The sequence below is a fragment of the Pseudorca crassidens genome, chromosome 14, assembly GCF_039906515.1.
Source record: "Pseudorca crassidens isolate mPseCra1 chromosome 14, mPseCra1.hap1, whole genome shotgun sequence".
Lineage (NCBI taxonomy): Eukaryota > Metazoa > Chordata > Mammalia > Artiodactyla > Delphinidae > Pseudorca > Pseudorca crassidens.
The window spans coordinates 84844590-84966485 of record NC_090309.1 but is presented as its reverse complement, the minus strand read 5'-3'; the positions used below and the strand labels follow the sequence as shown (position 1 = coordinate 84966485).

The following is a 121896-nucleotide window of genomic DNA, read 5'->3' as shown; positions in this document are numbered from 1 at the left end:
TAAACATTAAAGTGGTAGTAATATGAATTCCACTTCTGCCCATGATGGAGTAACAGGAAACAAATATACCCTCACACCCAAAAAATCCAGACAAAAGGTATCAAATGAGAGTTTTCCAGGAGCTGGACCTTAGGTCATGAAAGACAGTGACCCTGAAAGACAGGAAGTAAGTGAATCTTGTGACTGCCCAGATTTGCTGCCTTGAGGAGGTTTCCAGATTGTGGTGCAGGGACAGGAACTCAGCAGGGACCCAGAGGAGTCCCTGAGTCGAGGAGATGGAGCTGAGGGTCCAGGGATGCCAAGGCGTTGGGGGTGAGGGGCAGACTGCCAAGAAAGAGAGGACGGCCCAGAAAACCCTGGAGATCTCCAGACGGGGCGCCTGGGGGGAGGAGAACAGCCTGAAACCGAGGCGAGTCCTGTGCGCGGGGGAGGGGTGGGGGTGGCGTGTGTCCATCTCTGGGCCGAGGAGCCGTCTCTTGCACCACTTCTCAGAGGGCCACCCGACGTGGTTAGAGGGCCGCCCTAGCGGATAAGGCGCTCGGAGAGAGCATAGAAGGCGCACGCGGTGGGTCAGGACGTTGGCGGGGCCTCGGGCTCAGTGTGCGCGCTCCCCGACCCCGTGCCCACCTGGCTGGATGTTGGAACCCAGGGAGATGGCTCTGCGTGTGGGAATTACGCGAGCTGTGACAGGTGGTGCCCAGGCGGTTCTTCTGAGAGACACCCCTACCAAAAGGCCACAGCGGGGCAGCAAGTCCGCACACGTACCTCTGAGCCCCCGAAGAACCCGGGACCCGGGCTTCAGCAGCCGCGCAGCCCGCCCGCTGGGCCTGGGGGCCTGCGGGCCTGCGGTCGGCCTCGAGGGGGCGCACCCGAGCTCGGCTCCCCGCGCGGGGGACCCAATCCGCAGAAACCGCTCCGGGAACCCTCAGAAGCCCCTCTGCCGGGAAGATTCCTGCCGGCATGGGGCCGGGCTCGAAGCCAGGGTCCCCTTGACTGTCTGCAGACCCGGGTGGGAGCCCGCCCCCAGCTCCCTCCACGCGACGCCCGCGGGCTCGGCACCCCCGCGACCCGCCCACCTCTCATCCGCGTGGCTCCGCGGGGTCCCAGCGCACGGCCGTTTGTCCCTCAGGCTTCCCAGTGACCGGGGCGGAGGAAGAGGCGCTGTTGGGCAGGGAGAAGCTTCAGGGCCTCCCCGGGGAGCCCAGTCCCCATCACCCAAGCTGCCCAAGGACGGGGAGCAGCGAGGATGCTGGAACCCCGACAGCAACGGCTCTTCCCACCTCACTCTGCTCACTCGCATCACATCTTTATTTTATCCCCCAGGGCCCACCTGGCACAGGGCCTGGCCTGGAGCCCGCCCTCTTCAAGTAGATGTTGGATAAATTAAAAAAAAAAAAAAAAAGTAACATGTCTGTAACCTGTGCTACTAAGGTCATGTTATTTTTATTTTTCACTCAAATCCTCTCCTCACCAGATTAGTAGAAAAGTCAGCCCCTCCCTCTACAGTTTCTCCCCTTCCCTGAAAATAGTCCTAAACCTCTCGGGCTTAGTTATCCCAGGCTGGGGTCTTTGCAGCCGCCACTTTCCAGGGACAGAGACACCCAGTCCAAGCGGACACCCTGCTGTGTGGACGCCTTGCTGCCACGTGGTGCCACTCTTGACAGCCGACCACAGGCCCCTGATTTTGGTGGTTTGGACCTTGAAAGCGCAGCCGGGTGCCCTCAGTGCCACACGAAACCACACGCTTTTTCCGTCTCATGTGCACACCCTGGGGCACCAGCTCCACAGGGTGTCCATCGGATGTCATCCACCTCTTGAGGACTTAAAATGTGTCACTGCTCCTTCCCAGGGTTCACACGTCACAGAAAAGGCAACTTTTTGTTTCCAGAGGGGTTTCATCACACCAGAAAATTGAGCCCCGCCCACCTGTTAAGGTCTGATTTGGTGCCGGGGGTCCAGGTGTCACCACCCCAAAGGTCTGGTTTTACATCGTTTCCTTCCTGGGAGAGCGCAGGACGTCCGGGCCTCAAACGTTATTTGTCTTCTCAAAGGCAACCAAGAAGGCTTTTCTCCTGACTAACTATCGCCAGCCCAGAAAAAGAGCCACATCCCCAATCCACAGAGGCTAGATCTTCAGAGGGCTTTTGGCTACAGTTCTTTGACAGCCGTGAGTCCATGTTTACAGGTGCGCCTCTAGAAACAGCATGTCCTCACTAGTGGAGACCAGACCTTGCTACACGAACCCTGGCATCCAGCAGAGGGCCGGGCTCACAGCAGCAGGGGCTCATAAGGTCAGAACGAGTGGGGGGGTTGAACAGAAATTCCCCAGGGGCGTCCACCCAGTGGTGCTATCTCACTGGATGGCAGCCCAGTGAGAAGTGGCTCTGAGACTTCAGAACATCAAAGGGGAGTGTCTTGGAAAAGCTCACCTTAGGTGAGGAGAGGGAACCTGAGCCAGGCGGGGCCCCTTTGAGAACTCGTGCGAGGGGCAGAAGGAGGGCCGTGGCCTGGCTTCTTCCCCGGGAGGACGGGCACAGCATTTCTCAGAGCTGGGAACGGAGCGTGTTTTCTATATCCCTGGGCTTTGTAGCATCTCAGAGGCACTCGCCACCACAGAAGCCAGGAGACACGTGTGTGGCACTGAGACTTTTCCAGACATCGATGTGTCATTGTCACCTTCGACATGGAGATGTTTTTCTTCCTGCCTCTATCAGCCACATTTCCCCCCTGCTCCCCTTCATGAGCAGGTTCCACACTCAGCTCCAGAGCAGAAGGCTGGGGCTCAGAAGCAACACCCAGCGACCAAGAGAAGGCCTGGGGCCGCGCTCGGCACCCAGCAGGCCCTCTGTGCACGTCTCGTGCAAGAAGCACTCGCCTCCAGGCCCTGCCTGATTCACAGGGTGTCAGCTTTCTCATCAGTCAGCTGGGAATGTTATAAGGCTCTCCTGGCCTCACTGCTGTGATTTTCTACCTTCTTCCAGGTGGGAAGAGCCGGCAGCCCTAAGGACCCTTTCCAGGTGTGGCCAGTGGTCACCCTCAGCAGGGAAGGCAGTCCCGTGCCCCCAGGGGACGGGGACGAGAGACCGAGGAAGCCTGGGATTGTGTGATCCCTGATGGTCAGAGCTGGGGGACGGCGCGTGCCTCCAGGACTCACTGAGGACCAGAGGGGGGAAGTGACCGCAAGGTAGTGCAAGAGCGAGGATCAGAACCGGGGTCTCTGGCTCCTGTCCCACCGCACCCACTGCAGGGGCACAGGCCTCTCTTTGGGGAGGTGGGTGGGTCGTGGCTCTGGGCAGCCTCCAGCACTGGGGAAGGAAGAGTCAGCCAGGCCTAAAGCTCAGACAAGGTCCCTGCTACTCCAGGCATGGCTGGGATCCAGCAGCCTGGGTATCGCCTGGGAACTGGTTAGAAACAACGCAGACTCTCAGGCCCTGCTGGAGACCCACAGAATCAGAATCTGCATTTCAATAACATCTCCAGGCGACTCATTTGCAGAACAGAGGGTGACTCCCTCCAGCTCGCTAAGGCATACCTCCTGGGTGTGCCCTCCAGAGCGGAACCTCCTTGGGGCCCTCTGGGACGTGTGTTAGAGTTCGCAAAGTGTCCAGTCTGAGCCACGCTCAGTAAAGAGGCTTCTTCTGAGCAGGTGGCAAGTGGGCCTTCAGAAAGGGGAAGCATTTCAAGACCCAGGAGAACCTTGTAGACGGATCTCCCCAGAGACTGAGAGGAGGGGCAGGTATCCGGCAGGTCACCTGCCCACGCACCTGTGGGGCAGCACCTGTGCCTTCCTTGTGGCCTGGATCTGCACAGCCGATCACCTCTTGCCAGCAAGCATGATGGCCAGCTGCCGGCCACGTTCAGGACTGTCTGAATATGGATTTGAAGAGGGCAGTTGTGAAAGGTCTGGGAATAACTGCATGTTGGAGGTGGCTAAGCTCCAGCTAGAGCCCTGGGCAGGGCAGGGGGATGTGTGCGCCCAGCCTAGGTTCCTAAGAGACCCAGTCGGCTGGGGCTGGGGCTGGGAGGAACGGTGCACTGGCCGCTGGCTGACCACGGGGCTGCTGCAGCACCAGCCTTAGCAGCAGTACTCCTGCTCGATGCTGGCCATCAGCTCCTCCTCAGAGTAGTCGTATGTGATGGCTGACTGCCTCTCAGGCCTCCTGTGGCAGCTGCCTGGGGCTCTGTGGGTGAGAAACATGGACATGGGAAACAAGATGTTACCTTCAAACTCCACATCTCTACTGGACAACCACGGTGGCCCCTGTATGGAATTCTGATCCATCCTAAAACTAAAACTGAAAACCTCTGCCCCGGGAACACCTCCTCAACCTCTTCCATCAGCAGGCCCCTGCCTGATTCTCTGGTTTCATCTCCCCAATGTTACCCAAGACCTTACGCTGTGAGGAAGCCAGTGCCTCTGATGCTTAAGGGTGAGGGCCCGGGGATGGGAAGACCCAGCTTGAATCCCAGCTCTGCCAGTTACTAGCTCAGTGATAATTTTCTCTAAAATAGAGCTGTATTCTTAAATTCATTCTGAGGCATAAATGAGCTAATGCATGGACAGCGTGTGACACTGAATTTTGCACCCTGCCCAGCCCTCAGCAAAGGTGAGCTGTGTCTTGACCATCCATCGGCCTGACTCACGCCCTGTGCCTGCCCCTTGGGTGGGCGGGGGTGTCTCACAGGAGCTGCCACGCTGGGACAGGATTGGGCGTCAGGATCCTGGCCACTCCCCCAACCTGCTGGGCAGTGTATTAAGTGACCAAATCTCGGATCCTCATCCTGCCACCTGGGCCCCTGGAAGTGGTTCCCACCGGCCTGGATCCGGCTGCCCACCCCCTCTCCGGCTTTCTGGACTCTGTTGTGCCCCCGACTTCCCTGTCCTGCAGGCTGTCCCACGGCGGTGTCCACCTGTGCCTGGCCATGGCCTTGCCCCCTTCAGCACCTTTGACAGGTGGGAGGGTGTGAAACCTGGGCCGAACTGGGTGCTGCCAGCCTGAGGGGCTACCTCTGAAGGAGGAGTTAGGCCAGAGCTGCCCACTGCCAGCTAAGGGACCTTGAGCTCCCACCTGCCAGCCAGAGACGTGCTGCCATGTGAGCTGGGGGGCTGGGCTGGATGATCTCTAAGGCCCACCTGATCACTGCCGTCACACTCCTGACATGTTCAGAGCGGCCTCCAGGGCCCTGTCTGCTGTCCCGGAATGCAGGGCAGGAGCTGGGCTCTGGGCCACTTGACTGTCACCTCAGGGTGTGTGCCGCCTAACAGGCCCCCAGCGCTGAACAGCAAGGATGAGGGTCTAACGGCGGGACTCCACTTCCCCAAGCCCAGAGATGACACGTGCCTCCCGCACAGCCCTCTGGGGTCACCCAGGCCAGCCCCCTCTCTGTGGATGGGGGAGAAATGCCTTGCCCACGGTCCCATGGTGACCTGGCTACAGACCGTCCTCACCCGGTCCCACAGCTCAGCAAGGGCTTTCTCTCTAGGCGCCCGACGCTCCCTGCAGTTGGGACATGGGGGAGAAAGGGGGTGAGGAGGCAGGGCCGGCAGGGGAGGCTAGCAGGGGAGGCTGGCAGGGGAGGCCGGCAGGGGAGGCTGACAGGGAGGCCAGCAGGGGAGGCTGATGGGGAGGCCGACAGGAGGTGTTGCAGCCCCAGCAGCCAGGGCTCCACTCGGCCTCACGCCATCCTAGCCTGTCTGGTGGGCAACACTGTCCACCAGCGGCCGTGGGGCTGCCGGCCCGGGGGCCTGAAGACCGAGGTGGGGTCTCCCCCTACTTGGGGGAGGGGAGCACGACATTAAAAGGGAGAGATGGTTCCTAGAGGGACTGAGGAGTCAAGAATTGAATCTTTGTTTAAATTATAATTCACTATGTCAGAGATTCCTAAAGTCATGCAAAACAAAAACCCATTACTCTTCCCCAGAGAGAGCAAATCAATTATAATTGGGCTACAGAGCCACATGCAAAATGAGGTGAGTCATTTATACTGTCTGTTGGGTCTAGAATTTACTGGCCCTTTGACCATGGGCAAATCATACCTTGCATCTGTTTACTCATTAGGAAAACGGGGTGCCTGGCCTAGGCCTGGCTTATAGTAGGCATCCCACAAGCATTTACAGAATAAATAATGAGCAAATTTCAGCAGCAGCTGCAGACAGAAGGCTCCTGAATCCCTGTTTCCCCTCCACAGGCCCTAGGCTTCTGCTACCGGATCCTCACAGACTTCAGGTCAGGCCAGCCCAGCCCTGTCCTCAAAGCCAGCCCGGCTGGCTCAGCTCTGTTGCTTCCACACCCCAACCCTGGGGAAAGGGCGTGGCCGACATCGAGGATGGTCAGGACTGGGGGTCAAGGCCCACAGGCCCAGGTTCACACCGAACGTTCCCTTCAGCTGCATCTGTGAAGCACCCGCTCTGGGCCTGGTGCTGTGAGGGCCCAGAGATGCGGCTGAGAGTGAAGAGGTAAGACAGGCTGTCACAGGTACCCGCTGCGTTACACGTACAGGTGTGGTGTGAACTGGAGCCGGCACTGCTGAAGGAGGGAGACTCACCAGGTCGACACGGAGGGAGGGGAGGGTGAGAGTCTCTGAGGAGGAGATATTTGAACTGAGTTTGGGAGGATTTTCCTCTTCAACCTTTTATTACGAAGACTTTCAAGCATACCGAAAAGTTGAAATCGTGGATTCAAAAATTAAGTCAATATTTTTCTGCTACATTTTGCTGGGTTTACTTTATCCCATGTCTATTACTTTATCTGATTTCTGGATGCATTTCAAAGTAAACTGCATGCATTAGGACACTTCTCCCTGAAGCGCTGCTTTGAGGGGTTCTGGTGGTGGAGAAGGGGACGGTGGGCTTGTCTGTGGCTGGAAGGGTGGGCGCTGCAGGAACCAGGAGAGGAGGGTGCTGTGGGCTGCGCTCTGTGTGCGCCCAGTCTGGGGGGCGGGGAGGGAGGCGCACGCTGGCTGTGTGGAGGAGCCCAGGGCCGGCCGCTGGCAGTGAGAGGCCACAGTGGACGTGGTGGCAGGACACCCGCCGCTCCCTCCTCAGAGAGGTTCCCCTACAGACAGGGGAGCCCAAGTTTGGGGAACAGAGGAGGGCGGCTACTGCCAGTCCAGACCCTGGGGCAGGCCTGTATGGCTTCAGAGCCTGCTCCTGGGAGGCACAGCCCTGATCTCACCTTCATGACGCTCTCCCCTCTGCCGCCAGTGAGCCAGGACCAGCCTGGGACCCACCCAGCCTGGAGTCCAGGGCCTAGCGTGGCACTCAGGACGCTCCCACTAAAGTATATTGAGGGAGTGAATGAATGAATGAATGAAGTACTCCTAGTGAGGGATGTCCTGGAGTTTGCATGTGAGGTGAAGGGACCTATTCATTTAAAAATAAGAAGAAACAGCTAATTTGTTCGAGGCAGAACTTAATCCTCCTAAAGTCCCTGGGGTGATGAAAACTTAAGAAAGTCACTGCCAGTTATCTTTACAATCAGTAGAAATATGCAGGCGGGACGGAGCTCCATTGGCACCGCTCCGGGCCCAGGTCCTCAGCCGCGCCACGTGCTCGGGCGTCCAGGTCAGCGGAGCAGAGGCGGCCCTGGCGCCCGGTCACTGCAGCGAGACACAGTGCCCAGTCCAGCACGGGAGTGCACGGGGGCGCTGAGCCCACCCGGAGGCAGCTGTGCTAAGCGGAGCCTGTGACGGTTTGCAAAACAAGTGAAGAGCAGGGCCTGTGAGGGGGGACCGGGAGGGATGCTCCTCTCTGCTGAGTGAAGCGCTGGCCTTGGCAAGGGGCGGAGCCCGTGTACCCGTGCTCACCGCTTCACCTCCGCGGCCACGGTGGAGTCCCAGCTCCCAGAGCTGACCCCAGCGTCCTCTGACTGGACAGCAGTGGCCCACGGTTTCAGCTTGGCCTTCAAGGCCCTCCTTCTCCCCCCAGACCCTGTGCTAAATGTCACCAGCCTGTGCGTGGTGTCCTGTTCAGACCTGTGTCTTGCTTGTGGAGCCCACCACCTGGAACGCACCTGCCCTCTCTCCTTGGTGAAAATACGTGTCCTGCGAGCCACTTAAACATCAGCTCCTCCACGAGCCCTCGGCAGTTCTGTCCCCTTTCAGACCTCCCTTGAGCCCGTGTGAAGAGACCCCAATCTTCGGGAGAAGGTCTCCTCAAATGTTTGTTAAATAAGGGAACCCGGCAAAGTTCTGGCCCTGAGCCGTTTGGAATTGGTAATAAAAATAGCTGTTGAGCCAGAATTTTCACATCTCTGGTCTTGAGCATCACACTCACCTACCTCCCAGTGACCCAGGGCCGATCACCGTGAGCCAATTAGAGACGAGAAAGCCAAGGGCACGATGAGCCAGAGGCCCAAGGTCACCCCCGCACAGCTTTCCGGTGCTGGCTGCTCCTGGGGCCCTGGAATCCTCCCACAGCCCAGGGCCGTGCAGACAGAGAAGGCCTGGTCTCTGGGCCTGGGGTCCTCAGATGACACTTTCCAGGGGTTTTAAATGTGTTTTCCTTCTAACGCTGTAATGGGATCACGGGGGACCCACCTGCCATCCTTCTAGGCTGGAAACTCCTGAAGGCCAAGGACTGTGCCTCACTTACAGATGAGCCACTGCAAATAGCTTCTGAGTGAATGGGCGGGGCCAGGGCCGGGGATGCAGAGGCGTGGGGAGGGCGGGGGGTAGGGTGGCTGTGACTCTGGTGGAGATGTGCTTCCCCCGCCCCCCGCCCCTGTACTTACTCAGAGACACTGCTGCTCTCTGGGTGGTCTTCAGTGCTCCGTTTCGGGGACACCTTGAGAAAGACAAAAGGAGGAGGCATCAGAAGGTTGGCAGTGGTGCAGCCTGTCTTTGCCCTGGCTTTGTGCTGACAGACGGCCACCACATTCAACCCAGGGCTGAATAAACCAGAGCTGGAAAGTGGAAAGGCTCCCCTGCTGTCTAGTTCCATCCGCCTATTTTGCATGTGGGAAGCTGAGGCTGGGAGAGGGGAGTGACCTACACAGCTCACACCAAGAGACTCCCCACCTCCCCGGCAGCTAACGGCCAGCACGTCCCCATCTCTCACGCCAGGAGTCGAAGTCCTGACGTCCATGCAAGCACTGCCCGGCAGCCTGCCCTGCTGCTCGGCTGTGCCTTCTCTGTTCTCAGTCAAGGGTGCACAGACGTCGCACGTGTCTGTCTGCAAACTCTTCCAATGGTCCATGCCTGTCCTGTGCCGGCACCACCCCGTCTCAGTTACCACAGCTTTAGAATAAGCCTGGACTCTTCCCGGTTCTTTGCACCTCCTTATATGTGTACTGCAGTCAGTTTGTCCCCCTTGGGGATTTTGTTGGGGTTGAATTAATATACAGATCATTTTAGGCAGACTTGATATCTATAATAACAAGTCTTCCAGTTTAAAAACAAGGAACACCTCTCCATTCATTTAGGATTTCTTTAATGTCTTTTAAGAAGTCTTATTTTCCCTGTAGAGGTCATAGATATCTCTTTTTAGACCAATTTCTAGATACTTGATATTATCCTTTTTTAAATAAAATTTTATTTTCTTCCTGTTTGTTTCCGCAGATATATGATTGAAATATATACATTTTGTGTTCACCAGTCTTACTAAACTCTCTTATTAGTCCTAATAACTTATTTGTAGATGCTTTTGGACTGTCTTTCTTCCTGTTCACATTATCTGAGAAAAATGGCCATTTGATTTTTTCCCTTCTGGTCCCAGAAGGGAAACACACTTTTCACCTAGCCCTTCTGCACTGGCTAGGACCTCCAGTACTACCTTGAAAAGAAATGATAACAGGCATCTCTGCCTTGTTCCTTTATTGAAAGGAAAAGTTTTCATTATTTCAAATGTAATATTAGGTTTGCTGTGGCTTTTTCTCAAGTTGTCCTTTATCAGATCCTGGTCTCTCTGTGTAGGTCATTTCTTCAGTTCTGTCTTCCAGGGCACTGATCTTCTCTTCATCTCTGTCTAATTTCCTGTTAACCCAAACCATCAGAATCTTTAATTTTGTTTATTGTATTTTTCATTTCTTCAAGTTCTATCTGGTTCTTTTTAAAATATGCTAGGTCACTTTCTAGAGGTCCTGGTCCTTCAAAGGTATTTCCCTTAAATAAGATAAAATAAACATAGTTGATTATAATCTGTGTCTGGTAATCCAAAAAAATAACTGAAGTCTTCATTGGTCTATTTTTGTTGTCTTTGTTTCTTCTAGTGTTCACTTGGTTCTCTGGTTGGTTGGTTATTTTTTCTTGTTTGATGCTCATTAGCCTTGAAAACACTTTGTGGGTGGTCTCTGTCCTGAGAGGAACATGCCTTCCTCCAGAGAGGACATGAGCTTGCTCTGTCCGGGCACCAGGGGGCACTCCTGGTCTGGGGCCACTTGAAATTAAATCCATGCATTCAGGCATTTTGGGCCACCTGGGTGATGGGAACTGGGGCTGCAAACCTGAAGAGGCAGCTAGATTGTGGCTCTTCTTCCCTCCTTCACTGTTCTGTGCTGTGATACTTTTCCTTGCCGTCCCCCGAAGGTCCTGGATTGATGAGGGAAGGATCTACTATAACTTTCATTGGGCCCTAAATTCTGTTCCCTTTACTGCTGGACACCATCAGCCCCAAAGCTCAAGTTCACCTGAGGCACATGCAGCCCAACGTCTTATTTGCATCTCTGATTCTGCCTTTCTTGGATCTGGGCTGGTAATTCCTCACTATCTCACCAGCCACTTAATGTTTCAAGGACACTCTTACTACATTAATTATATCCAGTATATTATTTTCAGCAGCAGAGGGGTCTGAATAACCTTCCATACTGTGTTCCCAGCATAAGGCACTTGAGGGCACTGTGGACACCAGCCTTTGACCCATGAAGCTGAGCAAGGCCATGGCCCAGCCAGACGTCAGCCTGCTTTGTGCACAAGATCTCCCATTGGCACGAGCAGTGCCCCCCAGGACAGGCCACGACTGTCAAGAACCCAGTCTTCAAGGAGCTCACGGTTCACGGGGAGAGTCTCATAAAAATGCAATGCGATGCTATGTGATAAATTATGTAGCCGAGTTATAAAGGGCTGGGAGAGGAGGGGAAACCAACTCTGAATGGGAAAAACACCATGGGAGGTTTCCAAGAAGAGTGGCAAGAGTGACATTTTAGCTGGAGTTTTGAAAGAGTAGGGGTTTACCAGGTGGAAAAGAGGGGAAGGGCACTTCAGATAAGGAACATATTTGCATATGCAAATACACGGAGTCGTCAGAGGTCGTGAATAAGCATTCATCAAGTCCATGTGCCCTGTTGTGCACCATGTTCTATTATCCATACAGGATATGGTCCTTGCCCAGAGCAGCTCACAGCTGGGCAGAAAAAAACTAGCGTGATGACACAACTAGAGAAAAATCCAATGCCAGACACCGAGGTGTGGACTACAAGTGCACGGGTCATCAGAAGCCGTGATTACAATGGTAAACCAAACATGCAGGCCCGCTTCCCGCTTTCATCCCAAATCCTTAGAAATGACAGAAAAGGCCATAAGCAAAAAACAAAACAAACCAAACAAAACAACTCACAAATCTCTAACAGTACTGCAAGACTAGAAAGTAGTAGAGCTTTTTTTTAATATAAATTTTTAAATTTTTATTTATTTTTGGCTGTGTTGGGTCTCTGTTGCTGCACACGGGCTTTCTCCAGTGGCGGCGAGCGGGGGCTACTCTTCATTGTGGTGCACAAGCTTCTCATTGCAGTGGCTTCTCTTGTTGCAGAGCACAGGCTCTAAGCGAGCAGGCTCAGTAGTTGTGGCTCACAGGCTCTAGAGCACAGGCTCAGTAGTTGTGGCACACAGGCTTAGTTGCTCTGTGGCATGTGGAATCTTCCCAGACCAGGGCTCGAACCCATGTCCCCTGCATTGGCAGGCATATTCTTTTTTTTATATATATAAATTTATTTATTTTTTGGCTGCATTGGGTTTTCATTGCTGGACGCAGCCTTTCTCTAGTTGCGGCGATCGGGGGCTACTCTTCATTGCAGTGCACAGGCTTCTCATTGCAGTGGCTTCTCTTGTTGAGGAGCACGGGCTCTAGGCACACGGGCTTCAGTAGTTGTGGCTCATGGGCTCTAGAGTGCAGGCTCAGTAGTTGTGGTGACCAGGCTTAGTTGCTCTGTGGCATGTGGGATCTTCCTGGACCAGGGCTCAAACCCGTGTCCCCTGCATAGCAGGCAGATTATTAGCCACTGTGCCACCAGGGAAGCCCGGTAGTAGGGGTTGTTGGAAGACAGACTGGGTTAGATCGATGGAGGAAACCACAGCCCCCAGCACACACAGGAGGGGGCTGCTGGACAAAGCAGCAGCTTTGGGGGCTCCAAGTTCAGAGGAGACAGACACCAGAGCAGGAGAGGGCCTTGGGGCAAGGGTCAGAGAGGAGGGGCCTGCTTGTGCAAATGACAGGGCACAGAGGTGCATCCCCCAGACTGGGACAGGAGGGGGGGGGTAGCATGGGCAGCCGCTGACACCAGGAAGCACAGGAAACTGTTCCCAGACCACTAACGATGGCCACACTCACCAGGAGCATATCCTGACCCTCCTCTGTGACACGTGGAGGCAGGAACCAAACTCATCAGTTCAAAGAATTAAACCTGAGAAAAAAGTGATTCGAGCAGACTGAACGTGACTTTAAAAGGAGAATGATTCAGTCTCAGCCAAACAAGAATAAGCTGTTGTGCAAGATAACCAGCTAGAGATTTTGGAAATGCCATCTACGATGGAAGGAAGTAAAACCTCAGGAGGTGTTCTGAAGAGTAAATTAGACACAGCTGAAGAGAAGCTCAGTTACCCGGAAGGTCAAACTGAGAGAGTCTCTCTGGAAGCAACACAAAAAGACAAACAAATGGGAGAGAGATACTAATCCTAAATAAATGATTAATCAAGAGTCTTATTCTGACGTAGTCTGCAGACATTGGGGAGTTTTAAAGGTTTTGTTTTTTCCTTTTAACAGTAGAGCAGGATGAGCTTCCTTTCCACGGTGCTCCCTGTGCACATAATCCTACACCACCAATAGGCAGAACTGGGCTTTTGCCCCCACAGGAATCTGCTTACATTCTCTCCAAATTCGTTTTTAAAGTCCCCCTCCATCTTCCTATTGAGGCTTAATCCCAGGGATTAATCAATCGCCAGGGATTAATCAATCATCAGTACCCCAGTGTGCCCAGTGCTCTGTCAGCTGCTGTGGAGACCCACACCCTATACTTTTGAGGTGCAATGTCACCAGAGAAGTTAAGTCTTAGACATGTTAACAATGAGCAAAATGATAAGAGCACAGACTGGGGGCTATAAACTTTGTGCAATCAGTTTAATCCTCAGTTTACTCATTTGTGTAACAGGTACTTAGCCTTCAGGGCTGCAGAGATATGAAAGATAATCTGTCTCTTTCTCTTCTGTCTCATCCTTAGTACAATGCCTATCCTGTAAGCGACCAGTAAACACCATTACGAACATCTGACCCAACGTCCAGCCCAGAGTAGCCTCTGACACAGCCCTGCTAGAAGAGAACCTGAAGGCGTGAGGAGGAGAGCGCAGGGAAGACCTTGGTGTTCAAGGCCTGAGAGGTTCCAGGACAGCATACGCTTCCCTGAGAAACTAGTTCTGATGTGTTTCTTGGGAGATGTTCGTTAGTGGTGGTTAGCAGAAGCAAGCCTGGGTGTGTCCTGCCACACAGGCCCTGTGGCATGGGCCGCGGCAGCGCCTGCCACACAGGCACCCCCACGCATTGGCCACACAGGCCCTGTGGCATGGGCCGCGGCAGCCGCCTGCCACTACAGCCACCCCCACGCATTGGCCAGAAGAGCCTGTCCTGCCTGCCTGGCGCTCTCTCCACGCGGAGGTGGGCTGCGCAGCGAAGGTGCACAACTTCCTCCCAGGGGTACCTGTGGGGCCGGCTAGTGTCTGCTACTGGCTAGTGACCTTGCCCCGGGGACTCAGTATTCCCTGCATATTCCTTTGAATATTCGTGCCTTTGGGGAGTGTAAAGATGAAGAGGAGATGACTCCCAAGTCAGCAAGGAATTCACAATGGGAAGAGGGACAGAGGGTAGGGAGGGGCGACGAAGATGAGAGAGAGGAGGGCAAGTCACACAGGCACGCACACATGTGCGTGCACACGTACACACACGCACTCACCTCCACCACCTCCTGAAGCAGCCCATTCCTGCTCAGGCAGCTCAGACTAGCTGAAAATTCTTTTTAATTTGTTTTATTCAAAAAACAATTAATTGTGGTAAAATACACACACCTTAAACCATCTTAACCTGAAGTTTACCATCTTAACCATTTGTAAGCGTACAGTTCCGTAGAGTGAAGTACATTAACCAATCTCGCAAACTTCATCTTGCAGAACTGAACCCCTGTCCACATTAAACAACAACTCTCATCCCCCAAACCCCAGCAACCACCCCTGTACTTCCTGTCCGATAGAAATGGGTCCTTTAGCGCCTCACCTGAGTGGAATCATACAGTATTCGTCCTCTTCTGCCTGGCTCAGTTCACTCAGTGTAATGTCCTCGAGGTTCATCCACGTTGTAGCACGTGCCAGAACCTCGCTCCTTTTTAAGGCTGAATAATATTCCACTGCACGTGTATACCACGCTGTGTTTATCCATTCATCCAACAAGGGACACTTGGGGGGCTTCCACTTTTTGGCTATTGTGAACAACGCTCCTATGAACACGGGTGCACAGATATCTCTTTGAGACCCTCCTTTCAATTCTCTTGGGCACATGAGAAAGTTCTCTCGTATAATATTGACACCAATCTTCCTCCCTGCAGTTTTCAGCCACTGAGGCTGGTTATTTTCTCAGGGACAACAGAGAAGTAAAGTAATCCTTTTACTCAACTACCCTTCAGCTATTTTTTATGAAGTCATCCAATAGGGGCCCTAGTTCCCTCTTGTCCATTTCTGCTGGAACCAGCTTTTGCCATCACCTGCTGGGGCTTTTCCTCTCATCACCAGGTTTTGTAAGAGTTGTTACATATATGGTTTCTCCCATCAGGAGGGCAACTGAGTGAGGGAGCAAGAAATCGGAATCAAACATTTGCATCGTCAGCCAGTTTCCACTTCTCTGCGCTGCTCTACTCACTACTAACGGGGACACACTGCCAGCTGCAGGGCCGCGATGATGTGGCGCATCAGGTACGTGGACTGGACGCCCCAAGCCTGCACTCGCACAGAAGGCCATACTCTTTCTTTTCTAATTTCCCTGACAGCTCAGCTTTGTTATATCTTTCATTTCTTTACCTGTGTTTCTCTCTGTGGTTTGAACGTGTGGTTCTTCCTCTCGTCAGTTTAAGCCTTTAACTTGACTTTCTCAGACGCAAAATGTGTTAGGCAGGCCTCCCAGAAGATCCAACTTGCTGAAGCAGCTCGGGAGCTTGTGAAAAGCAAAGACACAGCAGCCCCTGGCGGCTGCTCCAGGCCTAGTGCAGACACAAGCTCCCAGCCAGCAGGAAGCCTGCCCCTCCTGCTCTGTAGGCCACATCGGGACCCCGGGGAGGCCATGGCGCCTGGACTGGGGCCGTGGGAACCCGGCTGAACGCAGGATGTGATGTGTCATCACTCGAGATCCTAGGGGGGCTTTGAAAAACTCACACCAGAAGCAGAAAACATCTGAGGAAGAACTCAGTAAGATGATTTCTTAAAGTCTTCTCTGGGACTTCCCTGGTGGCGCAGTGGTTAAGAATCCGCCTGCCAATGCAGGGGACACAGGTTCGAGCCCTGGTCCAGGAAGATCCCACATGCCGCGGAGCAACTGAGCCCGTGCGCCGCAACTACTGAGCCTGCGCTCTAGAGCCCGCGAGCCGCAACTACTGAAGCCTGCGCACCTAGAGCCCGTGCTCCACAACAAAGCCCGCACACCGCAACTAGAGAAAGCCTGCATGCACCAATGAGGACCAACGCAGACAAAAATCAATAAATTAATTAATTAAAAAAAAAGTCTCCTCTGACTCTTACAACTAGGGTTTTTTGAAAAAAAGTGAAGTATCAGTGGTTAATCTTTAGAAAACCCACTGAATATTTTATTTAACAATATGTGTATCCTGCTTCTTCTGTTTAAAGAGTTCTCCCCTTAACTCTTAAAGTACCCATATCAATAATATATATAGTTGACCTGGAACAAGCTGCAGGCGTCTGCAGAATACGATCTGACAGGTCTGACAGGTGTGTCCACTGTTGAACCACATCCATCACCCCCGGTGATGCTCCCTGCTTCCCTCCTCCGCCCTCCCATCTCCAGGCGGCCACTAGTCGGCCCCTGTCACCGCACACCCCTGTGCCTCTCTAGAAGCCTAAAGACATGGGGTCGGACAGCATGCACCCTTCTTTGCCTGGCTTCTTTCACGCTGCACGACGAGCCTGTTGTGTTTTATCAGTAGACTTCCCCCCTCCTCTCTAAGAACTGTCCTTCTGTGGAGCCCAGGTTTGCTTATGCTTCATTATGGAAATGTTAACACCTGCAGTGGAGAGAAGAGTGAACTCGGTCTCCCGGTACCGAATCTCCCGGCCTCGGCAGGTTTCAGCACTCTCCCAGTCGGGTTCAGTCCTCTCACCCCCGGGGGCGCTACTGTCCCCACACGGCTCCACTTCATGGCTTCCCAGGCAGCACACGCTGCAGGCCCAGTGGACTCTGCTGGGAGGGCTGCTTTGCGTTCCTAAAGTGACAAAGGACTTTCGCAAAAGGAGGCTCTGACTCTGAAGCCACCAGTCCCAGGGCGCCCACCTCCCCTCACCAGGCCTTGCTTCAGTAAAGTGCTTCCAGAGACAGAAGGCCGGGGAGACCTGGAGAAGGTAAAGGGCGGGACTGAAGGAAAATAACGATAAATTACGTATCTACAGCGTTATAACACCTTATGAAGCACCTGCAAACGCATTTTCACATGGGCAGCCTGATCCTCACCCCCGGAGGCAGATGACCTGGCGTGGATCCTGGTCCTGCTGGGGATTTGGGCAATCACCCTGCTGGGACCCAAAGGCCTGGGATGTAAATGAGAAGGTAGCCCCGGTGGTCTCTAAGGTCCCTTCAGCTCCAGCAATCTGTGATTCTCCAACTGCGAAGGAACCGAAGCAGCCGAGTCTGCTGGGAACCTGAATGGTAGCCTTGGGCTGGAGGCTGCCTTCCTAGCACGCAGGTGCTGAGGATCCCCGTCTGCAAAAACCACTGCTGACCGTCCGCACCGGAGTCCAGCGAGGGCTCGTCCCAGGCGCTGGGGGAGCCCGAAGCTCCTGGGCAAGGAAGCCCTCCTCAGCACCTCACTTTCCTCAGCGCCTCACTGAGACGCTGCGGTGACGCCCAAGCCACCTCGCTCCCCCACCTCCCCGCACCAGCACTCGGCACCAGCCGCTGGGGCCCGGCCTCAGGCAAGGCGCGGGAGACCCCGCTTCCAACCTTCACTATGGTCAGGCTTCCCACCATGGACGAAGCCCACATCCCGGAACCACGGAGGGAGGGAGCCCTCTGGGGTCACACCTCTGACCCCATCTCCAGGCAAGCGCTTCTAAACACTTTTAAATCTGGCTGTTTCCGTACATCTCCTGAGAGGAAGCGTCTTCCTCCGGTTCCTGGAGTTCTCCAGGGCTCCAGCTCAGGACTCTTCTCCTCCCACCCACATGCTCTCCCTCGTCGCCCCATCTAGATGCTGAAGTTCACAGAGTTACGTGCCAGCTCCAACCACCTTGTACAGTGGACCTGAGCTTCTGACGGCCCACGAACTTGTCTGCCTCACACCCCAAAGCCACTTGCACAACACTGAGCATGGCTGTCGACGCTACGACACCAGCAGGAAACCCGGGTGCCTCTGCGGCAGCCCGCTGTCCCTTGCTCCCACAACCAGTGTGCACCTCGCCTTCTCGCATCGCCTCTTACCTGGATTTCTGCAGAATCTCCCACCTGGGCACCCTGCTTCCCGTGCCATCGCCTCTCATCCTCCGCCCTCCTGCCACCCCTTGTCTTTCTAAACAGAGGCTGGGGAGGAGACACAAGGACTCGATAAGGTGGGCGTCTCTGGAGAAGTGAACTGGAGAGAGTGGGGGACAGGGTGGAGGGGAAACTTTCCTTTCAGTGTACCTGTTACATTTTCTCTCATGTGCGTGTATATTACCTATTCTGATTTTTTAAATAATCATTTAAAAATAAAAAACACAAAATTTCCACTAGCTCCCTGTTGCCTACAGGATAAAGTTCAACCCTTTAGCCTAGAAGGTTGTGAAATCATGACCCAAACCGATCTCGTTGTCTTTTGCGCTCCGTCCAGCCATCATCACCTTGCTGTCCAGCCATTATGGACAACATGCTGTTCTCCTAAAGCACTTGGTCCCTCTGGGTTCTTCTACATGCTGCTCGCTCTTTATGGAATGCTCCCTCCTTTACTGACGGCTGGAAAATTCTACCGATCCTTCACAACCAACTCAGATGTCAGGTCTTCTTGGATGCGAAGACTTCTGCCTTGGATGGGATTATTCAACTCCTTGTATGTAATAATTCCTACTTACCTCCACTCCAGGGCTTCCATGAGGAACGCTCACTTCACAGCCCTCCCCCAACACGTTATGAGCCTTGGGGGTCCGCACTGCGCTTTACTCTCCTATGACTCCTAGGTTGATCAAATGCCACTTACTGCCACTTAAATTTGTGTTCTTTGCTAGAGATCTGAAAGCGGACAGATGGTAACTGTCTTCAAAATAGTGGCTTTTTGCCAGAAGTCCATTAGAGTATCCGTCACTTTCAAAGCCCTCTGGCGGATCTGCTTTCCGGCCACGGAATCATTTTGATGCCTGTTTTCACCTTCACATCCCACAGCAGCTGTGAGCCAGGATTACTGGGAATCCCTGGCTGACGGTAAAAGACAAGAAAGAGTCATCCTGATCCTCCTTCGCTAGAGCAAAATGGAACCTTTGCAAAAATGGTGGACAGTGGAGTCATTCAGCCTAGAAGACAGACAATGATCTTCCCTAGATCTTGAGTGACTAAGATTTACTAGGCGGCGGTGGGGAGTATGAATTATCATCACCTGGTAATAAAAACACTGAATTTATATCTATTAGACTGAATCAGAATATCCTCTTTAAGGGTACCCTTGAATGTCACTAGCACATTTAATCCCCCAAACTTCTTTTATCTAGCCCATTCTGGGACTGAGAGTTTACGGTTAATTCAGTGTCCTAATGGAGCCATCTTTATGGCTACCCACGAACACTGCACTGTAAAAAGAACCTTCCTGAAAGCCTTGGCTACTCTCCAGTTCCCTGCCTCCATGAAGGCCAGCCCATCAGGCTTCCCGCACTGCTCCACTGAAACGGCACTGGCCAAGGCACCAGGGACCTCCAAGCCACCAGATTCCATGGTCAGCTCTCAGACTTCACCTCACTCGTCCCATCGAGCAGCGTTTACAAGAGCTGGTCACTACCTCCTCCTTGACATACTTGCCTCCCTTGGCTTCCAGACCTGCATCCTCTTGGTTTTCTTCCCTTTAGGATGTCCCCTCATCTTCTCTACCTCTGAACACAGGTCACACACATAAACACCCAGAGCAGTACCTGGCACACACTCAGGTGTGAGCCGACCTCAGTATTACTGGTGGGCTGATCTAATCTCAACCCTTCTATGTTTTAACGGCCGCCAAATTTATAAGTCCAAAGCCAGCCTCTCCCCTGAACGCCAAACTCTTACAAAGATCTTTTCAATTGATCTCTCTATGTAGATGCCTAGCACGCACCTCAAATTTAACATATTCTGAAACAACTTCCTGATTCACAACATTCAAACCCTTCCCCTTCCACATTTCCCATGTCAGTTAATGGCAACTACGTCCTTCTAGCTGCTCAAGCCAAACACTTTGGGGTCCTCTGACTCCTTTCTCACACAACCCACAGCCAATCCATTAGTAAACGGGCTGTCTCTAGTTCTAATCTAGGTCCATATGCCAACCAGTCCTTCCCAGCTCACTCACTACCACTCTAGTCCAGACCAATCCCTCTTCTCACTTGGATTCCTGCAAAAGCTTCCCAGCTCTGCTCCCAGCTTTGGCCCCTCCATCCCACCCCAGGCTGTCTTCAACAGGGCAGCCAGGGTGAGCCTTCAAACAAACCAGATCATGTCATCCGCTGTTCAGAATTCCTCCAGCCTTCTCTACCTCATTCAAAGTAAAAGCCAAGGCCTTGGACTTCCCTGGTGGTCCAGTGGTTAAGATTCTGCACTCCCAATGCAGGGGGCACCGGTATGATCCCACCCCCTACCCCCCCAAAAAAGCCAAGGCCTTCCGGTGGCCACAAGGCTCCCTGTTCTCTGCCTGGGCACCAGGCCACCACTCCTGCTCTCCCCAGCCCCTACTGCTTTTTTGTTCTTTATACTTTATTTTGTGCACTGTTGGACTTCCATGACCGAAGGTTAGTGAAGGTTTTGTCTGTTTAGTTCTCTTATGTATAACCAGCACCTAGAACAGTACCTGGCACATGTAGGTGCTCAAAAAATAAACGTTGAATGGATACACCAATATTAGATGGTACATTTTTCTAATTAATAGACCACTGATTGAGAGAGATACTGCTGCATTTTTTTAAAAAATCACAATTTGATTAAATAACTTAATACAAGACAAATCCAAACCCTTAGATTTTCACACATAATTCTCCCACCCTAAATAGTTTTCAGTTTCAATATCTCACTAAAATACTGTTGATTTTGAAGTTCTTCTGACTTTGGGAAAGGAATTCTGCCTTGGGCACCTAAGACTGCCCAGGAACAAGTTGAAAATTAGTCTAGAACAGTAATAGATGCTTTAGTGAATTAAAGTACGTGAACCTGATGAAATATTTTTCAATCATTAAAATAATAATGAATAATATCATGCAACAGCATGAAAAGCCGCTTATGAGATCGATTACGTAAAAAAATTTTAAGACTGTTATAATTCAATGATATATATCTTTAAAAGCTGTGACAAAGTGAGAGAGTGGCATGGACATATATACACTACCAACCATAAAAGAGGTAGCTAGTGGGAAGCAGCCGCATAGCACAGGGAGATCAGCTCGGTGCTTTGTGACCACCTAGAGGGGTGGGGTAGGGAGGGTGGGAGGGAGGGAGACGCAAGAGGGAAGAGATAATGGGAACATATGTATATGTATAACTGATTCACTTTGTTATAAAGCAGAAACTAACACACCATTGTAAAGCAATTACACTCCAATAAAGATGTAAAAAAAAAAAGAACAAAAGAAATGAAAACAGGTGACAGCTGGTAAGTTAAAGAGTATAGTGGGAAACATTTTAATCTGTTAATGATGCAGTATGGTCTTTGCCTATACAATTTTCTTCAGATTCTCAACGTTACGGGAATTCTCTGGTGGTCCAGTGGTTAGGACTACACGCTCCCATTGCAGGGGGCACGGTTCAATCCCTGATCGGGGAACTAAGGTCACGCAAGCCACGACGCGGCATGGCCAAAAAAAAAAGATTCTCAATATTGGCAAAAAATAAACAAACAAAAAAATCTACCTGGAAACAGCCTGAATGTTTCACAATAAGAGATTAATTAAATAACACTACTTCTGGACGGTGGGCAAATTATGAAGACATTATGATGGGAGAAATGCTTATACTATAATGCTAAATAAAAGGATGCTATAAATTGTATATCTACACTACGCTCTTTTTTTTTTTTAAGGGAACTTTATTTTTTTATTTATTTTCGGCTGCGTTGGGTCTTCATTGCTGCGCGTGGGCTTTCTCTAGTTGCGGCGAGCAGGGGCTACTCTTCGCTGTGGTGCGCGGGCTTCTCATTGCGGTGGCTTCTCTTGTTGTGGAACATGGGCTCTAGGCGCGCGGGCTCAGTAGTTGTGGCTCGTGGGCTCTAGAGAGCAGGCTCAGTAGTTGTGGCGCACGGGCTTAGTTGCTCCGTGGCATGTGGGATCTTCCTAGACCAGGGATCGAACCCACGTCCCCTGTGTTGGCAGGTGGATTCTTAACCACTGCACCACCAGGGAAGCCCTATGAGCAATCTTTATTTCCTTTTCTATACATTTTTTTATTATACATTTTTTTTCTGTTTTCCAATTTTTCTGCAATGAGCATATATTCCTTTACAATTGTAGAGTGAAGCTAATATAGGGCTTATCTTTTTATTTAAAACCTCTCATGTGGGACTTCCTTGGTGGTCCAGTAGGTAAGACTCTGCACTTCCAATGCAGGGGGCCCAGGTTCGATCTCTGGTCAGGGAACTAGATCCCGCATGCATGCCGCAACTAAGAAGCCCACGTGCCGCAACTATGAGCCCACATGCCACAACTAAGACCTGGCGCAGCCTAAATAAATAAATGAATAAAATATTTTTTAAAAAAAACCCACATCTCCCATGAGTAAGATCATTTTAAGTATTTTATTGCAGAGAACAACCAAGAACAATTTTTTTCTCACGTGCATGTATATTACCTATTCTAACTTCAAAAACAAACACTTAAAAATAAGCATAACCTTTTCTGGGCTGAACACATCTTTAGAGACTGGAACACATCTTGTACACAATCACGGAAGCCGGGGTATGGAGACCTATCTCAGAGAAAAACTGAGCACCAGAGGAATCAGGGAACAAGTGAGAATCCCTCCTGATGGCAAATTCACTCAGTTAAAATTCCAGTATACACAGTGCTCTACAGAGGTATAGTCAGAACGACTCCGACTGGCTCTTTCAAACTGCACGATACTGGCCAAGTGAACTACCTCTCTGGGCCTTGTACACTCCCCTCCGACATGAAGTTGGGGGGAGGCGACACCAATTTGGCAGGAACCTATTCTGATGAGGATTAAGCAAAGCAATGGATGTAAGGAGCTGGCTGTTAGAATAGCCTGAATAAATAGCGGCTGCATTACAACATCTGAAGAATTTCCGAGTGACTGTAAGTGAACTGCAAAGCCCTCTGTTTCATAGGAATCAAACCTGATACAGGATGGGGAAAGGACTCTTTCTGAGTCTTTTGCCTCTTTGTTCTTCTGCTTCTGCCGCCGTGCAACCAGCAACATGCTTACACGCAGGGGCTCATGAAAATGCTCAAGTAAAAGGATGCTGGTGACAGATGTACTAAGTGAATAATTGGGAGTCTCACAACTTTTAGTAAAAACTGTATGACCCCTAAGCACCTAAACATCTGAATGAATAAGGAGGCTGCCGAAAATAACATTCAGGGGGTATTATGAGGGCAAGACGGGTGGTACTTTTATCAGACAAAATACAGGTTCTTGATGAGTTTGCTTGGGGAATGCTAGGGATTACTGAACGTTAAAAAAAAAATCGTAAAGAAAAACAGGCCAGGCATTAGTGGCACTGTGAGCAGAGCACTGGAAGTGCGGGATCTGCCTTGTGACTTGGACATCTGGAAAATGGAAAAGGCATGGAACGTTCCAGGTTGTCTACGGAGGGGCTGGAGCCCGGCAGGCCTGCTACAAACTCTGCTACCCCCACTTACTGGCTGTGTGGCTTTGGGTATGTTATCAATCTCCTGGGACTGAGATGGCCTTGTTTGTAAAATCGAAAGCACTATTTATCTAAAAGGCTGTTTGAAGAGGGGAACGTGCGACAATGACCAGGAAGTACCTAATTCAGTCCTTAACACAGAACAGGTGCCCAACGGACGTAATCCTCCTTCCCCTTCTTTACTGTGCACGTCATCTGACAGGAAACCGAACATCTCATGCGCATCTCTGCAGTGAACACGCACCCAAACTTAAAACTGCATGAAGGGAAAGACTTCTTTCTAGCTGACATGTACTGGTACCAAGAGTTTATGGAACTGGACTGGAAACTAGGAATGTCATGGAAATGCTCTTTATTTGGGGAAGTGTCTCAGTAGTTGTATTTCAGTGAATGTAAATCCACACACAGACTGTCACGGGTTCCCCAGTGGCCTTGGCCTCATTCATCCCATTTTCTCCCTGAGATCCTGTTTCTTGGACATGGGGATTTGTAACACAGCCCCAGTGCAGAGAGACTACTGTATCCTTCACATTTGTGTCTTACCTCAAATTTGCCCATAATTTTTCCTAAATTTACAATCCAGAGTGAAAATCCTCTTACCTAGTGTTTCATTACAAAGTATTATAGTTCACAGACAAAAAAAAAAAATTTAACTGAAAGTTGCTTCTACCAAAATGTAAGGGAAAAATTTACCTTGATTTGGAACATATACACAATAAGAGCTGAAAAACTCCATGGTTAGGGGCTTCCCTGGTGGCGCAGTGGTTGGGAGTCCACCTGCCGATGCAGGGGACACGGGTTCGTGCCCCGGTCCGGGAAGATCCCACATGCCGTGGAGCGGCTGGGCCCGTGAGCCGTGGCCGCTGAGCCTGCGCGTCCGGAGCCTGTGCTCCGCAACGGGAGAGGCCACGACAGTGAGAGGCCCGCGTACCGCAAGAAAAAAAAAAAAAAGAAACATCTATGGTACAGAAGCTACAAACAATCCGCACCCAAAAGAGCGACCCCAGCGGGCTGCCTTCACCTCCTAGTCTCTCGACTCCATCCCCTTCAGCCCTCGCACTGCGCTGCTGCCCTCAGCACCTGCCCGTCTGGACCGCTGAAGCAGCCCCAGTTGGACATCCTGCCCCTAGTCCTTACTCTGCCCGGTTCATCCTCCCCATGGCTGTTGGTCCAACCTTCCTAAGACACAAAATGTCACTCCCCTTAGTCCTTCAAAGATACCCACGGCTTTTACGGTAAAGTCCAAACTCCTCAGCAGGGAATACTCCTAGCGTGACATGTCCGTAGCCTGGCATTCACCCTTCCCAACCTCTTCAACTCCCGTGCTCCCACCCACACCCTGGGTACCCTATGCCCCGGCCGGCACTGCCTTTGCTCGCAGGCTTCTCTCTGCCCAAATGCCCTTCGCTGCTTGTTTGCCTGGCTAGGGCCACAGACCCTTCCAGATCCAGCTCAAGTGCTGTCCTGCTGGTATGCCGACCTGACTTCTCCAGAGGACCAGTTGCTCCTCCTGTGGACTCTCTCTACAGGCTGCCCACAGGTATTCTATTTTTTGTTTGCAGATCCCTCTCCCCCATTACACTGTCAACTTCTTGAGGGCAAGGACTGCGTGCCATCAGTGTTCATCTCTAGCACCCAGAGCGATGCCCGGCACACAGTAAGTGCTCAAGCCAATACCTGAGAAATGACTGAAAGAATGAGTAAGGCAGCCCATGCACCCTAGGAGTTGCTGTGATACTCAGCGAATGGGGGTGGGGACGGGGGAGGGAAATCCATTCTCTCTGTTTTCTTTCCATTTTCGCTTCTGAAGTTTCCAAAGCACTTGACAACTGATCCCTAAAAGATGGCTTCCATGCCGTCTCAGAATTTCCCCCAAAATTTCTCAACTGTTTATCCATTTTGAGGGTTATATAATGGAACTCTGATGTAATCTTAAAGGAATCTTGTTATATAATTGGGTCCCACTTGCTGCAGCTCACTTTGGGAGGGCAGCAGGGGCTGGGCAGGAGGACAGGGGAGGAAGACCCTGCAGTGCCCAGGTTGGCCCAGTCCTTTCCACCCACCCCTCCCCACCTCACTGAGGAGCTTCCAGGATTCCACTGCTTGGTGGCTGCCCTGGAAGACACCTCCCTCTGGTCCCAGCAGTTGTTAAGCAAAGCCTGCAGGACTCCGGGGAAGGGGGGAACTGCCTTGGACATCCTCCTCAAGCCCAGGAGCTGATATCACAGATCTTGTTCATTCAGCTCTGCTGGAGTGAAGGCTGTTGCCATGCGAGAGTGCTCACTTTTATTGTTTTTCTAGAACAGCGGGGATGTTATTACAAGTGTTCTGGAAGAGAGAATTGGGAAGCCAAAAAGAAATTGCACAGCATCTCAAAAATAGCCAGTAGTATGCAAACTGCTTGACCACAAGGCAAAGATCCTGATGTGTCTGACGCGAGGGGCCTTTGTAAACACTGTTTGGCTACCGGTCCCACCTCTTAGCATCCTCCTCCGACAGTGCCCGGGGAATGGCCAAGGGGGAGGTACCTGAGAAGAAAGCAGCCCCGCTGGCCAGCCCCTACCTAGGCTGGAAGGAGCCGCAGTTCCAAAAGGAAAAAAAGGCAAGCTCTGGCCAGAAGCAAGCCTGGGAGACGCATTTCTGCTAAGGGATGTCTGTCTCCCTGCCTTTTAAGGCTGCTGCCAGCACAGCACTGTCACCCCCCAAATTGGAGGCAGTGAGACCAGCACCCAGAGGAGGCAGAGAGGGGAAGGGGGCGAGCAGGGAGAGTGCGGCGGGACGGCCGCGGGGGCTGGAGGACAGGGCAACAGGGCGGGGGCCCCGGAGGGACAGGGCGCGGCGTGCGGGCCGGCGGGGAGGGGGCTCCGGGGCAGGAACCGGCGCAGCTGCCCCACCGACTCCGCGGGCTCCGACACTCACCGGGCTCCCGGCGCCGGTTGCGGGTCGGGGCCGCGCCGGGCCTCGCGGGGCCAGCTCCCCGGGGCCCCAGGCCGCCGACTCGGCCAGCAGCTGGTCCAGCAGGCGAAGCGTCTCGTCCCCGCCGTCGGGGGGCGCCGCGGGGCCGGGGCCGGGGCCGGCCGCCCCCTCCGCCGCCGCCTCCCAGGCCTCCTCCCGGGCCGCCGCCGCCGCCGCCGCCACCGAGACTGGCGGCCCCGTCCCACCCTCCGGGGTTGCCCCGCCGGGCCCCGCCGGCCGGCTGTCGGGGCTGCGCAGCCGCCTCAGGGCGCGGCCGCTCCGGCTGCTGCCGCTGCCCATGGCGCACCCGCCTAGCAGGCCTGTGGCGCCGCCGGAACGCGGCCCGGGGGCGGGGACGCGGGCCGGGGCGCGGCCGGGCCGGGGGTGCGGACCCGGGCCGGGCGTGAGCGGGGGGAGGGGGAGATCCCGGGTCTGGGACACGACTGGGGGCGGGGGGACGCGAGCCGGGCCTGGGGGAGGGGCGAAGCCACCGGTGTGCGGAACGTGGGGCGTGGTGTCGCGGTGGGGGCACTAGATCCCGGGACAGGGGAACGTGGGAGGGGGCGCGACCGGGGCTGGGGTGCTGAGCCCGGCCTGGAGGTGGGGGCCGAGAGCCGCGGGTGAGGGCTCTCGGGGAGCCGGCGGCCGGGGGCGGGGAGCGAGGGCCGGGTATCCGGGCACTGGATGGCGAGGGCACTGGGGCGCGGCGTCCCCTCCTCCTCCGACTCCTTCCTCCTCCCTCCGGCCCGCCTCGGGCCCCGCCTCTCCTTGCGGGGTCAGCCCTCCAGGCTCTGGCTCCCCGACCCTCCAGGTCCCCGCCGCCTGGAAGAACTGAAAGCACTGGGGCTCCTGCAACACGCCCAGACCGGCCTGCGTAGGGTGGTGATGAGTGCGGAGGTGACTCCACAGCCCGGTCCCTCCCGAGCTTAGAGCGCGATGGGGACTTCACCTCTCCCAGCCTCCTGTTCCTCACATGTTAAGTTGGGGGAAGGGGCCGGACGGTAAAAATACCTCTGAGGATGGAGTAAGATGATGAAGGTGCCGGGCATCCCACCCTTCAATTTCTGCCCTGCTCCCTCGTGCGACCTAAGACAGAACAGAAGGAGGGAAGGGGGCGATTCTCCCGGACCGGACTCCCAGCTGCAGCCTTTCCGCAAGGGAGCCGGCAGCAGGCAGTGGTGGGCCCTGGGTTTCCCGTCCCTCTCCTCCTGCCCCAAAGGAGATCTGGTGCTTGAATGCCGAGCCTCATTAAAAAAGTAACTACTTTGGGGAAAGAAAAAATTTGAAAGGAGACAGAAAAAGCATTCTCTCCCCAAGGAAAAAAGCCAGTAGGTACTGATCGTAATTAATTCTAGCTTTTGGTCATTGGATAGTAAAAAAGAAAGAAAGAAAAACGTTTATTATTTTTAAGTGAACCAACCTCCAAATAAGAAAAAGGCCGAAGCTGTCTAATTCAAACCCGGTGGTGTTATTGTTGGTTGTGCTTTTGCATTTTAAGACTTGACTTCTTTCTCTCCCTTCCTCACTTACTTAAAAAAATCTAACCTTTCCAAAGCAAGACAACTCAAACATCCTGGGTTTAACTCACATCTTGACATTAACCTGAATCCAGATGGGATTGCAGAATAATTGTTAAAATCAAATTTTGGCTAAACTTTCCCTACCATAGACTTGAAATTTTACTATTTTATCACTTCAGGAGTAGGCATTGAAAGCTTTATGCCCAAGACAATGGAATAAACATGGGCTTCAAGTCTATATCCATTTGTTTTATTATCAAGAGACGAAGGAAGTATTTGTAACTCCTCTTTATTTTTGTTTTTACCTTTTTTTGATGTGCTGTCTTAACCATCCAGATGCAGGAGATGGGCCAAATACATTATTTGGTGTCATTTGGGTGTTCTGATTCCACAGATGTGTCTAGTTTGGAAGCTATTGATATAAGTTTTCTTTTTAAGAAAACAAATCTCATCTTGAAACTCTTTAAACCTGGTAGAAAAACATTCACAGCGAAAAATCTTTCTTGTACTAAGTTCAACTAAGTTTAATCATTTAAAGGAAAACATGTTTTACTACTGCGTAAGTAGAGGCTAGTCATGTGACTCACAGTTTAAATATATCCAGAGCTCCCTGTGTTCACCTCCCAGGGCAACTGATTTTTCTGACCGCTCTTGATTCCAACCCTGTTTTCCCCAGACGTGTCTGGCTCACTCAGCTTCAGTGAGTGTATCTGCCAAAGCCTCTGTTCTTTCCACTCTGAGAGTGCGTTTAAAATCAGCTACATTTGGGGACCTGGCTTCCATCTACGTGTGCTAAAAACCCAGACTACTTTTTTTAGAAGCTTCCCATGACAAGCAAACAACCTGAGTTTTCCCACGTGACCAATGCCACCTAAGATCATCTCTAGAAATAAACAAGAATCTCTTTGTTCCAAAGGGTTGGCAAAGTCCCAGGAATATTGGGACCTTGAAAATGGGGTCTGATCCCTCTTAAGGAAGCAGCCATACTGGCAGCCACACTTCTCCAGCTAAAGGACTTCTTTATGCAGTGACTGGGGTGGTGGCTGGTGAGGGTGGTGGAAGATGAGGCCCAGGGTGGGAGCTGTCTGCTTAAACTCCTGGAAAAGAACATCCTGCAATGAATAAATTAAACTTTGCGAGAGAACTACAGTTGTTGATACTTTTGGCAGGAGATGTGTCCTGAGTGATGTTTCCCTTGGCAATAGGACTAGCCTGGCATCTGGAGATGAAGCAGGTCCTTTCCTTACCGCAGCCTGAGGACCACCCTCATTGCAGTGGGCGGGCAACCCCTGCCCCCCTTGCAAAGCCCCACTCAAGTGCCCTTCCTCAGGAGCCCTATAGATCTCTCTGCTCAGAACCTCTATGATTTCCCACCATCCCTGACCCATCACTAGCTATTACATAGGAGAGAGATAGTGTATAGGTGCCCGTCATTATGAATACGCAGAAGGATAGTGTTTGTATTCAGATGAGAAATGAGATAGCATTTGAAATGTAGGCAAGCCATGTTTCTATTTTTAATGCTTAATCAGTAACTTGAGAGAGCCACAGTGCTATCAATTGTTGCTGATACCTTCATACCTTTTGAGAGCAGCATCTCATATAATTGCTATTTCTTCTTGCAAAGTTCCAAGCTTTTGCATTTGGTTTCATGGCTTCACCACTGAGAGGGGTGGGAGAAGTTGTAAAGGAGAGTCAACACCATTCATTAAGGACTATTAATGAGTTACAGAACTCCTTTGCAAGATTTATTCAGAAATAACATACCTTGGACTTCCCTGGTGGCGCAGTCGTTAAGAATCCGCCTGCCAATGCAGGGGACATGGGTTCGATCCCCGGTCCAGGAAGATCCCACATGCTGCGGAGCAACTAAGCCCGTGCACCACAATTACTGAGCCTGCGCTCTAGGCCCTGCATGCCGCAACTACTGAGCCTAGAGCCCATGCTCCACAACAAGAGAAGCCACCGCAAGGAGATGCCCCCGCTTGCCACTACTAGAGGAAGCCCGCATGCAGCAACAAAGACCCAATGCAGCCAAAAATTAAAAAATTTTTAAAAAAGAAAAGAAATAACGTATCTTAAGTCCTCAGAGTTGGCATGTTTACATCATGATTGATTTGGCCCATTCTATAACATTGTAAAAGATTCTCACCCTATGCGGTAAACGTGGATGACTTATACCCCGTTTGAACAAAAGATGGAAAGTGGGATTTGTGATGCAGACTTTCCATTAGCTGACCAGTTCTCACTGCTTAGAGAAACATCTACAGGCTTCTGGTTCAAAATGACAGATCAGGCAGAGTTTGCTTCTCGTGTTACTTGAGACCCCCCTAAAATTAAGATATTGAAGTTTAAAAAAGGAAGTTCAGAAAAGAAAAAAGGGACGGAGAAGGAGCTGTAAAGGGGAGAGAAAATCACGAATGAGAGATTTCAACACACTTCTGGAAGATGGAAAGCTGACAGTAGAGAGCTGCCAGATGAAACAGGAAGAGAAATTACAACCTAAGCTATGATGTCAGGGGCTGGAGAGGAAACGGGAGTCAGCCTTCTGACAGATGAGGTCTGGGACTCTTCCTACGGACAGTGCGTCATCCCCCACCCCGTTCACGCGTAAGGAGAAAGGACCAGGTCGCTGGTGTGGCTTACTCTGCTACTGTGTGAATAAGATTTTCCTGCTGAGTTTTTACTTGGAGTGGGGAGCTGTGTGTGCACGGGGTGTTTGCTGGCCGCTCTGGAGTTGCGTTCCTCCAGGTTCAGGTGCTCACACCTGCCCACTGAGCTGTGGTGATGGCTTGTGTGGAAAGACTGTCCTTCCCAGGGGCTGTGGACAGGGCAGGCATCGTGACTGTGCAGTACAGTATCCATGGCTGCTGGCCTTGAAGAACCCGTTCTCTTCTTCTTGCAGAGCCGCTGCACAGAAGCCATAGGCTGAGTGTTCTTTCCATGAACCCACAGTTTTGAGTTGGAGATGTGGAGGCTACTCAAAGCATACTCAGATTCCAGGCTTTGTTAGGGTTATTTATCACCCCGAGGAAATTGTGTAGCAGGAGGGGAGAGGGGAGAGGGCAATGGTGAGGAGGGGGCAATGAAGCCTGTGCACATGTGGCCATTAACATGCTCTGTTTATCACAGAAGTTAACCTTTGCAATACCACTGGCTAAAAAAGAGTGTGTAACATACACGAAATGTCGAACTTTAAGCTCAAACATCCTCACCATGAATGGCAACTCTGCAATGTGGAAACTGCCCTGTTTGGATGGTCAGTTCTGCACAGAAACAGCCTATGGTTCCAGAGAGCTGGGAAGATGCTCACAGCCCCACTTCTCGCTGGAGACCTAAGAATTAACTAGTGAGATAAGCAGCTGAAGGTACAGAGGTCTCCGCTTAAAGCTCAGGTTAAACGTTGTCTCTTGACTCTTTTGTTCGCAGCTCTTTAACTTGTAAAGTGGAGTTAAAGTCCTAGCCTGCTCACAGCTGTTCCTGATGAATGCCTGTGAGCTGTTTGCACAAGTCCTCCTGCTGGGAAGGATCTCTTGTCCTCTGGAATGTACCTTCTTCCTCAGTGCCATCAACTACCGTTTCCTGAGAAGCTGCCCTGGTTCCCTTACAGGCTGTAGCTCATTGAAGGAGCCGCTCAACACATCCTTCTGATGTGGATATCAACTTCCTCCATTTTACGGACGCAAAGCTGAGGCTCGGGAGAGCGGGGGAACTACCGAAGATCTCAAAGCTAGTAAGTAGCAGAGCTGGGACTCAAACCCAGGGTCTTTTCATTACGCTAGCTATGCCCAGATAAATGAGAAACCTAGTAGAATAGACAAACTGACCTCTGAGTATAAGGAACTACTACCCTGGTACCCAGGGCTACCATGCAGGTAGGGTGACCAACCATTCCTGCTGGCCTGGGTCTGGGGGTATTCCCAGGTCATGGGACTTTCAACTGGATGAGTAGGTCGCCCTACATGTAGGGTTGTACAGGTTGCTCACTGCACAAAAGTATCTGACCAAACAGCAAGTCGAGGCTGCAGTCTACCCACGCTCCATTCACCAAGCTGTCCCTGTAGAGCAGAGCTGTATCCCCCTAGACGAAGGGCAGCATGGGCTCACCAAGGCCCCGCTGGTTCCTCTGACACTATTGACCCAGAACTTTAAGTAGTTCAGTGATTAAGGTAACGGCTTCATTCTAAACTAACCTTTTTACACTCTCTTGCCAGAGAATTTCTCCCAATCCCTGTACACACACACACACACACACACACACACACACACACACAGAGGATCAAAACACAAAGTCCTAATCATGTTCTTACAAACTAGTCCTGTCACAGATGGGAAAAGAAGCTGGAGAAATACCATGACGGATCTGGAACCCCGCGTCTGACGGTCGTGAGCGCTGCTCTGTGAACATTCCTTCCCGGATGTGTGGGAGGGATGTACTTCCCCCCTGGGGATTGGGTGGTCCTGGAGCAATCTCTGGCCAATAACTCATGAGCAAAAGTGAGTGTGTCTCTTCTGAACTAGAGCAATCAATCTTGCTGAAAGAGCCCCTCAGTGACTGGCTGTGTTAAAGATGGCGGCAGCTCTGTCAGCCAGGGTCCTGGAGGGGCCAGCTCATGATGGACGTGGAGCCTGGGTAAGAACTAAACCTTGGCTGTCCCAAGCGAGTTCTGCTGGGTGCGTTTCCTACTGTGGCATAATCCAGCCTACCCTCGCTGATACTCCACGGTAAAGACAGTGACACTCGATTCTGTGAACCATGCGGGGCCCTGGAGAGTAAGACAGTCAGGTTTGCAGTTTTCAAAGACCACCCTACTCTATCTCACTGGGTATTTTAAACATGAATAAGTTTAATAATAAGGTTAGTCTTAAATATATTCGTATTTTTATTTTTAGTAAAAGTTACTTTAATGGTAGATGTGTGGTTAATTTTATGCGTCAACTTGACAGAGCTAAGGGATGCCCAGATTGCCGGCACAACATTATTTCTGGGTGTGTCTGGGAGGGTGTTTCCAGAAGAGATTAGCATTTGATTCTGGACTCAGTAAAGCAGAGGCCCTCACCAACGTGGTTGAGGGCCTGAAGAGGACAAAAAGGTGGGGAAGGGAGAATTCTTGCTCTCTTCTTGAGCTGCAACATAGTCTTCTCCTGCCCTTGGATGTCAGCCATCCTCATTCTCAGGCCTTAGACTGGATTACATCACTGGCTTTCCTGGGTCTCCAGCCTGCAGACAGCAGATTGTGGGACTTCTCAGCCTCTCTAACCCTGTCAGCCAATTCCTGGAATAAGTCTCCTCTTATATACATCTCTATACGTATCCTATTGGTTCTATTTCTCTGAGAACCCTTACCAATACAATAAGCCACATAAAATCTCTGAGTAATAAAAGAAGCAAATTTACTTTCCTACATTTCTCAGAAAGTTAACATTTCTAGTGTATGAAGGTTTGAGTAGTTGCTTCAGAGCCCATTTGTCAAAAAAAAAAGGGGGTTCCCTGGAGGTCCAGTGGTTAGGACTGTGCACTTTCACTGCCAAGAGTGAGGGTTCAATCCCTGGAGACCATTTGTCCTATGAAGCCTAAAACATGTACCATCTGGCCCTTTACAGAAAGTGTGTGGAGCCCTGGTTTAGTTGAAATTGCTCTGAGTTTCACCCATTAGTCCTGGATGACAGGGTTTATTCATTAAAGAAAAGGAAGTTAATATTAACCACCTACAATTTTTAGTAACTTATTCCTGTCTTCACACATAACTCAGTATGCTCACCTGAGCCCCCAGGTGAGATTGCTGAGTTACGAAACCCAAAGTAAAAAGGTTCTTTTAGACAAATCAGCCTTCCCAATGTTTAAATTCCTTCTTGTGTATGAACCAGAAACTAGATCTGAAAGTCACCTTTACTTTTCTACTTCTAGATTGTGTTTTTTCCTTACAGATAAAATATGAAGAGCATTTCCTTTCCTTCTTCACTCTCTTATTTGGATACAAATAAAAATCTTTTTTAAAATCTTTTTTCGGTATGCGGGCGTCTCACTGTTGTGGCCTCTCCCGTTGCGGAGCACAGGCTCCGGACGCGCAGGCTCAGCGGCCATGGCTCGCCGCTCCGCGGCATGTGGGATCCTCCTGGACCGGGGCACAAACCCATGTCCCCTGCATCGGCAGGCAGACTCTCAACCACTGTGCCACCAGGGAAGCCCCAAATAAAAATCTTTTTTATACAAATAAAAATCTTTTCGATTTTTTGCAAGTATCAACACTAGGAATATATTAAAAGTTATTTTTGATCCACTCAAGAATACTTATCCATGGGCTTCCCTGGTGGCGCAGTGGTTGAGAGTCCGCCTGCCGATGCAGGGGATACGGGTTCGTGCCCCGGTCCAGGAAGATCCCATATGCCCCGCGGAGCGGCTGGGCCCGTGAGCCATGGTCGCTGAGCCTGCGCGTCCGGAGCCTGTGCTCCGCAACGGGAGAGGCCACAACAGTGAGACGCCCGCATACCACAAAAAAAAAAAAAAAAAAAAAGAATACTTATCCAAATATGTTTTGATTATTTAAACTGAAAGCAAACTTATACCAAAATGAAATCATCAGAAAAGAAACTCAATCTGTTTGAACAAGGATACACCCCTTGTATGTAGATGTAATTTAATTCAACTCTACAAACATTTGCAAAGCACTTACCATATGGTAAATTTGGGGAGTATACAAATAAATGATCCATAATCCCTGCCTTCCAGGAGCTCAGGGACCAGCGAGAGAGACAGCTGTGTTGAACAATTAAAGTAAAGAGAGAAATGTGAAATAGGTACAAAATCAGAGGAAAGACAATTTACGTGAGTTAAGAAGTCTAGGAGAGGTCAATAAAGCATCATGGAGAAAACACCAGAGCTGGGTTTTGAAAGAGGAGCAGGGCTTCCCTGGTGGTGCAGTGGTTAAGAATCTGCCTGCCAATGCAGGAGACACGGGTTCGATCCCTGGTCCGGGAAGATCCCACATGCCGCGGAGCAACTATGCCCATGCGCCACAACTACTGAGCCTGCGCGCTAGAGGCCGCAAGCCACAACTACTGAGCCCGTGAGCCACAACTACTGAAGCCCACGCGCCTAGAGCCCGTGCTCCACAACAAGAGAAGCCACGGCAATGAGAAGCCTGCACACCTCAATGAAGAGTAGTCCCGCTGGACGCGACTAGAGAAAGCCTGCGCTCAGCATCGAAGACCCAACACAGCCAAAAATAAATAAATTAAACACACACACACACACAAGGAGAGGGCACAAAGTAAGTGATCAGAAAGTGCTATCGGGCTTCCCTGGTGGCATAGTGGTTGAGAGTCCGCCTGCCGATGCAGGGGACACGGGTTCGTGCCCCGGTCTGGGAAGATCCATGCCGCGGATCGGCTGGGCCCATGAGCCATGGCCGCTGAGCCTGCGCGTCCAGAGCCTGTGCTCCGCAACGGGAGAGGCCACAACAGTGAGAGGCCCGCGTACCGCCAAAAAAAAAAAAAAAAAAAAAGTGCTATACGCGGGGCTTCCCTGGTGGAGCAGTGGTTAAGAATCCACCTGCCAATGCAGGGGACAAGGGATTTGAGCCCTGGTCCGGGAAAAGCCCACATGCCTCGGAGCAACTAAGCCCGTGCGCCACAACTACTGAGCCCGCATACCACAACTACTGAAGCCCGCGAGCCTAAAGCCCGTGCGCCTGGAGCCCGTGCTCCACAGTAAGAGAAGACACCGCAATAAGAAGCCCATGCACTGCAACGAGGAGTGGCCCCCACTTGCCGCAACTAGAGAAAAGCCGCACGCAGCAACGAAGACCCAACGCGGCCAAAAATAAAATAGTTTTTTTTAAAGTGCAACCCCCCCACACACAAAAACAACAAATAAGTGCTGAACACCAGCTGCCCTGAAAGCAAACTTTGGTTGCCATGGTAACTGGGCCATCAGCCTCTTCCTGACTTGAACAGTGCCAGCAGCATCACTGTGGTCTTAACTCCAAACTGTACCTCCAGCAGCTCACTATCTGGCTGCACACTGCGGAAGTCTGGGTCCCTGGTCGGGCGAAAGGGGGCGAGGGTGTGAGGAGGGTGGGAGGGTCGCGGAGGAGCAGACGGGCCTCTCCTTACTGGCTGCAGTGTTCTTCAGCTTCAGGGCAAATTTCAGAGTCAGTGTTTTGATCCTGACAGAGTTCAGGAGGGGCCACCCTTTCCTTAACCATCTGTGCTCTGTTGAGGAAACAGGCAACACAAGGGGGACATTTTGCTGCCTCCCAGGCCCAGCTCTGTTGATCAGAAGTGGCCGTGGTCCACTGGGATAGTGGATCGGTGGTCCCTGGGCTAGGAGCTCCAGTGAGCTGCGGACCAGTGCAGTGGCCCAGGCCAAGGAGAGACCCAGCTTGGGCTGCTCCTCTCTTGGGCAGGCTCCCTGGGTGGGCGGCCAGAGCTTCACCCCGGCCCCAGACTCCTGCCCAGACCTGGGGCCCAAGGAGAAAGGAGAGAGCTGCCTGGCGACTGCCAAGGAGACCGAGAAACTGTCTCAGATTGGAGGAGAGTAAGGAGACATGACAACAAAACACAGGGAGGGATCCTGTATCACAAAAACAACAGTAGGGGGAAAACTCGGGAAATGTGAGTAAAGTCTGCAGTTTTTAGCAGTATTGTGCCAAAGTTAGTGTCTTATTTTTGTAGCTGTGCTGTGGTTATGCCACATGTTAACAGTAGGGGGAGCTGTGTGCAGTATGGAAACTCTGTACTATCTTCTATAAGCCTAAAAGTATTTCAAAATAAAAAGTTCAAAGCATTGTGTACTTTCCTTCACGGAAATAAAAGGAGGTGCTGGCTTCCATATCTTGGTACACTGTGAAATAGTTTTGTCATACTGCCTTCTGTCTTTACCCCTATAACTCTGGCACAGGCATGCCACCCAGACCACTGGGCACAGGTCCACAGAGGCTGTGGGCTACAGAGGAGAGAACAGCTGGCCTCTTCCTGATGCTGCAGCATCATTCTAAATTCTTTATTATTCCAGCCACTCAGTTACTTGGGGTCCTCCTTGACTCCTCTTCTCCCACATCCCACCTTCAAACCACCAGAGATTCCCTTAGTTCTGCCTTCCAACTACATATCTAGAATCTGGCCACTTTTGACTACCTCCACTGCCCTTTATCTCTCTCCAGCCTCGCTGGAGTCCTTGCTCGGCCTCAACCAGACACACACGCACCTCAGGGCCTTTCCACTGACTGTGTCTGCGTCATTCTTCCAGAAGGCTGCATGGCTCACATCCGCCCCCAGTCTCCCTATTATTGCAGGGAGGCTTATTTTATTTTATTTATTTATTCTTTGCGGTACGCGGGCCTCTCACTGTTGTGGCCTCTCCCGTTGCGGAGCACAGGCTCCGGACGCGCAGGCTCAGCGGCCACGGCTCATGGGCCCAGCCACTCCGCGGCATGTGGGATCTTCCTGGACGGGGGCACGAATCCGTGCCCCCTGCATAGGCAGGCGGACTCTCAACTCTCACTGCGCCACCAGGGAAGCCCAAAAGTTCAGATTTTAAAGAACTAAATATCAGTTGAATTTTTTTCCTGTTCAAGCTAACATTAAGTGGTGTTTAGACCTTTCCTGCACTGTTTTGAGCTCTCCTTGAATAGTTTCCTGTGTCAAAGCAGAGCTGGAGGGTCTCACCCACACATCCTTGTCTTAGGAGGGGCAGGGGGGAGAGAAAAGTGGGGCTACCACCCATAGGAAGCTGCTCAGGAATTAAGCCGACATGGGGGGGGCAGGGGCTCGGCCAAATGACCACCCCAGAGACGGGCTGGAGGACAAAGGCGGGGCCAAGCTGATGGCGCCGCAGGTGCTGGGGGCAGACACGGCGGGACGTCTACTCCGGACTGTTCAGGCACATAAACCAGTAACACCCTTTATGCTTAAGTGTCGATCACTTGCAGCCAGAAGAGTTCTAACTAACAGTCTCCCTCTCCATCTCTGTTCTGCTTTCCTCTACGTAGATTCCACTTCCCACTCTGTGCTCCCAAGAGCCTCAGGCTTAATTCTCCAAGCTCCAAATGCAGCAGAAGTCAGAGCTTCTCTTCGCCCTCCCCCTGCCCCCCACGATCAGCCTGAAATCGGGCTTCCTTAGGAAGGTCTGAGTTGATCGCCATTCCTGAATGGGTCAAGAGACTAGAAATTACCAAGGTCATGTCCCTCTCCCACATCTTCAAGGGCAAGGAGGACAGGTGGGGAGCTGACCCGCTTAAACCTCATGAGCCTTGTGGGCCTTGTAAGGACTTGCACTTCTGCTCTGTGTGGGGCGAGACAGATGAGGGCAAAGTGCGTCAGGACCAGCGCTGAGTGTGGAACCCAGGCGTCTTGGCCCCCTGTCCACACTCGCTCCATGACCTCATCCTGTCCCTCTACTTCCTGGAACATTTTCTTGCCACTTTGGGGTGTGTCAACCCACCCTAAATGTGATTCTGCAGGTTTTTAAAAATGTGCATCTGCCAGGCCCAGCCACCAACCTGTCTAATCTCCCTGCACCGCACGGGGCTGGGCCAAGATAAGCTTCCCATCAGGCACAGGCAGAGAGAGAACAGCGACACCTCCGCTGGGTCTCCTGAAGCAACACGGTGGTGGAGCTTTTGGATGGGGGGTATGGGGTGGGGTCTTGGAAACCCCTGGAGCAAAGCTCACAATGATCATAACAGCTACCATTTATTGAGGATCACAACGTGCCAAGCACTGTGCTAGATGTGCCATGAATTCTCACTCAAGCCGCACAACATCCTACCACAGCACGAATCCCCATTTCACAGATGAGGGAGGTAAAGCTTGCTGAAAAAGCAACTTGCTCAGTTACACAGCTAGGATGTGGCGGGCACGATCCACCTGGGTGTGTCTGGCTCCAAAGGCCGTGCACTAACGTCACGGCGCCTCCGTTTCAATGTCCCACCTCAGATGAATCTGGTCTCCTGTTGAACTTTCTCAACCTTTTTCACTAAGTAGGGTTATGTGATATGCAGCAGATAATAGTATCAGTTTTATTCCAAACTCTACATTGTCCACCTATTAAAATACTCCTATAAACGTTAATGATGGAAATGTACATCAAAGCCACAACGGTTATTATTTTCTAAAAAACATAAAATAACAAATGTTGGTGAGGAGGTAGAGAAACTGGAACCCTTGTGCACTCTTGGTGGGAATGTAAAGTGATGCAGCCAATGTGGAAAACAATATGGCAATTGTTCAAAAAATTAGATTATTCTCCATACTTAACAACATTTTTTTAATGAGAGAGAAAAACATGCCACATTTTCTGATCACAGTGCAATAAAAACAGAGAGTGGAAATTAAAAGATAGCCCAAACTGAAATCAAACCAACATGGATTATGAACATTTTTGACGTTCTATGTAACTCAGATCAAGGTGGAAATCAAAACCAAAAATTCAGACTATTTAGAAAAGTGCAAAAATGAGATCACTACCTACTAAAACCTGTGGGATTTGCCCAAAGGATACTCAAAAGAATGCGCAAGGGCGTTAATGATTTCATTTTAAAAAATTGCTAAATGCAGTGGGGGATCCTGGATTGGATCCTGGAACAGAGAAAGGACATTAGTGAGAAATCTAATGGAATCTGAATAAAGTCTGTAGTTAATAGTTTGGTGCCAACATTAATTTTTTACTTTTAATAAACGTAAGATGTTAATATTAGGGGAAGCTAAATAGATGTCAATACAGGAACTTTCTGTAACATCTTTGCAATTTTTCCGTAAATCTAAAATTATTCCCAAATACAAAGTTCAAAGTAAAAGATAGCAGTTTATAGCTACATGGGTGTCAAGAGGAAGGGCATAGCGCATCCAGCTGGTGACAAGTAGTGTGGACCAGAACCCTGCAATTGGGCACTGGCTTCCTCATACCAGTCTGCTGACCAAGGCACTGGTGGAAGCTCCCGTGGGGAGTTCTATAGCGTTCTGGGAGTTGCCCCTGGCGCCCACCCCTCCAGCCCTTCCAATAATTTTATAAGCACTAATTCCCTCTAGTAAATCCTTTTCTGCTTAAATTGGCTATAGTAGTTTCTGTTATTCTCAACTGACCCCTAACTGAGGTGCAGATAGAAACACTGAATCTATTCACCCCATAGAAGGAAGTGAAAAAGTTGTCAAATATTTAGCTCCCTCTGCCCAAAAAAAGGTGATAATCCTTGATAGTTTTTACAGGTAAATTCTATCAAACTTACCAAAGACAGATCATTTAAACTATATCAGAGCAAAGAAAATATGTTAAAATTCTTATTTTATTCTAATGAAACTACTTGGATTCCAGACTACGTGAGAATAGAGAACATAATAAAAAACTAACAATTTTATTTATGAATGATGCGATAATCTAAATAATCCTACTGGTTCTAGTAGAGTAATAAAAGAATAAAAGACCATGACAGATACAGACTAACTTTGTAGTTAAAAGCACAGATTCAGGAATAAGACATGGACGTTCAAACGTGGCTTCACCAGCTTGATTTTGGGTCAGTTACTTAATCCGTCTGTTTCACTTTCTTCATATGTAAAAGGGGGATGATGATGTACCTACTTCATGGGGTTGTTATGAGTTAAAATAAGTAAATGCAGAAAGTGCTTAGGTGGCTTCCCTGGTGGTCCAGTGGGCAAGAATCCGAGCTCCCAATGCTGGGAGCCCAGGTTCGATCCCTGGTCGGGGAACTAGATCTCACATGCCGCAACTGAGAGTCCACATGCTGCAACTAAGGAGTCCGCACGCCGCAACTAAGAACAGGTGCAGCCTAAAGAAATAAATATATTTTTAACGTGCTTAGGACAGTCCTGGTGTATAGTAAATGCTGTGTATGAGTTGGCTATTATCATTAATATCATTCCAGGATGCAATGAAGCAACTGCATCAATAAATTTACGGAGAAAAGTCATACCATTTTATTGGCAGATGTCAAAAGAGTTTTTGATTAAATTCAACTTATAAAAACTCTCTGTGATCTGGGAAAATATTAAAATTTATTGTAAAAATGTGTGTCAAACATCAACAGATACTGCTGGGTAAAGAGAGTGAAGTGAAGCCCAGATCATAGACTCACTTGATTCACTCTCCTGTCATTCATTCAATGAATATTTATCAAGAACATACTGGGATCCCGCGCTGGGGATGCAGCAGTAAACACAGCTCACTGGGTCCTGGCTCTCGTGAGCTTACATTTTAAAAGGAAAAAATTCAGAGACTGACAAGTACTGTGTAAAACATTGAAATAGGGTGGTGTGTTACAGCGTGACCGAGCAGGTGACAGGAGGCTGATATCTGAATGAGAAGAGTGAGTCAGCCATGAAAGAGGCTGCGAGAAAGGGCATCTCAGGCCCTGAGACCAGCTACTGCAACAGCTTTAAGTGGGAGTCAGGTTGTAATGGCCTCAGGACAGAAAGAAGGACCATGAACTAAGCTATAAAGATACGGAGAATTAAACCCTACAAGAAATATGCAAAACCTACAAGAAGAATATTATAAAACTCTACTGGTGGTCATTGAACACAACCTTAATGAAGGAGTATACTATGTTTATGAACAGGAAGACGCACTAAGATATTATCTTCCCCCAAATAATCTATAAAATCAATGCAATTACAATTTTTAAATTCCATTAGTGGTTTTAATTTGGAACTTGACAAATAAATTGTAAGATTCACCTAGACAGGGTCTTCCCTGGTTGGCGCAGTGGTTTAGAATCTGCCTGCCAATGCAGGGGACACGGGTTCAAGCCCTGGTCCAGGAAGATCCCACATGCCGCGGAGCAACTAAGCCCGTGCGCCACAACTACTGAGCCTGCGCTCTAGAGCCCACGAGCCACAACTACTGAGCCCGCATGCCACAACTACTGAAGACCACACGCCTAGAGCCCCTGCTCTGCAACAAGAGAGGCCACCTCAATGAGAAGCCCGCGCACCACAATGAAGAGTAGCCCCCCGCCTCCTGCAACTAGTGGAAGCCCACGCGCAGCAACGAAGACCCAATGCAGCCAAAAATAAATTAATTAAATAAATAAATCAAAAAAAAGAGAAGAATATGGAGCAGCGCTGTGATAGATCAGTGAAACATAACTGAGAATCCAGAAATAGACCATGTACATATGGAAATTTAGTATTGTACTCTAAAGGATAAAGATATATTTAAAATTAGAATAGAAAGGATAAATGGATTATTCGATAAGGATACTGGAACAATTAGCTATCAATTAAAGAAAAAAAGTAGAGCTTGGTCTCAACCTTATTCAGCAAATCAGAGATTCAAGTATAAAAAATAAGCTATCAATGTTATATGAGAAAATGTATCTTTGTATGGTGTTTGAGCAGGACAGCAAAACCAGAAACCTTTCAAAAAGGAAAACTTTAACAGTTCTACCACAGAAAAATTTGTAAATTTCTGAATGGTAATAGACACCATAAATGATATTAAACGATACATGAACAAGCCACAGACTGGGAGAAAATATCTGCAAACCATATATCCAACGAAGGACATACATAGAAAAAAAAAAAAAACACCTCTCTAAACTCAACAGGAAGAAAAGAACCAAAAATGTCCCCAGACATTGCTGATGTCCCCTGCGGGTTCAAATCACCCCTAGACGAGAACCACTGAATTAGAAATCAACCATGAGAAGGAGACAAGGACTGAAAATAAATGCACATGAAAAGATGTTCAATATCATTAGCCATAAGGAAAATAAAGCTCTGATAAGATAATGCTAAACGCCTATTAGAACGGCTAAAATAACAAAACACTGATAATACCAGAGGTTTGCGAGGAAGGGGAGTGATTGGCGCTCTCGTTCATCGCTGGTGAGGATGCAAATGGTACAACCACTCTGCCAGACAGTTTCAGTTTCTTGTAAAGTTAAATATCCCCTCGCCACATGATGCAGCAATGACACCCTGGCGTATTTTTCCTAGAGAAATAAAAACGAATGTTCACACCAAAACCTGTATGCAAACATTCCTAACAGCTTGATCCGTCCTAGCCAAAATCTGGAGAAGACCCAGATGTCCTGCACCAGGTGGCACATGCATACCATGGACACCACTCGGCAATGAAAAGGAACAAACTACTGATCCACTAGGCAACCTGGGTCATCTTAAGGGAACTATGTTGAGTGAAAAAAAGCCAATCTCAAAGGGTACACACCGGGATTCCATTTATATGATATTCTCTAAATGACAAAATTGTGGGAATGGAGACCAGGCGGGTGGTTCCCAGGAGTCAGGGTCGTGGGAGGGTATAAGTGTTAAGGACTAGCACAGGGAGTTTCCTTCTGGTGATGAACTCAAATCTACATATGTGATAGTATTTCCAAGAACCATGTGTATACACACACACACACACGCACGCACGCACGCACGCACGCACACACGAGTATGGGTAGGAACTGGTGAAATCCAAATAAGGTTGATAATTAACTTAATAGGATTGAATGAATGTCAGCTTCCTGATTTAAACAATGCACACGGTTGTGTAAGTTACGAAGGGAACCTTGGTGAAAGGTTCACCGGAACTCTCTGTACTAATTTTGCAACTTCTTGTGTGTCTTAAACTCTTTCAAAATAAAAAGTTATAATCTAAAAAAAAAAAGACAGAAAAAAGACACAAATGAAAAACCAGGAAACATAACTGCAACATATATTATAGAAAAAGAGGTACCATCCAAAACGTATAGAGCTCTTAAAAATGACTATGAAAATAAATAGCTCAATCAATACGTAGATCAATATCAGGAAATTCAGAGAAGAACTATAAATGTCCATATGTCCATATTCAATCTCACTAATAATCACATACATTCAGATTAAGGCAAGGAAGTGTGAGCTTCCATCCATAAAGATTAACGGCCAGGATACAGAGAAAGGGCCACTCCTAGACACTGCCAGCGAGAGTGGAGACTGGCCAGCATTCTAACACGCAACTTGATGGTACCTATCCAAGTTCTAAATGTTTACACCTTTGGACCCAGTAACTCTGCTTCTAGGAAACACAGAGATGTCCATTGCAGCACTGTTTTTGGTTTGTCTGTTCGGCTGCACCGCGCGGCTTGTGGGATCTTAGTTCCCCGACTGGGGATTGAACCCCAGCCGTTGGCAGTAAGAGCGTGGAGTCCTAACCATTGGACCGCCATGGAATTCCCGCAGCATTGTTTATAATAGTGAAAAACTGGAGATGGCCTGCATACGTGTTACAGAGGGCTGGTTGGACAAATTATAATGGCAACTAATATTTACCCGTTGCTTTCGATGTTCCAGGAACTTTCATGAGTATTTTACACGTAATAACTCGATTTAATCCTCACAACCACCCTATGAAGTAGGTTCTAGATGCTGTTATTATGCCTGTTTTACAACTGGGGAAATTAGCCAGTGGGTAAGCTGGGATGCACATGCAGGCAGCCTGGGTCTAGAACCTGCACCCTTTTTCCTTAACGGAGAACTCTGAGCATCCTGAAGGTCTGAAAGTGGAATGTCAAGTTCAGAAAGAAGAAGGAGGTGCTCTGGAGTCACACAGGGAGTAGCTCAGTTCAGAGGAGGGTTGACCTTGCTTCCTAGTAGTTGGGAAACAAAAGAACTCCATGGAGGGAAGGGGCTGACGGATTGCAGAAAGGAAATCTTATAAACAAACTGTGGGATATCCACACAGTGGAATATTATCCAGCCTTAAAAAGGAATGAAATTCTGACACAAGCTACAACATGGATGAATGCTGAAGACATTATGCTATGTGAAAAAAGTCAGACACAAAAGGACAAATAATGTAAGATCGCACTTGTACGAGGTACTCAGATTCACATAGACAGAAAGTAGAATGGTTTTTACAAGAAGTTGATGGGAGGGAGGAATGGGGAACTAGTGTTTAATGGGATGATAAAAGTTCTGGAGACGGATGGTGGTGATGGTTGCATAAGGCTGTATATGTGCTTAATACGACTGAACTGCATGCTTGAAAATGGTTCAAATGGTAGTTTTTAGCTTATGTACAAAAAAAAGATAAGCTAAATCTAATAAAGCCTTTAGATCTAACTTTCAGTTTACAGTAAAAACAGGGATTAACAGAACAAATTAAGTGACACTGTGAAGACACATTAGGCAAATGTAGAATGTGGGACATTCTACAAGAAAACTGGCCTGAACTTTGAAAAGTCAACCTCATGGGGGAAAAAATGGAGTAGTTGTTTGAATTAAAAGAGACTAAAAAAGGACTTCCCTGGTGGCGCAGTGGTTAAGAATCCGTCTGCCAATGTAGGGGACATGGGTTTGATCCCTGGTCCGGGAAGATCCCACATGCCGCAGAGCAACTAAGCCCGCGCACCACAACTACTGAGGCTGTGCTCTAGAGCTCGCAAGTCACAACTACTGAGCCTGTGAGCTACAACTACTGAAGCCCAAGAGCCTAGATCCTGTGCTCCGCAGCAAGAGAAGCCACCGCGATGAGAAGCTGGCGCACCACAATGAAGAGTAGCCCCCGCTCGCCGCAACTAGAGAAAGCCTGCACAGCAACGAAGACCCAACGCAGCCAAAAAAAAGAATGCCCCAAGGCAAATAAAACTGTGACAAATTCAAGAACTGTATTAAAAAAATAAGAGACTAAAAAGGCACAATAACCAAATGTAATGCATGCGTTTAATAGGATCCTGCATCAAAAATGAACAAACCAAATTAAAAGCCATATTTGAAATGACAGGGAGATTTGATTATGGACGAGATATTAAGTGATATTAGAGAAATAATGTTAGTTTTCTTAGGTCTGAATATGGTACTGTGGTTATGTTAGAGAATGTCCTTATTTTTAGGAGCTACTTGTGCAATACACTGCAATATCTCGGGGTGAAGTGTCATATCTACAACCCAGGTTCAAATGATCCAGAAAAGGGCTTCCCTGGTGGTGCAGTGGTTAAGAATTCGCCTGCCAATGCAGGCGACATGAGTTCGAGCCCTGATCCGGGAAGATCCCACATGCCACGGAGCAACTGAGCCCGTGCGTCAGAACTACTGAGCCCGCGATCTAGAGCCCGTGCTCTGCAACAAGAGAAGCCACGGCAATGAGAAGCCCGCATGCAGCAACGAACACCCAACGCAACCAAAAATAAAAAATAAATAAATCAAATAAATTTATTTAAAAAAAAAAGATCCAGAAAAAACAAAAGCCTCACACACCCGTAAAGAGGGATAAAGCAAATATGGCGGAAGGGAAACAACCGTTGAATCCTAGGTGGTGGGTGAACACTGTAGACTTCTTTCCATTTTTCTGTATGTTGAAAATATTCTTAATAAAACGTTGGGAGAGAACCTGGTCCAGTGGTCCAGTTGCCCAGTGGCTGTGGAGTTATCATTAGTATTATTGTGACAGTCCCCAGCACGATGTCAGGTATATAGAGGGATGAGTGGCTTTGGGAAAAATCACTTGGGCTCCCCGGGCCTCAGTGACGCCGCCTGGTGTGGGGTGAGGGGCCCCGTAGAGGCCACCGCACACACCCTCGCGAGACGGTAAAAGTGCGACTGCTGGGGGCGTGGCGGCCGGAGCGCGGGCTGCGGAAGCGGGGGCGGAGCTTGCGGGGGCGGAGCTTGCGGTGGCTCGGCGTAGGATCCCACAGCCTTGGAAGAGCGCAGCCTCTCTGAAGTTGGGGGCGGAGTCTCTGTCTCGCGGACCAGTAGCGGAGTAGCTGTCAAAACGCGCGCCGAAAGGAAAAGGAGAAGATCGCAGGCGGATCCCAGGGCTTGGCGCTAGGCCGCTGCGGGGAGGGTCCTCCCTCCCCCGGACTGGTCCGCCTGGTCCGCCCGGGCCCTTTGCGTCTCAGGTACCCAGGCAAAGAGAGGGGGAACTGCAGACCAGAACCCCGACCTGGCTGTCTCCTCCCGGCGTGACCGCTCGGCAGAACCACGTAGACTTCTGCCCCTGCTTCCTCCTTTGTGAAGTAAAAACCCGATGTAGGGGGAGGACGGGACATGCCCGAATGACTCAGAGGTGGGAGGCGGTGAGGGGGAGGATGGTGGCTTCCCCCCCCCCCCCGCCTCGTGGCAGTTCAACCGAAAATGAAGTAATAGCTTCTGGCTAGCTCACAGAGTTATACTTTACAGTTCCTGTACATAAAGAGTATAGCAGCAGCTGAAAAGTACACGGTGCCTGGGACAGCAACCAAAAGGAATACGTCGGATATTGATTACCCGAAACTGGATGTTTATTAGGTATTAGCGGATACCAAGGAATCACTGATAGTTTTGTTAGTTTTATGGCTGATAAAGCCATTATCACGTCTTCAATAAAAGTATCCATTTTCTGGAGGTGCATGCTGACGGGGAAATTGACAATGTCTGCGAGTTGCTTTAAAACAAATGACAGACTAAAGTTTTAGTTGTTGCTTTGTCTAAGAGATGTGATGGTCATTGATCTTTCTTCTGAGGCTAGAGGATACTTTAAACACAGTACTTTAAGAGAAATAGACCTCTGTGGGGAGGGTATCTTCTCTACCCCCCACCTCTTTAAAGTATTATATAGAAAAGACATTGTAAAAAGTCCAGTCTCACTCAGAGACAGCCCTGACTGTGTACAGCTGTTGGAGCTTTTCCTGGTTAATCTTTTTTTTTCCTGGATCTTAACACTTCTTTCTCTTCAATCATTTTTGGCGTTTTGCCAGATGCAGAGCAGAAGTCTCTGGCAAATCTGAAAGACCGCGTACGAAGTAAAATGAGAACTGTTACTAAGTTCATGTCTCCACCCTCATCCGAATGGAGGTTTTCAACCCCCCCCCTTTAGGCTCTTTGATGCCCAATAAGCAGTAAATGAATTCCTAGTTCTTCAATCATTCTCTGAACTTTTTCTCAGGAATTTTTGCTCAGTTTGCAATTTTTAAAACAATGTCGACATTTGCCCAGTTTGCAATTTTTAAAACAATGTCGACATAGAGGACAGGAGTCCGACAGCAGACACGATTTCAGGGGGAAACTGCACCAAAGGCCCTCTCTCTGTTATTAACTTGAAAGTTTGAAAAGTTCGCATTTTACGTGAATTATCTCATTTAATCCTTTCATTTTATTAGTAATCCCACAGGTCAGGTATGGCTACGAGGCCCAATTTACCGACGAGGGCACCAAATCTTTGTCAGATGACGTGTCCTAGTGACTCAGCAATCCGCGCCCCTAACCGTTTGGACGGTACGTTCACCACCGACCACCCCACACATTTGCCCGACCTCAGGGACCCTGCTTGCACCCCCGCCCAGCTACACGTATCTAAGTCGCCGCAGCCACGTTCCCTCGCAGCCAGGGGCTTTGTACTGGCATTTGCACCAACCTCATTTGCAAAACCATTTAACCGCGAAACGGGTTCAAGAGACGTTTTCAGAGAGGTGGGGCTCGGCGGGGTGGGGAATCCTCTCCCGCTCTCCGGCGGGCGGGCTCCAATCGCGTTGCTTCATTCAATCCCAAACCTTTCCGGTACGAGCGAGTGCCCGCGCGCGCCAGGGCCACCGGAGCGCGCAGGGCCTGCAGACTTTGTCCTATGGGGCTCTCAGGGATATGGGCGGTGACGCCCCCAGCCCAGCCTGCGGCCCACAGAGGTCTGGGAGGGGTAGGTCCCGAGGCTCCCAGGAGAGCAGGGCAACCGGCGTCCGCGCGCGGCTCCGGAATCTGCTGCGGGAGGCGTGGCCAGCGGCCGGCATCCATCCAATGGGAAACGGCCACGCCCACGGCGCTCTCCTGTGAGGGATGCTTTAAATTTCCGGCGCAGCGGGGAAGGGGCTTCCAGTACCTGCGCGCAGCCCCATCTTGACGAGTCGTACGCAGCCATGCTCTCCGTCCGTGTCCCTCTCGCCACCATCGCTGACCCGCAGCAGCAGCATCCCCTCCAGCTCTCGCCCATGAAGGGGCTCAGCCTGGCGGACAAGGAGAACACTGTGAGCGCGCAGGGGCGAGGGGCGGGACAGGGCGGCGGGGTCCTGAAGGACGCGGGCAGGCCTCTCACCACGCGTCTCCCTGCAGCCCCCGTCCCTCAGCGGGACCCGCGTGCTGGCCAGCAAGACCGCGAGGAGGATCTTCCAGGAGCCCGCCGAGCCAGTGAGTAGGCGGGCTGGGGGCGCCCGGCGAGGGGGCGCTGCAGGCAGGCGGTGCAGGAGGAGCCTGCTCTTGGCGCCAAAGCCTCATTGTCTCCTCGCAAACCCTACCCCCTCCCGGGCCCGCGCTGCTTTCCCGCCAAAGTCTCTTCCCGATCATTTACTACTTTACACATCTGGACATTTTCCCATTATGTCTCTACTATAGTCCTGCTCTGTTATGTACAGAACCCATGTGTGACAAGCGACATACATTAAACCGCATGAAATTCCCGATAATTGGACATACTTTGCTTAAAAAAAAAAGACAGTTTCGTGGTTCGCCCTATACTTAACATTTTCCATCCTTTCTCCCCCAGCAGAACCCTAAGCTATCTGCCCCCAGTGTGGAGGAGGAACCACTTCTGAAAGAAAACCCCCGCCGCTTTGTCATCTTTCCTATCGAATACCATGATATCTGGCAGATGTATAAGAAAGCTGAGGCTTCCTTTTGGACAGCTGAGGAGGTAATCGGATTCAGGAACTAGGAGACTTAAAAGGCAGTTGGAAGCATTGCCCCTAACTCTAGAGGAAGACCCCTGCAGTGCCGGTTATAACTTGTGTGAAATGTGCTTTGCTTTCCTCGTGTTCCTCTTGGGAATGCTTGCCCACAGAGGGAGGATATTAGATGTTCTCCCTGGCAAAGTGCGTGAGGGGTATATTAATCAAGCGATACTAGTACACTTAAAGTTGAAGAATTACGCATATGTGTGAGGTCCTGCACGTTTGAACCCCTTGTGAACTTCTGTACTCCAGGTGGACCTTTCCAAGGACATTCAGCACTGGGAAGCCCTGAAGCCTGAGGAGAGATATTTCATTTCGCATGTTCTGGCTTTCTTTGCAGCAAGTGATGGCATAGTAAATGAAAACTTGGTGAGTTTCCAAAAATAAAGTCTACTTTTATGCATTTCAAGACTTAAGAGAACTAATAATTTTCTTTTTTCGTCTTTTAAATTTTTCCACACTGAATGTGTATATATCTGTAAGCTAGTATTTATATTCCATGGCATTTCCTGTTCTATAATATACTTTGCAGTTATTTCGTCCTTACGGTATTTTTTCCCCCAACTGTAGAGAAGCTCAAAGACGATGCTCAGTGGTAGTAATAGATCTACAGCCCTGGTAGCTATCTATTTGCTCTCCTTTTTGTGGCTTTGCTGTTTTAATAATTTGGTTGCATATATGTCTTGTTGAGTGCATCCTCCTTGCGATGAATTAAAAAGAATGAATTGCTATTTCTACCTTATGATGATACAAAAGAGGAAGTGTGACGCAACCAGTGTTCATTGACTTGAGTTGCTGCTGGTAGATTTTCCTTAAACTGACCTTTGTGTTTTACCACTAGGTGGAGCGGTTTAGCCAAGAAGTTCAGATTACGGAAGCTCGTTGTTTCTATGGCTTCCAAATTGCCATGGAAAACATACATTCTGAAATGTATAGTCTCCTCATTGACACTTACATTAAAGATTCCAAAGAAAGGTGAGTATTTGGGTGGTGATATGCCAACATATTTAGGATTACCAATTGTTACTTTTTGAGATCGTACAGGGATAGAAGAATGACTCTAAAATGACCAAGTCAAAGAAATTCCTAGCACCCATGGTCCTGTCTGCTCTGAAGAAGAGGCCTAAATTCACTTTACTAGCCAGTCACTTAAGAACAAAGTTATGAGGTTACTCCATTTTCTAGAGGTGGAAATATAGTGCTGAACGCCCAACCTAATGCCTTCTAAAAAACATCCCTAGAGGCTGTGTCTGATGCCCTAAAACCTAGGTCTGATAGTTTTCACGTCTGGCAAATCTGTCAACCTACAACTTGAGCCTGGGGCAGGGTGGAAAGGGTGGAGGATGCAAAGTAAAACATAAAACTTGCCTCGTAAGGGGCTGTAACATAATATAGAAAATAAGACCTAGGAGTATAAGTAGAGGAATTACATGATAGTGCAGAGGCAGCTGTGAACCATGAGATTAATTTAGGCACACAGCTGTTTGCCTGAAATTATAGTTTATATTGGAGGATAATAGAGGAGAAATATAGGTAGCCTCGGGCCTATTTCACATTTTCAAGATTGACTGGAAAGGATGGGAGAGTTAGAAATGGGCGTTTGAGTAGTCTAGATACTAAGGTCAGCTTCAGGACAAGAGCCTGTGTAGAACAGAAGTGGTGAAGCTGAAGAGTAGCCTCTTGTAGATGACTTGGAAGAAAGTGAAGAGGGAAAATGAGTAGTGACTTGCAAGCCTAGCAGGATTGAGGCGATTCATTGGGGGTAAAAAGATTTGAACATGTTTGTAGACAGAAATGAACAAAGAAAGTAAAGGTAGGGGCATGATGGGGATACATTACCAGAACAGGTAGGATCAGGATGGCCTGGTGGTTGAGTTTTGAAAGCCAGGGAGAGGCGAGACCCAGGTTGACATGGAAAGAGAATGAAAGGAACCCAATGGCCTGATGACCTTGGCTTCAGAAAACAAGGTCATCTGGGAAGGACAAGGCTGGACTGGGGAATCTGTAGACTCCCAAGGTGGGAATGGGGAGGAAGAGAGTAATAAGACCAGGTAAGTGTAGGGCCAATCGATTTGCTTTTCTGGCCTGGGATCAACATTGTAGCATAGAATTATAGCTGGAAGCAGTCTCAGGCTGTTTAGTTTATTGGCTTTAATTGCTTTATTATATACTTGTGGCATTTGTGGCCCAACTAATTAGCACAATGATAAGAGTGTGGGCATCTATTTAGGGAGATAATGGTCAGCATAGCTTAAACAGTCCTAGCAGTTAAGATTTTATAGTTCTTCAAAGTTAAAGGTAGGGCCTTTGAACCTTGTCATGACCTGGACTTGAAATAATTAAGCCAATAAATGCTCTTGGTGTAATAGACTGAGTTTTCATGTTAGTAGATCTTGGGGCTCAGTGTGAACGAATGGATGCCTAAATTTGTATTAACATAAACCAAATGAATGTTGAGATTTTTGAAAACACTGGAGGAAAAAGCAAACAAGTAAAAAGAAAACATTTCAGTTTGAATCCCAAATTGGCCTTGGTCCCAATGCTCTTACCCAGAAGCTTAGGATAGGAGGTCTCTGCTGGAATTGTTGATGCTCTGTGTGCCTACAGGGAATTTCTCTTCAACGCCATTGAGACAATGCCTTGTGTAAAGAAGAAGGCAGATTGGGCCTTGTGCTGGATTGGGGACAAAGAGGCTACGTATGGTAAGGATACCTTGGCCCTACTTACCCCTGAGCTTCGTTTTCTAAGTGATGTTACTGGTTTGTTCCTATGAACACAAACAGATACTCACTAGAAATACTTTGGCGTTAACTCTAGGAGAACGTGTCGTAGCCTTTGCTGCAGTGGAAGGAATCTTCTTTTCTGGTTCTTTTGCATCGATATTCTGGCTCAAAAAACGAGGACTGATGCCCGGCCTCACATTTTCCAATGAACTTATTAGCAGAGACGAGGTGAGTCTAGTTCAGATGACAGGCTGACCTGCACCCCAAACACCTACAACCCTGTGTTCACTGGAGGGAACCCCAGATGTCAGATTGCCTTAAATCCACATTGAACAAGTGGCTTCAACCATATACATACTTGGCAGAGAAAGAAATACTTTAGATAATTTGCTGAAATTATTTTACTCATATTCTCAATATACATAGGTATTGCTCTATAGGTGATGGGATTTTTTTTTAAGGGAAGTTTTATTATTTCTACCTGGTCTTCTGTGTGATCCTATTGTACTTCAAAGTTAGTTGGTGAGCGTCTCAGTGAATCTATTCTGATCCAGTATATGTCTTTGAATGCACTTGGATTAAAGTGCAGAAGGAAAAGTGAAGGTGCCCAGATGTTCCAGTGTTAAGTCCCACCAGCAATGGGATTTTTTTTTTAATTTAATTTATTTATTTTTGGCTGCATTGGGTCTTCATTGCTGCATGCAGGCTTTCTCTAGTTGCGGCGAGCGGGGGCTACTCTTCGTTGCGGTGCGCGGGCTTCTCACTGTGGTGGCTTCTCTTGTTGCGGAGCACGGGCTCTAGGCGCACGGGCTTTAGTGTGGCTCCCGGGCTCTAGAGCGCAGGCTAAGTAGTTGTGGCACACGGGCTTAGCTGCTCTGCAGCGTGTGGGATCTTCCCAGACCAGGGCTCGAGCCTGTGTCCCCTGCGTTGGCAGGTGGATTCTTAACCACTGCGCCACCAGGGAAGCCCAGCCCTGGGATTTAATGCACTAAGACTTGCAGACTTGATTCACTCGAAATTGCATTCCCGATTTCCCAGACATTAGGTTTTAAATCTAAAAACTAACTAGCCTAGTCAGAGTTTTGCCTTTCCTGCTGGGAATAGTGGCGACAGTAGAGCTCAGGGCTCTAGAAAGAATGCTCTGAGTGCAGGTTCTGCCCAGTCCTTTGCCACCACACAGAGCAGCGAGGACCAGACCTGGCCTGCTGTCCTCTAGGGGGCAGCCCTAAGGCCCTTGGGTGGGACCGAGCCTGCCTAGGTGACACAGCAGCTGAGTCATCTTCCCTTCCACATCTTCCCTTCTTAGTCTGGGCACGCAAGATGTATAAGGAGAATACAGACCAGCATAAAGCAGTTTCCTATTCCACGTTAATGCTAGAAGTCTGCTGGTTTGATAGTGACCTTAAACCTTTTCTTCTAGGGTTTACACTGTGACTTTGCCTGCCTGATGTTCAAACACTTGCTACACAAACCTTCGGAGCAGAGAGTTAAGGATATCATCGTCAATGCAGTTAGGATAGAACAGGTGGGTGGCGCGTGGAGGCCTCATGCTTGCTAGAAGACCTCTTGATACTTCTGTTTAATTGAGAAGCTGTGTTCTGGTCCCTAGGAGTTCCTCACGGAGGCCCTGCCAGTGAAGCTCATTGGAATGAATTGCACTTTGATGAAGCAGTACATCGAATTCGTGGCAGACAGACTTATGCTGGAGCTGGGTTTTAGCAAGGTAAAGTATTGTGGGTAGCCCTCTGGTTCTTTCTGAAACTGGTGTTCCGTATTTATGTTTTGCTGTGAACCTTTTCAGGTTTTCAGAGTAGAAAATCCATTTGACTTTATGGAGAATATTTCACTGGAAGGGAAGACTAACTTCTTTGAGAAGAGAGTAGGCGAGTATCAGAGGATGGGAGTGATGTCCAGTCCGACAGAGAATTCCTTTACCTTGGATGCTGACTTCTAAGTGAACTGAAGATGTGCTCTTAGTTTGCTGATTTTTCTTCTTTTCCTTCTCATCAAAAGAGAAGAAAATCAGCTACTTGAACTGTATTAACCAGCTACACCATAAATCGCCCATAAAGTTCATTAATGGCATGTTTAAAACTGTGTAGCTACCTCAAAATCAATCCTGTTAATGCTAGTGGGGTCACCTAGATTGAAAGCGTAGACAGAAGCTACTCGGATTCTTACGAAAGATCTTGTCCATGTTTGGCGTTTGCAAGCAGGCTGGCTGTACGCGACTTCACCCTGGCTCTTAACAGCACCTTCCTTGGCCTCAAAGTGTGGGGAGTCAAGTGAGTTTGATCCAGCAGGATTAGATAGTTACTACCACGAGGCAGTAGGAAGACATCAGACACACTGCTTCAGATTTTAAAGCAGATTTTAAAGTTTACTTATGATTTGTATATAAAACTGGCACTTTACACACAAATAAACATAGTTTGTACTGTCAGGGTGAAGGCTTGATTTAACCTACATTTGTTGGTTTCTACACCAAATACAAAAGTTTTCTGTTTACCACTAACAGCCAATTCAAGGTTTACTAGGTGATCAAAGTAGGTTAAGCCTGTGTAAACTAAGGGTGTCGTTTTTATTCTTTCTTTCCTTTGATGAATTGAAGAGCTCTTGAACTCAATCCTGTGCACACTTAGGTATCAGTATCAGCCAGGTGGTGCCACAGAGAACACAGGCTGGTTCTGTGTTCTGTAGCCCACGTTGAGTATCACGGGATAAGAGATGTGGAGAAAGGAGACTCTTAGGTCATTAGGAACTGAAGTGTGATCCGGACTCACTGTGGGCAACCTGGGTGTGCCTGAGGGGCGGTATCATTTAATTTCTCAAATTGTATATGTCCCCCAACTTCAAGTTAGTATGAAAGATCCTTGAAGAGTTTTCCTAGCTGGGATCCAAGATATTAACTTCGTAAATTGGTTTTCAAATTATCCTTGAATGAAAGGACCCACGTAAGATCTTTCTCCTATTGAGTGGTAAAACCAGGACTGAAATTGCTTCTCCTAAAAGTTGAGTGTTTATTCTGATTTTGTTTAATTTGTGTGTAAGTAGGTACTGTTGACCTAACCATTTGTACTTTACTTTCAAGTTAGAAAGTTGTTCTGCTATATTTTTTTTATATCATATCTGTAGTTCATACTTTTTTTTTTTTTTTTTTTCCTCTTTTCCTTTCTTTCTTTGCGATACGCGGGCATCTCACTGCTGTGGCCTCCCCCGTTGCGGAGCACAGGCTCCGGACGCGCAGGCCCAGCGGCCATGGCTCACGGGCCCAGCCGCTCCGCGGCATGTGAGATCCGGACCGGGGCACGAACCCGTGTCCCCTGCATCGGCAGGCGGACTCTCAACCACTGCGCCACCAGGGAAGCCCTGTAGTTCATACTTTGAAATAGTTACCCAGTATTATTTTGCAGTTCATAATTGATTGAGTGAATATTGTTCAGTGCAATTGCTCCTAGGATTTGCCTAAATGTGAACATCATCTACTGGATTCTTAAACTTCAGTAGAAAGCTAGTGTTCTGTGAATAATTAATACATGTTCCACTCAAATATTAATTTCAGAAGAAAGTATGAACTTAATAGATATATTTAATAGGGCTAGTTTGAATCAATCTGCCTTTATGTTCCCTCCCCCTCCAAAAAAGATGTTACGTGGAAGGTAATGCATGACACACACTGATCCTTTGGCCACGTTTGTTAACACATTGTGTTGTGTGTTGGCTGACCACTGGCCTGTTCTGTCAGTTTTCTTCATTTATTGTATTAATATAAATGGTAAAATAGTCAATTTAAAAATTTCTGTAATATGGGACCCTTTTCTACCTTTTAAATTATTGTTATAAAGTTAATCTAGATTTTATGGTTCTTACACTTGTGCAACACAAAAATAAACACTTTGGCGTTGTCAGGTACAGGTGGCACTTGGAAGCAGATTTTCGGATTCTACCTCCCATTAGCTGTGTGATACAAGCACTAGCTTCTGCCAACTAAGACTCGGTTTTTTAATCTGTTTAAAGGGAAACTTTTTGTCTAAAGCATTTCAAAGTCCTGATATTGAGTACTGCACAAGTGTCAATGATTTAAATAAAACCGTTCTCATGTCAGTTCCTTGATAAAATTTGCATTTCGATTCAGGAAGAAAAAGCCAGGAAGTTTTCATAAATACTGAACAGGAGTTAATTTGCTTTTAGCAGTTCTGGGGAGGGGACTTTCCTCATGCCTGTCCTGGCCCAAGTATGTGGGAAGCAGGTTCACTTGAAAGATGATGCCCCAGAGCATCTGCCACAAACTGACCTATAGGGGCTCGGGTTGGTCCCTCTTGTCTATAAATGCCCTTTCCTGGGGCTATCCCACCCACCTTCACCTGTCCATTCCCAAATTAGCAAATTATTCATTGTGTGTCATCACTTCAGACATGCAGTTACTCATTGAGCGAACAGCAGCTGTCTTGCTGGGCACTGTTCTCTGTCAGGTGGGACCGAGGACGTAGCCACCCTGTGCGGTTTAGGTTTACTCGAGGAGGAAGCTGGATGCATAAGTAAATCCTGGTGTTAGATGGCGATGTAGTTCGGAGCCAAACCAGGGAAGGCGCCGCAGGGAATGCTAAGTGGGTGGGAACCTTTAGGAGCCGCGTGGTGACATTCCTTTTCCGTGGTAGAGGTGGGGATTGGGGGTGAATCTTACTGATTGTTGTGCTCCTGCCTTCCTGCGCTGTTGCATTAAGAGTCCTCCTCTTGGGGCTTCCCTGGTGGTGCAGTGGTTGAGGGTCCGCCTGCCGACGCAGGGGACACGGGTTCATGCCCCGGTCCGGGAAGATCCCACATGCCGCGGAGCGGCTGGGCCCGTGAGCCATGGCCGCTGAGCCTGCGCATCCGGAGCCTGTGCTCCGCAGCGGGAGAGGCCACAACGGTGAGAGGCCTGCCTACCGCAAAAGAAAAAAAGAAGAAAAAAAAAAAGAGTCCTCTGTTTCTTCTATGAAGGAGAATGTTCCCTTAGAAGGCACAAGTTTTAGGCGCTCCCTATCTCAGGGAGCACGCAGCCTCCAAGGATCGGCCCTCAGGGAGTGGCTGGTGGATGTGATTAATTTGAGCTGGTATTTGGGGCTGGATCGTGTCTTGGGTAGAAGTGTGCTGTGTCCTGGAGGAGTCTCGTGGGCAGCTTTGCCTTTGCACCCCAAGGGCACTCCGTGCCTTTATTATTTGATTCATAGTGTTGGGTTGGTCGCACCATTGGGTACTTTCCAGGCAGCCGTGCTCTAAGGATCATCAACTGTTAGAACAGCCTCCCAGTGGGCAGCCCAGGGTCGTGTTTTTTCTTGCCATCCATCCACCTGTGCCAGCTGCCCGTGGCCTTTCTCAGACACATCTCCGTATTTCACTTGGAGGGGCCTGCGTCAGAGTTAGTGTGGTCAGACCACTGAGTCTGAATTGCCTCTGGTATTAAAGGCTCAGGGGCCCCATCCCATACCTGCTGACTCAATCTTGGGGTGAAACTAGGGAGCCCACAATTTTAACAAGTTCCTTTTGGGAGGTTCTCAGATATTTGAGATTGGGATGGACTCCTACACAGTTCAGACCAGTGGTTTTCAGCTCCGGGTGTGCACTGCAGTCATTCACAGGCTTTAAAAAGCCAGTGCCTGGATCCCACTTCGCAGTTTCAACTGGATGCGCTTCCTGATTTGGGCTTCAGATGCATAGAGCCCTGGCACTTACGCAGGAGGCACATTTCATCACACCTGAGCCCTGGGGCTGTGCTCACGTGGTGTGGCCAAGTCCGGCTGCCCATAGCAGAGCTGTGAGAGGCTGCCTTTGCCTGCTGGGCACTGCCTGGCCTGGGATCCAGCCTGGAGACGGGCTCTGTGCAAAGCCGGAACTAGATGGGTATTTGCAAATGCCATCTGGCCAGCGAGCTTCCGGAGATCCTGATAATGGTTTAACTCTGCAGAGCAAGACAGTCCCAGCCCCTCAGTGAGTGGCTGCAGCTTTGAGGCTACAGGATTGCATGGCTTGGCCGATTCAAACCAGAGAAGACTTTGATAGGACGCCCCGTCACCCAACCCTATCCCCTTCTGTAGAGGAGGCTTCCCCTCCTGGTGTTGTACTCTCTGGGCACTTGGGAAAGAACACCATCAGTGATGTCGCCTTGTCATTCCCTGGAGTGGATTCAGTAACCACAACCTCCTCAGCTTGGTTCTAAAGACTAGAGTGGTCCAGCAAGATGGTGGGCTGAGGCGCCCTAAAGCCTCCCGCTCCAGACGCCTCCCAGTGAGAAGCCACAAACGTTAGATGGGCAATGACCTCCTGAGAAAGGGGGATCCACAGGTGCCGGGTGGGAACCTGTGCTTGGAGCAGCCCTTAGAGAAATCAGAGGATGAAGGACCAAACACCCTTGGGTTTGGAGGGAGGGATTAATCTGTACTAGGGGGAGTTAGAACCAAAAGAGCTGCACAAAGCAGGATCCTGGATGAAATGGAGACTTAAGAAATAATCCCACCGACCCTGGGGGAGAGGCTGAGGGTGTTCATGTTTCTGGGCTCTGAAAAAATCAAAACCCTACGTAAGCCTGTGCCTCTCAGACTTGGGGTCTAGGAACTCACGAGAGATACATACTCCCAACCAAACTGCGCATGATTCCCACGTTACAAAACGTGCAGGGAAACAGACCACATGATTGTAGGAACAATGGGTATAAGAATCTCAAGAACTTAGGTGCATAAGATAATGTGTGATCAAAGAAAATGAAGTCAGAAGGAGAAAAACAAATACCGTTATATATATATAACGTATATGTGTGCTATATATATGTGTGTGTAACGTATATGTGTGCTATAAAAAAAAAACATGGTTCTGAAGAACCTAGGGGCAGGACAGGAGTAAAGACGCAGACCTAGAGAATGGACTTGACATGGGGAGGGGGAAGGGTATACTGGGACGAAGTGAGAGAGGCACCTAGAGGGGTGGGAGGGAGGAGATATGGGGATATATGTATATGTATAGCTGATTCACTTTGTTATAAAGCAGAAACTAACACCATTGTAAAGTAATTATACTCCAGTAAAGATGTTAAAAAAGAATCAAACCCCAAAGAACAGAACTATAAAGAATAGGCAGATTTTTAAAAAGAACCAGCTAGAATGTCTAGGAATACAACACTATTGGAATTCAAGCTCTTAGAGCTTTAGAAAATATCCTGCTTAGTAAGATTAGACACAGCTGATGAGTTAGTGACCTGAAGGGGTGTAGCTGAAGTAATTATCTGAAGGTCAGATGTGGAGCGTAGAATGGGGTTCTTTATGGAATGGACAATGTCAAGGTAGTAATGCAATTTCCCAGAATTGACTCGTCTTCACAATCCAAGTCCAAGGATGCCTCACCCTCCCGTGTCCAGGTGGTACCTCAGAGCGAGGTTCTGGGACCAGTGTGGGCTGGGCAGGTGTGACCTAGTGGCCGCTCGTGATGTGAGCGGTGTGAGTTTTGCAATTTGGCCGCACTGACCTGGGGACAAACCAGCTGAGGGCTTGAGGCCCTGATGGTAGCATGTGAAGAGACATGCGGGGCTGGTGCTGGACACACGTGGCTATGGAGACCAAGACCCTCTTAGTTTGGGCGTTGGGGCTGAGCCTTGCTGGGTGTGCTTGACCTGAGGATTCAAAGGACCTGCCCGAGGTTGCCTGAGACCCAGAGAAGGCCTGTAACTCTGCACCCTCTGAATCAGGTGGAGAATGGGGAGGGGAGTTGCCGTCCCTCCCGGCTCTAGGAAGATGGAATCTGCTTCGGGAGTGGGTAGGGCCTTGGAAAGGCTCGCTACCCCCTCTTCCTGCCAGACTGACCCCTGTTGCCCACAATCAAAAGTACCTTGACCACAGCCAGTGGAGTTCCAGACTGCCTGCACGGAGGAACTGGTTACTGCCAACCAGAGCCAGGCTTAGGACTCGAGTTTGGTTTGGACTAGGGGCGGCCCTGTTTTCCCCGGCCTTGGAGTTTAGGGTACAGAGAATCTGGGGCTGCTGCAGCCACCCCTCAACCATGAAGTAGGCCTGTATGCACAGTGGGTCCCACACACGGGAAAAGAGGGCTGATTTACAGAGAAACAGAGTCCTCATGACTTCATTTTCTGGATCCAGCCATACTTGAAGTCCACACCCCAAACTATTCACTTAAGTAAGCCAATGAATTCACAACAACTCACAGCCCTGAGTTCATTTGATCCACACCACCCTGGGGCAGCGAGGATTAGACCCATCTTACAGATGTGGCCTGGAGGCACAGGGAGGTCACATGCCTTGCTGGGGAAAGCACGTGGATATGGATAAACAGTGGCCGACCTGAACTCAGGTGTCCTGGCCCCATGGCCACCCTCTTGTCCCTTTACTAGTTGGGAGCTCTTGTTCCCCTTTATGAGGCACCCAGGCCTCCGCCCCGGTCCCGAGGAGGCACTTCGAGGAGGCACCTTGTCCAGGGGACTGTGTCCTCGATCCCCTGGTCCTGCTTTCCCTGTGTGCCTGGCGCGGTGCGGAGGCTACTCTCTGCCCTCTCCTTGTCCCCGTGGCCCTGTGGTCTGCCTGGGCAGGAGCCTCCCCTGTTTTGTCTGTAAATCAGAGAAGTTCATCAACAGCCCAGGCTTTGGACCCAGGGAACCACTGCCGGCTGGCTTCTACCCAAGTCTCCCAAGTAAGGTTGCAGCGACGCGCCCTGCACTGCACCAGGAAGGCTGAGGAGAGAGCCGGACACTCACGGACTTAGTAACAAGGTGAGTGGGAGCAGTGAGTGACCTTGGAGGTGGAAAATGGCGAGGTTCCAGCTGTTTCCAGAAAGCGCCTGGAGGCATGGCTGCCTGTGTGAGGTCTGGCTGTGCCTTCCCTCCTTCCCCTTGGGGTGGGCAGCCTCTCCTGCAGGACCCCAGGACATGCTCCTGCCTCAGAAGGCTTGCGGATGGGCGCCCTGGTCTGCTCCAGCCTGCCTTGGGCCAATCCCACACGGATTGCAGTTGCTGAGCTGCATTTCCTCACCTCGGCGAGCCTGTTTCTGTCACTGCAGGGACAGTGGCAGCAAAGACTGGTTTTAGAAATTGTCACCGTGAGAACTCGGTAACTATAGTGCCTGGTGTATTTTTTAAACAGCTTTATGGAGATACAGTGTCAATGGTTTTTAGGCTACTACAGACTTGTGGAACCATCACCACAACCCACTTTATAAAGAGACCCCATACCCAACAGCAGTCCCTCGGGTTTCCCCTCCAACCCCCAGCCTTGGGAACCAATGATCCGTAGTTCTGTCTCCACCGGTTTGATTTGGCACGTTTTTGAGACGCTCGGTAAACAGAAGTTATTAATGGAAAAGGCACTGCATTTTCTTTCTAAGACATCATTTAGAATATTAGACGCAGCAAAGAGGGAATGGGTCTGCCTCGCAGAGACAGATTTGATTTACGTTTCAGAAAGCTCTTCTTCCCTTGGCATATTAGAAAAACATTCTGCATTTTAAAAAAAAGATTCCTGACATTGCCTGGAAGGGAACTTGGCCGACTGAAATGCCAAGCCTGCGAGCTGGCTGGTGGTCCTTCATTCCAACACTCCCTGGATCATCAAACATTAACCAAGCCCTCCTCCCTCTGCTGGGGGAGGGACGTTCCGAAGGCCAGGGGTCAGAAAACCAGGCCCCGGGGCCAAATCTGGTTTGCTGCCTGTTTTTACAGACTCTGAGCTAAAAATGTTGAAGAATGTATCAAAAGAATATTTCATAATGCATGGAGATTATGTGAAATCCACATTTCAGCACCCCGTGGATGGTTCCACTGGCACATGGCCACATTACTTGTTTATGTATTGCGACAGAGGCTGCATGGTGTGTAGAGCTGAAATATTTTCTCTTTGGCCCTATCTAGAAAGCATTTGACGTCCTCTGAGTGAGACAGGACCTTGCTCTTGAGGGATCTACAGTCGAGTCAGGAAACGGGAAAGTGGTAGATGGTCAGTAGTGGTGGGCTGGAGCCAGCAAGTACCCACTCGAGCTGGTTATTAAATTTTCAGGGATTTTGGGAGTGTATTAGCTTGCTAGGGCCGCCATAACAAAGTACCACAGACTGGGCAGCTTACACAACAGACGCTTATTTTCTCCCAGCTCTGGAGGCTGGAAGTCCGAGATCAGGGTGTCAGCAGGTTTGGCTTCTCCTGAGGCTTCTCTTCTTGGCTTGTGGATGGCCACCTCCATACTGTGTCCTCACGTGGTCAACCCTCGGTCTATGTGTGTGTCTTAATCTCTTTTTTTTTTTTTTTTTTGTGGTACGCGGGCCTCTCACTGTTGTGGCCTCTCCCGTTGCGTTGCGGAGCACAGGCTCCGGACGCGCAGGCTCAGCGGCCATGGCTCACGGGCCCAGCCGCTCTGCGGCATGTGGGATCTTCCCGGACCGGGGCACGAACCCGCGCCCCCTGCATCGGCAGGCGGACTCTCAACCACTGCGCCACCACGGAAGCCCTTAATCTCTTCTTCAAAGGATGCCAGTCAGATTGGGTCAGGGCCATCCTTATGATCTTATTTAACCTTAATTACTTCTGAGGTATTGGGGGTTGGGACTTCAGCATATAAATTTGGGGGCAGTGCTCAATTCAACCCATAACACTGAGCTAGTTGTTAATTAAAGCCATTACTAAAAACTAAATTACATAAACTTATAATTAGATAAATTAGATTAAAGCGGAATATGATAAACATTCAAAAGTCTTACTACCTGTTACTATCATCCATGCTGCTCGGGCTGTTTATATCTGTCTGGTGGAAATAACTGCATAACAGCACGTTACTGGGCATCTCTTTCCAATTCCATGACCAGTGACATCACTTTGGTGGCTCAGAATCAGCTTTGGTATTTACAGCATGGAAACTGATCAATGCTACAATTCAGGCTCCCCACCCAGAGAGCCGATTGTTACCTTTTCCAGCACACCACGGGTGCGAGATGCTAAGTGCCGAGGCAGAGGTCAGCCCAGGCGTTGCGGGGCTCAGAGGAGGAGGCCAGGCCCTGGGGAGCCAGGAAAGGTTTCACGGACCAGGGGATGCTGAGTGGCACCTTAGATCGTCTAGGGGTGGGCCAGGCAGGGGGAAGAAGGGGTGACAAGGGTTTGCAAAGCCCTGAAGCAGGAGAGTGTAACTGGGTCTGGGGAGATGGGGGAGGTGATGACAGGGGTGGTGCATGAACCACCTGGTGGGAGAGAAGAGAGGAGCTTGAAAGGGGGGGTAGGGCAGGCCCTGAGGCACCAGGCTAAGGAGGTTCTGCTTGCCCTGGCGGTCATGGGGAGCCGTGGAAGTATGTGGAGCCATCCGGAGGGGGACGGACCAGGTTGGTGAGGGGATCGCTGACTGACTGCGGGTTTGTGGTCGTGCCTGTGTGTGGGGTGTGGATGCAGGGCCCCGTGACTTGCTTCCTCTGTGTCCTCTACAGGTAGAAGGTAGAAGGTTCTCCACGAATGCTCGCTACACGGCTGAATCATCCCATTCATTTTGAAATCTCTAACAGGGGACTCAGCCTTCTGTCTCCCATTAGAGTTGGAGCTGGAAATTGCCTAAGTGTCAAGCAGAGGGGAATGGTTAAAATAAATTACAGGCTATCTACTCAGTAGAATGCTAACTAGTCATTATAAATGGTAGATATGAAGGCTCTGTGGCAACATGGAAAGCTGCCTCCAGAGTAATGCGAAATGAAATAGCAGAACATAAAATTATAAGTATACTTTGGTTACAGTGATATAAATGATAAAGAAATACACGTACATCTGGATAAAGACGGGCGGTATCACAAACGGAAAAATGAAATCAGGGTGGTGGGAGGGAGGGCAGTTTTCCTTTCTATTCTGTTTTTCTGTTTCAGTTTTCCTCTAATGAATGTTGAAGAGTAGTTGCAGCAACTAGGGCAGCACCTACCAGGTGGATGGCTGTTCAGCCCCGGGAGGAGCTCAAGGCAGAGGGGTGGGCCCCGAGCCTGGGGTGCTGGACCCAGCCCTGGAGTTGCAGCTGGAAGCGCCAGGCATGTGGAGGCCGACGAGCTGGGGCTGCATCCCGTGGATGTCATGCCACTTGCTGGGCCACGCTGGTGACTAGTGTGTGCACCCACTCCTCTGCAGTGATCTCTGCATGCTACTTAGAAGGCTCGGGATCTGGCTGGGAACCAGGAGTCAGTGGCTTCTGTGGTAAGGGCTGGCCAGGGGTCAGCTCGAAGCCCTTTTCAGTTCAGAGAACTGAGCCCAGCTAAGTCCCGCTCCGCTGTGTACAGGCCGAGCTCAGAGGGGTTCAGTCCGCAGATGTCAGGGCCCGGACTTCAGGTGGGGTGTTGGGCCCTCTGTTCCCCCACCTCCACCCCCGACTGTGTCCTCCACAGGGCTTCGGAGAGCTAGTGCCAGCCAGCCACGCTCAGTGACAGGTGTCGTGGGCTGTGCTAGGATGACGTCCCTTTGTTCATGTGGCCTCTCCAGGGAGACTGTCAGCTCCCCCCGGGCAGGACCCATCTCCTTCGCATCCCTGGTTGCTGCCAGCAGAGGCAGGTGGAGGCTGAATCCTTGAGTGGAGCAAGCCTGCTGTCTGCGCGTGGTCTCGAGTCAAGGGGGCATGGGGTTAAGGGTCTTGTGCTCCAGGGTCACAGGGAGGACGTGTAATTGGCTCCAGGGAGGGAGAGAGTAGGGAGCAGAAGAACCCCCTACGTGCTCTTGGGAAGGGAAGAGCAGGGGGCCAGGGGTGGGGGTGCTGTTCCAAGGTCACAGACACTGAGCACAGGCGAGGCAGACATAGCAGTCGGGGGGAGGGGGGAGGCGTGGGGCGGGAAGGCCATTAATTCCAGGCCTACTATGTCTCCCCTGGGCTGCAGGCGCTGGGGAGACAAGCAAGCACAAAGCAGATGAGGCCCAGGCCCTTGTGGAGAGTGTGTGCTGCTGGGGAGACAAGGCCAACCACTCAGGGATGTGCGGTAAGTCAGGCCGTAGCGGTGCCCTGGGGGCGCGGGCGGGGGCGGGGCACGTGCTCTTTGTTGTGTGCGGTCAGGGAAGGGCTCTCCGAGGAACTAGAGGAGGAAGTGGGGGACAGACCACATGGTTAAAGGAAGAAAGCGTGTTTCCAGCAACCACCAGGCAAGTGCAAAGGCCCTGAGGCAGGAACCTCCGTTGTCTTCGTGTGATCAGAGCAGCCTGAGGGTTGGGAGACGGGGTCAGATCAGTGGGGTTTGTGTGTGTGCGTGGAGGGTCTCGTGGGTCCTTGTAGGCCAAGGTAAAGAGTTTGGCTTTTGTTTTAGGGATGAGAAGCATGGGAAGCGGGGGATTGGCCTTCCATTTTATCTATTTATCTGTCTATCTATCTGTCTATTTGGCTGGGCCGTGCGGCATGCAGGATCTTAGTTCCTTGACGGGGATTGAACACGTGCCCCCTGCAGTGGAAACACGGAGTCTTAACCACTGGACCACCAGGGAAGTCCTCCTTCCATTTTAAAAGGAGCACTCTTGTTCCTGTGTGTCAGGCATCAGCCAGGATGTCCAGTGGAAGCAGGAGACTCGCTCAGAGGCTGTTGCACCTGCCCAGGTGAGGTGACGGCGATGTGCCCGGGTCGGGGAGGGCAGCAGGGAAGGTGGCGGGCACGGCCAAGTTCTGCCTGGATTTTGAAGACAGAGCAGATGGGATTAGCTCAGGGGCTGCCTGTGGGTGTGAGAGGGTAGTGAAGGAGGGTGCCAGAGCAGAGCACTTGGAGACACACACGAGAGGCCTGTCCTGGGCAGGTTACCCTTGAGATGCCTGCTAGGTACGCAGGCACGTGCTGGACAGGCAGGTGAGAACAAGGGACTGGAGTCCAGGGAAGAGGCCTAAGCTGGACACAGCATCGCGGGGGTCTTTGAAGTCATGGGACGAGTGAACCCCAGGAAGTGCGTGTCGACGAGGAGAGGAGAGGGCAAGGACTGTCCCACGAGACTGGAAAAAGGGGCGCTTCCAGCAAAGGAGGAGGGGGGCCAGGGCGGCCAGGGGGGCGCCGTGGGTGAGGCTGAGAGGGGTGCGCCGGGTCCCGAGGGCAGAGGGACAGGGTGGCTGTGAAGAGCGCGAGGCCTGCGCCCGCTCCCTGGGCTGCTTTCCTGCTTCCGCCGTCTGTGGGTGCCCCCCGCCTATTCCTGGGGATGCAGTGGAGAGTCTGTCCCCCTGCAGGGGCACCTCTGCCCCCACCTGGTCCAGGCCCAGCTCCTCCAGCCTCTGCTGTTCGGCGTGTGGTCAGAAGGGGCCTCGTGGCCCGTCGGGCCTTCAGCGGAGTGAACCGGAGGGAACTGTGGACAGCCACGCGCCTCCCCCACCCCGTGGGCCCCAGCGTGTTTGGGGTCTGAGAATCCACGTTCCTGGGGAGCAGCAGTTTGGGCCTGAGTGGTTTTACCTGGGGTGGGGGGAGGACGGAGGAAGGGTCAGCCTTCATGACCTGTCAGCCGGCACTGCCAGAACACCAGGCAGGGGTCCGGTGCAGGGCCTGGGCCCCTCGGAGTTTTCCCAGATCCCAGTCTGGGTTTCTTTATCCTTCTTGGGTCGTGTTGTCTGGCTTCCTCCCCACCTCAACCCTGACACTGCGTTCCCTAGACACCAGGACCTTTGTTTTCTTTTCCCTAACGTTTCTATGTTGCTCACCATGCACTATTCTAAGCACTTTTCATATACTGACTCATTCACTCCTCACACTATCCCTTTACAAGTGAGGGACCGGAGGCGCAGAGAGGTTAAGTCACTTGCCCAAGGTCACACAGCCAGTAAGGGGAGGAGCTGGTATTTGAGCCTGGGACAGCCTGGTTCAGCTGCTCTGAACCTTCACGTCTGTCGTGCTGCCCCCTTGTGGCCCCTTCAGTTCTCACCTGTGTCCTCTGGGCTCTGCTCTGGAGGCTGTTTCTCAGTCCCCTTTGCCTCCCCCATTCCCCCCCTCCCCCTGCCCTCTCCTCCTCTCTCTCTCTCTCTCTCTCTCTCTCTCTCTCCTGCAGGGTTTTCCCCCAGGGTCTCTCCACACCTGTCTGTGGAATCGAAACTCTCACCTCGACGCAGGTTGACTTATTCAAGTAAGCTTCTCCACCTGGGTGTCGCACCGACACTCCCCAAACTACACCCCCAAGACGCTCACCATCTGCCATTTCCTGGCTCTGCGAACGGCACCCACAACTCTCCAGGTCAGAAATCCCCAAGCTGGGGGATCTGCCTTTCCTCATGTGGCCAGGAGGGGGAGCCTCCCACCCTCCCTTCTCCCTCACCCGCACCCGCCTCGGCCCCATCCTGCGGATCCGCTCCCAGATGCTCCCAGGCAGCCCGTCCTAGTGGAGATCACGGCTGGCCGTCTCACCTGGGTTCTGGCCGTCTCACCTGGGTTCTGGCCACACTCGGTCAGGCTGCCTTTCCGCACTTTGCCCTCCTCCAATCCGTTATCCACATAGCCTGCAGATGATCTCTTAGAAAGCAAATCACATGATGGGTCCCCCTTGCCCTCACCCTGCGGGAGCCAAGGCACCTGCTGGCTTCACCGTGCCACCCTGCCTGACCAGCACTGAGCCTTAGGGCTTTCCCACCTGTGCCTGGATCTCACCACCTGTCCAACTTCTGCTTTTTCGGGGTTCAACCTCCAGGTTACTTTCTCAGGGCGCTACCCAGACACAGTGGGGCTGTGTTCGTGTGGCTCTGAGTGTTTATAATACAGAATTGGATCTGTCTGTCCCTTTTGTGACCTCCCCATCCCATGGGTGTTGAGTCCCCTGAGGGTAGGGATGGGGACTAATGTGTCCACGGTATCATCAGCCAGCACTGGCACAGGCCTGGCACTCTGGATTCTCTCAAATGTTTATTGAATGAATAAATCAATGAAGGAGCTAGTGAGTGACTGACCTGGGGGAAGCTGCTGTCTGTGACCCAGTAGCAGGGCAGTGGGGCGGTGAGTGGCACACTAGTGGGGATTAATCGAGATAATGGTTGCAGAGGCGCTGGCCCTGGAGGGGGTGGTCGCTGTCTCCACTCCCCATTCCCTTCCCGCTAACGGTGACTGCAGGTGCTAGGTGGATATTATGGCCATCCCTCCCCTGCATTCACAGGACCTTGTGGAGACTGTCCTATGACCCGGAGCTTCAGGTCTTTAGAGCCGGACACCTGAACCATGGTGGACTTCCTTCCACAAGCGTCCCCAAGCTCTGGGCCGGGCTGTGCTCCCTTCTGTGGATGCAGGGGGGATGGAGAAGCAGCGAGCCCCCGAGGCCTTGGGTTCCTCAAAGGTCAGTGATGAGGTCCCACACCTACTTGTTAGTGCACAATGTATCTCACATCTACTTGTTAGTGCATAATGTATTGCTTTCTCAATTTTCTTTGGAACCTGTGCTCGTCCGGATGTTCACAGGATGTGGTGGGAACCGAGCTTTATGAAGCTGTTGGCAGAGTAGCATTTGGTATCCCTGTGGTTCTAGAGGTTTCTGGGGCCTCGGGGCTGGGCTCCAGCTGCAGACAGCCACCTGCCTTCTCAAGCAGTCGGCTTGTGAGCCCCGCAGCTTCCTCGTTCCAAACACGTGAGTGACCTTATGATTCCGGCCCTTCCGTGATCCCCAACAAACTCCCGATCACCTAGGAGATGCCCGTGATGTCACGCCCTGCCCACTGGGTCCTGACCTTGAGTCCTGTTGGGGGCGTGGGCAGGCCGGCTGCTCCTTTTCTCTAGTGGGGGTGGGGTGGGATGAGGGGGGCTTTTGGTGTCATGCTGAGGGACCTGAAGTCTCCCGAGACCCGCCGAGTTCTAGCTGGGGAGTGACACGCTCAGGTGTGCATTTCAGGCAGGTTGAGGGTCATGGACGAGAGCCGCACCTTTCAGTCTTTCGTTCACGTCACAGGGGCCTGGTGTCCACCCCACAGCCAGCGTGTCGTGAAGCAGCAGTCACTCTTACCACGCCTGATACATTCCAGCGTTTTCTATCCTCTTCTCTTTCATTTGTTTTTCTGACAATGCTGTTTGCAGCTCTCCCCATCGATTTCCTGTCTCCCTGAATGTTTTTGATGTGCAGTTTGAACGGCACTGGATTGGCGAGAGGGAGACGGGGGCAGGAGTCCAGCTGGAGAGTGGCAGGGGCGCAGGGCTGGGCCCTGGGCAGACCGAGCGAAGGTTCTGCACCACAGGCTCTGGGCCCCAGGGCGTGCACACCGCCTTGATTCCCCGGGCTCAGCACATCCCCCTCAGGAGACAGGAGACGTGGGGCAGCTCCCGAAGCAACAAGAAGGGGCCTGCTACTGTGCCGCGTTGGGGATCCAGAAGATGTGGTTTCATAACTCAGACACGCTGTGTGGTGTCTCAAAGTCATTTCATTAAATGTCGAGTGGAATCAAAATAGAAATTACATCTTTGGGACAAAGCCCGTTGAGCCAGGAGCCAGGCATTCTGAAATGGAACCAGAATAGTCTCCCAGAGGCTGGAGCTGTGGATCCAAGGCAGCCCTGTCTACACGGCCAGCTTCTCCCTCTCTGGCTCATCTGAATCCCCAGATGTGGCAGGTGGTGCAGGAATCAGAAGCAGCCGAGGTGGAGATGATGATGACAGCGCCCCCTTGTCACACACTCCTCGGTACCTGCGCTGAGCTGAATATCGCTGATCCCCACCCGTCATCTGGGAGGGACACTTCTTACATTTGAAAACACTAAGGCTCAGGGAGGGCAAGGTATTGGCCTGAGGCCACACAGCTGGTAGAGGCAGAGGGGATTTGAACTCCAGAGGGGCTCCCATGCCCACCTTCCTTTCTGTGTCCTGAGCTTCCTCTCCCCCCTTGCTCCTGGTTTTTGCAACTAGATGACCAAAGTCGATTAAATCCGAATGTCTGGGGGAAGGGCTTGGGCATGTTTAAAGCCCCCTGGCAATCCTAATGGGCAGTAAGGGCTGGGGACCACTGATCTCGAGGGCAGGGAAGCGTTATGAGTGACTTTGTGTCTGCCCTCTGCTGGGTGGTCCATTCAGCTGGTGCACGAGAAGGAGCCTCTTCTGCAGGCCTGGTAACCCAGACCTTGCAGCCCTGTGAGCTCGTCCATCCCACACACCACCCCCAGGTGTGTGCTCATCCCCCATCCCTGTCCCCAGGTGGGCCAGGTTTGGAGTGCTGGAGAGCTGGGGTGGCATAGGAATGGAGCAGACTCTGAGGTGTCCGGTGAGCCCAGAGGGGAAGGGGGAGGGGGGCAGTGCAGGGGCTTTGCACCCACCAGGTGGAGGAAGGACATTCCTGGGCATTGCTTTTCTAATCCATTACTTTCACTTTTGTATGTATTCTTTCCTTCTACTTAGGTTGACTTTGTTTTTCTTATTTCCTACTTTGGATACATAATTTATTTCCTTTTTTTTTTGGTTTGCTTATTTAAATGTAAGTTTTTAAAACCACTTTTCCTGTGAGAACTATTTTAGCTGGGTCTGGTATGGGGTGTTTCCCTTATCATTTCCACATATTCTGCAGTTTGTGTTTGGGCTTCTTTGACTCACGAGCTAGCAGAACTTTCCTCCCTCAAGATGGCAGCCTTTTCCCCCCAGGTTTTGTCATACATTTTTAGTTTTATTGCCCTGTGATTAGAGAATGTTTTACATTGTTTCTGCGTTTTGGAATTTGAGATTTTCTCCTTGTTAGTTGGAGTGATTTTATTTTCCTGTTTTTCCCTAGCTTTATTAAGGTACTCTCGACATACAGTAAGCTGTGCATATTTAATGTGTACTATTTAATAAGTTTGGACACATGTACACACCCAGGAAACCATCACCGAAGTCCAGCTGGTTACCATCTCCGTCACCCCCCGTTTCCTCACGCCCTTCTGTAATTTCTCCCTCAGGCTCTTTCTTACCCTCAGCCTGTCCCCAGGCAGCCACTGGTCCGCTTTCTGCCAGTGTAGGTTCGCTTGCATTTTCTAGAAATGTGTATAAATAGAACCTGATAGCTGATTGGTTTTTTTTAATTAAAAAAAAATTTATTTCTCTTTTGGCCACGCTGCGTGACATGCAGGACCTTAGTTCCCCGACCAGGGATTGAACCTGTGCCCCCTGCAGTGGAAGCATTGGAGTCAACCACTGGGCGCTCAAGGAAGCCCTTGATTTCTTTTTCGACTGGCTTCTTTCACCTACCATAACTATTTTGAAATTCACCCAGTTGTGTACAACCAGGGTTCATTCCTTTATATTACTGGGTAGTATTGCGTCGTATGGACGTACCGCATGTATTTATCTGTTCACCTGTCGATGGACATTTGGGGCTTTTATGAATAAAGCTGCTGCAAACATTCACGTAGAAGGGTTTCATGGATGCTTTCCTTCCTCTTGGGCAAATAACGCAGATGCAGAATGGCTGGTGATATGGTAGGTGTATGTTTAAGTTTTAAGGAACTGGCAAAGTGTTTTCCAAAGTGACTGGCCCTTCTACATGCCCCTGAGCGCGGAGAGCAATGTGAGAGTTCTCGTTGACAACTAGAACTGGTGGCCAGTCTTTTTAATTTTAACCGTCCTAAGTGGGGGTCAAGTGTATCCCCCATAGTTTTATTTTATTATTATTATTTTTTTAATTAATTAATTTATTTTTGGCTGTGTTGGGTCTTCGTTTCTGTGTGAGGGCTTTCTCTAGTTGCGGCAAGCGGGGGCCACTCTTCATCACGGTGCGCAGGCCTCTCACTATCGCGGCCTCTCTTGTTGCGGAGCACAGGCTCCAGACGCACAGGCTCAGTAGTTGTGGCTCACGGGGCCTAGTTGCTCCGCGGCATGGGGGATCCTCCCAGACCAGGGTTCAAACCCGTGTCTCCTGCATTGGCAGGCAGATTCTCAACCGCTGCACCACCAGGGAAGCCCCTCCCCCATAGTTTTAATGTATGTTTCAATAATGGCTGACGACCTTGCACATCTTTGCTAATTTGCTATTCAAACGCCTCATCTTATTAAGTTGTAAGGGTTATTTATGTTCTAGATACCAGTTCTTTGTTAGATATATGATTTGTGAGTATTTTTTCCAGTCTGTGCCTTCCCTTTTCATTTTCTCCAGTGTCTTGAAAATCAAAGTTTTTTAATTTTGGTGAAGTTGAACTTCTTTCTTTTCTTTTTTTCTTTTCTAGTCTGTGTTTTTTGTGTCTTGTTTAAGAAATTCTTCCCATGCTAAGATCATGAGGATTTTCTCCTGTGTTTTCTTCTAGAAGCTTGGTGGTTTTAGTTCTTACCTTTAGGCCCATGATCCTTTTTTTTTTTTTTTTTTCTTTTTTGGCCACGCTGCGAGGTGTGTAGGACCTTAGTTCCCCGACCAGGGATTGAACCTGTGCCCCCGGCAATGGAAGCGCCAAGTCCTAACCACTGGACCCCCAGGGAAATCCCCCATGATCCATTTTTTTAGTTAATTTTGTCTATGGTGTAAGGTAAGGTTTTTTGTTTTGTTTCGTTTTGTTTCACATATGGCTCTCTTTTATGCATTTTCTGAAAGGAGAAGTGGGATATGCCAGCTCCTCTGCCGTGTTTGAGTTACAAGGCCCCATTCCACTGGGATTTCTTTAATTGGCACGTTTACATTCTCCAACGGGGTGGAGTCTTGTGAAAATGTAAGATAAATTACAGAGAAATAAATAGACTAAATATTTGGCATATCTGAGTGTCATGTGTTAAATTGCAGCCTAGCCGTGTGAGACTTCCCGGGCTGGGTTTTCTTCTCTCTGCGTCTTTGTTCTGCAGACAGAAGGAACTCAGTCTCTCAGTCCACCCAGCTGGTCACCTACGAGTCGACCCAGAGAAGTGGAGAGGGCACGGGCTGGAAACAGACTGAACTGGATGTGTCCCTAGCTCAGGCCCTTAATGCCCGGCCGTGGTTTCCTTACTGTAAACCAAGAGTGGGGCAGAATATCTGGTCTCCCACGCCACACAGCAGTCGGGTTCTGGAGTTTTCCTCCACTTTTTCTGATTCCCTCTGCTCTTCTATTTCAAGCCAAAGTGTCTCCTTTCTGCCTCAACGCCTCTGATTTTCATTTGACTGGGAGCAGCCCCAGAGCCACGAACCAGGAGCCATTGGGCCTGCCCTGGGTGACGCCTGCTCTCTTCCTTCCGGCCCTCCCCAGCGCGTGGAATTTCCTCCAGGACACTGCAAAGAGCTCTCCCAGAGCCAGAGACACCCAGCTGGGGGAGTGATGCTGAGCCAGGGTTACGTGACTCCCACTGGCCCCCAGGGAGGTGTAATTATGCCATCAAGTTCTCATTGGCTCTGCTTTAAGGGTAAGGAGGCTGCAGCCCAGAGAGGTTGTTCAACTTGTCCAAAGTCACACAGGTCGTGTTCTAAACCAGATCAGCTGAATCCAAAGCCCCCATTCCACACTGCTCCCCAAGGACTCGATTCCTCTGGCCGGGGTCTGCCTGGGTCTATGGGAAGAGCCCGGAAGGCACCCCAAGGAGCCCGTCTAGACCTTGGAAATACAGCTGCTCTCAAAGCTAAATTCCAAGTCGGTCTATTATGCACAGTCTTCTTAGAGGGAGAACAGCTCCCAGGCCTGTAGGACCTAAAGGAAGCTGAGTGAATGCTGTGAGCAAAGGAAGGGGCAAGCCCGCTGCGTGGTCCTTGGTGGTGGGGGACCAGCCGTGTTTCCTCTGGGATGTGGTGCATCTGAGTCGTTTGGAGTGCTGGGGGACAGCCCCCCAGGTCTGCTTGCCTCCTGAGAAGTGCTCACCTGCAGGAGCAGAGGAGGGAGGGGCAAAAGCCTGGCCAGGTCATCCATCCACTCATTCAGTACTATTCACTGAGCCTTGGCTACGTGTGAGGGATGGTTCTGGATTCTGGAGGCAACAATGGAATGAAGGGAGGGGAGTTTCTGAGCTCACCCCATTACCTGTGCTGGGATTTCCCCCAAAGCCCCAGGGTGAGGGGCTGCAGTGGAAGAGAAGTAAAAAGGGAATGGGCAGTGGTCTTGGCCACAACGATAGGAGGTGGAGCCTGAGCTTCAGCAGCTTGGAGGGCCGGGAAGCCCACACCATTGCAGCGAGCAGGTGAGGGCGCTATGCCGGGTGCCCTGAGACCCCCGGGCCCTGTGACCCTGTCCAGAGAGAGGACTGGGAATACTGCATCTCTGGGAGAAAGTAGCCCAGTCCTTGTCACACCTCAGTTGCTCGAGTCAGTAAAAAAAAAAAAAAAAAAAGGCTTCTTGGTTTATACATCAGTCTTATGAGTCTGGCTAATGTGAGTCTTCCCTGCAAGCCAATCTGTGCTCTGGTTCTGGCACAGCAGTGAGCTGGGTCAGCTGAGGGGTAAATGCCACCTCAGGAGGCTCTTGGAGGACAGTAGCAGCGTCAGCCACCAGCCACTTGGCAAGCAAGAGGTTATGTTTGGTTCAAACACAACACATTGTGAAGGCCAGTGGTGAAAAGCCAGATGAATTCTTGTCACCCCAGCTTTTCCCAAGCCTCTGCAGCCTGGGCTGGGGCGGGGGTCATGATGTGAGCTGGATGCAGGGGACGCGGGTTCTCTTGGTTGTCCCTCCTGTGGGCTGAAAATAAGTGCTGCTGGGGGCTGAGTCATTCCTTCCTTCATACCTGGGCTGCTTTTCCAGCACTTTTTGAGCACAGACCTGCTGTATGCAGGATGTTGCCCTGAGCCCTGTGAGGGAGAGGGAGGTGAATCCCACCCAATTCTTGCGCTCGAGGTCCTTGGGGTCTAGAGAGACTGAGGGGGCCAGAGAACCAGTTTCTTGGGTGAGAGGCAGGGAGTGTTGGTCCTGCCCTGGGCTTACCTGTCTGCCTGCTGTTTCTGGGTTTCCTCACTCCAGAGGGTGGGCACTGCAGGTGGATCTCTATACGTTCTATAAATTTGACATTTAGTCTGTTCTGAAACGAGGTTCTGGGTTACATTCTCTTTGGAGGTTTTGACAGAATGCACAAGGAGCTAGATTAAATTAAAACAAAATTGCAATCGCTCAGTTAATGACTGTGACAATACGAATAATTCGCAACCAATTAATGCAATATTAGGTCTCATCATTATTCTGATAATCTTCGCACAGCAATACAGAAACAGTTGTTTGGGGAGGAATGATTCATTACACGGGAGAACAGAGTTTTGGGAAAGTCTCAGAATTTCCTTCTGTGATCTGAAGAGGGAGAGAGTGGCGCTAAGGTTTCTGAAGTGCCTGTCGTGTGCTAGGACGCAGGGGTGACAAAGAGACAGTCCCTGCTCTCGGGGAGCACCCAGCTCACATAGTGGGGACAGCCATGAGTGACTGTAAAGTGGCGTGGCCTTGAGAGGAAGAGGGCCATAGGGGAAGGCTTCCTGGAGGTGGCGGCATTGTGCTGAGCCTGGGCAGACAGTAGCATCCACTGGGTCTTGTCCCCCTTCTTGCCTCCGTTTTCTCTGCAGCTGGCTTCAATCCGGCATTTGTCCCCTCTTCACCTTCGAAATGCTCTTATCACGTGACCTTCACATTGCGAGATACAGACGGGCCCTCGGTCCTCATCTTCCGTGACTTCTGCTGTACCTGCTCCCAGAGGCTTCCATGGCCTTCGGGGCTCCCCCCAGCATCGCTGGCCCCCTTCTCTGTCCCCTCTGCTGGGTCCTCTTCCCTTCTGGACCTCCGAACACCTGCAGGCACCGGGCTGAGCCTTTCCCTCCTCTCTGCCTCATCTCCTGGCTCCCCCAGTGTCCCGGACACTCACCTTCCAGTCCTGACCCTCCTGACTGCCACGCGCAGGCATCTCACTATCATACAGCACCTCCCTGCGTGTAGGGTCTAATACACATTTTTTAAGCCAGATTTTGTAATACAGAAAGGTGCACATGGCTTAAGAGCCCCGCTGGATGCCTTTCCACGAAGGGAATGCACTGGGGAGCTGGCTCTGGGATCAGGGAGAAGAAAGCCCCTCCCGGCCCCTGTGGCCTCAGCACACAGGCGTGGCCACGTCCTGACTCTGTCATCTGAGATGGGTCTTGCCTGGCCTGTACTGAATATGAATGGAATCACAGGGCATTTGATCTGGCATATGTCTTCTTCGGCCCAGTGTCACGTTTATGGGACTCATCCACGTTTCTGTGGATCTGTAGTCCGTCCTTTCTGTTGCTGTAGAGAGTATTCCATCGTACGGATACACCACAGTTGATTCATTCTACTCCTGATTAGCATTTGTGCTGTTTCCATTTTTAGAATTATGAATAATCCTGGTAGAGGGGGCTGATGGCTCAGTTTTACTCCTTACTCTGCAGGGACTAGCTTGACGTGGTCGGTGCGGGGGCGGTGAAGTTGAACACACGTGTGTTAACGGGACCCGCAATGCCCTGGCCTAATGGAGGGCATCTCAGCACCATGGCTGGCCCTTTTACTTTAAATAAAGGAGTGCACGAATTAACGAAGAGATAAATGAATGAATACATGGATGCATTTCAGAAAAGGACATTATTGCCTGTCGCCTTGTGTCAAATACTGTGCTGGCCGTTTCCATAAATGTTACCACAGTTAATCCTTGGAGACGGGGGATTACCTTGACTTTATAGATGAATAGGAGATTCAAGACCCAGAGCTTCCAGGTCATTTAGCTTCTCTGGGCTCAGTTTCCCCATCTGCAAATTGGCAACAGTAGATCTCAGCAGGTGGTTGAGAGAATGAGTACGTGATATACACAAAGCAGTCAGCATAGTCCTGGCACAGACAAGGGCTTAATAAACTTGCTTGTCATTTTTTTTTTTTGCGGTACGCGGGCCTCTCACTGTTGTGGCCTCTCCCGTTGTGGAGCACAGGCTTCAGACGCGCAGGCTCAGCGGCCATGGCTCACGGGCCCAGCTGCTCCGCGGCACGTGGGATCCTCCCGGACCGGGGCACGAACCCGTGTCCCCTGCATCGGCAGGCAGACTCTCAACCACTGCGCCACCAGGGAAGCCCTTGCTCATCATCTTTATGGTTCAAGGTCATGAGCTTGTAAGTGGCCAACTCAGGATTTGAATCTGTGAACTTTACATCATCCCACGGCATGATTTCCACCACTGGGGAATGGGAGAGTGAAGGAGGGGTCTTGGCTGTATCTTTCCCGCCTCCTCTCTCCCGAGCTTTGGGACGTGGGGGGGCTTGTGCCCGAGCCACCTCTGTCCCCTCCCTGCCGTAATCTGGGCGAGGATTAAGCAGATCAGTTTAGACTCAGCCCTGGGATCTGGCGCCCTCCCTCCTCTAAACTCTCTTATCCAGAGGATGAGATTAGTACACACTCGTGGGATCTCCTCACTAATTTCATTTTCTGTGTCTGGAGTAATAGGGCCTCTTGAACTATCAGGCTCATTTAAATTCAAATAACAACCAGATTAGCATGTGACTGGAGTTGGGGCCCCAGGCTTTGCTCTGAGCAGGCCTGGCTGCTCCCAGCAGAGGGCATGGCGGGTGCTTCCAGAAGCAGCCTCCTCCAGCACCAGGTCAGCCAGCTGTGACCAAGCTGAAGCCACTGGGACCCAACCCGGGCAGGCCCCTCTCCAGCACCTTCACCTCCAGAGAAGCCACTAGGAATTAGAACAGTGACCCATAAAGAGCAGTGCCCCTGGGGGCCCGCCCGGTGGAGACCTTAGCCCCTTGGATGGGACAGCTTCTGGGCTTCTTCCATGAATTTGTCATTTATATCACACTCTTGGGCCAAGCGATGCAGGTCAGTTTCTAATGGGGATCAACTCTGATGCTACTTTTTAGTGACATCTGGTGCTAAGAGGTGAGGGGGAGCAGGTGACATTTTCAAAGGGTTCTGTGGCTCCAAATAGTACAGAACCACTTCCCTGGTGAGTGGTGATTCCTTAGTTCAAGCTTGAGTGTTTGAAGAGCTGTGAGCTGTGGTTGCTCTGGGTGCCGAGACAATAAGCAAAAGCTTCCCGGCTGTCTCTTGCTCAGCCCTGAGAGACCCCAGGGGGCGGAAGCAACACCTGAGGGACCCCAGGAGGACACTGCAACACCCAAGAGACCCCAGCAGGACACTGCAACACTCGAGGGACCCCAGGAGGACAGTGCAACACCCGAGGGATCCCAGGGGCCGCGGCAACAGCTCACTCTTCCTCGCTCCTTGCCCTTCAGTGGCAGGGAGGCACACCGAATTCCTTGTTTCTTCCTTCGCCTTGACGGGCAGTGTTTGCGTAGTGTCTACTCCTGTCTGTAATTCTCAGGAGACTGAGGCTACCCTCCTTGGGGCTTTTCTCCTATTCAGTTCCACAAACAGCCCCAAGCCAGCCTCTGTGCTGGTGATACTGAGATCAGACTCAGGGTCTTTCCATGAGGATCTCACAGTCAGGTGGGCTTGGAGTGATGTTTTCCAAATCAGGATTTTACTAGTGCAACCAGAAAAAACAGCTCCAGGAGGAATGAGATTTAGACTTCACTGGAGTGAAACGGTTCAACAGGCTTCTTTCCTGCAGGACTGCTCAGAGCCTTTATTGGCCACAGAAAGGTATAGGTTGGGGCATTTCCCAAACACACGAGGGCAGGACCCTCACTGCATGCATACCATGTAGCAGCCTGGCCCAGGCCCTTTCCTGGCCCTGTGAGGTGGGCAGCGTCATCTCCATTTTACAGATGAGGGACAGAGGTGCGAAGAGCTGAGGAACTTACCCAGGTACACGGTTCAAAAAGGAGCCGAATGACAGCCGGAAATCCCTCGCTCGGACTGGTCTCCCTCAAGCTGCTGGGCCTACAAAGTTGTTGGTTAATGGGATGGTACGGACTCGCCCTTTCAACGGCATGGGCTCTCTGAGTCAACCAGGCTGCTGTTTTGTTAGGATTGCAGACACAGCGTTTGGGGGACAGGGGTGACTGATACCAGATGTGAGCCCTGGTCCAGGAAGCAGGGGACACAGGATGAGTCTTGGCTCTGCCATTTATTGGCTGTCTGAGATGAACTACCTCCTTCTGGATCTTGGTTTCTCCACATGGAGATAAAGGACCCCCTCTGTGTCCCCATGGAAAGTTCTGGCAACAGTTTCCGCGGCCTGTCAACAATTGGATGCGTGCGCCAGTTTAGTGGGGAAAAACGATGCTCTTTAGCTGGCTGGAAGCCTTTACTTTTTTCTGGCCAAGATGACTGTGTATCTCAAACCAGCTGTTTGGTCAGCATGAGGCAAGCACACCTGCAGGGAGACTTGTTTCCGAGTGGAGGCTCTGCTTGGACTTGCCGCATGACCTTGGGCAGGACGTCTCTCCTCTCTGACGGCGGGGACTCCATCTTTACAGTGAGGCATCTGGGCTCCAGCATTTCATGACTGGGGTTCTTTAGGTCCTGACTAATGGCCTGTGGCTGCAACTGCCCAGGCCTGATGAGGGAGGGGGCCTTGGGGCATCGCCACCCCCAGGCCGGCACATCCCAGAGGCAGGTGTGCTCGGCCCGCTGCTCCCAGGAACAGCCGCCAACGGGCGAGAGGTGGGGTCCTGGCCGGGGAGAGCCAGCGGGACCTGCTCTCCTATAAGCAGGGCTCTGGGGTCCAGTACTTCTCAGCTAAGCAGGTAATTGTGTGTGCTCTTTGTTCCCCACACAAAGGAGCTCTCAGAGAACTTCCGAGAGCCTCGGCTTCCCGGCTGATTTGATTTTTTTTCAGAACTGGAGTGTGAAAGCCAGGCCGAACCTGCCTAATTGTGCCTGTGAAGGCTATTCAGAGAGACCGTTCTTGGAAGGAAATCAGGACAATTAGCTCTTGGCTGTGGGTAGAGGGGGGAAGCGAGCTAATCACGGTGAATGTCAGCCTGTTCCCGGGGGAACCAAAGGGCACAGAATTGGGAAAGGAGATAGGAAAAAAGCAGGGCGTCTGCCCACCTGCCTCCGAGGGCTGGGTTCACCCATCAGGCGGGAGCAGAGGCCAGGCCAGGACGGGGAGAGCTGGGGAGCGCTCACCTCAGACTGCTGGGGTTGGTTGTGCGGCCTTGGGCAAGTCACTGAGTCCCTGGGGTCTCAGTTTCCCTGAGACTGCAAAACAAGCGCTGTGCAAAAGGACCAGATGGAGCGCATCCATCATGGAAACGACAGGTGGGAGCTGCAGGGTCCAGGGCAGACGGTGCCGGAAGGGCCTGAGGAGAGGGCTCCCGTAGCCAAGCGCAAACCCTGGTCCTCTGGCCACTTCCTGGCTAGCTGCTGTGTCCTCTCCCTCCCCTCCCCCTCCCAGTCTTCTGCCTGGACCAGAGGAAAATTTCTAATTCTAAAGCGAGTGCCTTGGGCGATTGGGATTGACATATACACACTGATGTGTATAAAATTGATGACTAATAAGAACCTGTTGTATAAAAAAATAAATAACATTCAAAAATTAAAAAAACAAATAAAGCGAGTGCGTCACTAAGCTTCCAAGTCAGAGAGGTGACAGTTTAAATCTCAGCTTTGCCTCTTCTAGCTCTGTGGCATTAGGGACGTTCCTTAGCCTCTCTGAGCCATTTCTTAGCTAGATACGTTGTCGTACGCAGTGGCCTGACACCCAGTGGGTGATGAATGCTCGTTGTTGCAGCCACTACATCTGGAAACAAGAGTCCATGCAAACTCGTTTTCCCCGTAATGAAAGCTTGTGTGAGTGTGTAGCTATTTAGACAGTGTTTCGGAATAGAGGATGTGCTTTTCTACCTTTTTTGAATGGAGTCCAAGAGAAGCAACAGAGTGTTAGAGCACCAGCGTTGTGGTTGGACGCCTGAGTCTGCATCCAGGTTCCACCCCTCACTGAGTGTGTGATAATCACTTTGATCCCCAGTTTCCTTGTTTCTCAGAAGAGATAACTAGATCACACCCGCTTCATAGGTGAGTTATGGGGATTAAACTCGTTGCTGTACTCAGAACAGGGGCTGACGCTTAGTAAGTGCTCGATAAATTTTAACATCATCATCATTATTAGTTGATGGCTCGGGGTCACACTGTAAGATCCACGTGTGCCAGCAGGCAGTGTGGGGATGAATCTATTCCCACGTGGCTGAATGAGAGAATCAGGGCTCAGGGTCAGCCAGTGCTCACGGGCAAGGCCAGCAGGCTGACATCCGTTCTCTTGGTCTATGCTGGACCACATCAGTTGTTAACTGTTTTGAATACCACCCCTGGAGAGAAGAGACAGACCCTCAGGGCTATGTCCAAATGCAGGGACTGAGGGGACAGATGTGAGTGTGGCCAGCAAACCAGCCCTAGAGGTGGCCCAGGCCTGCTGTGAGGAGCCCCGGGCCCTGCGGGGGTCCTCTGGCCCTCACAGCCACTCCCCTGGTCCCCAGGGCTGAGAATGAAGCTGCTACGCCAGCCTCAGCTCTTTCACCCAGGCGCGTGGGGACAGGCTGCCCCAGCCACGGGAGGAAGCTTCCTCGTTTTATTCCTTTATCCTTTCGCTGCTCCTTGAATAAAACGCCTTGTGTTTTCCCCACTCGGAGGGCAGCCACTTTACTCTTCTGGTTACCTTAATCTCAACACTTTGGGGGAAATTTTGGAGCTCGCCATACACGTTTCCCAGCGAGCACCTTCATGGAATCCTGTGGGATGAAGTTTTCCGCGGGGAGCAGGGCTGAGACCAAGTGGTGGTGCCTGTGGGTTCACAGCCCCATAGCTGATGTCCCCAGGACCCTGTTCCATCTGGGGAAAAGCATGTGCAAAGCTAACTGGGCTGCCAACACCACGCAGGGGACCCACTGTTCCTGACCCCAGCCCCTCGTTTAGGACCCAAGAGAGATAAATAGTGTAACGCCTACGTGAAATAATGGTTTGAAGCAAGCTCTGCAAACAGCACTGTGCCAACAGGCCCTCATGGTTATATGACTAGTGTCCTCTCCTGGGTGACCAGGGTGGTGACAGAGCTGAAAACACAACGTATGAGGGATGGTGACGATGTCAGGGAGGATTCTTCCCCCGAAGAGGCCTGGCCAAGATGCACGTGACCCATTGGACTCGGTGCATGGTTGGGGCAGTGTTCACTATGGGCCATGGGCCGTGGGCCTTGTGGTTTCTCCTTCCCTGTTGCTGGACTCGAGTACAGAAGCCCTTCCACAGTCCGCAGTGTCTGAAGATGGGAAGGGCAGTGGGCAGCGAGGAGGGAGCAAAGGCAGCGGGGCTGGCTCGGGGGCCTGGCGGTCCTTCCACCTGTGGGCTGCGTAGCGGGGTGGCCTGGAGAAGACGGAGCCCTGCTCGGGGAGCTCTGTCCACCCAAGCCTCTCCACGGCCCCCCCCGCTGCCTACCTGCCGGCAACACAATTCTGTCTTCGTGCCTTTTCAATAAAGCCTTGAGGACGGCGAGCCCCGTCCCCAAGCAGAGCAGACGGCCATTTTACACTTCATCTAACTGACGAGAACGGCTCCTCTAAACTAACCAGGCCTTGCTTGCAGAGCTGAGGGTGGGTAGTGAGGCCCGGAGACAGAGCGGCTGGCCGGGGACAGAGGCACGGGCGGCGCGGGGCAGCGGGGTCTGGTCGGAGCCCCGAGGTGCGGGCTGCTACCCCTCTCCTTGGCCCTGCTCTCCTTCTCCCCCCCGCGCAGCTGCATTCCCCCCCTGCCCACCCCCCAGGCTCCTGCTACCCTGCTAACCTGTGTCAGCCACGGGCTCCTAACAGGCTCTGTCCCTCCCTGGACACCAGGCTGTGACCATTTAGGGCCTCTGTCTTGGGGTTGGCGAGGGTCAGGGACACATCCGCTCACTGCGTGGCAAGTGGGTGAAATGTTTGGTCTCCTTTAATCCTCCAAACTGCTCCAAGAGCTAGATAATTATGATCCCATTTTACAGCTGAAGAAACTGAAGCCTGCTAGGAGGTGCTGAGGACCAAGGCTCACCCTGCTGACCTGGAGCCCAGGCCTGTCCACCGCCACACTCCTGCCCTGTGGGGCTGGGAGACGTACCTTGCTGTTGTGTGTTATCTTCCAAACCCTGGCGGAGTGCGCGCTGCACCCCGTAGCGCTCTGAGCATTTCCCACGCGCACTTGGTTAGGAGGAGGCTGTTTGCCCAGAGTCCAGGCCTTTCCCACCCGTGAGGCCTGGATATTTGGGGGAGGATGGCTTACCTGGGACTGCACGAGGAACACCTCTCCCTCTGCTGGGGGCCGACGTCAGCAGGAATGAGAGCTGTGCCTTCACGAGCCGGCTGTAAAATTCTGTCTGGTGCACGTGTATTGACACCTGTCAGGGAGGCCTGTCACAGCCTCTTTCAAGCAGGGCTCAGGTTCCACCTCCCCTGTGAAGTCTCTGCTCTCCGGCCTTGCCTTCAGCTCCCCTGGAGCATCTCCCTGGCTGTGAACTTGGTTACGGGCAGGTCCCTCCACTGTGCCCATCACCACTGAGTCTCACTTGCCTTGGTTTTCCCAGGTCTGCCCCAGTAGTATGCGCTCAGCAAATGATCGTTAGAGGAAAGGGTAGACAAATTAAGGAATGAATTAGCAAGTGAGTGAGAAACGAATGACTGGCTGTGAATGGATCCCTCAGCTGGGTTGGGAGGAGTCTTCCCTAGGCATCCCCGCTCCCCTTTGCTCCTGGACCCCAGCTGCCAGATACCTACTGGCCCTGCTGGCTCCAGGGGGCCGGACAGACACCTCCTCCGTACCCAGGCCCCAAAAAGTAAGTGCGCGCGCCCTGCACAGGTGGTCGCAAGACCGGGCAGGGCAGGGTGTGGAGTCCTCCTGGCCAGCGGTGTGTGTCTGTGGGCTTGTGTTCAGGGGATAGGGTGCAAACCAGGCCGCGAAGGCAGTGGTCCCGCCTTGCTGATCTCCTCCACTGACGAGCTGTACGTAGCCAACACAAGACCCAGCCGCTGCGGAGGTCCTCTTTCCCTTGGCTTTTCCTGCCTCTTGGAGGAACTGGATGCAGAATGGAAGCCGAGAGCTTGGGCGGGAGGCTGGGGGAGTGCGACAGGGCGGGGCTGGTGGTCGGGGAGACATGGCTGCCACCAGAGTCCACCCGATGTCCCCAGGCCACCCGGGTCCCCAGGCCACAGCAGAGCAAGGCCGGCTGTGCGTTGTGGGGGAAGGCAGGGCCCAGCCGTGCAGGCTGGGACGGGAGAAGGCAGGCTGTCTGGCTGCTGCGTGAGGCTGGACAGAGATGGGAGAGGCGGGATCAGGGCCAGCGTCCCGGCCCCAGAGGCAGTGTGCTCCCTCCCAGTGTACTGCGTTTATGGCCTGCCCACTCCCATTTTCCAAATTGAAGATGATTGTGGCTGTTCTGGTTTCTCTTCCCACCCGAGGCCCTGTTTCTGCGCGTTTACTAAGCCCCTTGGCCAAACGTCTGTTCGCCCAGAGGAACTGTCTCCGGGGTTTTCTTGGAGACAGCTCTGAAAGCAACACATCGAACGGTTGGGAGGAAAAACTCACTCTACGGGTTTGGGTTCGGTGGTTGGGGCCTGCGAATTTAACTGACAATGGACAGATGAACAGGAGAAAGGATAGCTATATTCACAGGCATATAAGCGCACGAAAGAAGCGGCTGGAGGTAGGGGTTTATACACCTAACTGATTAGGGGAAGGGGAGGGGCAGAAAGGAAAAATGAGTTTATTTAGGAAAGACCTACAGGCTTTAAGGGATAAGACAGCTTGATGCTTGTTTATGCAGGTGGTCTCCTGTCTTCTTCTGGAGGGAAAACTCCCCCAGGGAAGGGATTTATGGCAGCATCCCTCCCAGAAGCATCTGTCTGTAGTCAGGTAACGGAAACTCCGAAAAGACTTCTTTCTGTACCTGTTTATCTGTTTCATTCTAGTAAGCAGTCAGCCTTCCGGGCCCATGACGCTGAATTCTCTTTATAAATTCTCAAGTCGAAGCCCCCTTTTTAGGTATAGTTGTACACATGCAACAAGAGGGAAAGCTGTATTAGATTAACTGTTGGGTCCAGGATTCCTCTTAAGAAAGGCACTGTCTTTGTTCCCAAGGATGCCCTCATATGCCCTGTGGAGGCCTAATGTCCCTTCTCAAGAGAGAAGACGGAAAAATGCTCTGCATGTGACGGGTCTGGTTTTTGTGGCAGAGACAGTAGCACACTGTGGGTGGTCCAGGCTGGGGCGAGGGAGAGCGGAGACCAAGGCCTTCCCAGCAGAGGACATGCTGAGACTGGCGCTGTGTGCTGCTGTTTTGAACCTTGCTGGCATGGCCCTGGTGCACATGCCCTTTTCCAGAGTGCCCTTGATGTCCAGTGGCTCCTGAAGGCTGTGTAGATGAGCTTGAAGTTCAAGTTCTCTGAGCTGAGTTTCGCACCTGGATTCCTGAGAGATGGAAGCAGGATCCTGGAGGGCCCGGGGGTCTGAAGCCTTGAACTTCGGGAGAAGAGAGAGATGCGAGTCAGTTTTTCCCAGCTCCTGAGGCCCCTCAGGGCCTTGGCTAACATCCAGTTGACAGAGATTGGGTGCCCCCCACCCCTGCTGAGTGTAACCCAAAGTAAGTGAGACCAGGGGAGCGGCCTCAGCCCCGCCCTACAGGCTGCCAGCCCAGCTCTCTCCCACGGGACACGGGAGCCCCCCTGATCCCTCAGGAGGCGAGCGCCCTGAGTCCCAGGCTCAGACAGAATTCCAGGCGGGAAGGGGTGAGGACTGCCTTTCTCCGCAGGCTTCCCGGCTCTAAGGGGGGCTCAGGAACCCCCCAGACTCCCCGGCTGGGATCTCCTGCGCCTGCCGGGACCCCTTGTCACTCTTTCCACCTTCCAGAATGACCCATCTGCACTTTTCCCAGTTAACGATCACATTTCCTCCTTGGCTGGAACGTGGAATTTGTTTTGGAGGCCGAGCAGGTGGCTGCGACATAGAGCACGTGAATGTATCATGATCAGGAGTCGGCTGGCTGATCGGAAACGCACGTCCTCCCCCTCAAAAAGGGGCCGCGGGGCCAGGTTGCTGAATGATTCCTTCACTGGCTTTGATCTCAGCCGGGAGGGGAAGCAGGCAGCCCCCAGCCCAGCCTGTGGGCGCTGGAACCAGAGGGGGAGTTTCAGTGTGAGTCACTGATGCCGGGAGGGGGAGCTGGATGGGCTGTGTTGTCAGTCTTGTTTCCCTGTCTGGGGTGTGTGTGTGTGTGAGAGAGAGACAGAGAGAGAGAGAGAGAGAGAGAGAGAGAGATGCAAGGAGACGTCTGGGCGGTTGATTAGCTCAGCTACCCTCAGTGACTGCAGTCAATTTGGGCCTGTAATTGGGACAGACACAGGCCCTGCTGTGAGGTGGGTCATTTAAGGCCTGGGTCTCTCTCTCTTCTCTCCCTTCTCCTTCCCTCCAGCCTGCCTTCCTGCTGGAAGGAATAGTGAGTCTGCCACGTGCCTCTGAGCAGCAGAGAGAGTGCTCCCTCCCATCTATGGCCCCTTGAAAGCACAGGAGATGAACGCCTGATTAGAAACCAGATGCCAGAAGGAAGTTGTTCCCAAAAGCCAGTGCAAAGTGAGAGACCAGGAGAGACAGCCTCCATTAGAGGGTCCCCCGAGTCACAGGCTGTACCCAAGGACCACAGGCTGCTCTGAGATGCGGGGCCCAGGCCTCATCAGGGGAAAAGAGGTCACCTAGAGCACCCTGTGTCCTGAGCAGACCCGTGTGGGCCTCCAGCGGGCTCAGAGCCCGGGCGGAGAGTCTGCAGGGGCTGCAGTGGGGCATGAGGCCCAACCCCTCCACGGCTCACACGCGCCTGACCGGCCTTCTCCACAGAGAACCTCAGTCCTGTCTCCCCCAGGGCTGTGGAAGGGACCAAGGGAGGCAGTACAGAATAGAGCTCGGGAAAGCGTGGAAACAGCTCTCCACAGGGAAGATGCCCTGAAGCGGGAACGGAAACCGGCGGGCCCGGCGACTCTGGACGGGGGCGCTGCGGTCCGGGCGCTCCGCGGCCTCCGTGGCCTCGCTCCAGTCTGGCCCCCAAAAGCCCCTTTTGCCGGACTTGGCATTTTTACAAACGGTCTTAAAGATGCGCCTGTCCGTGAAGTGGGCAGGGGCTGGGCAGGCACAGGCTGGCACCACGGCTCTCCAGATGTGGCCTGTGACGCTGACAGGCCTGAGCAGAGGGGCGATTCGGGAGCCACGGAGGAGCCACCCTGGGCATCTTGTCCGGGACAATGTCGTGACGTCCCGGGTCCCTGGAGGACATTCCCATCGCCTGGGGATCGGAGCAGGTCAGCTAGTCAGAGGCAGGAGCGGTCACGGACCCTTCCCCAAGGCCACCATCACTCAACTAGTTTTCCTCATTAAAGAAAGTTGTGTCACCTGCGTGTCAGGCTCCGACCGGACACGGACTCTCGGTGGCAAACAGAACAGAAGCCTGGGCCCTATGGACTTCGGCTGAGAGGAGGGCACAGGAGGCTCCGAGGGTGTCCCTAGCCTGCTGGGGCCTGGAGAGCTCAGGAGAAAGTCCTGCTGCAGGGTGTCTGCCGGCTCGGAAGGAGGCCTGGAGGAGGGCCGGGGCTGTGGCTACGGGGAGCCACGCTGCTCCAGGTTAGGCGCCAAGGCCCGAAGCTAAGCATCACGGCTCCTTTGAGGGATGAAAATGTCCTCCAGTGTGACTATATTGAGAGAGAGGCAAGCTGAGCTAACGGGGCCTGAGTTCCGGAGCCAGACGAACCTGGGTTAGATCCTGATGCGACCACTCACTGGCCGTGCGGCCTTGGACAAGTGGCTTACAGTCTCTCTGCTGTAAGTGGGGAAGCCGACCCCTCCGTCATGCCATTCTGGAGGGTCAGAGGTGAGGAACGCAGGCCGTCACCACGCTGGTCCCCTTGGGGCCCTGCTTTCCCCCCTCCTCTAGCGTCTTCCAGGACCGGAGGAACCAGGGTGGGTGAGAGCAGGAGAGGGGCTCTGCTTCCCCTGCTTGTCAGCGACAGATGGGAACCCGGCTCATCCCGGAGCCTGAGGAAGACACAGGGAACGTCCTCTTGTTTTTAGTTCAGTTTTGTGAGTGGAATGCTCCTGGGGCCGATAGATTTTTTCCAGTAATGAAATTGTAGAAAGAATTGAGTTATGCCTCTCGAGCTTTAAAGGACAATCTGTGCCCTTTCCCTGGCCCTTCCGGCCAGACCAGCAGATGCTCACTCCCTGTGCTGAGGTCAGGACCCCTGCCTTCTTTCTTCTGAGTCGCCGGCACGGCCTCTAGAATGTCATCCCATGACAAGGAGGCACTTGGGGTGTTTGCTTTGTGACTGCACCCAGGACTGGAGACGTACTTTGCCAAATGAAATGTGCGGCCCCGTGTTCAAAAATTATTAAGGATTTCAAGATGGCGACAGCGAGCGTTAAAGCAGGTGCAGGGCCCTTCGGGCTGCCTGGGTTTAAAGCCAGCTCTACCACTTACTAGAGTTAAGTCCTGAGTCTGATGACTTAAACTCTGTGCTCAGTTTCCTCATCTGCGAAACAGGGAGAACAGTAGTAGCAGCCTCTCCCCCTCCAGGGGCACGGGGAGAGCCACCTGGGCTCTAGGGGTGAGGCTGTGTGTGACTCCAACCCTTCCTCCCCCCCTCTCTCCTTCCAGGGGCACGGGGAGAGCCACCTGGGCTCTAGGGGTCAGGCTGTGTGTGACTCCAATCCTTCCTCCTCCCTCTCTCCCTCCCCTTTGATCCCCTTCCTTTCCTTCCTTCCTCTTTCGAGGGTCCGCTTCTCCCCTCTGCATCCCCAACATGCTCGCTAGTGGCTAATGCTGACCTGTCCTTGCTGCCGAAAGCTGGTACCCGGGTCAGCGAGTCCCCTGGGAGCACCCTGGGCCCTTCCCTCTGTGTGCAGGGTGGCCCAGCTCCAGCGCTCCACTCTGAAGCCCCCGCCCTCCCCTCCTCCTTTGGGCAGAGGCCACGCCCAGCGCAGGCCCCTCACTCAAGGGGCGCAGCCCTTCCCACCAGCACAGGGCTCAAGCCCCTGGGGCACCTTGGATTTTCACCCAGAATCTCAGGTAGAGAAGGAGAGTGAGGAGGGAGGTGATGGAGGCCCCCGAGCACCCCTACTGTGGGAGGAGAGAGAATTCGGTACAGAGGAAAATATGCCCGTAACCCAAACATAAACACAGAGCTCCGCCAGCATCCGTAGCGCTGCCTTCTGTTCTTTAATCAAGGCGTAAGTGTTTTTCTCTTATTTAAAAGTGTTTATTTGAAGTGTAACACACAGCGGAGTGCACAAATCTTGTGTGTAGTTCGATAAAGTTTTATAAACATACACACCCGTGTATCCCCAACTCTGACCAGGACATAGAGCACTGCGCGTGCTCAGAGGCCCCGCAGGCCCTGCCTGGGCAACCCTTCCACTGCCTCCAACACTATTGTGATGCGTCACCGTAGAAGAGTTTCGCCTGTTCTTGAACTTCAGTTAAATGAGCCTACGGTCTGTGGGCTTTGTGTTTGGCTTCTTTTGCTCATCATCCCATCAGGAAGACTCACTAATGTGTGTACAGCACTAGACTGTGTTGCGGTACGCGGGCCTCTCACTGTTGCGGCCTCTCCCGTTGCGGAGCACAGGCTCCGGACGCGCAGGCTCAGCGGCCATGGCTCACGGGCCCAGCCGCTCCGCGGCATGTGGGATCTTCCCGGGACCGGGGCACGAACCCGTGTCCCCTGCATCGGCAGGCGGACCCTCAACCACTGCGCCACCAGGGAAGCCCTGATTTCCCCAGTTTTATCTATACTTGTGTGTGTGCGTGTTTCTTTAGTTCTATGAATTTTTACCACCTGTGTAGGTTTGTGGCTCCAGCACCACAGTTTCGACCCTGGATCCCTCCAGCTGTGCTTTCATAACCTCATGCCCCTCCCTCCCACCAGTCCCCTCCCCCCACCTCTTTGACAACCACTAATCTGTTCTCCATCTTCACACTTCTGTCATCATAAGAATGTAGGTAAATGGACTGAAGCAGTACGAAACCTCTGGGGATCTGCTTTTTGCACCCAGCATGGCTCTCTGGGGATCCGCCCAGATTGCTGCATCCGTTGGGTGTTGGTGGCAGGGATCTGCCGCGGTGTGCTTACCATTAACCCTTTAAAGGACATCCAGTTATTTCCAGTTTTTGCCTGTTGCAATGAAGCTTCTGTGAACATCTGGGTGCAGATTTTTGTGTGAACATAAATTCACACAGGGGTGCAATTGCTGGGTCAGATGGCTGTCTCCTCGTGACTAGTTTTAGAGGAGCCCAGGGTACACAGGTGACTCTGCTGAGAACATATTCGAATGCGAAATTTTTCTGTGACCCTGAAGCCTTTATTATGAGACCTCTGGGGACCACCCCCCCCAATCCCTCATTTTGGGGGATCAGAGCCTCTCTCTGTCTAATCCGGGTCTGGAGACATCTCTTCAGGCGAGGGAGGTGCTTCACCCCCTCAGCCTCCCTCTGAGAGGGTCCCCACTGATGACCCTCCTTGGGCAGAGGACACAGTGTGTTGATTTCTTTTTCTCCCAGAGGCAGGACCCATGAGGTTTACAGGCTAACATGTCCAGCTCCAGACTCACCCAGTTCTCTTGACCTGGGAAAACGTAGAGTGTGTGTCACCTGTTGTACAGACGAAGCCCTTTGAGAAAGCGAACAGAATCCCATAAGAACTTTCCTCTGGGAGAAGCTGACTTGGTCTGTTGAAAACTTGCCCCCTTGCTTCTAGCAGAAAATGTCTCAGTGGAGACGTGAGAATGTCTCAGTTAGCCTGAGAGAATTATGATGAAATCATTCTCTTAGCTCTAGAGACGGGCTGGGTAAGACCATTTTCAATGTCCTGGAGAGACATCAGTAACCAAATGGTTAACGAGAAAATTCCAAGTTATTCATTATTTACCCCTGCTGCATAATGCATGAAGCCCGTGAGCCAGGCCCATTTGTGTTTTCAACATTGGCCTCAAGTGTCAGCCCAGTGCTTCACGTCCTCGGAAGTGATTTGGCCCTGTTGCGTGGCCCTTCCTCCCCTCCAGCTGGATTTTAAGGGGAAGTGACCAGCCTCAGGCCTCGAGGCCTCCTGCGTCCTGCCCACTGTGCTCTTAGCCTGGGTGGGCCTCCCTCTTCTACTAAACTCCTATCCTCAGACGCTTAGCCTGGAAATCCCTCCTCTCTGACTCCTCACAGAACAGGAAGTGGTCCTCCATCCACCATCCCCCTGCAGCACTTTGGGGCTCCGATAGGACTTTTACCACCACCATCACCACCATGACAATAACTACTACGATTTATTTAGTTTCTAATACCTGCAGGACACTTGGACACATTATCACCTTGAACTCTCATAGTAGCTGGTGAGGCAGATATTATATTTCTCAATTTTAAGATGAAGAAGCAGGCTTAGAGAGGTTAATTAACTCACCCAAAGACACATAGCTAGTAAGAGGCAGACTTGCAATTTGCTGGATGGCAGGAGCTGTCATTCCTTTTCTTCTTGATCATTCTCAGTAGGAGTTTATTCATTTGTTCAGTCTCTTCAAGAAACCAACTTTAAGTTTCATTGATTCTGTTTATTTCTTAGTTTGTTAATTTGTGTTTTTATTCTTTTAATTTTATTTAATTTATTTAAGATTTATTTACTTATTTATTTATTTTTATTTTTGGCTGCATTGGGTCTTCATTGCTGCGCGCGGGCTTTCTCTAGTTGCAGCGAGAGGGGGCTGCTCTTCACTGCCGTCCTTGGGCTTCTTATTGTGGTGGCTTCTCCTGCTGCAGAGCACGGGCTGTAGGCACGCAAGCTTCAGTAGCTGTGGCATGTGGGCTCAGTAGTTGTGGCTCGCAGACTCTAGAGCACAGGCTCAGCAGTTGTGGTGCATGGGCTTAGTTGCTCTGTGGCATGTGGGATCCTCCTGGACCAGGGCTCGAACTCGTGTCCCCTGCATTGGCAGGTGGATTCTTAACCACTGCGCCACCAGGGAAGCCTTATTTTTATTCTTTTCTTCTACTTTCTTTGGATTTATTTTTCTTTCCTTTTGTAACTTCTAGGGATGGATCTGAGTTCATTACTTTTCGATCCTTCTGCCTTTCTGCATTTAAGGCTAGGAATTTCCCTCTGAGTGCTGCTGTAGATACATCCCACACGTTTTGCTCTGTAGGAGTTTATTATTTCATTCAAAATACTTTCTAATTTTCACTGTGATTTGAGCTGGGTTTGTGCTCACGTTTGGTGGGTGCCACAGCTTGCTTTCCATGAGATCTTTTTTTGGCATCGAGTGATTCATTTTAATGTCTGTCCCTCCCTCTGGATCCATGGTTCAGGTTTTTTCCCAGTCCCACCATGGCTCCCAGTTGCCAGACTCCACCCTTATAGGTACAGTGGGTGGGCTCATGTTACGTGCCTCTGTGCCACCTGCAACTTCTTTCACACCCTGAAGTCACAACGACATCTGGGTGGGCAGTGTTACTACAGGGATACCATGGAGTCTGTTTTAATCTACCACAAAAATAAGCAATTCATAAGTTTGGTGTTTTGGCCATCATTGGTCATACATTTTGACCAGGGTCCACTTAATTGGAGACGATCAAGCAGCTCGCCACCTATGCATTCCTGTTTTCCAGGGGAAAAAGGAAGTGGTGATAACAAAGAATTGGAGGGAACTGTATGAATTACCCAGTCTTTATGACAGAAGATAGGCCTTCATGTAACCACTCAAATGCAGGTTCTTTCAAAAGTGAGCGAGGGGGGCTTCCCCGGTGGCGCAGTGGTTGAGAGTCCGCCTGCCGATGCAGGGGACACGGGTTCATGCCCCAGTCCGGGAAGATCCCACATGCCACGGAGCGGCTGGGCCCGTGAGCCATGGCCGCTGAACCTGCGCGTCCAGAGCCTGTGCTCCGTAACGGGAGAGGCCACAGCAGTGAGAGGCCCACGTGCCGCAAAAAAAAAAAAAAAAAAAAGTGAGCGAGGGCTGTGTTTTGAGTATAGTGGGCAGAGACGGGCACAGTGCCAGCTCCCCACCACCTTGGCATTCCATGTCTGGGCCCAAGGATCTCAGGTCCTGGCGGGCGCCCTTGGGATGGATGGGGCTAATGTGGCCTCAGACCGTGGCCTCTGGAAGCTGGAGGGGCAGAGGCGGGCATCCAGGCAGAGTCGACGGTGGCAGCCCCCTCTGGGCCAGGGTCCCCTTGCTCTCGCCCGGCCCTGGTTAAGTCACTTTTCTTGTTCCACAGGCAGAGAAGGACCCTGGTTCTCATTGGCTGCTTGACTCAGAGAAGCAAGATCCTTCCTATTGGCTCTGCTGCCTTTTCTGGCTCAGACAACGTTTAGCAACAGCAGGAAGGCAAACCTTCCTGTGATTGGGTCTCGCTGACCAGCACAGGCCTGGTGTTTTGCTATTTTCATCACAGGACTTGCAGTTCATAAACAACCTCCACTTTCCTCATCTCCCAAACCTGGACAGTCACGACAAAACTTAAACTTCCTTCCCTTCCAATGTTCCTCTCTACTAACAATTTCGTGGCCAACTTACCTGCTGTGGGGTGACCAGCTTGCCTAGGTTGACCGGGACTGTCCTGGTTTTAGCACTGAAAATCCAGTGTCGTGGGAACCCCTCAGTCTGGGCAAACTGGGACAGCTGGTCACCTCACCTCAGAGGCTCACACTCGGGAATGTTCTGCTGCTCCTGTGGCCCAAGGCCGATGGGAGTGAGAGGGACCCAGACAGAAGGGCTGAGTTGAAAGGAGGGTTGGTCTTGCGGCACCAGCCGGCGAGGGCTGAGGCCTCTGTGCAGCCCCTCCAGCCTCCCATTTCTCTCCGTGGCCCCGTGCAGTGGGCTGGGAAGGGCCAGAAGGGGAGCCCTGAGCTCTCTTTCTCCCAGAATGGACCCCCAGCCAAGTAACGCCAACTATCCCTGCAAGAAGGTTAGCCCAGGTGACGTCACATCCCGGGGCTGGGAGGGGCTTAGTGACCATCTCCCACTTCTTTGACAGATGCGGAAACCAAGCCAGGAAGGGAGGAGACGTTCCCAAGTAATATTAATGGCAACTCGACTTTGCTTCGTAGCATCTGTGCTTGTCAGGATAGCACAGGCCTCCAGAAAGAAGCTCAGGGTCAGCCCTGTCTCTGCTGTAAGAACCAGCACTGGAGTGGCCAGTGTGCCCCGAGGGGGCTCACCTGAACCCACTGGACAAATGGCCAAGTCGTTAAACTTGGAATGTTTGTAGCAAATCGGCCAGGATAGCATGGATTTGGAAGGCTCCTGTGGTGTTTTGTTTGACTAATTTTTATTTTTCCTTCGTGCCAATATTTTAATAAGTATTTTGGAGGAAAGAGGAGAATCAGTATGCTACTGCTGACTCCTGGACGACAGAGAGAGACAGAGACGGAGAGAGAGGGAGAGAGGGAAGGAGAGAGAGACAGAGAGACGGGAAGGAGGGGAAAACTCGGGGAGGGACAGAGGAGAAGCTGAGTGGGGACAGCTGAGAGCACCAGTTTATTAATTTACTCTTATAAAGAAAACTATATGCAAAAATCTATTCACGAAAAAAGTTTGCACTATATTGACTACGTACTTTTAAAAAGCTTCTTTTTATCATGGGAAATTTCAAACACACACACAGATAGAGAGGATAGTATGATGAGCCCAGCGCACCGTGTGCATTTCAACAGAGCTCAGTGATGACCGGTCCCGTCTCATCTGTACCCCATCCATCCGTTTTCTCCTCTCCCAAATCTGGGTTATCGTGAAGTCATTCCACTGCTATCATTTCATCTGTGAATATGATTGACGATATTCTCGAGTAGACTGGACACATTAAAAAAATATCCTTGGCTATTTTCTTGAGGATGAGAAATTCCTACAAATACAGTTTCTATGTCCTGGAGTCTCCCTTCCTTGCCTTTCGACCTCTTCTCTCTGTCCCTTTGTCTCCTCTCCCTCACCCCTCGACCTCCCCTGTCGGTCCTCCCCAGTCTCCCCTAACCTGTCTTCCTCCACCCTGACTCTCAGTGCCACCTTCTTGGGGGGCAGGCAGCCCAGCCGGTGCCGAGCTGACTCTTCCCTCCATCCTCTGTCTCGGATTAAGTTCCCTCGAGCTGAAGCCGTGGGGAGCTGGACAGAGACAAGTTCAACACACCCTGACTGTTGTTATGAAGTCAAGTGAAGAAGAGTCAGCCTAAACTTGGCAGAAATCTTCATAACCTTATATTTAAAAATCCTACAGTTAGGGGACTTCCCTGGTGGTCTAGTGGTTGGGACTCAGCGCTTCCACGGCAGAGGGTGAGGGTTCGATCCCCGGTCGGGGAACTGGTATCCTGCATGGCAGGGCGGCCAAAAACAAAACAAAACAAAACAAAACGACAACTCCTACAATTAAAAATACAACATATAGTGAATATAACAAACAAAAAGCAGACTCACAGATACAGAGAACAAACTAGTGGTTACCAGTGGGGAGAGGGAAGGGGGAGCCATGGAGGGGTAGAGGATTAAGAGGTACAAACTCTTAGGTATAAAATAAGCTACAAGGATATTTGTACAGCACGGGGAATATAGCCTATATTTTATAATAACTATAAATGGAGTATAACTTTTAAAAATTGCGAATCACTATATTGTACACCTGTAACATATAATATTGTATGTAGCAACTATACTTCACTAAAAAATTAAATTAAAAAATCCTATTGGTCATGAATCACTGTAAAGGTGTAAGTCGTTAGAATCGATGACTGGCCTTTTGATGTATCAACCAGCACTGTGTGATCTTGGACAGGTCACTTCCCCTCCCAGAGCCTCAGTTTCCCTCTCTGTAAAGTAGGGACGTTGGACCATAACAGTGGTTTTCCAATTGTTTTTGGAAGCAGAGTCTTTTTTCCTAACTGAAGCCAGGGTGAACCCCAATGTGTATGACAGTTAAAGGGGGGCTCAGGGTCCAGGGGAGCAGGCACTGAGATCAGGCTGCCCGGACTCCACTCCCACACTCGGGCCTCAGTTGCTCACCTGCCCAGTGGGTCTGATGACAGTCGAGAGGTTTCTTGGGGTCAGATACACCTGAGGGGCTCAGCCTGCGGCCTGGCTCAACAAACACCAGCCTTCATTTTTTTTTTTCTTTTAATGTGTCACCCTCTTCTGCTCAGCTGTACCTGCTGCTGAACATGGCATATGATTTCCTCTCTTTTGGTAACACATTTTCTTCAAGTACATTTTTTTTTTGTTTTTTTTTTGTTTTGCGGTACGCAGGCCTCTCACTGTTGTGGCCTCTCCCGTTGCGGAGCACAGGCTCCGGACGCGCAGGCTCAGCAGCCACGGCTCACGGGCCCAGCCGCTCTGCGGCATGTGGGATCTTCCCGGACCGGGGCACGAACCCGTGTCCCCTGAATCGGCAGGCGGACTCTCAACCACTGCGCCACCAGGGAAGCCCTCTTCAAATACATTTTTGTTGTTGTTTTGTTTGTTTGTTTTTTGGCCACGCTGCGTGGTAGGTGGGATCTTAGCTCCCTGACCGGGGATCAAATCGGCACCCCCTGCAGTGGAAGCGCAGGGTCTTAACCACTGGACTGCCAGGGAAGTCCCCAGCCTTCATTTTTATTTCTTGTGCCCTGAATGAGGCAGGATAGGGTCAGGGGGATTGGCTGACCTTGGCCGCTACCCCTCTCCTCACCTTGGGCCACCCCACCTCCTCAGGGGCTTGGGGACCTGTTTCCTGTGCTCTGGGTTCTCAGGTCCCAGCGAGGCTGTGCTCTGACACCAGGTCAGGCAGGCCCAGAGCAAGGACCCAAGGGCTCCAGAGCCCACAACTCTGCCCCCAGCTCCCAGAACCCCTGAGGGGAGCTCGGCGGAGGTAGATGTGGTGCTGGGTGGCAGGACCCCTGACAAGGCCCGCAGGCAGCCCACCCCTGGGAGGTCCTTACCCAGCTCAGTGGTGCTCCCCGGTCTTGCATGGCTTGTCCCCCTGGAGTCCCGTTCCCTGAAGGCTCCCAAATCAGGAGTGACCCAGAGGCTCAGATAATCAACGTTCCCTGCTTCCCACTGCTGTTGAGTGCGGCCTCTTCCCTTCCCAGGAAGGGTCCAGGAGAATGATCAACTCTGAAGGTAATTATAATTATGGACAACTGCAGCTTGGTTGTCATAGAAACCCGCCGCGCACAGCTCCGTCTTTGGGACCGCAGCTCCTCGACCTGGCGGCTGCAGCCGGGCATGGACACTTTCTTCCCTTCCTGCCTGGATTTCGACAATCCTCAGAGGGGAGAGTAAAATGCAGCCATAGATTCCTCTCAATCCCAGTCATCTGAGACTTGCAGGAAACAACAGAGCCTAAAGTGGTCGGAGAGAAAGGCTTTCTCTGAAGCTGGATCTGTGTCTTGGGAGACACGGGTGCCCCGAGGCTGTCTCTGTGTGTCCCAGGTCGCAGGGGTGGAGGGTCACTGGGAGGGCGGGAAAGGCAGGGGCTCTGGACCCCTGTGTGTCTGTGTGACCTCAGGCGAGTCACTTCACCTCTCTGAGCGGTTTCTGTCTGTAAAATGGGGATGGTAACACCCACCTCCTCAGTTTCTCCTGAAGATTAAATGGGCTGAATTGTGGGCCAGCCACATCACAGGGGCTTGACGAACGTCAGCCCCCTGCCCACCTCATTGCTCTCCCGGCTCCGTGAAGACATTGGGGGATGGAGAAGGGAGAGGGGGCCCCAACACTCCCTGTTGCAGCGGTTCTCAAAGCAGCGTTCCTGGAGCAGCATCTCAGCCCCTGGGATCTTGTTAGAAATGAAACTTCTCAGGCCTCACCCCAGACCCACTGAGTCAGAAACTCCGGCGGGGCGGCACCCAGTGGTCTGTTCTGATGCTTCTTCTAGGGGATACGGTGCCCCCTCAAGTGTGAGAACCACTGATCTGGGATCTACTCCTTTGTCCCTGAGGACTGCTCCCACCCCGGACACCGTCTGCTCTCGTCTGAGCTGAGGGAGGGTCCACAGGGGACAAGCCTACTCCTCACATGAGGAAGCGGTGCCCAAGGCGATGGGACGAGATTCAAACCCAGGCACCGCTCCGGGGCGCACGCCCCTCACTCTCTGTGTGAGAGAGCCGCTTTGGGGTGTCTCCCAAGGTGGGCACAAGCGGGCAGCCCCCTCCGACCGCAGTGCCCACCCCCGGGATGGTCAGATGGCTGGATTCCGCAGGCTGGAAAGGTCAGGCGGAAGAGCGGGCTGAGACGGGAGAGGGGTGTGAGGGGCAGTCCCGGAGGAGGGAGGAATGACTCAGCTGGTAAACGGGAGACCAGAGGCTGAAGGTGACCGTGTCAGGAAGGGCAAGGAGGGACAAGGGTGCCCACTATGAATCTGTCATGTCCCAGGACTTCAGCGTCCACTCGGATTGGCTGGGGGCCCATGATGCCCGTTGGAACAGGAGCCTGCAAGCGCAACCTTGGTGGCTGGTGACAAGCATCCTTGGGGCTGCTGTGCAGCCCCCAGCACAGCACAGCCCCTGCCGTCCGCCCTCCCCACTCGGAGGCAGCAGTATGAGAAGAGCAGTCCCAGGCTGTGTGACCCTGGGCAGGCCCTCACCCTCTCTGATCCCATTTTCTCACTTGTGTCCAGAGAATGCAGGTGCTGACTTCCCAGGGTGAGGATTAAATGAGATGATTTTAAACATCTGGCTTGAGGCTTGGGAACACCACAGGGGCTTCCTGAAGGCAGGACCGGGTCTGATAAATCTCCACGCCCCCACCCCTTACCTGTAGAGGGGCTTCAGGAGAGAAGCACCTCCAAGTCTTCAGACAGAGCATCAGTAGGGCTGATGTAGAGCAGCACTGTGGCCGCCCACCCATGACCATGAGGGCTGTTTCTAAGTGGAGAGAAAGAAATTCTGACATTTCTTTGCAAAGAACAAACCACTGGGTTTCCCTTGTACACAAGGCATTGTGAGGTGAGCAGTCTGCCTCATAGGACCCTGGCATTGCCCTCCGCGTTCTTTCCCAGCTGTGCTTGAGGGCAAAGAAGGCAGTACCATGGCTGGATTTCCATCAGTTGAGACGCTGCCTATGCTTGTCAGCCCTGCGGGGTAAGCTCTCAACAGAGCGCTGAGGCTCTCCAGGGCAGAGTCGCCTTGATCAAAGCTGAACCTTAGGTTCTACCACTTATGAGCTGTGTGACCTCAGGCATATTCCTTAACCTCTCTGAACCTTCCATGCCGCTGTGGAAGATTAATAAGATCATATCTGTAGGAGGTCTTAGTGCCATAGCAATCGTTGTCAGTGATGGGGGCTTAGCGTCATGGCCTGTGACACGCTGGTGGCGTTGGGTAGACAGTGAGCTAGACCCAGACAGGCTGAGCCCGAGATGGCCTGAGCAGAGCAAGGAGGGGTGCTGTTGGCTGGGTGCATGGGCAGAGGTGGGGTCACTGCCCACAAAGGGAAGGCTGATTCTCACACTGTGCAGGGGGCCAGGAGAGAGGGAATGGGGCCTTCTTGGTTTCGGGGCATCTGAGCACTGGGGAGACCCAGGTCACGTACACTGTGCAGGGAGCAGCCCACAGCTGGGGCTTAGAACCAGTGTCCAGCCCTGGTCCCACTGACCAGGCGTCTATGGCAGGTCTGGAAGGCAAACAGGAAGCCAGGGCACTTGGGGATAGATAGGAGGCCATGGCTCTCCCCAGGCCTGGGTGTGGGACCTCCCGGAACTTCCAGGGCCCGGCTACTGTCGGCGTGCGGGGCTCCTGTTTCCCCCTCAGCCTGGGACTGCGTGTGGGATGGGGACCTTAGTGCTGACAGAGGAGGGGCAGGCAGGACACACCCTTAGCGTGGAGGCCCCACAATGCAGAGGCAGGAGAATGGCAGAAATGACCTTTTATGACCTCCTGACCCCTGAGGAATCTGCATAGCACTGTCAGGCCTGAAAACTGCATCCTCGGAGGATCTCATTAAGGCCAGAGTGGACACACCTGGAGGTGGACCCCAAGAGAACAGGATGGAGTAGGCAGGCGTCTATGTGAAACAGAGCTCCCTGAAGCCACAGCTCCCTGAAACCGCTCAGAAGAAGGGAGGGTGGGAGGCTAGGATGGGCTGTTCAGCGGAGCTTCTCTCATTTGTCCCATCCTGTGGACGCCCCAGGCAGAGTGGGCAGGCAGTGGGCTGACCGAAGCCCTGACTGGGTGAAGGGGGGCAGGGAGCGCCATGGAGAAGAGCTCCGTCTTCGGAGCCACACGCACTGAGCTGGAACCAGCATGCCACTTGGTACACGACCCCTCCCTCCATCTCTAATGGGGGTCCTTGGGAGGAAGGAGTGAGAAGCACAAAGCAGGTGCCGTTCCTACTGCAGGGGGAGGGGAGGATAGGGAATTCCAGACTGGGGGACGGCACCCCCCTTCCTCTACAATCTCAGTGGCTGGAGCCCAGACCCCAAGTCACTGCTCCTTCCCAGGACCCAGGTGTTGCTTCCCATCCCACCCCGGCCCGTCTGCCAGCCGGGGGGCAAAGAGGCAGAGCCCACAAAGATGGCTTTGGGGCCCCTGTCCCAGAAGGCCTTAACTGGGCCTGGCTCAGGGGCTGACCCCTCATCCCTGCCCAGGTGGTGGGCCAGTCTGGGTGGACCCCTTGATGAAAATGGGGGAGCAGGGCCCTAGAAGAAGCCAGAGCAACATTCCCTCCAGTCGGACCATGGACCACCCTCCAGGATAACACCCTCCTTGTGCAGTACAAGTAACCCAGACGCTGGGCTTGTGGAGGAGGGAGGCTGTCCACGTGGGAGGGGCAGCTGGCTTCTTGTCTCCTTTCTAATCATTCCCTGGAGATTCACCTTCCCCACGCCTTGACAAACGCTGTTGCCTATAATCTGGCCTCGGTAGCCCTTTAGCCTGTACGCAGGCACGGAGACATCTCCTCCCCGTAAGCCTCACTGCGAGGCCAAGTCTGGCCAGATTCTGTAAGCGGGTCTTTGCTAAAGGCTCAGGGATGACACAAGGGGGACAAATGCCGGGGCGATAAGGATTTAGATGCTCAAAGGCTCCTCTTCAGCCCAGGGCTCCTCCAAGCAGCAGTGCCCGAAGTATGCATAGATGCTCTGTGATGAAAAGCTTCTGTGGCCAAATATGTCTGTGAAAACCTGAGCTCGACGCAGTTTAATGGGCCCCCCTGCCCCCGCCCCTTGCAGGACTTATCACAACCTTTAGTGGGCCGGGAAATTTGTGACACTCAGGCAGCAGCAGAGTAGGCGGCGCTTCTCAGACTTACGTGACTGCAGAATCCCCTCTCCCTGCAGCAACGGGTGGTGCTGCAGGTCTGGGGAACACACTTTGGGAAACCCTACCACTCGGGGTGGAGGTGTCCCTGTCTGGTGCCTAGGCTTGCCCGCTCGTGGCCAAGGGTTTTAGCCTTTCCAGTGTAGGAGCAACCTGAGGAAGCCCAAGCCGAAGTGGGAGAGACCCAAAGAGCTGGGCCCCTCCTCTGGCCCCTGGGGACTGGTCTCCCACCCGCTCAGCAGGGGAAGCCTGAGAGGGTGATGGAGCCTGTCTGGGGTCCGTCCTGTGGGAGTTGCTTCCACCCTGGCAGGAAGTGCCCAGAGGTGGTGCATTCAGACCCCGAACCCAACTTCACAGTCCCTGGTCCTTCCTCTATGACTTACTTCCAACTCAAAGACCCCTCCCACCGACGGCCTGCGTCCTCCTGCGTGAGGGGGAACAGCCTCTTGACCTCTGTCCCCGTGCTCCCCATACCCGCAGTGCTGTCCCTCTTATGCAGACCTGCCCTGGACTCCCTTCTCTGCTCTGACAGCCCTTAGACTTCCAGAGGCTCCAGTGGAGGTCCAGCCAGAGGTGTCAGGTTTTGGACTCGCCCAGGCCCCTTTCTTCTTTAGCCAGCTCTCTCCCGTCCGTTCTCTGCTCTTCTCTGCCGGTCTGGGTCTTGGAGGCTGGACTGAATGGACTTGGTAATGACTCACCTGTCCCCCAGCGCCCATTGGACTGGGCTGGTGGGAAGCCCTGGTCAGAGATGCAAGTTCAGGGGACAGAGGCTGGAATGTTCCATGCTCCCTCCTACTCAGAGCTGCTTCCAGGCAGGGGCTTCTCCCTCCTCTTGGTCTGGGGTGGTGCCAGGTCCCCCCAGGGCTAGACGCCGGGCACCCCAACATGCCTCATGGCTCCCTGCTCTCTGCTGCTCCCCTCATGTAGGCTCTTCAGAACGCAGGCTGAGCACACCTGTCCTCCCCACTTGGGGCAGGGGAACTCTGTCCAGCTCCAAGACTATTCTTCCAGCAGACATTACTGAGTGCCTACTACGTGCCAGGGACCTTGAGGGCCCTGTGAGTCATGGACACAACAGTTCTGTCTTCTTCTTTATACCCACGTTCAGGTTACACAAGTCACGCGCCCTCAGTGGGCAGTTCTGCGTGGGCAGCAACAGACCTGGGGCTTCACGATCTCAGCAGAGCAGTCAGCAGTTGCAAAGCACCCCCTTTCCGACAGAGGGACGGAGCTGGGTTTTATCAGGGCAAACATAGGATTGCAACAACAAAGCCAGAGTTGTCAACCCAATCGGGAAGAAAGGCACAGGGGCAATTAGCAGGGAAGTGGGCACTGCTTTCGATGTCCTCTAGACATTTATCTCACAGCTGGTCCTGCACTGGAGTGTGCAACGAAGAGGCATTTCCCAAATTAAGATAAATCCTGTGACCCCCTCAGCCCATTTCAATGCTTAATGCAAAACATAAACACATTAAAGTCATTTCAGAATCTGGAGGAGTTTGAATAATTCAGTCCCTTCATCATTTACTCCAAAATGACTCATTTCATCTTATGAGTCATCTTTGAAAAGAAGAGAGAGATGTATGGTGGCCAATCACTTGGGATTGTAACCAAGAGAGCTGGAAAAGCTACGAAGAGGAGGCTGCCAGCTCCCTGGATGGACACGGCCCGGGGCCAGCTTCTAGAATCAGTCTGGAGTAAGTCTGCCTGGGGAAGGGGCAGAGAGGTCTCTGAGGGAAAGGCAGACCTGGGTCCAACTCCTTGAGTCTTGGGGCAAAGTCCTCATCCTGCCTGGGCCTCAGCTTGCTCATCTGTGGAACAGAAACGACGATTGCTGCTCCTGGGTGCTGTGAGGCTGGCCCGGCAGGTGTGCGTGGATGAGGGTGGACACTGCCGCACGCAGAGCAGCCGCTTCCAGTGACGTCCAGGGAGCCACGTCCTCCCGCAGCTCCTGGAGCGAGCAGCACACCTCTTTGTCCTGCTTCATCGTTTATAGTTTTGGATTCAGGTCCCCATCCAATCGCGGACCTTTGTAGGCGAGGACCACGGCTTTCTCCCCGTGCCCAGCGTGGCTCTGGCCCGAGCTCATGCTTATGGCCCAAGTGTTTTCTCTCCTGATCACCTCCACCTGGAGGAGGGACAGCAAGGGCTCCTGCTCAGGGGCTGGGGCTGATGTCCAGACTCTGGTCTTTGTGTCCCCCCTCCCCCACCCGGTGCCCTCCTCTGTCTGCCTCAGTCACAGACCCACCTCCTCCCTTTCCTCCCTGCCTCCCTGGAGCGGTGGGGAAAACCCCGGCCTTAGAGTCAGGGCAATACACCTGAGTTCAAGCTCTGGTTCTACCCCATGTGTGCCTCTGGGAGAGTTATTTATTTAACCTCTTGGCATCGGTCTTCAACATGGGAGTGGGGATAACATTGCCCCTTACACCATTGTCCGTGGGGAGGATTAGAGCTGATGTCTGTGAAGCCTGCGGCCCACCAGAAACCCTCACAAGGGGATGGCGGTGGTGGTAACTGTTTCAATCTGCAATCTATTTCTAATCCTTCAGCCTCCACCCACCTGCTGAGGCCGACAGTGGGAAAGGCACTTGTGGCAATGGCGGGGGCTACAGAGAGGAATGAGACATGGTATGGGCTCCCAGGGAACTTGCCAGTATGACAGGCCTGCACTAAAATAGCTGCAATTCAAGGGACATTTGCCAGGTGGGCACGAAGGAGGAAGATAGGAACTGTAGCTGCAAGGGTTGAGGAGGTCTGCATGGAAGAGGCAGCGTGCAGATGGTCCTAGAAGGATGGGTGGGATTTGGAGGTGGAAAGTTGGGTATGGGGGGAAGGAAGAGGGTGAGCAGGGACTCTGAGAGGGGATAGGGCAGGAGGAGTCCAAGGGAATGTTGAGTCCAGGCTACGGTGGGTGCTGTGAATGTAGGAGGGCTGGCAGAGGCGATTTGGGGGGAGAACTTGACTCAGCTGGGAAGTCAATGGGAGCAGAGACACCTTGGGTAAGACCTGGAGGGTGAGTTACCTTCAGCTGGGTGAACGGGTGTGGGAGGAAGAGTATTCCAGAAGGAATAATATTTATCTGGAGACGGAGGATGTGAAGTGAGGGAGAAGCCATGTCGTGCAGAGACTTGGGTGGACTAGTATGGTGGACACATTGGCCACTCCCCAAATGCAATCTCCTTTCTCCCTGACTTTGTCCAATAGCAACATACTCAGGTCCAGGGGATGAACTGTGGTTGGTCTAAGGCCATCATGGTAGTCCTGTGCCAGGTGATTGGTTTAGAGATAAGTAGGTGACCTGGTCTGGCCAATGAGATATTAGGGAAAATCTGCTAAGGAAGTTGTAGAAAATAATTTTCTTGATTGATCAAAACAGAGATGATATGAGGAAAATCCTTTTGTTTCCATCCTTCCTTCCAGTTTTGGACACAACTGTGCTAGAAAGTGATGCCTGGAGCTGCTGCAACCATCTTGCAACCATGAGGGCAAGACAAAGATGCCAACCTGGTGAACTGCTGTTGTTGAGTGGCTGAACCAGCCCTGGAACTACAGACTTATTATGTGCTATTGTTAAATGGCTATATTATTTAAACAATTAATTAGATATGTGCTTCTCATAGGCACATATATTTGTAATTGATTCATTGCGTTAAGGATTTTGATTTTATCCTAGGAGCAATGGGAAGCTATTAGATGGTTTGAACACTTAAAGAGGGCCATGCCATGATTATATTTGTGCTTTCTCAATATCACTGAAAATAGTTCAGTGTAATCTGTGATATCATCAGACTAAAGAAGAAAACCATATGATCATCTCATAGATGCAGAAGAAGTATCTGGCAAAATTGAACAATAATTCATGATAAATACTCTCAGCAAATTAGGAATAGAAGGGAACTTCCACAATCTGATAAAGAGCACCTACAAAAACCCCACAGCTAACATGATACTTAATGATGAAAGACTGACTGCTTTGCTCCAGGATCAAGAGCAAGACAAGACTAGGATGCTGGCTCTCATCACTCCTGTTCAGCATTAAACTGGAGGTCCTAGCCAATGCAATAGGGCAAGAAAAACATCATCCACACTGGAAAGGACAAAATAAAACTTTCTATTCACAGATCACATGATTATCTTTGTAAAAAATCCTAAGTAATCTACAAAAAGTGCCTTTGACTAGAACTAATAAGTGAGTTTAACAAAGTTGCAAGATAGAAAGTCAATATACAAAAATCAATTGTGTTTCATTCTGTATCTTGAGAGTGGTAACTATATGACTCTACATATGTGATAAAATGCCATAGACCTATACACACAAGTTGTACCAGTGTCAGTTTTCTAGTTTTGATAGTGTACTATAGTTATATAAGACGTAGTCATTGGAGAAAAGTGGGTGAAGGGTCCACGGGACCTCTCTGTACTATCTTTGCAAATTTTTATGAATCTATAATTATTTTAAAATAAAAATTTTAAATCATTTCTATTTCAATGTACTAGCCATGAATAATTAAAAATTGAATAAAACACTATTTACAATAGTTTCCCAAAACATGAAGTATCAATAATTGGGTGTAAATCTAACAAAGAATGAGTAGGATTTGTATGTTGGAAACTATAAAACACTCATGAACAAAATTAAAGAAGACCTAAATAAATGGAGAACCATATTGTGTTCATGAATTGGAAAACAATATTTTTATGGTATCCATTCTTTCCAAAGTGGTCTATATATCCAACACAATCCCAGTCAACATTGCTGTGGCCAGAGCCTGGAGAATAGATTAGAAGGGGGCCAGAGAGGATGTGAGGAGTCCAGGAGGAGAAGCCCGGCTGAAAGCTGAAGGTACATGTGGACCAGAATGGCCGTGCTGGGGGTGCACGTGGGGAAAAGGGGTGGATCTGAGAGATACTGGAAATGAGATCAGCAGGAAGTGGTGATGGAGGGCTCTGCAGAGTGAAGGAGAGGGAGAAGTCTAGGGAGGCACACCCCTTGGATTCTGCTTCCTCAACTGTGTGATCAGAGGTACCTTTCCGGAGCCGGGGTCAGTGGGGGAGGGGCAGGTCAGAGGGCACCACCAGTGACCACGACTGTGTGCAGCCTGCACCAGTGACCAGAAGCTGGTGTGTATAGGGACAGGTTCAGGAAAGGGCGAGACAGAAATGGCTGTGTTCTTACAGGTGTTGAGGGCCCTGCCCCTGCCTTCCCCTTGGAAGGTAACCACTGGAAGTTAATTTCTTAGAATTTTAAGTTCTTTTCAATTTTTAAAAATCCCTTGTAAAATGCAAATTCCTGCTACAGACATCGCCCTGAGGCTCTTCCTCTAACACCACATCGCATGGGCAGGACCCTTGCTGCGTCTGGACCCGTGTCCTCAACCGAGGCACAAGCAGTAGGGCCTGCGGACAGACCCGCGAGAGGGCGGAGGGCTGGGGTTGGGAGAGGCGGCCAGGAGGGGGCCTGGGTGGGTCGCGGTCCCCCGTGGATGGCCAGCCTCTGGCGTTGTCAGTAAGATGGGGTCTCTGAGCAGCCCCTTTCCTTCCTTCCGTGTCTCTCCTGGCTCCTTGCAAAGAACTGGGTTTATTCCCGGGAAGCAGCCATGTCAGTGATCGGCACAGACAGACAGGAGCCCCAGGGCCCCTCTGTGAGGCCGTTTCTGCGGCAGCCAGCCACTGGGGGAGAGGGGCCTGGAGCCGTTCCTGGGGGTGGAAACTCAGGAAACCTTGACCAGAGGTAAGACGGCCAGCCCAGGACCCCCGCCATGGTACCCTGGCTGCCAAGTGGGGTTTGAGGAATCCGGAACCGACCATTATCCCACCCAGCCAGGCCTCACTGGGCCGAGCCTCGTGCGGGTGCTGAGGGTCCACGAATGAACAGACCACAGCCTTGGGCCGAGATGTTCACAGGCCGGGGCAGAGGTTGGGCAGACAAGTACTTGGCAATGACCACACAGGGGGACGAGCCGGGCTGGACTACAGAGCCAGGAGGCCGGGAGGAGTGAAGGATGCCCGGAGCAGGGAGGACCAACCAGGGCTGGGGGCCCAAATGGGATCCAAGGCCAGGGTCCCACCGAGGCCACAGGCTGATAGAGTGATACTGACAGAACTGGGGTCCCCAGGAAAGCATGTGCTCGATGACCACACTCCCCAGGACCGCCACTCCCACCCACTCTCTCCAGCACTGACCCCGCCATCGGCCTTTCAGCTGCCTGAGAAGAAGCTCGGGATGCAGGGGAACAGCTCAGCGAGCTCCAGAAATAAAGAGAAGGCGGGGAGGGAGGGCCCTCCCCGCCCAGGGGGCTCTGCCTTCTGCTCTGGCTCTGCTCCAGGTCCGCCCGACCTGTGCTCCGGACCCAATGCCTCTCCTCCGGCCTCTGAGGTCCACGTCTGCGTAGCGCAGCCTCTGGCCTCAGTCTCTGTCCCATTTTCTGAAGCTTCGGCCTCCCTTCCCGACGATGAAAGGCAGCCCAGATTTTCCACCTCCCCTTTTCCTAAGCTTTCCTTTGCCTCTTGCTGAGAATGCCCGAGAAAGAGCGATGGCTTTTCAGGGCGGCAGCTTGGCCGAAAGGCCAGCGAGGGAGAAGTAATTACCTCAGCGATGACAGGTGTGCATCCTGTCACTGCCCCAGAAGATATCACCCATCCATCAGAAAGGGCCAAACGCCCGCCCACACCTGGCTGGGGAAGCAGGTTGGCTCTGGAGAAGCCAACTCCGTGTGGTTTTCTAAAGCTCACTCATTCAACACACATGTACTTATTCCATAAGCCTGGGGGCCGGGGGGCCAGCCTGGCAGCTCTCCTTTCCTGATGGCCACCACTGCCCCCTGCCTCAGTTTCCCCGACTGTAACATGGGGGACAACAGTGGTATCTACTCACAGATTGTTTGTGAGGAGTGAATGAAGCATCAGTAATACATATAAGGGTCTGCCAGCCATGGAGCCCTGCTCAGCCCTGGTCAAGGGCATGGAGCACGTGGCCCAGGTCAGACCCGTTAGGCTGGTCCTCCAGGGACACAAAGACTCCAAATAGGAGATGCTCCCTCCCGTCAGGTGCGTCCTGAGAGACCAGGCATTAGTGTCCCCATCTGGATGCCCGGAGCACTCTGCTCCTGTCGTAGCTGACGCTGCTCACCCTTCCAGGGATTCTAAAGGTAGCCAGAGTGGGTTTCTGTGTGCTTGCACCCCTAGAACCCTGGTACAACCTCCTGTGGCCGAGACAAGCGGGGGTGGATGTCTTCCATCTGGGATCTGGCCTCCTCCTCTGGCAACAGAGCCCAGCCTCTAGGGGAGACTGACCAGTGATGGAGGCAAGAGGGGCCCTCATCTAGCCTGCAGAATCAGAGAAGGCTTCCTGGAGGAGGTGGTTCCAGGGCAAGTGTTAAAGGATAAAAAGGCATTAGCCAGGTGAAGAGAACATCGTAGGAGACTCCAGGTAGAGGCACACAGAAAACAATAGGGCAGAGTGAGAGGAACTGGCGGGTAAGCGAGGTAGCCAGCCAAGGCTCTGGCAGATGCCTGGGCAGCTTGCAGGCTCCCCGCCAGCCCCGTGTGCACCATTTCCAACTTGGTCTGGGTGCAGGGATTCGTTCTCTGAGGAGCCGCAGGGACCATTAGGGACAGGATTCTAATGGATCGCGCCCCATTGAGTCTGCTGGCTTTGTGAACATGCCTGCAACGGCTAATTTGCTTAATTACTATTGATGCAATGGTCCTGAGTGGTAATGCAGATACTCCGTCTGTGGCAGGAAGTCAGACCCTGAATCTTTCCTCCTCCAGCGCAGATGGCACTGGAAACGGAGCCCACGGCCTCTCCTGATGAGCTCAGAGATGTCACATGTGCCACTAACGTCCACAGGCATTGCGAGACCAACGGTTGCAGACCTTGCGAGGACCCCGTGGTGTCCTAGAGAAAGAGGAACGGTCCTGGGGGTTGTGAACTAAAAATGCCACCTGCCATACCAGTAAACGAAGGATGTTGTGGCCATCAGCCACTACAGCCGGCCCAATGGTGAGCCCTGATGGAACTCAGGATGAGAAAACACAGGACACTGGCCCCGGATAGCTGAGGTGCACACCAAAGGAACGATTTCAATGAGCCCAGGCTTCTGCATCTTCCCATACACAGAAAAGTGCTAAATTCCTTAACTTGAGATGTCTGGTTTCCTCTAATTAACAGTAATCTGTTAACTCCTGATATCCCTCCGGCTACCTGGTCTTTGTTGCAAAAACTCCTCTGTATCCTGGCTTCTCCCTTACCTCTTCGGAGCTGTCCCTCCGAGTTATCTGAGATGCTGTGTCCCGGGATTAAGTCCTCAGTTCTGTCCACCGAATAAAACATAATTCTCAACTTTTAAGTTGCGCATTTTTTTTCAGCTGACAGCGTTGAGGTATAGCCTGAGCCAGGGCAGATCTAGCAGTTAGAAGCAGCCCCGTGCCCGCTGCTTGTAGACCAGCGAACTTCTTTAATCAGACCCCCTCTCCACGGCTCCTTTGCTCTGCCTTCCCTTCTGGTCTCTCTGCTTCTCCTCAGTCTTGGCTTTTGTCCCAACAAGTTCAGGCTGGTAGCCAGGCATCAGAGGCCTAGATGGCAGGGGAGGGAAGTGAGGAGAGAGCATGGAGGAGGAGGCTCTGTACTGATGAGCATCTGACAGTCTAAACCAGAGGAGCGAACATGAAATCGGGTTTGCGGTATCTGCTGTCACTGCCCCATACGTTCTGTTTAATCTGCCTTTCCCAGCTCTGAACAGCATTTTGGGCAAACCCAGAGTTTTCTCATCACTTGCAGAGACAAAAGTGCAGCTCACTGAGATCTTGCACGGACTTTAGTGCTTATCTTTCCTCTTCTTCCTGTGCACATGGACTTTGGGGGACGTGAAGGTGAGGAGAGGGGTCTGTTACTTTACTTTTTTGGTCCTAGCTTTCTGGGGAATGGGAAGAGAGGTGTGTACCTTCCATTTTCAGGAACCTGGGAGCTTGGAGGTCTGAAGAAAGCTTATGGCCCAGATGCTGGATGAAAACCAAACAACAGTTTGGGAGAGTCCTATAAAATTAAGCACACATCCAACCCGTTGACCCAAAAATCCTACTTCTAGAAATTTATCCACGAGAAATGAAAACATGTTCATAAAAATGACTTACTTAAGATTGTTCATAACAGTTTTATTCGTGATAATTAAAAATATAAACAACCTGAACATCTATTAATATGTGAAAGAATAGACCTGGATTGGAATAGATCGGAATGCTACTCAGCCATAAAAGATACGTGAAAGGGGAGAGTTAGAATGTAGTACATGAAAAATACAAAAGAGAGGTAAAAAGACATGGTGACTGGTAACGTGAGAAGGTCTCATAAATCACTAACTGGAATTCCAGAAGGAGATAACACAGAGAATGGGGGAGAAGCAGTTCTCAGAGAAGGACACCAATCATCAGATTCACGAGCTATAACAATTCCCCAATTTCTTCTCTGCCACATTTGGGTTGGAGGATGGCTTTTTCTACTCCAGTGTTTACTAAACACGCCTGCAGGTTAGAAATACCTGGGGATTTTTAAACTTTGCAAAGCCCAGGCAAAGAAAACAAAACAAAAACAATTTCCAAAGAGAATAAATAAACAGAAATCCACACCTAGATACATCACAATGAAACTACAGAACACCAAAGACGAGATTTTAAAAGCAGTGTGACAAAGCAGATTGCCTTCAGAGGATGACACGTAGATCAGCTGACTTCTTAACCGCAAAAATAGAAGGCATGGTGCCACATCTTCTTTATCCATTCATCTGTCGATGGACATTTAGTTTGCTTCCATGTCCTGGCTATTGTAAATAGTGCTGCAATGAACATTGTGGTTCATGTCTCTTTTTGAATTATGGTTTTCTCAGGGTATATGCCCAAGAGTGGGATTACTGGGTCCTATGGTAGTTCTATTTTTAGTTTTTTAAGGAACCTCCATACTGTTCTCCATAGTGGCTGTATCAATTTACATTCCCCCCAACAGTGCAGGAAGGTTCCCTTTTCTCCACAACCTCTCCAGCATTTATTGTTTGTAGATTTTTTGATGATGGCCATTCTGACTGGTGTGAGGTGATACCTCATTGTGGTTTTGATTTGCGTTTCTCTAATAGTTAGTGATGTTGAGTATCTTGCAGGTATAAAGACGTAGACATAGAGAACGGACTTGAGGACACGGGGAGGGGGAAGGGTAAGCTGGGATGAAGTGAGAGAGCGGCATGGACATATGTACACTACCAAATGTAAATTAGATAGCCAGTGGGAAGCAGCCGCATAGCACAGGGAGATCAGCTCAGTGCTTTGTGACCACCTAGAGGGGTGGGATAGGGAGGGTGGGAGGGAGGCTCAAGAGGGAGGGGATGTGGGGATGTATGTATGCATATGGCTGATTCATTTTGCTGTACAGCAGAAACTAACACAGTATTGTGAAGCAATTATACTCCAATAAAGATCTATAAAAAAAAATAGAAGGCATGGTGCTTAAAGGAAATTAAGGCCAATTTGAACCCTGTACCAGGCCAAAATAGTCCCCAAGGATGAGGGCCCACTCAAGCCACTTGCAGATAAAAGCTGAGAGCAGGTGTTACAAAGAGCCCTTCACTAAAACATGTACGTCAGGGGGCTTCCCTGGTGGCGCAGTGGTTGGGAGTCCGCCTGCCGATGCAGGGGACACGGGTTCGTGCCCCGGTCCGGGAAGATCCCACATGCCACGGAGCGGCTGGGCCCATGAGCCATGGCCGCTGAGCCTGCGCGTCCGGAGCCTGTGCTCCGCAATGGGAGAGGCCACAACAGTGAGAGGCCTGCGTACCGCAAAAAAAAAAAAAAAAAAGTACATGTCAGGAAGAGGAGCCTTCAGAACGGCTGTGTCTCAAAGTCAACTCAGTGTGTCCAAAACTGCACTCCTAACTGCCCCTCAGCCGGGCCTCCTCTGGGGTTTTCTGCCCCAGTGAATGATGACTATAATTACACAGGCCAGAAACAGAAATCATCAGAGGTCCCCTTCTCCTTCGCCTCCCCCAGATCCAGTCATCTTTGCCTCCCAAGCATCTCTTAAATCCATCTACTTCCCCTCGCCCCACCTCCATGCTGCCAAGCTGCCGTGTTGTGCTAACCTGCTGCACCCAGCCTTCCAACACCCAGACGTCCGCCTCTGATTTGTTCTCTGCAGCCTGGGTGATCTCTTTGAAATGCAAATCTGACATTGTCTCCCCTCTGTGTCAAACATGAATTGGCATCCTGTTACTTTTTTTTTTTTTAATTTTTGAATATTATTTATTTTTTAATACAGCAGGTTCTTATTAGTTAACCATTTTATACATACCAGTGTATATATGTCAATCCCAATCTCCCAATTCATCACACCACCACCACCCCCCGCCACTTTCCCCACTTGGTGTCCATACGTTTGTTCTCTGCATCTGTGTCTCTATTTCTGCTCTGCAGACCGGTTCATCTGTACCATTTTTCTAGGTTCCACATATATGCATTAATATACGACATTTGTTTTTCTCTTTCTGACTTACTTCACTCTGTATGACAATCTCTGATCCATCCATGTCTCTGCAAAGGACCCAATTTCGTTCCTTTTCATGGCTGAGTAATATTCCATTGTGTATATGTACCACATCTTCTTTATCCATTCATCTGTCAATGGGCATGTAGGTTGCTTTCATGACCTGGCTACTGTAAATAGTGCTGCAATGAACACTGGGGTGCATGTATCTTTTTGAATTATGGTTTTCTCAGTGTGACCAGCAGTGGGAATTCTGGGTCATATAGTAATTCTATTTTTAGTTTTTTAAGGACCCTCCATACTGTTCTCCATAGTGGCTGTATCAATTTACATTCCCACCAACAGTGCAAGAGGATTCCCTTTTCTCTGCACCCTCTCCAGCATTTGTTGTTTGTAACTTTTCTGATGGGCATCCTGTTACTCTTGAGATAAAAGCAAAAGTCTTTAACAGGTGAGAGAAGGTCTGTGTAGTCTGGTGCCTGCCTGCTTCTCAGACTCACCCCTGCCTTCCCCCTGCCTCTGCCTGAGGCCCTCTGGACTCTCTAGGGGGTCCCTCATGTGTGACCTCTGTTTTGCCCACATGGGCTGTTGCCACTATGTTCCCACTACAAAGAGGGTCCTTCGCTTCCTTTCCTGCCTAGTTAATGACACTCATCCTTCAGATCTCTGTTCAGTTGGCACTTCCTCCAGGAAGTCTGCCTTGATCTCCCTGATGAGGTCCACTCTCCAGCACTGAATGCACTCGTAGAACCACAGTACCCTCGTCTATGACACTTGTCCCAGGAGCAACTTCATACTTGTTTGTGTAATTAATTATGGTCTGGTTTCCCCACTGGACTTTAAGTTCCAGTAGGTAAAAAGCTCCCTCTTTTTTGCCCATCAGTATATCTCTAGGACTAATGCAAGAGTGGACACATAGTAAACATTCCCCAAATAATTGTTGAATTTATGAATTCCATCCTGCAATCTCCCTTATGTGAAATTCGAGAATATGCAGGTTCTTCTTCACATCCATCCATTCTTGTATAAGTGAATTGTGAGTCGGTGTGGAAGGAAATAATTGGAAAACGAAAGAATTGGGAACTGGGAAAAGAAAGGGAGCAGAACTTAACAGAGCCGGAGTCGTGGCTTTCTGCAGTGAAGCCTGGGGGAGATAAAGGATGTCACGGGGAGAGTAAGTGGGCGGATGGCAGGGGTTTGGGTTTTGAGGTTATCCAAGCAGAGCAGAGAGCGCTCAGCCCCTACAGGACTGGGAAAGGGAGGTGCTCAGCCCTGCCAGGCAGGTTAAATAAAGATCAACAGAGGCCTTTCCCATTTGGAAGGTGTACATTCTTGATGTTGCTGGGACTGTGGTGAGACCCAGGAGGCAGGAATAAACAATTCTGAGCCATAAAATCATTAAGTCAGTGAACATCTGGGTAGACGGACAGACACACAAAAAATATGCTTCCTGTACACATGTTGCTTGCAACCAAGCCTAATTCTTCTCACAAGACTCTCACTGACCCCTTGGGGAGACGGAGTCTGACATGGAAGGTAATTACGCGGTCCTTGTCTTCGTTAATTTAAGATGTGTAAAGGGTGGTTGATTCACTCTTTGTTTCATGAGCTGCTTTAATATTTAATTTTGGTGAAACAAAAATATGGTTTTCGTAGGTTCACCTGCAACCTTAATCTCCCCTGAGCTGCAGAGCTGTATTTCCAACGACCTGTTTGATGTCTCTGCATCAGAGTCCCCCAGGCCCCCAAACTCAGCTCACCTCCAGCCAACTGCGCCTCCTGATGCAGCCCCATCTCAGGATCTAGCCCCCCTGGTGCCAGGCCAGAAACCCAAACATCATACTTGATGCGGGGCATTCAAGCCCCCTGACACCTCTCCCACCTGAGACCTTCTCTCCCACCCACCGTATCTTGTCGACTCAGACCTGTCTCTTCTCTGGCCTGATTGCCAGCCTGGTCTCCCCAACTCTGGTCTTGCCCCATCCACTGGGAGGATAGGCAGGGGCGGTGGGCAGAGCTGCTTTGAGTAGGAGATCAGAGGCCCAGGGAAGGCTGGCAAGCTCTGGGGCGGCCCGGTGACCCCCAAGGCCAGGCCTGCTCAGAGCCAGCTTTATCCTTCAGTCCATACCTGGGTGAACCTGCTCTGTTTCATGGTATGGGGAAGACACAGTGTTTATTCATTCAACAAATATTTATTGAGCACCTGCTATATGTTCCAGGACCTATATTCTGGGGTCTGGGGACACAGCAACGAACCAGTCAGACAAGATTCTGTCATGATTGATCCTAGAATCAGTGAGTAAATCTATTGTCATTTTGGATATTGGTAAGTGGGATGAAGAAAGCAAAGCAGGGGGGGAGAATGAACAAGGAGGGAGGTGTTTTAGATGCATAGTGAGGTGGTCCCTTTAGTTGGGAGAAGGAACAGCAAGTGCAAAGGCCCTGAGACAGGGAAGGAGGGTGAGCGTGGCTGCAGCTGAGTGGGAGCAGAGGAGGCCAGGGAGAAGCAGGGGCCAGGTCAGGAGCGGCTTCGAAGGTCGCCTTGCAGAAGCAGCATTACAGATATTCTGCACCTTGACATAAGTCCCACGTCCTTACAGAGACCCTCGTGTCGGAGGGTGTCCATCACAGTGCTGGTGGTGGCCACCTGGTGTCCGTCACAGGGGTAGATGGCCAGGCGACACCTGGAGGATGCACACTTGGCTAGATGTTCGTCTATTGCACTTGGCCTTCTTCCCTCTCTGTGCCACGGGGCTGGAAGTCTGTCAGCCACATGTCGTAGGCTCCCTGGCCAGCTGGGCTCTGACAAGAGTCAGCCAACAGGAGGCCCTGGCACCAGATTAGAAGGTGGGTGTATTAGTTAGCTGGGGCTGCCGTAACAGAGTAGCACAGACTGGGTGGCTTACACAACATTTACTGTCTCATAGCTCTGCAGGTGGGAAGTCTAGGCAGGGTTGGTGCCTCCTGGGGATGGGAAGGAGAATCTGCTTCAGGGCTCCCCCTGGCATCTGGGGGTTTGCTGCCATCTTTGGTGGTCTTTGACTTGTAGAAGCATCATCCCAATCTCGACCTTCGTCTTCACATGGCACTCTCCCAGCGTGTGTGTCTGTGTCCAAGTTTCTCCTATGGGAGTAGCACCCACCTGACTCCAGCCTGACTGCACCCTAACTAATCACATCTGTGATGACCCTATTTCCAAATAAGGTCACATTCTCAGGGACTGGGGGTCAGGATTTCCACACATTTTGTGGGGACACACGCAACTGTGACAATGGCAACGGTGTAAGCCCGTCTGCTCCTGTTCGTGGATCTGGGGCAGTAGTCGCCGGGGTCCAGCAGCAGCAGGACGAGCTTGGCCATGACCCTAGCCCGGGGCTGACGTTTCCTTTTTTTTTACATCTTTATTGGAGTATAATTGCTTTACAATGGTGGGTTAGTTTCTGCTGTATAACAAAGTGAATCAGTTATACATATACATATGTTCCCATATCTCTTCCCTCTTGCATCTCCCTCCCTCCCACCCTCCCTGTCCCACCCCTCTAGGTGGTCACAAAGCACCGAGCTGATCTCCCTGTGCTATGCGGCTGCTTCCCACTCGCTATCTATTTTACGTTTGGTAGTGTGTATATGTCCATGCCACTCTCTCGCTTTGTCTCTGTGTAGCACCCCTGCCTGCTCCGCGCTTCCAGCCTAGAAGGAGTAGCAGCTCCCTGATCTCTAGGTCACATCCCCTCCCCTTTTCTCGGTTCCCACACCTTTGTCATGAGCTTCTTGAATTAATTTCCTCTTTGCTTGAAATATTTAATGAGGTTTCTCTTCCCTGACTGGCCAGTGATTGACACGTACACCATGCAACAGTTACAGGTTACAGACACAATGTTCACAAAGCAACGGGAATAGATCTAAAGCACAGAGCTGAGGAAGGGGTGTGTGTGTGGGGCTGTGTGTGTGTGTTGATTCTAAATGCAATGGACCAAGAAAAATTAGACAATCTTAAAGAGGAAAAACAAAACCAGAGGATTTATACTACCAGACTCCAAGATTTATTATGATGCCACAGCAATTAAGGCAGCGTGGTAATTGCCAAGGATAGACAAATAGATCAATGGGGCAGAACAGAGAATCCAGACACAGACTTACACACATAGTGTCAACTTGATTTTTCACAAAGATGAAAGCCTAGTGCAGTGGGAAGTAAGGATGATCTTTTCAATAAAAGGTGTTGGGGTAATTGGATATCCATACAGGAAAAAGTGAATTTTGATCACTACTTCTTGCCATACACAAATGCCAGTTCCAGAAGGGTTGTATCAATAGATATACATTTTCAAAGCAAAACAAAAAGTTTCTAGAAAAGAATATAGAAGAATATCTTCATGGTCTTGGGGTACACAAATATCTTGACACAAAAATCACTAACCATAAAAGAAACGGTGATAAATTGGACTACGTTAAATTTTTAAAAAAATATTCATTTATTTATTTTGGCTGTGCTGGGTCTTAGTTGCAGTACACGGACTCTTAGTTGTGGCGTGCGGGCTTCCTAGTTGCAGCATGCACGTGGGATCTAGTTCCCCGACCAGAGATCGAACACGGGCCCCCTGCATTGGGAGTGCAGAGTCTTACCCACTAGACCACCAGAGAAGTCCCAAATTGGACTACATTAAATTTAAGAATATCTGTTGAACAAAAGACACAAAGCAAACCACAGAATGGAAGAAGAAATTTGCCATACGTATGTTTAACCTAAGACTTGAATTTAGAATACATGAAGAACTCCTTCAAATAAATAAGACAGACAACCCAATAGAAAAATTTGAACACTTTACAAAAGAGCATATCCACATGTGTAATAAACCTATAAGTGCACTCAACTTTGTTAGTCACAGGGAAATATAAATGAAAACCACAGTGAGATACTGCTACACACCCGTGAGAATGGCTGAGGTTAAAAAGCCGACAATTCCAAGTGCAGAAATGATGTGGAGCAATTGCAACTCTCCTGAATTGCTGGTGGGAGTTTCTGGCAACATAAGTCTAGCTGGATATAAACACCCACTATGAGGCAGCAAGACGACTCCTGGGTATACATTCAACAACTATGCATACCCAAGTTCACCAAAACACGTGTGCAGGAATGCTCACAGCAGCAGTATTCATGATAGCCCAGGACTGGAAGTGATCCAGTGTTCACCAACAGGTGAACAGGTAAGTTGTGTCTTCATACGATGGAACACTCCACAGAATGAGAACCAGTGAACTACAGCTGCATGCGACAATGTGGATGATGGCATTCAAGTTCAAAAACGGGCCACACTGATCTGTCCTATTAGGGATAAGGAGAGCATTCGTCACCCTCGGAAAGGGGCACAAGGGGAGTTCTGGGGGTTCTGGTTAAGGTTTTATTTCTTGATCTGGTGAGTGGTTCTGGTGAGGGACCCTAGGCTGGCGACCTGGGATGCTGGCCTGGGGAGGGTGCAGGCACTAATTCCTATTTCCTAGAGGGTGGGCCCCCGAAAGGAGGGCAGAGAGCAGGGAGGCAGCACCTCCCTTGAGGAATTCTAGCCATGAGTTTGGCATTCTTGGGGGGGGCTGTGCAAAATGCAGGTGTGCTGGCGGCCGTCCTGGCTCGTCCCGTCTTGGAGACTGAAGGACACCCATGACCTTTGTGGCGGAAGGTGGCATCCTGGTCCAGGACATGTCTCCACAGCTCTCTGCCCACCAGGACACACAGCTTGAGCTTCAGGTCCTCATCACTCAACACAGAAACTTCTTAGTCTTTGCTCATGTGTGGAGTTCAACCCTGGGTACCCAGGGTAGGGCTGGTTCCCACGAGGCCTCTTTGCCAAGAGGCCCAGGAAGATGCAGTTCCTCTTGGTGGGAAGATGCACTTTGCATTTGGGCCCCAAGGGGAAAGAGAGCCCCTCGCTGTGTGGGAAGAGGCCAGGGCCCTTTCGGTGCACAGATAATGATCCCCCAGAGACACCACAAGTCAGGGAGACAAGGAACCACACGGGAAGAGAGGAGAGAAGAGAACAGAGACCCAGACTGGCCAGCAGGACATTTCCATGTAGTCCTATGAGCTGGGGAACAATTTCGTGCCGGACAGTACATGTGTATATAATCAAAACCTCTGTTAAATTCTCTAAGAAGTCATCTATTTCTGAGCAACCTGGGATAACTTACTTATTTTCTTTGAGCTTTGGTTTCCTCATCTGTCAGAGGAAGGTTGTAAGACCTCTCCACCTCCCTCAAGTGTTACTGGGAAAGTTCTCTGGGGGAAAAAAAGAACAGCCAATGCAAAGACACGATTTTCCTTATCTATATATGAGCACTTCCGAATGTGTTCTGTGACATGTGGGCGTCTCCATATATTAATAGGTCTTGATAATTAAAAAAAAAAGGTTTCCTTGGTTAATTAAATTCATGAAACGTTAGGTTAAGCAAAGTTAATCACGTTTCCTTATTGCAGCACATTTCAGGGCCTTTAAAATGTTAATATGCATTGTAAATTGCCAGGAGAGAGATATTCTATGTAGTATATCTCAGATATATTTATCGGTGTGTGTGTGTGCACGCATGAGCACGTGCATGAGTGTGCATGCACACGTGTGGGTGTTACATCTCATGGGATTAGTTCAGAGAAATCTTGTGGTGAAGAAACCTGTTCTGGGACTTCCCTGGTGGCGCAGTGGTTAAGACTCCATGCTCCCAATGCAGGAGGCCCGGGTTTGATCCCTGGTCAGGGAACGAGATCCAACATGCGTGCTGCAACTAAGAGTTTGTATGCCACAACTAAGGACCCCACGTGCCGCAACTAAGACCTGGCACAGTCAAATAAATAATAAAATAAATAATTTTTTTTTGTTAAAAAAGAGAATGCAGTTCTGAGGTGAATACCAGTATTTCTTTCCCAGTGCAAATTTCCCAGTGCAAACTGAATAGGATAAAACCCTCATTTCGGGACCGTGCACTGGTCTGTTCTGACAGTAACTGCACACACGCTGCCCAGGTGATGAGGAAGGCTGTGGCTCACAAAGCATCAGAGGCATGGCTGCTTTGAGGATGCTTTAGCTCAGAGGGCTTGGGGGTGGGGTAGTACTTCTTTTGCTTAAACCCTGCTTAGCTTAGAGCAACATTGCAACACGAGGCCAAAAGTGATAGAGACTCCTCGGCTTGTGGCTTTAGACTTGTGGCTTGAACGTGCAAATGAGAGGCAGGTCTGTTTTGGTGAGTTTTGGGGTTTGTTTTTGTTTTTGGTGAGTTTTGATCAGTCAGTTTACTTTTTCTAGAATGTGATTTTAAAATGCTTTTATAGAAAACATTTAAATTATTTAAATTCCTGCAAGGAAAAGAGTGTGGTATTGAGACTCTGAAACACTCCAGCTCTTTTTTGTTTTATATTATTAGTTTTTTTGAAGTATAGTTGATTTACAATGTTGTGTTAATTATTGCTGTACAGTAAAATGATTCAGTTGTATATATATATATATGCATGCTTTTTAAAAATATTTTTTCTATTACAGTTTATCATAGGATATTGAATAGAGTTCTCTGTGCTATACAGGAGGACCTTGCTGTTTATCCATTCTATATATAGAAGCTTACATCTGCTGACCCCAGCCTCCCACTCAATCCCTCCCCCAACGCCCTTTCCCTTGGCAACCACCATTCTGCTCTCTATGTCCATGATTCTGTTTCTCTTTCATAGATAAGTTCATTTGTGTCATATTTTTTATTCCACATATGTGATATCTTATGGTATTTTTCTCTTTCTGACTTACTTCAACTGAGAATGATAATCTCTAGTTGCATCCATGTTGCTGCAAATGGCATTATTTCATTCTTTTTTATGGCTGAGTAGTGTTCCATTGTATATATGTACCACATCTTTATCCATTCGTCTGTCGATGGACACTTAGGTTGTTTCCATGTCTTGGCTATTGTAAAACACTCCAGCTCTTAACTCTTTTCTTAAAAACTTAATTAATTAATTAAATTTTTTTTGGCTGTGTTGGGTCTTCATTGCTGTGCATGGGCTTTCTCTAGTTGCAGCGAGTGGGGGCTGCTCTTCATTGTGGTGCGCGAGCTTCTCATTGCGGTGGCTTCTCTTGTTGCGGAGCACGGGCTCTAGGTGCACGGGCTTCAGTAGTTGTGGCTCGTGGGCTCTAGAGCGCAGGCTCAGTAGTTGTGGCACATGGGCTTAGTTGCTCCGCGGCACGCGGACCAGGGCTCGAACACGTGTCCCCTGCATTGGCAGGCGGATTCTTAACCAGTGCACCACCAGGGAAGTCCTCCAGCTCTTAACTATTTCCTGGAGAAACAGTTGCTCTTCTAACGTGCATTTCGATCACGGGAGGTTTCCTGGGTGCGTGCCCGTCTACTACCCTGTGTGAGAGCAGAGCAGACTGGGATGGTCACCCCGTTGGGTTGTTGGGGAAACTCACATTTTCATTTAGAGCATTTGGAGGTGCAGCTCTGCGTTCTTTCTTGGCACCATTCGGTCTGCTGCTTCATCTGAAGGAGTGAAGCCTTTCATCTAATTTTGTCACCAATACTAAATGGCCTTTCTATATTTTGACACACTGAATCACCATGTCCGAATGTGTTCCATTATTTATGACGGTTCATGTTCGGGCGTGATGAATCATGGTAGTTTTTTGAGCCCCTGCCTCCCAGAGAGGGGCCCTGCTCCCTCTACTGCTCACCCTTCTTTGAAGCTGGACCCCTGGGCATGGGGTTGCAGTGGGGGGCTGGCACTGCCCACCAGGAGCCCTGCAAGGGGTGGAAATGCAGATGAAAGGGAAGTTCTGGAATCTCCCAGGCCTGCAAGCAGGCAAATCCCTACACAGCAGACAAATGATCGAATGGCGACACAATTCTGCAGGAAAACGGAGCGTCCCTCTGCTCGGGTCTCCATGGCAGCTGGGACCAAGAGTCAATCAGCATGCTCTGCTCTGAGCCCGGTGACGCCGAGAGACGGGTGCGCCAGAAGGAAGAGCCCAGCTGCAGCCACGTATCTGGCCTGTGACCGCCCAGTTCCACCCCGGGGCCCAGAGCCGTGATGCGACTCTCCGGGAAGGTTTGACCTTCACACAA

The 121896-nt window shown here is 51.1% G+C and overlaps 2 protein-coding genes and 4 long non-coding RNA genes across 7 annotated transcripts; 4 read left to right on the top strand and 2 right to left on the bottom strand.

Annotated features, from left to right (window-relative positions):
• Positions 1-1421: 1421 nt before the first annotated feature.
• Positions 1422-26785, bottom strand: CYS1 (cystin 1). The gene is made up of 3 exons (XM_067703708.1): positions 26412-26785; positions 8733-8785; positions 1422-4181 (listed from the first exon to the last, which is right to left on the bottom strand). Exons 1-3 carry the CDS (start codon positions 26745-26747, stop codon positions 4076-4078), a joined length of 495 nt encoding a protein of 164 aa, XP_067559809.1. The 5' UTR covers positions 26748-26785; the 3' UTR covers positions 1422-4075.
• Positions 26786-31077: 4292 nt separating this feature from the next.
• On the top strand, positions 31078-34001 carry LOC137205734 (uncharacterized). The gene is made up of 3 exons (XR_010934283.1): positions 31078-31335; positions 31578-31700; positions 33896-34001. It is a non-coding gene; the product is annotated as an uncharacterized lncRNA (long non-coding RNA).
• A 12100-nt stretch (positions 34002-46101) lies between these two features.
• LOC137205472 (uncharacterized) lies at positions 46102-48425 on the bottom strand. The gene is made up of 2 exons (XR_010934158.1): positions 48306-48425; positions 46102-47675 (listed from the first exon to the last, which is right to left on the bottom strand). It is a non-coding gene; the product is annotated as an uncharacterized lncRNA (long non-coding RNA).
• LOC137205473 (uncharacterized) lies at positions 46800-48312 on the top strand. Its single transcript, XR_010934159.1, has 3 exons — positions 46800-46929; positions 47093-47200; positions 48052-48312. It is a non-coding gene; the product is annotated as an uncharacterized lncRNA (long non-coding RNA).
• A 323-nt stretch (positions 48426-48748) lies between the features above and the next one.
• RRM2 (ribonucleotide reductase regulatory subunit M2) lies at positions 48749-56432 on the top strand. 2 transcript variants are annotated; one of them, XM_067703700.1, is made up of 10 exons: positions 48749-48906; positions 48992-49066; positions 49425-49568; positions 49858-49974; positions 50447-50580; positions 52213-52307; positions 52423-52556; positions 53749-53853; positions 53938-54051; positions 54130-56432. In XM_067703700.1, the coding sequence occupies exons 1-10, from the start codon at positions 48799-48801 to the stop codon at positions 54280-54282; spliced, it is 1179 nt and encodes a 392-aa protein (XP_067559801.1). In that variant the 5' UTR covers positions 48749-48798; the 3' UTR covers positions 54283-56432. The 2 variants fall into 2 exon arrangements, with proteins under 2 accessions (XP_067559801.1, XP_067559800.1); XM_067703699.1 differs by having other exon boundaries at positions 49422-49568.
• A 7938-nt stretch (positions 56433-64370) lies between these two features.
• On the top strand, positions 64371-68451 carry LOC137205474 (uncharacterized). The gene is made up of 3 exons (XR_010934160.1): positions 64371-65280; positions 65824-65885; positions 68399-68451. It is a non-coding gene; the product is annotated as an uncharacterized lncRNA (long non-coding RNA).
• The last annotated feature ends 53445 nt before the right edge of the window (positions 68452-121896 follow it).

Excerpts from the sequence above, each read along its gene's own strand:
- CYS1 (XM_067703708.1), bottom strand. The coding sequence starts at position 26,747 with ATGGGCAGCGGCAGCAGCCGGAGCGGCCGCGCCCTGAGGCGGCTGCGC. Across the intron at positions 8,786-26,411 it reads CAACCGGCGCCGGGAGCCCG|GTGTCCCCGAAACGGAGCAC; the intron begins GTGAGTGTCGGA and ends GTCTTTCTCAAG. Across the intron at positions 4,182-8,732 it reads GAGAGCAGCAGTGTCTCTGA|AGCCCCAGGCAGCTGCCACA; the intron begins GTAAGTACAGGG and ends TCTCACCCACAG.
- RRM2 (XM_067703699.1), top strand. The coding sequence starts at position 48,799 with ATGCTCTCCGTCCGTGTCCCTCTCGCCACCATCGCTGACCCGCAGCAG. Across the intron at positions 52,308-52,422 it reads GGACAAAGAGGCTACGTATG|GAGAACGTGTCGTAGCCTTT; the intron begins GTAAGGATACCT and ends CGTTAACTCTAG. Across the intron at positions 52,557-53,748 it reads AACTTATTAGCAGAGACGAG|GGTTTACACTGTGACTTTGC; the intron begins GTGAGTCTAGTT and ends CTTTTCTTCTAG.